The sequence below is a fragment of the Paramisgurnus dabryanus genome, chromosome 6, assembly GCF_030506205.2.
Source record: "Paramisgurnus dabryanus chromosome 6, PD_genome_1.1, whole genome shotgun sequence".
Taxonomy (NCBI): Eukaryota; Metazoa; Chordata; class Actinopteri; order Cypriniformes; family Cobitidae; genus Paramisgurnus; species Paramisgurnus dabryanus.
In genome coordinates this window covers 4,527,374-4,671,552 of record NC_133342.1, presented here as the reverse complement: position 1 = coordinate 4,671,552, position 144,179 = coordinate 4,527,374, and the positions used below count along the sequence as shown (strand labels likewise).

The window sequence follows — 144,179 nt, the reverse complement described above, 5'->3', positions numbered from 1 at the left end:
AGAAAGACAGGCGAAATAAGCAAAAGATAGACAGACAGATTGAATAAGCAACTGACAGATAGACTAAATAAGCAACAGACAGACAGACAGACAAATAGATAAGCAACAGACAGACAGATTGAATAAGCAACAGACATTAAGACGGACATACAGAAAAAATAGATAAGCAACAGGCAGACAGACAGATTGAATAAGTTACAGACAGACAAATATATAAGCAACAGACAGGCAGACCGGTGAGCAACCGACAGACAGAATAAGCAACAGGCAGACAGACAGATTGAATAAGTAACAGACAGACAAATATATAAGCAACAGACAGGCAGACCAGTGAGCAACAGACAGACAGGCAGGCAGACAGACAAAATAAGTGACAGACAGACAGACAGAATAAGCAACAGACAGGCAGAACGGTGAGCAACAGACAGACAAAATAAGCAACAGACAGACAAATATATAAGCAACAGACAGATTGAATAAGTTACAGACAGACAAATATATAAGCAACAGACAGGCAGACCAGGGAGCAACAGACAGACAGAATAAGCAACAGGCAGACAGACAGATTGAATAAGTAACAGACAGACAAATATATAAGCAACAGACAGGCAGACCAGTGAGCAACAGACAGACAGGCAGGCAGGCAGGCATACAAAATAAGTGACAGACAGACAAAATTAGCAACAGACAGACAAATATATAAGCAACAGACAGGCAGACCAGTGAGCAAAAGACAGACAGGCAGGCAGACAGACAGAATAAGCAACAGACAGCTTGAATAAGCTACAGAAAGACAAGTGAAATAAGCAAAAGATAGACAGACAGATTGAATAAGCAACTGACAGATAGACTAAATAAGCAACAGACATACAAATAGATAAGCAACAGACAGACAGATTGAATAAGCAACAGACATTAAGACGGATATACAGAAAAAATAGATAAGCAACAGGCAGACAGACAGATTGAATAAGTTACAGATAGACAAATATATAAGCAACAGACAGGCAGACCGGTGAGCAACCGACAGACAAAATAAGCAACAGGCAGACAGACAGATTGAATAAGTAACAGACAGGCAGACCAGTGAGCAACAGACAGACAGGCAGGCAGACAGACAAAATAAGTGACAGACAGACAGACAGACAGAATAAGCAACAGACAGGCCGCTTGAATAAGCAACAGACAGGCAGAACGGTGAGCAACAGACAGACAAAATAAGCAACAGACAGACAAATATATAAGCAACAGACAGACAGACAGATTGAATAAAAGTTACAGACAGACAAATATATAAGCAACAGACAGGCAGACCAGTGAGCAACTGACAGACAGAATAAGCAACAGGCAGACAGACAGATTGAATAAGTAACAGACAGACAAATATATAAGCAACAGACAGGCAGACCAGTGAGCAACAGACAGACAGGCAGGCAGGCAGACAGACAAAATAAGTGACAGACAGACAAAATTAGCAACAGACAGACAAATATATAAGCAACAGACAGGCAGACCAGTGATCAGCAGACAGACAGGCAGGCAGGCAGACAGACAAAATAAGTGACAGACAGACAAAATTAGCAACAGACAGACAAATATATAAGCAACAGACAGGCAGACCAGTGAGCAACAGACAGACAGGCAGGCAGGCAGACAGACAAAATAAGTGACAGACAGACAAAATTAGCAACAGACAGACAAATATATAAGCAACAGACAGGCACACCAGTGAGCAACAGACAGACAGGCAGGCAGACAGATTGAATAAGCTGCAGAAGGACAGACAGACCAATTGAATAAGCAACTGACAGATAGACTAAATAAGCAACAGACAAAAAGAAAGACGTACAGACAAATAGATAAGCAACAGACAGACAGACAGACAGAATAAGCAACAGACAGACAGGCAGACTGGTGAGCAACAGACAGGCAGACAGACGTTCAGACTAATAGATAAGCAACAGACAGACAGACAGACAGACAGACAGATTGAATAAGTAAGAGACAGTCAGACAGACAGACAGACTGAATAAGCAACAGACAGACAAATATATAAGCAACAGACAGGCAGACAGGCAGACAGGCAGACAGACAGACAGTATAAGCGACAGACAGACAGACAGATTGAATAAGCAACAAACAGACTGAATAAGCAACAGACAAATAGACAGGTTTAATTTATCTCAATATTCTTACTATTGTGCATGGACAAATAGATTTACTTTATAACCTATTTTCTATTGCTCAATTGGTGGAGCATTGTGTTAGTAACACAAAGATTATAGATTTGATTCCAGGGAGAACACATGCTAAGAAATAGATTGAATGCACTGGAAGTTGCTTTGTATAAAAGCCTATGCCAAGCGCACAGATGTACAGCTTAATACAGTTCCTGTATATGAACAACAGTTCTGTTAAGTCTCATGATATAGAAAAAAAATTCTTCTATACTTTCACCCACAGCACATGAAATTCGAACCCACTCTGTCAAAGAGAGATCAACGTAAATCACTTAATCGCATTGGGTCAAGCCTGCCTAAACACCCGACCAGCTGCACAAAAGCCATTTGAGCTCATTCCAACCTGAATTCATGACAGACGTATGCATTTAACACATTCTGACAGAGCCGAGTCCATAACTATACACCTACTGTTGAAATGTTCGCTTGAAATGCAATACATCTTAATTATCCGAGCGCTATCTCGCTTCATGCTCTCATTTCTTACATTTAAGGGCTATTACAGTCTGGCGTTTGTGAGAAAAGACAGTCCTGAAAATACCACGAGGCAATTATAGTATTAGCCAAACACATCAGATGAGTATCTTGGACAGGCTTTGAAGTCGGCCCATGTTTTGCTTTCTTGTGCTTCGAAATAGTACCCAAATCAATCTATTCCCAAACTGGGAATCTTTAAGTTCAAAAATAAAATAAAAACTCCCACTCGCCTTTAGCTGTTTTGGTTGACTGTCTTTTTCTGACTTTTGTGCAGAGTAACCGCCCCAACGGCCTCTTTTAAGTGCTTTCCTACACTGCAAGATGATGCCTGGTTTCTATCTCCAAACACAAACGCCATACAATCAAAAACCTAATTTTACAATAATCTCATGGTGTGAACTATTATTCACAAACTATAAAAGGAAGGACAGAAACACCTAACTTGCTACCAGGTTTTTTAGTGGGTTCGAGTAAAACCATGCAACACCACCAAATCTGGATCATAAGTGTGCATCATGAGTAAACACGAAAGCATGTTTTTCATTTTATGTAACTGACAAACTGATAACAGTGATTTGGTCAAAAACTTCATGCAGAAATTTAATAAGATGCCCTTGCATCTCGTAGGTGGTACAGTTAAGGGTGTGTCAGCTGAGAGCAATCGTACCCACAGCCAACAGCCGCTTCCTGTCGATGTGAACCCAAAGCTTATCGAGAAAGTGAAAAACTACATTAAGAGTAGCGATCAAACCGCATGACCACAGGAACACAAGGCCTGTGGAAATCACAGGTTTGTCAAAAACACTTCCCTTCAGAGCGAGTCAGGGGCACATATAGGGTCCCCACACCTAGATGTGCACCTCAAGCTCTCGTTCGAATTTAGCGACTTTCTAACTGTTCTGTGGCCATCACTAGAGCCAAACCCAAACTTTTTATTAGTCAGTGGGGGTTACACCCTTAAACAGGTTTACTAACTTACTCATGACTGTTAAACTGTTTAACAGCTGACTTGACAATCGCTTCAATACCTGGTCTTGATCCTCAGAGAAACGGATGGCATGTTCGGCACAAGCAGAGACATGTTGTTACTAATAATACGATTTGCAATGTATTAAACATGACAGTCGTATATCTTAATAAGAACAAAATCAGTTTCTCATGAGAAACCATCCCAACAATGTCTGAGATTGCAGATTTTGGCAAATCTGAGGCTTTACTGAAACATGATTAAGATCTTGAAACTTCAGAGACGCGTCTCGTGTGAAAAACTGGGGGCGTAACACTTAAATCTCAATGCTCTCTAAAAGAAACAAGATCATCTCATTTGTGACCTTTCTTTATTCAGTTGTCTCTCTGGTAGACTTCTTAACCGGGCTCCAACCAGCATAAACCACTCTAGAAATTTGCAAAGCTGGTATTTTTCATCATGGTGTATCCTCACCAAAAAGTAAAACATCCTTTAAATGACACATATTAATGGATTGGAAGAGTCACGTGTACCAACCAAAGCCAGTTTACCTGAATCATCACTTTCAAACCCATTCGTCCAGTCGGTAGCTCCTGACCCTCGTGACCTCGGTGACGAAATTCGCCGTGTGCTCAGGAAACAGTCCGAAACTAAAATGGCCCCTGGGGTTTATGATGACGGATAAGAGTCAGAACAGGACAGTGATGCGAGCTGCACATTTTTACCGGGTTTCCTCTACTAATGCAGGATAAACAGAGATGGCAGGTGTCAAATTTGCCGTTTTAACCGTGCAAGCTATAGCAAAACTGGAGGTGGTAATGAGTTTAGAAACGTCTTCATGGGACGGTGAGGATTAGTCAAAGGTAAAACAATAGCCACGACCACCTGTTTTAGGAATTTTAAGTCTTGGAGTCTTTCTGGTTCATGCCTGAATTGTTTGTACCTGAGGCCGGAAAATATTCTGAATGTCTCTTGCTTGATTCATAGGAACGAAAGATTATGTGTAATTTCCATAAGAAACAGAGGAACACTGATGGCAGATTGCTTAAGAGAATGACTGTGTCACTAAGCGCTGACCCATGCCTTAGGGAGTTCATGCAAAGGTTTAAAGGGTCACGAACTCCTAGTAGAAGGATTTGTTTTTGAAGAAACACAAAACTGTACTGAAACACAAACAATTAAGCGATGCTACACAGTTGAGGTGTCATTGCTATGTACAGCTGTGGCCAGAAAAATGACACAAATATTAATTTCTGTCTGTAAGTCTATAATCTGCTGCTTCAGTGGTTTTAGATCTTTTTGTCAGACTAACTATGGTATATTGAAAAATAATTACAAGCAAGTTGGCTTATTCTCACGAGATGTTGGGGTTAGGTTTGGGGGTAGGATTAGCATGAAAACATCGGTTCTGGCTAGATGGGATACATCTATGTCCTTAGTCTCATGAGATGTTGGGTTTAGGGTTAGGTTTGGGGGTAGGATTAGGATAAAAACAGTACATACAGTATCCGGCAATATTTCACGAGATTTTGGTTGTTACTGTTCCAGTGTTAGGGGAATGCTTTGCTTCCTATAATCGCATCCTAATGACAAAGGTGCACCCAGGGCTCGTCTCAATAAAAGTACAGTGTGAGTGCATGCTTCTGGGGGAGTAGGAAGGGGGGCAAACGCGCTGGGGCATGGTTTGGTTAATGTGATTGCACCCTAAGGCTGTAGCTGTATCCCATCTAACAGAACTGCTTTTATGTCCTAATCTTACCCCAAACCTAATCCTAAACCCAACATCTTGCGAGATTAAGGCAGTAGCTGTATACCATCTAGCCAGAACTGCTGTTTTCATCCTCATTCTACCTGCAAACCTAACCCATAACCCAACATCTCATTAGATGTAGGCCGTAGCTGTATACTATCTAGCCATAAATGCTGGTTTTATCCTAATCAAACCCCCAAACCTAAGCCCAAGCCCAAGCCCAAGCTTAAACCCAAGCCTAAACCCAAGCCTAAACCCAAGCCTAAACCCAAGCCTAAACCCAAGCCTAAGCCCAATCCCAAGCCTAAACCTAAGCCCAACATCTCGCGAGATTAGGGTGTATACGTAAGGCTGTATAGTGTCAAATCAGTGTTTTCATCCTAATCCTACCCCCAAACCTAAGCCTAAACTCAACTTCTCGTGAGAATTAGGCCATAGCTGTAGACTATCAACCCTTAGCCCAACATTTTGTGAGATTTAGGCTGTAGCTGTATCCCCTCTAGCCAGAATCACTATTTTCATCCTAATCCTACCCCCAAACCTAGGCCCAAGCCCAAGCCTAAGCCTAAACCCAACATCTCGTGAGATTAAGACTGTAGCTGTATAATATGTAGCCAGAACCGCTGTTTTCATCCTAATCTTATCCCCAAACCTAAGCCTAAACTCAACATCTCATGATTTTTAGGCCGTAGCTGTATACAATCTAGCCAGAAATGCTGGTTTTATCCTAATCAAACCCCCAAACCTAAGCCCAAGACCAAGCCTAAACCTAAGCCGAAGCCCAACATCTCGCGAGATTTGGGTGTATACGTAAGGCTGTATACTGTCAAATCAGTCTTTTCATCCTAATCCTACCCCCAAACCTAAGCCTAAACTCAATTTCTCATGAGAATCAGGCCATAGCTGTAGACTATCAACCCTTAGCCCAACATCTTGTGAGATTTAGGCTGTAGCTGTATCCCATCTAGCCAGAATCACTATTTTCATCCTAATTCTAGCCCAAGCCTAAACCTAAACCCAACATCTCGCAAGATTAAGGCTGTAGCTGTATACTATGTATCCAGAACCGCTGTTTTCATCCTAATCTTACCCCCAAACCTAAGCCTAAACTCAACATCTCGCGATTTTTAGGCCGTAGCTGTATACTGTCAAACCAGAACCAGTGTTTTAATCCTAATCCTACCCCCAAACCTAAGCCTAAACTCAACATCTCATGAGATTTAGGCCATAGCTGTAGACTATCAAGCCAGAACCAGTGTTTTCATCCTAATCCTATCCCAAAACCTAACCCTGAGCCCAACATCTTGTGAGATTTAGGCTGTAGCTGTATCCCATCTAGCCAGAATCACTATTTTCATCCTAATCCTTCCCCCCAAACCTGAATCTAAGCCTAAACCCAAAATTTCGCAAGATTTAGGCATTAGCTGTATACCATCTAGCCAGAACCGATGTTTTCTTTCCAACCCTACCCCTAAATCTACTTTATTTGGTGACTTTAGCTGGGTTTTCACAGACTGGATCCCAAATATGAAAGTGCTGGAACCAATAATGACCTTTATAAGTTGCTGTAAGGTACCACCTGTTTTGTGTCAATTGGTATTGTATGCAATGTACACTCTAAAAAATGCTGGGCTATTTTCAACCCAGCATTGGGTCAAAATGGGAATTAACCCAGAAAATGGTTGTTTTAACCCATTGTTGGGTCAAACATAAAGAAGCATTTTGGGTTAAAACAACCCAGCATAGGTTGAATTACATCCCACATGTTGGGTTTGTCCCCCTTTGAAACAACACTGGATTGAAAATAACCCAGGTTTTTGCATCTGTCACATCTCTTTTTCTTTTTCCTTGTTTAGTGTTTTCTATTGGTGAAAACAATGAAACGTTATTGTACAAAAAATCTAGTCAATGAAAACAAGCTTTCTTGATACTAACCCTAATTCCAAGCGATCAAGAAAGAGAAACTAATAAATAAAATACACGTTGCAAGTGATGCATTTACAGCGTGCACAACAACTCTGAAAGTCACAGCAAACAGCTCATTCAAATATTTGATAGTCGTAGGATATAACGTAATATGTCAATATGAAATCTTCAATAATATATAATTTTTAAACATTACAACAATATAAAACAGTACAGACTTGAAAAGATTTAAATGTTTGCATCAGAACTACCCGGAAAATGTTATGCCAGGCCCAGAGAAAAAGCTCTGTTTAAGAAACATCTAAATGTAGTTAAATATGTTAAACGGAGCTGGGACTACTCTGCAAGTTTTATCAAATTACCCAAAACATTTCAAAAACATACAAGAAGCTGAGGAACACGAAGGACTTTGGAGAACCTGCAGAGCTTTATGTTATGTCAGGCCTGTGAATCATTTGTATGGCTCTAAGAGAAAAAATAAATATTTGTTCAATTTAAGAAACGTTCATTTGTCGCTTTTTACTGCAATTCATTCTCGTTCACATTAAACAAAACACAACTGCCAAAACGTATCAGCCAGAACCGAAACAACACAAAACACAATCTCCAGCAATGAAACTGATAGCAGAGCGCTGTCTCTCTCTTTTACTGTTGACACAACCCACGGTCACAACGTTAAATGTCACGCAACTACATCGTTCGGTTTCCATTAATCAAACAGAAAGCACCTTTCACGTCTCATTTTTGACAATGAAAACATTTTGAGAGCCTGCGCTGCTGTGGTTTCTAGTGCCGGCTGAGTACAGGCGTGATTAGGTGTTAACAGCTCATAAATGGGAACCACACTCCACGCTCGAGTCCCAATTAAATCCTTATGGCTTCATACAACCTGAGACCCGCTGTTAGCCAATACTCTGTCATAGAGTTTTGAAAGCCAGGATTTCAGGGCAGTCATAGAGAGGTGTTAGAGGAATGTAAGGTGCTTAACATGACGATCTGTTTGGCACAAACGACTTTTAGTTCTGTTCAGTTTAATAGAGAACAGAAAGCGATAAATGTTTTGATACGCTGCAAGTGTTGATGCGTGCTTCTGTGCATGCGTTATTCAGAAATTCGTCTTTGTAAATGCACCTGTATGCTTGGGTGGAACATTTAGGGGCGGTTTCCCGGACAGGGCTTAAGTCTAGTCCAGACTAAAATGCTTGTTTGAGTTGTCCTAACTGAAATTAGCTTGGACTGACGTTTCTGAAAATATATCGGTGCTTTTTTATTGTCTTGAGATGCACACTAGTAATTGTTTTTTGTAAGGTATGTTTGTAAAAACAACTCAATTTCCTAAATTTTAAGGCCTAGACCTGGATTAATTTAAAACTTAAAACAGTACAACTCTGTCTGGGAAACCGCCCCTTAAGCCCAAGTTATAGTCATTCGTAAGGTCTAGTTCAGGGTTCCCCAAATCTTACTCTGGAGGGATGGAGCACTGCAGAGTTTAGCTCCAATCCTGATCAAACACACCTGAGCAAGCTAATCAAGGTCTTCATGATCACTAGACAATCACAGGTGGGTAAGTTTGATTAGGGTTGGACCTAAACTCTGTAGTGCTCCGGCCCTCCAGGGTAAGATTTGGGGAACCCTGGTTTAGACCGTAGTGACACCGTAGGTTATCCATAGCCTCTGCTTAGCCTGACGTGCACCTGGCCAAAATTTTAACAGCACGTCAGTTCTACACGGACCAGCGGTCTGCATGTGTGTTTGCACGTCGACGTGGACAATGAAGCAAAAGTGTTGGGGGTAATGCATTACACGTAATGCGCATTACTTAATAATATTATTCTTCTGAAGTAACGAGTAAACTATCGCATTACTTTATGTACACATTAATATTTGATTACTTTTTTTAAAAAGTAATGCGAGTTACTTTTCAGTTTAATTAATTCAATTTAAAAATAAAATAATCTACTGAATTAAACTGAACATATTAACGTAGAATTACGGACTCTGTGCGCCTGAGCGGGAACAGTTTGAATCAGATACGCAGATGGCAGGCCAGAGCTTGACATTTATGATCATAAAAACACCTGCAAGGCCTGAAAGAGATCAAGCCTTAGCCAAGTAAGAAAAAATAACGCGAAAGTAACTTAAAAGTAACGTAAGCATTACTTTCCACGAAAAGTAACTAAGTAACGCAATTAGTTACTTTTTTGGGGAGTAACTTAACATTGTAACGCATTACTTTTAACTCTTTCCCCGCCATTGACGAGATATCTCGTCAATCAAGAGAAAACGCTTCCCCGCCAATGACGAGTTTTTCCGTCTTTCCGCAATACCGCTATTATCTACTAGGTGGCGCCCTTCCGCAACATTTTAAACCCGGAAGTACTGCCCTATGGCAAGGTGCTGCATGTCCGTGTCTGTTTTAAAGATCGCTCTGAATGGGATCTCTATGAAAAGTCCGTCACAAAAATGGAATTATCTCTGCTTTTTGCTCAAAATATGGTGCTTTTGCAGAAACCTTCCCATATTCAAAAGCTGATTACAAAAGAGCTACAGAAGGTAGGATGAAACTTTTTTTTTTTTTTTTGAAAGCAGAGGGTCTTTTCTTTCATTTGGTATATTGTATGTTTATATATTTGAAGAAGAAAATTTTCTGGAAGACATTAGTACGGCTGCCGTCGCATCATCCAGGTGGATGCTGCACATTGGTGGTGGTTGAGGAGATTCCCCCATTCATATGTAAAGCGCTTTGAGCACTGGAAAAGCGCTATATAAGTGTAACTAATTATTATTAATTATTATTAAACTTTTGTGAAAATCATGAAAAACGCTGGCGCTGGCTGGCAACTTTTTTTTAAAACGCTGGCGGTGAAAGAGTTAAAAGTAACTTTCCCCAACACTGCGTATATATGAAAACCGATGCGTAGCCTACGTCGTCACAGCTACGCCGTAGGACGTACGCACAACTATAATGAACCCTTTATTGTTTAACAAATATGTGTTGTTTTAGAATTAACTTCTTAAAAGATTATTCCACTTTCATAAATTCTGATAATTTACTGAACCCCGTGTTAACAAAGATGTTTATGTTTTTCTTTTTTCAATTGAGAAGAAATTAAGTTTTTTGAGGAAAACATTCCAGGGTTTTTCTCCATATCATGGACTTTAGTGGACCTCAACAGTTTACAGTTTCTATGAGATCTAAACGATACCAACCGAGGCATAAGGGTCTTGTTTAGCGAGACAATAGTCATTTACGTGTACTTTTTAACCACATCATCTCATCTTGCACTTGTATTACATAATCACGTCAAAAGGTCACGCATGACATATCCAAAACTACACCTCCAGTGTTTAAGTGTGGAGAAAGAGGACTGTTCCAACATTGTTCTATGTGAAACGATACCACTGAAAATAATTATTCATTCACTCAATTTACTTATTTAAGCTACATTTAAACAAAAGTTTTTTTTTTCAATTTTTTTTGGTTTTGTTTAAATGTACCTTTAATAAATTAGTTGCAACCACTTACCTTAAAAAAATTGAGTGAATTGAATTAATACTTTTTTTCAGTGTGTGACCTTTCGACTTGATTACATAATATGTAAGGCCACACTTGCGCAGCACGAGGCTAGTACAAGACGAGAAGTTGTGGTTTGAAAGTACTTTTTTACGAAAACGATGATTGTTTTGCTAAATAAGACCCTTATCCCTCGATTGGGATCATTTAGAGTCCTTTCAGGCTACATTGAAACTGCAATTTTAAACTGCATTGAAACTGTAAACCATTAAGGTCCAAATTTTTTTTTTCTCAACAACCTTAATTTCTTTTCAACTAAACAAAGAAAGACATAAACATCTTGGATGACATGAGGGTTAGTAAATATCGGGATTTTATTTTTATGAAAGTGGAGTAATCCTTTAACTTGGCAAAGCGTTGTGGTAGCAACACAAAGGTTGTGGGGTTCGATTCACAGAGAAATGTAAATGTAAATGCATGCTGTTTATATCACAGTAAATCCTATAAATAGGTGTATTACATAATTTGAAAACACTATCAAGACAAATTACTGTAGATTTATGTACTTACTTAATCTTATGTAACACCGGGCAAACTAGTTTCATAGACACGTAATGTAATAAACAAACAGCCATCAGGCACATTATAACTTGGTTTGTAATGTTTTGTGTCTCAATATTTTCTAGTAGTTCCCAGGACTGAATGCCGCACACAGTGAACAGTGCTGTTCTCAGGTGCACAGAGTGGAAAAACTGAGTTCTTGTTCCAGAATTTTCCACAAATATTTGAAGCGCACCCAAATTAGAGCTGGACTTTCTCCAGGCCTTTGAATTCCGACGAGCGAGTCGCACGTGCCAGACAATCTCTGGTTTTCATTTTTCACCCTGGATTCTACGTCGACTTATGTTTTCATTACGGAGGCCGTGCTGCTCAATGCGAGCATTCTTTGATTCCTCGCGAATCCGTTCGCGCGTGTGCAGGAAATGGGGCCAAAGCGGCTTCCTGAGTGACTCGGAGAGGAAACGCGGAAATAAGGAAGGGGTGTGCGTTTAAAAATAACTCTGGTATAAAAGGACCAGACAGAATCCCGCTCAATCTCAGACTCACTCACTGCCGGGATGTTTCTCCGGCGCTCCACGCTGAAAGGATTCCTGCTCACGGCTGCAGACCTCACTGGAGTCACGCTACGGGAACTTTTCCTTCAGTACAAGCACACATCTAAATTAAAGACTTTAACACACAAAAAGAGAATAAACATTTGTGACCCTGGACCACAAAACCAGTGTTGGGTAGCATGGGGATATTTGTAGCAAAAGCCAACAATACATTGTATGGGTCAAAATGATCTATTATCATGTCAAATATCATTAACTAAAGATCATGTTCAAAGAAGATATTTTTGTGATGATGCAGTTGCTTAAGACTTCATTTGGACAACTTTAAAGGTGATTTCTCAATAATTTAATTTTTTGCATCCTTCAATTTCAGAGTTTTAAATAGTTGCATCTCAGACAAACGAAGAGTTTGGTTCCAAAAAGCAATAAATCCATTTAGACTAATTTGGGTAAAAATGTGTTTTCTATACCAAGAAAGTGACAAGATGAAAACCACTATTTTCGGTTACAAACTTTCACATAGCATCTTTAGGTTATAATAACATAAAAAATTCAAATCCATAATTTGATTTTCAAAGATTTATTATAAAAACTGATTATTTTTCCATAAAATGCAATAAATCCATGACCAGTTTTTTTTTAAATGCTATAAATCGATTGAATCATTATATAAATGTGCATTTATCTTTGCCATGTTATATTCATTTAGTTGACTAGTGGTATACACTGATTAAAAAAAATAAACATTAATGTCATTAATTAAAACACTAACTTTGTCATATTAAGAATACTGGCATTGCTCCGGTTATACGTGGGACGTCGTCGCTGAACTTTTTTGACAGCTATCAGCTGTAAAATGTTTTGGTCCTGCTCGATTTTTGTTGGCTTCGCGTAAAATAATGGAAAGTTTTTCATAAGATCCCCTGGGATCAATGTGTTAGCATGACAGAAGTTTTATTCTTGCGGGAGAACAAGCAACAACACCGGCATTTTTCCGTCTCCCGAGTGCCTTTCGCGTAAATTATTAGATTTTGATGGTTTACGTTTTTTTCCCGCCACAGAAAACCATCACAGGTTTATCAATGCCATCAAAAGTATGATTTTGTTTTGTTTGTTTGTTGATCACGAAGTACAAAGTAGATGAGGAAAACTGGCACTTATCGAGTTTTGGGAAAAAAGGGAGACAAGATGACAGAATAACATGGCGGATATTGCATTTTGCATAAAATTATTTACTTTTTAATACTGACCTGATGCAATACTGATTTTGGCGGTAACTCTTAAAAAAAAAAAACTCTTCAAATATTGCCTATCCTATCAAACCATACAACAATGGAAAGCTTATTTATTCAGCTTTCAGGTTATGTATAAATCTAAATTTCAAGAAAGTCCCTTATGACTGGTTTTGTGATCCAGGGTCACATTTACGTAACTGCTATATGCAATAGCTAGACTCCCTATACAAAATACTGATGCATGGAATATGGTAATCATTCAGTATCATAGTAATATGTAATAGTACACTGTAACATTTTTCCAGTAACTTACTGTAGATTTAAATGTATGTTATTTACTGGCAACCGTTTGTTCAAAGTTAAATGAACATTAAACAAAAGTCTTTATCTTTACAGAATAAAACTAAAATAACAGCCTCATGCAAAGCATTCTGGGAACCAAAAAACAGTAAAAAAAATTTTTTTGCTGTAATTATGCAGCCGGTTGCAAGTAACTTACTGTAGAAGATAAAGACTGAAAATGTTTCATGTTCATTTAACTTTGAACAAACTGTTGCCAGTAAATAACATAAAGGTAAAATCTACAGTAAGTTACTGGCAGCTAGTTGCCAGTAATACCCAGTAATACTGTAATTTTTTACAGTGCGAAGGAAAAAACAGGATGCTGGTTCCCAGAATGCTTTGCATGAGGCTTTTATTTTATAGTTTAATTCTTTAAATACAAAGACTTAATGATTGATGTTTGTTTAATGTTAAACAAACTGTTGTCAGTAAATAACAGAAATTGAAATCTACAGTAAGTTACTGGAAAACATCTGGATAACTATAGCTAAGTATTGTACATTCTAAAAATGGCTGGGTTATTTTACGTCATGTTTTTTGGACAGAGCTGGGTGACAATTGACCCAACTGCTGGGTTATTATAACCCATGGTTGCATAACAACAACCCAACATTTGGTCATTTGAACCCAGAATGTGTTCTGTCCAATATTAATTATTTATTATATTATGGGTTAAAAAATACAAGCATTTTTAAAGTGTATTACCATGAAACAAGTTACCTAGTACCATTTACATTTTAAAATGGTACATGCCCAGAGCAACATGGAACTACCGTGGTACCTTTAATTCATCTCTGAATTACCTTTAAACGTAAAACAACTCTAAATGTCTTTGCTTCGGTTGTCTCAAGGGCCTATATTTGAGACAAAAACACTTAACGCCAAGACACATAACAAAATGCATCCAAAAAAGGCACATGATTGATTCCATGTGCCTGCATTCTGGGCAAGATTTTTAACCATGGGGCCATAAATCATAATTACAGAAAAAACATCAAGTAGGCGTGAATTTCAAACAAAGCATAAATTATGTGATGCAAGACTGACATGAGATTGACATGAGAATGATCTCTACAGTAACTGATCGTGACAGACATGCGACCGTTTAAGAAATGCCTGGTGAAGAATGCTTAAAAACCTGCAATATGTCTATTCAATATTGTATATGTCATGAGGAACTCAGATGCCAAATGATATAGACCGAATGCTTTCGACACGTATTATACGTTCATTAAATACTTTAGCTTCAAATGTGTGTAGGATTCCCTCGGGTTGAAATACCGGTTTGTTGGCATCCATTTAGAGTCATGCACATGCACATAGAGGGTTTTGCATCTGAACTCTTATACAAATCATACAGTACATGACCGTAATTACAGTCATTCATTAATCACTCCGATGCTGCTGATATCCGGTCATTTTCTGTACAAACGTACAGCTTTTTTTAAAACATGAACATGTTGAGAAACTTGTACATGTTTCTCAATCATTACAATATTGTGCAAAAAAAACTAAATGATTTTGAAAGCTTACGTTTCTCAGAAATAATTGCTCATTCTATGAGAATGGATTTCAGTTGTGCTATATCAGACAATGTTAAATGATCATTCATCACATAATAACTTCAGCACATGAATCATTTGAACATAATGAGATTTGATTTCAATCCTAATAAAAAAATGATAGAAGGTGACTAACTCAAAAAAAGAAAGTTTGGCTGTTACATAAAAAAAAAATGAAAGACAACCATCACAAAGCCGCTTGTCAAATTGTTTAGGATGCCAGCTGAGATCATTTCTTTCAAATACATTTTATACCACGTGAGGTGTAAACATATGCATGCATGTACACGCACATGGGGATGGCACGTTGTATACTACACACACACAACAAGAATACACTTGTAGACTGACACATCATTTAGAAATGATGCTTGTAATGTGGGCTGAAAACAGGTTGGAATATTGCCACAACAGTATGAACACATGTCAAACACAACGGCAACGTATGACGTCTGCCGGTGCACTCATTTGGCGCAATGGAAAAAATTACCTGAATGAATATTTTATTTCCGCCTGACTACCCAGCGACAGTAACCAAACACATGCGACTGTTACCAAAAACATGTGCTGTTACGTATTGTTTGCATTCAAGAGATGACATACAAGTTTTGGGTAAGAGTATTTGATTGTTAAAGGGATAGTTTACCTCACAATGAAACTTCTTTTAGTATTTACTCAGCACTTAGGTTGTTTCAAACCTGTATAAACTTAAAGATATTTGCAATCAAGCAGGAAACAGAAGCAATGTTGACTTCTAAAGTAGAAAAGAAAAATACTATGGAAGTCAATGGTGCCTGAAAACAAATATAGCTCAAAATATCTTCATTTGTGTCATAAAATAACAAATACATTTCAATTTTTGGGTGAATTTTTTTCTTTTACACAACAAAAGAAAAAAAATATTTCTGTGCTGTTCGTGCACACGGTGATCTGCGGTAAATAAAAGTGACTGTAGATTATGTATTTTATTAGGATTTAATGGTTTAAGGAGGCGCTTGCAACCACATTAATCACAGAACATTCTGTCCTTCGCTTGCTATAAAATGTCAGATATGTTCTGATTGTCTGTATTGTGTGACACGGCATTTTCGCTTTACATTTCGCCCCGGGGTTAAGACGTAGTGTACAAATGTTTTATAGTTTACAGTTCAGTGCATGCACGAACAAACACGTGTCACAAAGCTAAACACGCAACTACGTCGTCAAGATTAGGGAAACCTAATGTAATTTCGACAATTGAAAACCTAATGGAACGATCCATTAACACTTCCATGTGCATTGACCACTAATTTGGATTTTGGAGGGGGTTACATGCATTAGGTCTGTTGTGAGGTGATTCACACCTTGACGGGGGAGCACCGTCAGACCATCGGAGTAATTTAGGGACACAATTTCATTATGGGAAGATATTTGGACTACTTCCACAACACATGTGCACACTATAAAAAATGCAGTAGGCTATTTATGTCAAATCAACATATTTTTTGTTTTACTTTAGCTTAAAGGAAAACACCACAGTTTTTTCAATATTTTACTATGTTCTTACCTCAACTCAGACGAATTAATAAATATCTTCTTTCAATGCGTGCACAATCTTTGTATAGCGCGTCGTGAATGTGTTAGCATTTAGCCTAGCCCCATTCATTCCTTAGGATCCAAACAGGGATGAATTTAGAAGCCACCAAACACTTCCATGTTTTCCCTATTTAAAGACTGTTACATGAGTAGTAACACGAGTAAGTATGGTGGCACAAAATAAAACTTTTGTTTGGAGCCATAGAAATGAATGGGGCTAGGCTAAATGCTAACACATTCAAGAAGCGCTGTACAAAGATTAAGTGCACGCATTGAAAAACAATAGTTATGTATTAATTCATCTAAGTTGAGGTAAAACATAGTAAAATATTGAAAAACGGTGGTGTTTTCCTTTAAAAACAATTTCAACTTGTTTTTATAAGTTATGTCAACTTATCACAGGTAAACACTTAAAATAGTAGGTCGAATTGACTTGCAAAACTAAGTTTATACTGCATTTCTTATACATTAACTGTAGCTTGGTTCCAAAGCTTCCCAAATAGTTCTTACAAGCAAAAGACCTCCGTAATGTTTCTCCTTTACATTTACGCATTTTGGCCGGTGCTTTCCCAAAGCAACTTACAAGGCAGGGTCAGTGTTTTGAACATCACCATTTAAACGCAAAGGGACAAAGGTATGGATATTAACATCCAATTGATTCAAGGTGTTTGGATTTGTATATGTTTTATATGCATTACTCTCAAATCAAACTAGAAACGCAAGAAACTCTGGTTCGCAAAAACAATCTAGTTTGCAAATAAGAATTATGGGAAACCTACAAAGCATGTGTTGACAGTGAACCACCTTTCGGTTCTGCTGAAAAGTTGACAATACTAATGTATAATATTAATGAAATTTTGGACACCATGATATTGGCGCAGATGGTCACACAAATACCATGGTTTTGCCATTTACCACACTATAAATATGTCTGAGTTGTTTTTAAGAGATGTTGGATAAATATTGTGACAGAACACACCACTGGATTCAAATTGACCCAATGCTGGTTATTATAAACCATGGTTGGATAACAACAACAACCCAACATTGGGTCATTTATCCCAGCATGGGGTCATTTTCAACCCAGCATGTGTTTTGTCCAAACATGTCTTAACCCAGACATTTTTAGAATGCATTGTACTTTTTAAGTGATACCTCAGTATTACCATTTTTTTTAAACTGGACCATGAAGTACTCCTCATAAAAAATGTTTTATGTTGGGAGTACTGTAGTACAGTCATGCTTTTAGATGGTTGGACAATATGGTGAATGTATACCTTTGTTATTAAATTCATGTATCATGGAATTTACACGATAGTCTTAAATTATTCAGTAAAAGTACCATAGTAAAACTTTAAATTGTATGGGCATCACCATAATGTCCAAAACCTGCCATGTAAATAACATGGTATATAAATATGGTAATCATTATTGCCAGTTTGTTCTCGTGCAAGAGTGTCCTTATGTAAAATAAAGTAACCCGTCCAGTTCTTCCTCTGCTGTCAGTGCCTGCAATGATGGAGCTTATGCGTGTGATGTCTCGCGTCCCCGGGTCATCATTAGCGCAACTAATGGTTGGTAAACCAAAGCCAATAATTCCCACCAGCATTCCAACCGTTTAATCCCCCTCCATTTACACCTGAATGAGGCGAAAACTAACGCGAACATCTGAGAGCCTGGAGATCAGGTGAGACTGGCGCCTGCTGTCCGCGTTTGGACAAACCCGCTGCGCGCACACAATCATCATGATAAAGCGCCTTTGAGAGGGTGCGAATGTCTCCACGCTTTCACATTAATCGCGCTTTTACCTAAATGCAGTCTAACGGCGCATAATAGGTTTCACTGAAACCAGTTATTGCATTAAAAACAGTGAAACGACTTTAGATATTTCTTTGAGACATTGGGACACTTAAAATGTCTTACAATGTGATAACTTTTTGAACCATAAATACTTTTAAGCAACCAATGTATTTTGGGTTGATCAGACAGCTCCATTCAAGATCACACAGGTGCCCTGTCTGGCATGGTTTACTAAAGATAGGCAACCATAAAGTGTACTTGCCTTTGTTTTAAATGGCTCGCAATTCCAACTATTTCTGTGAATGTTGTGTTTGGAATTATGCTATTTTTCTTTGTAAACACACTGTATATTTTGGTTAAAATTTAGTGTTGCTTTAATGTCCACCCATGTGTTTACATATAAAATGACATAAAGCGTTCTGCGCGCGTATGACTCTTGGATCACCTTCTAATCTATTGTACAGAAAACTACCATATCATCATGACGTGAGTTATTTTCGCTCAAAAATGCACCCTTATTGTGGATCTACTCGCTTGCACTGGAAAGCGCGTATATTTGGAGACATCTAAATTACGCATCAGAGACTGGAATTACACTTGGATCAATTAGAGCTTTTGTTTCAACGCCTTGGTAACAGTTTGTATATGTATTACACATGATGATAGTTTGTGGAGTGCCCGCCTTAAGGGCGGCCGCACCTCCGAAAGAGGCGGGACTCCGAGTATTAAATTCACTCAAAAGAGCACAATCGGCACTGAGGCAACTTATACTTGTCAGGAGTGCGCACTGTGCTTTATATACCAACTATATTTGGGAACTCTGAGCGTTGTTTCCTTTACTCACACAATTGGTCCAGGGACAATATTTATTAGGTAGGAGGTGCTCCTGCCTACAAGTTTGTTCATGACTCTGGAAGTTCACTCGGCGTAAACGCGAACCGACACTTGACGTCTCTCCAGCAGCAAGTGCAACACGGAGCATTCAACAGAATAAAGACTTTGACACTTGGAAAAATGGCCTTACCCGGGACCATTTTGCCTTCGATTTCAACATTCGCAAACCAGAAGGAAAAACTTTGGGAGGATGTAAGTATTGCTGCTATTTAAGCAACTTTTAAAGATCCTTTAAACATCCAACTGCGGTTATGCAAAGAGTGGTTTTAAAAAAATGCAAAGAATGGTTCACTTGTTTTAAACATCAGCAAGTGAAAAACAGAAGACAAAAAATACATGATTGTAAAATGTCTTAAAATGTTAGTAGAGTTAAAAGTGTTAGTAAACTCTTATTTGTCCGTACGCATTATACACGGAATAATTTTAGTATGGACATTGCAAAGTATAAAGCATTTTATTTAATTCTAAAACATTTCAATTTTTTTTCCAGAGGTGGAAAAGTGAGGTGGAGAAACCAACGAGTGTAAGCTGCGCTTCGCTCAACGTGGCGCAAAACATGGACATTTACCGTGCCCGCAAGGACGACGAGGATCTGAGTAACTATTTGGATCTGGAGTTTATCCTAGCCAACACAACAGGACCTCTTGAAGCAGGCGTTCAGTACATTTCGCCCGCGGAACCGTGCGCCATGTACACGGCGAGCACCGGCGCGTATCCCTCCCAGGAGCAGTGCGCACCGCCACCGCCTTACACCAACAGCCTCATGGCTGAACTTCTGAGATCCGAGGTGGACAACTCGTATGACATGAATAACAGCAACGCGATTCAAGGAAGATTTATTGTCAACTCGACCGGTTTCCCTAGACATGACTTTATTGACATTAAAATCGAGCCCCCCATGGACGGTTATGGACCTGTTATGGGCATGGTACCCCAAAGCTGCCAAAAAATCAAACAAGAGGGCAACATCTCGTGCATGATGGCTTTTGAGCAGCCCAGACTCGCCGTGTCTCCGCAGGCGACGGGGAATATGACACCTCCACTGAGTCCGGACGACCAAGGCAGCTCCGGGTGTCCGACCCAGATGCACCACACCGCGTTCTCTCAGGGTTACCATCACTCGCCGCCGGCTTACCCACAGATGCAACTCCCCTACACGGCGCAGCACCAGTACGGCGTTTTCGAGGACGGCATGAGTGTGCAACCTAACATGCAAAGGACTCTTTTAACACCCCCATCCTCCCCACTGGAACTAATGGAGTCTAAACCCAAACGAGGAAGACGCACCTGGCCGAGGAAGCGCACGGCGACTCACACCTGCACTTACGCTGGCTGCGGCAAGACGTATACGAAGAGTTCACATCTGAAAGCACACCACAGAACCCACACTGGTAAGATTTTCAACCACATATAACTTTTTACGCATTTTTGTAGTGTGCACACTACTTAGAGTGAAAAAAACACACACTTTGTGCGCGTTTTACCAAACTCTGTGACTAAACGATCCTCTTTTCGCTTTGATTTATCAGGTGAAAAGCCTTACCATTGCAACTGGGAGGGGTGCGGATGGAAATTCGCCCGTTCGGATGAGCTGACACGTCATTTCCGCAAGCACACCGGACACCGACCTTTCCAGTGCCACCTGTGCGAGCGCGCCTTCTCCAGGTCTGACCACCTGGCGCTGCATATGAAGAGACACCTGTGAGGACTGGATCCACAATCACACAACTGCCTTATTTAATGACTTTGTACATGACCAGATGACAATCCTTTGTCGATAAAGAAATATATTATTATTCTTTTGTAACAAAGTAGCTGGTACTACATAGATTACGCAGAGCTCTTTTTAAAATGCCAATCAAGAGTGAACTTTTTTAATTGTATTTTTGGGAGGGGGACAGTGACCTTAAGGGCTGGTCCTAAAATCTGTGTCCATGGAAACAGTATGTACGTCTAAACGTGCCTTTTAATATCCACATACTGCCTATAGAGTGTAATGCCTGAGACTAGCAAACCTCCGGTTTCCTGATATAATGACATACATGCATGTGAAGAAATGCATGATGACAATGTTTTGCTCTTGAAACTGCCTTCCTGCCATGCAAACAGAACTGTGTTCACGATTTAAAGTTTTTGAAACACTCTCGTTTGAATTTGTATTGAAAAAAGTGGCAAATTAATTGTAATGAAGGCACATGGTCAGTGCCCTTTGTTCATTAGCACAGTATACTCTCGGGCTAGATGTCCTGGGTTTTTATAAGATTGTGTACATACATTTTATATTGTAAGTACTGTATTTATTGTAAATATTAAACTAAATTTGAATATAATCTCTGTTGTATGTGTCATGCATATGTCATTTAGAAATTACTACTAAAGGAAAATAAAGAGGCCGGTGACAGAGAGCCATTACATGGCATTCAGTTAAGTCAAGGGTGCACTTGTGCTATTCCTGAACCCCCCCAGACTCGAGTTGGGGATTATAGTTTAGGCCAAGATGCTTTCCAGCTGTGTCAGGTTGAGTCCAGCAGTCTGTGGCTTCTGACTATAAATACAAACACCACATTTACATAATTACAGAGAGAGAATTTAGATACGTCTGGACGGAGGGGCGCTTGACTCTCTGCTGAAGATCCCAGACTCCGGGGACAGAACGCAGACACGGACATCAAAGAGACTCCGATGTTTAGCCACGCTTTGATGTCGTTTCATAACATAGCATATCTAACTGAAGATAAATTCAAACTCTGGACATCTTATAAGGATAGGTATTAAAAATATTTGTTTAACAGTAACTTGTTTTTGTACTGGGGTGCAAAACATCAAAATAATATTATTACTACATTACAAAGCAAATATTTTTGAAACTGTATTGTATACATTTTCAGGATTAGTAATCAATACATATAAATGACGTATTTTATACATAAACATTAAATATTTATTCAAAGCCTTTCATCACTAGATCAAAATGTACAAATTCAGTCAAGTGTGTACAAACCGTCAAAGGGACTCTAAACAATGCAAGTGTAAAATATTTGTTGGCAAATAGTTTCACTTGTTCCGCTTTTGTAAATAATGTGTGAAAACAGGACCGTCCCCCCCATTTACGCAAATTCTCTAAAGCAAAAAGAAGAAATGTGAGTCCGGCTATTATTAGTTGAATCAGTGAGGCGAAAACTACAAATCTCATTTCACTTTTGTGTGCTGATGATAGTAACATTTACTATCTGACAGAAATACAGAAACACAAGCTTCTCCTTTTTCCCCCTCAAGGCAAAATACATAGAAAGGGCTTGTGTTTATTGTACTTACAGTGAAGTTGAAGACCTCAAATGAGGTGAGCATCTGCAAACAAACTAGTGTTACCAGTTACTAATGTCACTTCAGATATAAATCATTTAAGTATTGTACAAATACACAAAGGGACCTAACCATACTATTCTCTATTGCTGTAGGTCTGTATGCACAGTATGCATTTTCTAAATGCCCTGATGATTTATTGCTTTTGCCAAAATGTGTACTCATACACCTTTTTTGTATTAATCAAAACACACTTCATGTAATACTGCACCTCACAATGCAATGCATAAATACATACATACACAATCCCATGCACTGGGTTATTTTCAACCTATAGTGTTGGATTAAATTAACCCAGACAATGTTTATATCTGACCTAACAATGGGTTAAACAACCCAGCATACAGTAAATTAAATTACAACCCAACTGGTAGAGTTTGTCCATTTTTGACCCAACAGTGGGTTTAAAATAACCCAGTGTGAATACCAATCTATACATGGCAAGAAAAAACCTAAATACTAAATAATGCGCACAGCTTATACACTACATACTGCAGATCAAGTCATATGTTTGTTTCCAAACACAGGAATAAAGTTTGCTAGTAAACAGCATTTAACTACTCCAAGCTAAACCCAAAACTACATCCAACTAGACAAGAATGTCTGGCAAACATCGGTTAAATGAACGGCACGTGTGGATGGTTAAAAAGCAGTCGAGCGATCGAATGAAGAATATAAACACAAGTGAGACAGATCCCCGGCTTTATATTTCAGTCACCTGAGCCGTTCTCATTTGTCCATCTTAAAATCGGCTCTTTCACCGGCCGTCGGTAAATAAAAACTCGCAATGGAATTTCCTGTTATTCCAAATGGCACTAATTAACATACCAAAAAGCGAAATTCGTGCAGCTGTTAAATTATTTTCACACTTAGATCTCAATCTTTCCAAGGACTCGTGGCGAAAAAACTTCAGTTTGTATGAGCGAATGGATCCAGAAAAAACAGTAATCTGCTTAAGCTCTGCTCAGTGTAAAAGACAAACAGTTGATGGTCAATCCCAAAAGAGATCATTGACTGTGACTGTAAAAAGATACAAGACGAGAGCACCATACAGATGCATGGTGAGACTGAACAGGAGTACAAATGTCCTGTAGTGGTACCTGACCTAGTGAGCATCTCTGTCTCAATCAAATGGCTCAAATCCCTCCTTCCATGTAAATCTATAGGAAGTTTTTCCTTGTTTTATTGTATGCCAAGTGAAAACTGTACATCTGATGTCTTAGACCAGGGGACTCCAACGTGACCAAAGCACATTCTATAAAAAGTCTCAATTATAATATTTATTATTTATTACATATTTTTTTATATTGGCTTGACTTGGTTTACGCATGTTAAAGGGAAATTCTACTTTTTTTGAAAATACGCAAATTTTCCCGCTCCCCTAGAGTTAAACATTTGATTTTTACAGTTTTTGAATCAATTCAGCTGATCTCCGGGTCTGGGGGTACCAATTTTAGCATAGCTTAGCATAATCCATTGAATCTGATTAGACCATTAGCATTGCGCAAAAAAATTACCAAAGAGTTTGGATATTTTTCCCATTTAAAACTTGACTCTTCTGTAGTTACACCGTGTACAAAGACCGACGGAAAATTAAAAGTTGTGATTTTCTAGGCAGATATGGCAAGGAACTATACTCTCATTCTGGTTACTTTCAAAAGCAGGGAACTATTTTCGGGCAGTGCGTAATATCAGAGCCGGAGATCAGCTGAATGGATTCCCAAACGATAAGAATCAAATGTTTAACTCTAGGGGAGCTGAAAAATTTGCGTATTTTCAAAAAAAGTGTGTCCCTTTAATATTTTAAACAATACTAAAACATATCAACAAGATAAAATAAAATTAAATCAATAAGTAAAACAAAAAGGTTTTGAGTAGACTATATCAAAAAGTAGCCCTTGCTTGAAAAAAGGTTGGAGATCCTGATGCCACTAACAAGTAAACGTTATATTTAAATATTATAGTGGTGGAACAGGTGCAAAAAAAACATCCTATTGAAGTGTGTTCTGTATACGGTCAACTGATTGTTTTGACAACTAGTGATACTAAGGGCAAACGGCCGGAAACTCACTGTTGATCTACAGCGATTTTAAAAAGTAGATGTGCAATTGGCAGAAACTTCTAGATCACTTCTTTTAAATCAATTTGATGAAAACAATGACTTTTCCGTAAAGAATAAATAAAATAAAGACAATGTTTATGATAGTTGAGGAAAATACAGTACAACCCTCCTGATTATTTATAAATGTTATGCAATATTTTATGGTAATGGGAATCAACTTGTCCTGGCAGAGTATAAAAAATGCTATCATGACGTGTAAATACTTTACATTAAGGAATAAATGAGTGTGAAATGTGTCTAAAAAAAGAAACATTTACATTTAAATACAGTCATTTAGCAGACGCTTTTGTCCTGAGGTAAACAATAGAAGCAATTATAGCAACACAAGAATAGCAATACATAAGTGATAAGTCTTATCAAGTCCAACACCATATACATAGCCATGCGTTAGTTTTTTTTTTGTAAGAATGTATATATAGAGATTAAGAATAAAAGGAAAAGAAAAGATAGTAAATCTTATATTAGGAGGTGAGGTAATGGCGGAAGAGATGGGTTTTTAGCGATAATGTTTTTTCTCTTTTTGAGATGGCACCACCAGCCGTCGCTCGGTGACAGAGCGCAGGGATTGAGAGGGTATATAAAACTTATACAATACATTTATAAATACAATTATAAAAAACATATAAAATGCTAAATATCTTTAACCCTTTAACTCGTGCAGCCCGTTTCAGTGGGGGTGGGGAAAATGTGATGTACACCTTCAAAATAATATAACTCTGGAAATGTTTATGGTGTTGAAGCGTACTTTTGGTCTTGTTGGTGTTGAAGCCTACTTTTGGTCTTGTTTTAAAGAAGACACTTCAACATTTTTTACTGAAATTATTAAAATACAATTATTTGTAATAAAAAATGCAATATAGTATTATTTTTAATACATTAAATTATCAAAAAACTGAGATTTGTGTTGGTTTGCTGTAAGGTTTGCTGCATACTCTTGTCACCAATGAATACATTACAGTTACTGCATTATTATTCTGCTAAAAGGTTTTGAAATATAAAAACTACATTCTTAGACTTTTCCAACAATATATAGTTTGTGATGATAGATTAACATTTAGATGAAAAATATTGAAGTAAACTTAGGTGTCCCGCTCACGGGACGTCGCCTCCCACCATTGTAATGAATTGAAGCCAAAAATGTCCGACCATGGTCACCGCCATGTTACGTAAAAATCAGTGTTCGAATTATGTCAAAGCTTATGGGGGGTCCCCTACCTAAGACCCACTCCCTGGCCAAGACCCACCCCCCTCATTATAGGGTTGCTGTGATTTGACAAAGTAAGATGTGATCCTGGATCAACAATCATCTGATCCTGGTTTTAATCAAAGAAACCCCAAATTACCCTTAACTCAAACCCTAAACGTTTTTACCCCTCACATTAGTGTGAAACACTGCAAAGCCAGAAATTTTAAACAGAATAGGGGTGAAATAGGGTGGACCTCAATGCCTACTCTCAAATAACATTATTTTACAATATTGTATTGGTTAAATGGATTACATTGTGTTTTTTAAATCATAGATCGAATAATTTTCAGATCAGCAAAACTGGGGCTAGGAAAATAAAATAAGAACAAATTAAGAAATGATGAGCATATAAAATAGAAAAGAACAAAGTTACAAATAAAGTAAGATCTAACAGTAGTATTTAGGTATAAATATAATCAAATAAATTAACACGGTCTTCTTTATTATATAAATTAAATATAATTAATCTTTTTAAAGATACAGAAGTGATTTTCCTTTGTTTTTTCTGTTGTTTAATTAATATAAATGACAGAAACACAAGCAGATAAGAACTGCTACTTTCAGACCAACACAAAGATTTGACTTCTTTCTGAAATGTTTGCACTCACTTTAAGACATAACTGAATGTTTTTATGAGAATAAGGGCCAAATAATTTTGTGTTTGCATGCTTTAGAATCGCGCGTCTCCGTGCATCTGCTTATGAGTTTGCGTCCATTTGAGTATGTGTGCGCGTCATTGCCTGTGCGCACACAAAACAGCTTACTTTAACATCTTGCGCTCAAATTGTTTAAAATCGCTTGCATGTTAACATTTGCGAGGTTTAAAACCACACATGCAAAAGATAAGCTTTCTATAAATATTAATTTATTTCTGAATGATGCGTATTTGAGCGATTCGTTTTAAAAAGCCTATAGGCTAATTTATTATCATTTATGCGTGATTTCTTCTGCTTTCCCAATAAAATATTTTGTGTTTCTTGACTGTCAATTTGAGTGTGTAGCCTCGCCACTGTTATGAAATAATAGTTTGAGAAGAAAAAAAAAACCTAACCCTAAAGATTACTTAACATTCTTACCGTCACTGAGGTGAAAATAATCCACACGCAGACAGAGACATTAACTCGTCTGTCAATTCCTCCAGAAAACAGCGGGAGGCGCACTTGCGAGTTTATATTTATTTCAGACAAAAATCATTTGAATTAGTTTATTGCGAAATTGGGACGAAAAACGGACAGTAGCCTATCGCTTTGTGACAGCGCAACATGAGAATTTTAAATTAATGTATTTTCATTTTAATAAAAACCAGGGACCCCCCTAATTTATATTTTTGTGTTTTATGGGGGGTCCCTCGAGGCTTATAGCAGGTCCGGGACCCCCCCAGACCCCCTTCAATTCAAACACTGGTAAAAATGTCAGGAGCCAAGGCATGCGCAGAAGGAATTGTCCGTGGAGCCAGAGGCGGAGCCCCGGTATCAAACTTCCGCTCAAACGCTCGCACGCCCAATTCAACCACACCAATCATAACGACACGCCCCGTTTCTATAGCATCTAAATAACATCACAAAAATGAACAAATGAACATATAACAGCATGATATAAACTACCTTAAAGGACCAAAAGCATCTTTCGGAAAATTTTATTGGAAGTGTAAATATCTTTTTTTAATTTAGAGTCAAATTATTTGTTATTACAGGTCCAAAATGCCCCTATTTGGGTGAGAGCAAAAATGCGCTGTTTTTATGTGTGTACCTTTAAATGCAAATGAGCTACTGCTCCTCACTCCCTTATCAACAGACAGTGAGCTGTTAAAATTCAAGTAAAAAATGTATCTGATTCTTAGTCACACTGGCAATACAGTGTGATAACAAACAAATTTATTAAAGCTTTTTGGGTAGAATTAACCAGTCAGTCATTGGCTGTGGGCGAGACGTTGTTTGTGTGATGTCACATTAACAAGAGAATAAAAACAGCATGTCTAATGAGGTTTAATGGGTATTAAAAAAGAAGGAAAGGATGGATTTTTTTATTGTAGGGTTGTTGTGTTCACACACTGCCAACACACATTTATAAAAGTGGATTTTGCATAATAGGTGCCCTTTAACGGTCACAAAAATTTACTTCACTGTCAATATTTTTTACTACCACGTTGAATAAAAAAAAAGAAATCCAGATCACACTGCACCTGAAAATTAAAACAAACCTCCACTGGACTGAGATAAATATGCATGAAGTTTAATAAAAGAAGCTCTTGTAACATTACAATCTTTCCAATGGGAAACACATAAATCATTAAAATTTAGCAGAATCTTCACACGATAAAAGAGAAAAATTAAAACTGTATGAACCCAAATTTACTTCACCATATAAACAATTCATACCCTATAGTTTATTGTTCAGTATTGCAATAAATATTTAAATATATAAAAAGAACGATATACAGTTTAAGCCTTCATTTCAAGGTAAAATAAGCTTTCCAAACTATTTTAAAATGTATGTAAAATCAGTTTGGGAGCAGCAAGACAGAATTAATTTAAGCCAAGAGTTTAACGGTTAAACAAAGTGAGTAGAGACATTTAACTGTGATGTGTGTGGTTTAGTGTTATCTCTACAGCTAAAAATACAGTTTAATGAATTGATTGCACGGTATTACAAACTAAAACCAAACGCTAGAAGATATGAAGACACATTTGTACTATAATCACATAGTGGACTGACAACAAAGGAATTCTTTAACCGTGCCTCAGGTGAACAAAAAATCGATAAGAATGATGTCTTTAATGCATGTCTACGCCATTTATGTCTTACCGAACCTGTCATGGGGCACAAGGACGTCATATACAGATTCTTAGTATTTTGGTGATATTTTTATTAGCGCACGCCCTCTAAAGTGCTGATTGGTTGGTTGTTTGTTTGAATGGCCTCATGGGTGACAGTAAACCTGAGTGACGTGCAGAAGAAAATGTCTGCTCGGGAACCTCGTCTCATTTAGGGTCCAAAACGTAACAGCTTCACGATCTGGGCACTTCAGCTCGGCTGAGGGCGAGAGCCAATTCCAGGTCTTGCTGTTCCTGTAGGCGGAGTCTCCGAATACGCTCCGCCTCCTCTCTCTGGCTCTCACGCTTGGCCCACTCAAGCTGCTGCGATTCATTTCCGTGCTAAACCAGAAATAAACATCATAAACATCACACACACAAAGTGGAATATTACTTGCAGAGCCGGGTGATATAGCTAAAAATATCAACTTTTTTTTACCTTTTAATAGTAAGTGAAAGCATAAACATCCTGAGTTATTATTTGACCGAGATGGCTTAACAACAGAAATTAGACTCACACACAAAAGCAGTCACTGGGACGATACCCTTTAAAAAGGTCTTTGTATGTAACATTTAAGTATTTTTGAGGTACTAATATGCATTCTTAAAGGAAAACACCACCGTTTGCCAATATTGTACTATGTTCTTACCTCAGCTTAGATGAAGTAATACATCCCTATCTTTTTTAATGTGTGCACTTAATCTTTGTACAGCGCGTCATGAATGTGTTAGCATGTAGCCTAGCCCAATTCATTCATTGGGATCCAAACAGGGATGAATTTAGAAGCCACCAAACACTTCCATGTTTTTCCTATTTAAAGACTGTTACATGAGTAGTTACAAGAGTATGGTGGCACAAAATAAAACGTGGCGATTTTTTAAGCTGATAAAAATCGTATGGGGGAAGAGCACTTACTTTACAGCACTTCAATCTGTTTGGATCCTAAGGAATGAATGGGGCTAGGCTAAATGCTAACACATTCACAACTCACTGTACACAGATTAAGTGCACGCATTGAAAAAAGATAGGGATGTATTAATTGATCTAAATTGAGGTAAGAACATAGTAAAATATTGAAAAATGGTGGTGTTTTCCTTTAAGCTATAAAGGTGTACTTTTTTTAAAGGGTACCACCCGAGTGACAGATTTTGTACCTTTTTTTTTGTGAGAAAGTATAATCTTTTACTTTTATAGCATTAGCAATACATATGATTAAAATTACAATAAATGTAAAAATGTACCCATATACATTTTAACACATAAAAAAATCCCACACACAGACATGGAGATTTGCGTGATGCAGCAAAATAATCGTGATTCAATCATGACTATATTGTGAATATTATAGATTGTTCGGGTACATTTGATCACATCGATTAAACATTCATACCAATAAAATTAAATTTTAACAAACATTTAATCTGATATCTTATTGTTTTTCTTTATCATTGGTCGAAAACTCAAAATTACATCTACATCATCTGCTGCACAATCTGTGATTAAAAGCAAAAAGGCTGTGATGCGAAAGTCAAATGTAAAACACCAGATACACGACACAGAGTGAAATGACTGAAAATCTCCAATATAAGATCTTTTATAAATACACTGCCTAAATACATTAAATATATAATAGAGCAATTATATATCAAAATATATAACGGTCCCAAAAAGCACTTTAAAAACATTAAAACAAAATTTAATAGTAATTGTAAATGTTAATGTATAAAATATCTAGCCAAGCACACTTTTAAAGCAAACCAGTTAACAGCAAAACAAGATAAATGGTTTTATGAGGTTTTTAATAATTGATCAATCAAAGGGGACAGTAGTTTTTTTATTTTGGTTTTATTTATTTAGAAAAGGGACTGTGTTCATTAATTAACATTCGTAAATGTACCCAAATTAGCCCTAGGGCTAGTTTTCATTGGTAGTACCTTTCTACTTAGAAGTGTTCCTACTTTACCTACTGTAACTTTTTTTACTTAATTTTGCAAGTCAATTCATACTTTAAGTTTTGACTTGTGATAAGTTGATACACAAGTTAAAATTATTTAACTTAAAAAGTTAAAATATATGTTATGATATTTTACGGTGTACATTTTTTCAAGAAAGTTTAAGAATGTTTACTAAACTATATGAGCTAACAAGTTCCATACAAAATAATTGGTATATTCTACCTACCCTATCTATTTTTAACAGTAATAACAGCAACACTAAAATATACCCTGAAATATTAGCTTTTGCACCGCAAAGTGTGCATGCGTCAACATCCAAGCGGGACTGGAGTCAGCATTTTCATTGGTCATTGGTGCGGCGGGAGAACCGCGATTTGTTGAGCTACGAGTAAGTTTTTATTTAACTTTACTGTAAAACCCGACAAGTTCAGAGTACTCAAAACTTTTGTTGAAACTGGTTGCATAATTTTTTTAAGTAAACCAGTTTTTTAAAATTGAAAAAAAAGATAATTGTAATAAATACAATTTGTAATTTCTCATTTTGTTTGAGTTTGTGGAACTTAAAATGGTGAACTTGTTAAAAACACATAAAACTTTTAAGTTTAATAAATTTTTTCACAGTTTTGAGTTCAAATGAGTATATTTTACTGTTCGGGTTTACAGTGTTGATATCATCATGAATGGAAATTTTAAGTTGTTTAATGGAAAAATCTACCAGAAGATTAGTCATTTGTCTCTGTTATCAGGTGACAGATTTACAGGTTGTTGTCAGTCACGTTAGCCTTTAAAGCGGCTTAGTTTTCTTGCATTTATCTGTTGATATATTGAGTTTTGTGTTAGAAGGGATCAATTTATAAAGCCATTTTATTTATTATCTTTTACGAATTCATAATAAGCGGCTGCCTTTCCATGGGCGCTTTTAATTTAATGTCTGTTTAAAAAGTATTTGGGGGTTTATATGTAATATCTAATGTCCACAGTTCATGGTGAAGTCCACTTGTGGTTCTACTCTGGTGTTATCTGACTTCATAAACATCATCTTGACACCATCTATTTAACGTCACTGCGAAAAACTTCTCAGCAAAGTGAAATTATATCTGAGAAAAGCATCTGTGTGCAGATCCACTTGGTTTGGTTATGCAATAAAACTTATCCTCTTTTAAATCTTACTTATGTGTCCAGATAAACTATCTAAAATGTTTTATCTTGCAATTGTTTTGTTTTAAAAGTGTGCTTGTGCATCCTTAAAATAACACTTAATTTTTATTTTATTTCTACAATCTCAAAATGCTTTTTGGGGCCGTGCATTCAACTAAATAACGTAGCCTATGCAGCATCTTTGTAACAATCTTAAGCTGAACTGTCTCCAAGACTTTCCTCCCACTGTGGTCGAAGTATCTCTGTTTACATTTGCTGACAATGTTTTGAAGCGCTTCAATATTTTGTCTGATTTCTCAGAGTGATTTGTGACAAGGATTTGTGCGCATGCTGGGAGGGTGGAGTAGGTGTTATATGGTTAACACAAACACATGCAGTGCGCTCAGATGTGGTCTTCAGACCTTTGTATCACCTTACCTTTATATTTTCTGACCCTGGGAGAAAGACAAATTATAGCAAAGTTCTCAAGACACAAGACAGCACAGCATACACTACACAAAGTTCATGCAAAAATGCACAACACATGCAAAACTGCAGCTAAAGTGCATGGCACGGCACGACGTGATGCCATGCAGAGATGCTAATTGAGCAAACACCGTGAATATAGGTCATTGGGCTACTTTCGACATTGACTACGTGTGTAAAAGTATTTAATTTAGATGTTTAACAGAGGATTAAGTTTAATAAAGTATTAGGTTACAAAGTAGGTTGCACAATGGCGTGTGAGCTGTGCTAAATTCAAATGGTTATACTAAAAAAATTATATATAAAAAATGTCACTAAAATAGTTTTGTAATAAGCATTTACAAGCAGAATGTCATGTAAACATGGCACTGTGGGTAAAACCAGTTACTTTCCACTTCATGTCAGAAAACAGGAAGTGCATTGGTAAATGCTTCTCACTTTCATAAAACCAACGTGTCATTTCGAGGTCATATTACCATGCAGTGTCAGTAAGGTCACCACAGTGTACTTCGGCAATATAGGAGCCTTTAAATGATCTGAAACAGTACTTTTTAGCATAAGTTTACGATATTCAAGCTTTTGGTGTAAAATATATGCTGAAATAGTTTTAACATATCTAAATTAAGAAATCATTGATTGGGACAAAACGAGTAATATTGCACAGGAAAGCAACACGTGACTGTGCTAAAACTGATGCAGAAATTTTGTGCCGTGTTGAAATATCTGAGTAGATCTGAATAAACAAAACAATTGATGTTAGAATAGTATTAACTTTCATTTTAAAATGGTGCAAACTTAGTTTTAAAAAGTAAAAGAACCTCCAAAACAAAACCAAAGTTAGACCTTTACGAATGATACATGTTTAAAAAACAATTAAATGTTTAAATGAAATAATACACATTTTATATTCTTTTGCTGAAACCAATTTATGATAATAAAAAACTAACAAGAATTACTTTAAAAGGAACTTAAATATTACCAAAGCACAAGCATGACTAATTTGTGTGTTTAAAACCAACAAGATGGAAATTGATGGTTTGGGTGAAACCAGTGTGAACAAACAAATGGTGAACCATCAAAAGTTCAGCGCTATATATAAAACTGAGGTTTGTTCACTTCAGATTTTACTCACATTGTTAAAAAACAAGATCAAATATCTTAAAGGGGACATTTCACAAGACCTTTTTAAGATGTAAAATAAATCTTTGGTGTCCCCAGAGTACATATGTGAAGTTATCACATATTAGCTCAAAATACCACATAGATAATTTATTATAGCAGCTAAAATTGCCATTTTGTAGGTGTGAGCAAAAATCTGGTGTTTTGGGTATGTCCTTTAAAATCCAAATGAGCTAAACTAAAGCAAACACTGATCACCATAATGGTGGTTTGTTGAAATTGAAACTGAATTGTGCTGTCAATTATCCTCTCTCTCTCTCTCTCTCTCTCTCTCTCTCTCTCTCTCTCTCTCTCTCTCATGCAGATTAAGGGGTGGTATTAATATAAAATAAGATCCCCTTTTGACATCACATGGGAAGCCATATTTCAATAACCTAATTTTTCACGTGCTTGCCGAGAATGGTTTACCAAAACTAAATTACTGGGTTGATCTTTTTCACATTTTCTAGGTTGACAGAAGCGCTTGGGAACCCAATTATAGCTTGATTTTCACACTATGACACCTTTAAAAATAGCACATATGGTTGTGTGTGAAAAAGGGCAGATTGTTTCCCTCTTTGTCCCTTTAAGGCAGCCAAGGATGCAAAGCTGTATTAAGCAAAGCGCAAGACATTAGCTTTGGTGTGCTGGGCGCGACAATACAGACAATGATGTAGAAGTGTCCAGTGGAGAATGCAACTCCTTAAAAAAGTGGCAGCATGACCAAAGAGAGAAAGAATGGCAACAGTTAATAAAAGAAAGCAAGAGATACAACAACAAAGTGAAGCTGCAGGTAACACAAAGAAGCGGAGCTAAAACTACGACGACAACGAGACACAGAAGTAAGAGAAGCTAAAGCATGGACGGAGAGGCGAATCGATACTGGACTTACGGCTCTAAAGTCTTTTAATGTTGTGGATGTGTTAACCCCAGACCCGACTGATGTGGAGGAGGAACCATGTCCTCTTTCTGCATGCGTCTTTCGAGCAGCCGAACCAGCATTCGGCCGACTATGAGGAATTGAACTGCTAGACGTAACGGCTGAATTTGGCCCTGTAATAGTTGTGAAGAAAGTAAAGTGATATCCAACAGAACATTCAGATTTAAGGATATCACCTCTGATAATCAAAGAAACAGTGGATTAAAGTCAGAATTTAGCTGAAAGCAACTGAACTGTATGTACTTTTGTAATAAAACGTAACTGGTAATTGCTATTGAAAAACAACTGTTATGATGCTAAGGTTTGCATTGTGTAAGCAGTTACTTACGGGCCTAAACTTAAAAGGACCATCCCAATTTCTATATGTTATTCTGCAATCTAGATGAGGGGTTTTCAAACTTGGCTCTAGGGAGGTTCCAGGGGGTCCCCAAAAAATTAGAAGGAAAGATTTAGAGACGTAAATAGATGCAAACTCGCACGGGGTGATGTGAATGATGCAAATATGGCGACGTGATTGCCACAAAAACTCTGCCTATTTGCCTTGAACGCGTCTTCTCGTAAGTTGAAAATATTCAACTTGAGTAAAAATTTGCATGACACAAAGTTAAATCCTGCAAGTAATCTAGAGCGGTGAATGTGACGCATCGCATTTGGACTTGGTGTGTACGCAGCATAAGTGTAGCAAACTGTATATTCGTTATACATAAAAATATATAAATTTAACTATATTTTAGGTGAAACATATTTGGGGGTCCTTGCAATCATGAAGTTTAAAACCCCCTGATCGTGATCATGTCTCGTGTTCCAAAAAAGAGATTTTATTTCACACTTCGTAGCAAACAGTATACGTAAAGTTTCTAACACTACAGATGCAAATGGCATTCAAAACAAAAGTTAAAATATGCTTTGTTTTATGCTTGTTTTAGCACAAATAATACTAATTATTAAACAAAGTTGATTTTTGGGATGTTTACATAGTGATAAAGTGTATAGCTTGAATGAAGATGCTGGACAAAAGCAATATAATAAATGACATCAAAACATCTACAGTAAGTTTAGTTAATAAAGTTCAGTAACTTTCATCTAAATTCCACAGTGATCCGGATGAATGAACGGGAACAAATCAAAAAACACAACAGCATGATTTAAGAATCAGATTCAGAAGAATCAGGTGTGCAAGTTTCAACCGCTCCATCAGAACACAGAAAAAGATTATCTGTTTTATAACATCATATTTGCTACTTTCAAAAAATTTTCTTTGCTCCAAAACCCTAGTAAGCTGGCTTCCCAGCTACATTCTTAAAAATAAAGGTGTTTGAAAGGTTCTTGACAGCAGTGCCATAAAAGAACCATTCTTGGTTACTCAAAGAACCATTCAGTCAAAGGTCCTTAGATCCATTTCTTTCATACCTTTTTTTACTACAAAGACTTGAAAAATGGTTCTTCAATGGCATCGTGAAGCACCTTTATTTTTAAGTCCGGATAACAATATCACTGTGGCACTATGATGCGATTGGAGTGCTCTTATTAGCGCACACTCATATTATACATAACAGTACAGAGCAATTACACAAATTTAAGAACCAGGTTTTGGGGGTCAGGTTTTGCTGCATGGTTAAACAGGCCTGTAGCTTAATTGATAGAGAACCGCATTAACCACATAAAGGTCATAGATTCGATCCCACAGTAAATAAGGTTAAAAAAATTCATTTTCTGTTACTGGGGTTGTACTCTCATTTTTGTACCTTTTTTTACCCCAACGATCTGGTGTGTACCTATAAGGACCAATTTTGTACCTGTTAAATGTTATGGGTACAAAACATTTAACTGTACCTTTAAATTTACACAATAGGTCCTTAAGGTACCGTACCCAAATATTGTATTATGCTTTGTATACCTGTAAAGGTACAAAACAGAACCTTAGGGGTTTTCTTTATGATATGATGAACCTTTAGCGAGGTATCCCTTTCCCAAAAAAGTGTATATATCTACAGTACTGTGCAAAAGTCTTAGGCCACCATGCCAGAATGAGATTTGTTGTTTTTGCAATGTTATAGTGATCATATTGTTTCTCAGTCTCTTTAATAGAATACATCCAGAAAATAAAAGAAATGTGTGTATTAAAAACTGTATAAACATGTAACCTGATGTGTCAATTTTTTAGGGTAAACTTCCCTTCCACTTCAGCAATAGCAGGAAACCTTAAACATAAATAAAATTAAATCCTAATTTCTAATGTGAAAGAAATAAGTATTTTTATTTCATTCTGCTTAAAAACACTCAAGATGTGTTTAGTGCCAAGAGATGTCACACTAAACACTGACAATGCCTTTTTTTTTACATATTACCTGTATTTTCTGTTTGTATCTTAATAAAATAGATTGAAAAATAAATATAGATGGACATTAAAACTTCCAAAACAACAAGTCTGGTGGTGGTGGCCTAAGATTTTTGCACAGTACTGTATATCTCCACAGAAACATTTAAACTGTGTTAGATAAATAGCAATTATTAGATTATAAAAACACCAAACTTAAATAATTGGCAGCACAGTAGACTTTTAAAATTTTTGAAAATTTCTGGGGGACCCCATTCTGAAAACCCCTGCCTTAGGGGCTGTCCACACGGAGACGCGAATCACTGTATACGTATACATTTTTTATCGTATTGGCGTTTCTTCCACACGGTTCCGGCGTTTTGGGAGACTGGAACTGCTATTTTTGAAACCGGGTCCTAAAGTGGATAAATCTGAAATCGACACCCTTGCGGTTTCGTGTGTACAGCCAATCAGTATATTTTGTGAAGCGAAAACGTCATCACATCACGTGTCAGCAGCGTCACACGTAACAGCAACAACAATAATGGCGGACTACATGATTATGTCGTGCTACAGAAGCTACTAAACCTATTAGCTTTATTACATCAAAATCTATTGCTTCTATGCAATTGTGGTGAGCAAGCGATAACGGACAACACCATACACCACATGCTCTTATGTCTACCGCGGAACCAGGAGAAAGACTCCGCTATTGCTCTTGAAGTTGTTGCGTTTACCATCACTTCTTCTTGGTTCGCAAGGTTATGCGCAAGCTCAAAGTCTTCTTCTCCGTGTATAGTGTATATCTGTGGCAGAATTACAGCACCCCATACTGGTCTGGCATATATACTACACCGCTTTCAGTCTGTTTCAGTGGTTTCGTTTGTGCGCAGAGATTTCTTGAGACGACGCCGTGTTTACGGATTATTTTTTTAGAACGAGGAAAAAAATGATCGGATAGGGAATGCACCGGTTTCGTGTGGACAAAGCCTTAGTGTACCACCCCAGTGACAGTGCCGGTTAAATCACATACTGTTAAAAACTTATACCTTGAATGCACTGGAAGTCGTATAAAAGCGTCTGCCAAATGCATAAATGTAGGGGCAGGCTTTCCTTCAGCACTACATCTTTAAGGCTTTAAAATACCCAGGAAGACAACTTAAAAGGTTTTGTAATGGAGCTATATGCGTGAACATTATATCTTTAAATCAACTGAGTAATATTAACAAACAATTCAAAACATACAATCTATTAAAAGCAGCTTAAATGAAATTCTGAGGAGCAGCTGAAACATGAGTGAAACATTATGAAAGGGTTAACCTCAAAAACCTGAAATGATTTCTTCCCAAAAATGAAAATGAAGAAATTATTTTGCATCAAAAAGGAAATGAAGCATATTGCAGCGACCATCATTATCATGTGAGAACCACTAATCAGTGAAATAAATATAGAAATGTACAACAATTTAGGATGCAAAAACAAAGACGTTCAGATTAAAGATTGTAAAAAAGAAAAGAGAGAGATAAGTCATTTCTGTATTTAGTGACAGCAGCAACCTGGCATGAACACATTTAGCCAACCGTGGGAACTCTGGTGCTCAGTTCGAGGGTGTGAACCACAAACTTTAGAGGAACTCTCTCTATCTCTCTCTCTCACTACTGCACGGTCTTCTTGTGCCATAGAGAGGAAGAGTGTTTTTTCTTAACTCAGAGAGAGTAGTGAAACCAGCAGCACCCCACCCATGCCCTCGTACTGCCTGTTATAGTCATAAACACATCACAAAAAAACACAAAACAATGCCCTGCACAAGAATGAATTAGTAGTGTAAACAACTCACGGTAAAGGGATAAAAGTTGTGAATACGCGATGTATATACAAGCACATTAAAGGTGACTTTAGACAAACTGTGCCTGGAGCGGCTTTTTATTTTTACAGTGTTTTGAATTCAGATCTTAATCTTATAATGCAATGTGAATAATTCATGTATTAGTTTTAAAGCTTTAAGTATACTCTTGAGTAAACTCTCTAGCAATGCAAGCACAATTTCATAAACACTCGCATTGCTAAATTTACAGTATGAAGCAAGCTTTCCCTTTCGGATAAAACGTATAGATGAAGCAACGGTTTGCTTGCCGGGCAAAGTAGATCAAACAAACATTAACAACTTGCTGCAGGGTTCCCACACCGTAGTTAACTTCAAATTCAAGGACCTTTCAAGGACTTTCCAGGTCCAATACCCTCAAATTCAAGGATTTAATGTGGGGACACATTTCAAGTGAGAGCAAGGTTACATCGTGTTACCTTTTGAGTTACATCGTTACAGTTCCCTTTCTAGGGAACTCGCGCTGCGTTACTGCGGTGACACTTTGGTGACGCCTCCAGGGGTAAAAGTGTCTGAATGTGTATATCAAATTCAACCAATGGTGAGGCTTAACGACAAAGACATGGTGACGCGGGAACCAGGAAGTATATCGCTATCTGAAATATTGCCAAAGATGGCGTTACAGGGACGCAGGAAGTATGGCAAGGGAGACGCAGCGTCTCGTTCCCTTCTCAGGGAACAACAGTTACATACGTAACCCCATACGTTTTCATGTGTAAAACACAACTATGCAAAAAAGCATTTTGGTATGAATCAACATTCGCATACAAAAGATATAAGCATTTAAAGTGAACAGTTTAGCAAGTGTGCTTAAAAAGTCTAAAATTTGTATGATATTATACCACACTACACAGGGAATAATATGGATTTTTTTCTAGAAAACTTCTTGCATAAAATAGATTCAACCACTTTCAATGACCTGTATCTATGTATGTATATGTTCAAAAACTTCCCAGGGCCTTGAATTTTTTCCCCCAGACTCAAAACTTTCAAGGATTTCTAGGAGCCGTGGGAACCCTGTTGCTAGTATATTAACACATCTTGTTTAAATCTTGTGTTCCTGTAGAAAGACAGTAGCGCATGGGTTCGATCCCCTTCGAACACATACAGTATACCGATATGAAGTAAAATGCATAAATCTTACAGATATATAAATGCAGCACCTTTGCACCTGCTTCAGATTTACTGAGGTCTGTTATGACCACAGCAATGCAAAAACACTTTAAGGCGCTGTTTACAACTGGTATTAAGATGCGTTTTGGTTGTACGGATCACAGGTGGACGAGAGAGACACATTCACGTTTACACCCTCTGGTAAGGACCCTTGCTCACTTCACATTGGGACATTGTTCAATTATTTTTTCCTGTGACATGACTGCTTAAGCGTGTTGTGATAATTCATAGCTGTTATTCATCAACAACCGGCAAAACCAACATCTCTCTGACTTAATTTTAAAACACTTGTTAAAGTATATTATGAAAAAATTATTTAATTATTCTCTTACATATCCGCTTATAAATTAAGAGTAGATTGTGGCCTCTTCCTGTCTATCAATGTGTGTTTATATTAAAATTAAAACCTTTGTTTGTTTAAATATAAGTTCTGTCGCATTTCATGAAGTTTATTGAGTTGGCTCGTGCGATTTTCGGTTGGAGAGCTTAAGAAAAGGTCACGTGATTTCCAGTAAGGGCATGGATGCTCACTGGTTTTGCGTTAAATTGGTGGAATTTTTAGGAAACGATCGTTCCAGTGCACTGGAAAGATTTTGCGATTGAGACAGCCTTTAAAATGGACGACTCCCTGATCAGTAGACACAGACCTGGTGTTTTAATCCGTTTCTTTTGTCCACTTTTCGTCTGTGGGCGAGTCCCTCTGCTTTTGTTTAAATGTAACAGGGTGAAATGACGGGTTTAAAGGGATAGTTCAACCAAAAATGAAAATAATGTCATTAATGCCTCACCCTCATGTCGTTCCAAACTCATAAGTCCTCTGTTAATCTTCGGAACACAGTTTAAGATGTTTTATATTTAGTCCGAGAATTTGTTGACCCTTGATTGAAAATCTACGTACGGTATCCTGTCCATGTCCAGAAAGGTAATAAAAACATCATCAAAGTAGTCCATGTGACATCAGTGGGTCAGTTAGAATCTGTTGAAGCATCGAAAATACATTTTGGTCCAAAAATAAAACTTTTATTCAGCATGGTCTTATTTTCCGCATCTGTTGTGAAGTGCATGCGCGAGACTAAAGTAATGTGACTGCAGTGACGTGGATGACGTGTTATCCTCAGACATATTTGCAAAGTTTTTTTCATCTCCCTCAAACTGTAAACGGAAAAAAAAACAGCTAGGGCGCACCACATAACACGTCAGCCGTGTCACTGCAGTCATGTGACTTAAGTCTCGTGCATGTGCTTCACAACATACGCGGAAGAGAAGACAATTCTGAATAAAATCATATTTTTTGTTATTTTTGGATCAAAATGTATTTTCGATGCGTTTACACATTCTTACTGACCCACTGATGTCACATGGACTACTTTGATTAAGTTTTTATTACCTTTCTGGACATGGACAGTATATACCATACATAGATTTTCAATGAAGGGTCAACAAGCTCTTGAACTAAATCTAAAACATCTTAAACTGTGTTCCAAAGATGAACGGAGGTCTTACATGCAGTTTTTTCCGATCTCCAATACTGCAAAGAAAAGAAGTTTAAATTCGCTACTAGTCATGTCCAATAAAAAAAAAATTGTGCTCGATACATCAAATGGTAGGTGGTCATAGGGCTGCTCAAACACATTTGACCACATAAGCGTCTAAACCATAAAAGCAATCCGGTCGAATGCTTTTTCGATCACCTCTGAATGTGGTCGAAAGTGGACAAGCTCAAAATGTTTCACACCTCGTCTTAGTAACCGGTTGTAAACAGCCTTTAAGTGTGAACAGTGGGACTCCATGCTTGTAACATGTTGGCAAAGCGTTCACGTCCGTCTTTGCGCACTTGTGTGAAGCCTTAAGACTTTCGCACAGTGAGCACACACATAATGTGTTCCAATTTTAAATATGTGGTACAACGCGACACCACACTGTGCAACCCCCTTTACACCGAGGTCACATTTTGGGACCAATATCTGGGCAAGTTGGGTAAATATGAAGGATCCGTTTTGGCATTAAACACTCCAATTACAAGGTTAATCTGATTTACAGTATATAGCAGAAACCATTTTCTAAGTCGCAGGCCAGAAAAACATGACAAAAATATGACTTCACGTCAAGTTGTTGCTTATTTACTGGTTGTAAAGGGCAACACCGCTCGGCCACAAGTCACAGTAGATTCTGGGTAACCTCCACACCACCGATAACACTGCAGGAAACACTGATTCACAGTTTTGACTATAACATACACACAACTGTGATGATGCGATTCTGGAAGGCGAACGTTTGCAGTAGTCATTCAACGTTCATTCTGGATGTGGCTTCGGGTGAATAGGGTCAAGTTAATAAGGGCTGTAAGGGATGTGTGTAGTTATCCCTGCACACACAGCTATGTGTATACATAGGCACGTGTGAGAAAACACAAACAGCTTTCTCACGAACACAGATGATCACACGTGAACGCGAGCTTGCGTGTTCACACACATATCAACAAAGCCTCTCTTCTGGGAAATACTTAAATACTTGCTTGTATACACACTTTAAAAGATATATATGTGTATATATGTGGCACAGTAGACGTTATTAACTTTAGCTTTGAACGCCCAAACGTGACATTTGTGTCCGCATTTACATTCGAATCATTCCAAACCCGTACCATTTTTTTTCGGGAACACAAAAGAAGAAATTTTGCACAGAAACTTGGTGGCCAAGAATCAATAATGGCCAAGAATATAAGTGAATTTGGATCCAACAGTAAGTGTGAAAGCGCTGATGTGCATGACGCAGCAGTGAATCTATCAGATGTCGCTTATCTTCCCTCTAACAGCGGTCCTGCGATGAGCTCACAGCACACTGATGCGTTTCGATATCTCGAAAATAGAGAAGTGAATTTACTTTCTATTATCAGATTCACTTTGCATGATCTGGTATATTATTGTGTTTGTTGGCACCTTGTGAAACGTGATGGTGTACAAGATGGTTGGGAAATGAGGAAGAGGCCTGAAGATGTTTATAACTAAACCCTTTTAAAAGTTACTTGTTAAAAGTTATGTTCTGTGATCGTGATTCTGATCGTCTCTGTGCCACGGTGTCAGCTACTAAAGAAAATAATCTAATTGTAACAACAAAAATGTTGTTTGCAGAAGGGCACTTACAATGTAAGTCTATGGGGCCAAACACTATTTGTGACCCTGGACCACAAAACCAACGTCTTAAGTCACACGGGTATATTTGTAGCAATAGCCAACAATACATTGTATGAGTCAATATTATTGCTAATGATGATATGATTTTTCTTTTATGGCAAAAATCATTAGTACATTAAGTAATGAAGATATTTTGTAAATTTCCTACTGTAAATATATATTTTTGTGAGTGGACGCAGTTGCTAAGGACTTTAAGTGGACAACTTTTTTGCAGTATTAGGATTTATTAGATTTTCATATACAGCCACGGAAAAAATTAAGAGACCACATCAATGGTTTTATAATGTGGTTAGTAATGTGTTTAAGTAAAATAATATTTTCTTTTTTCATTCTGCCAACTACCGACAACATTTCTGACTAATTATTTTTAAAAATTATGTTTTCATTTGCATTTATTTACAAAAAAATTGAAATGTGGAAAACATTGTCAAAACAACAAAAAACATGAAGTGTTGTCCAATCTTTAATATGGCAAAGAAAACAAGATTAGATTAATTTCTTAACAACAAAATACTTTTGTTTTACGTGTATTTTAGGAAAATTTTTAAATAAAAGATAAAAAATTATTTTAGTCACATCTTTTTTATGGGTCTTTTCATGCTCTCAAGTCTTTTACATTTGCTGTTGGGTGACTTTGTCACTTTTGAGGTTTGCTTTTGTTAAAATTGAACAGAAATTGAACTGAAATGTTCACAATACATCTAGAAATGAGGATTCAATTCAAAACTAGAGTGGTCTCTAAATTTTTTGCGCGACTGTAGTTGTATATCTGCTAACAAAATACTAATGTTTTTTTGGGTCCCTTTCAGCTTTTTTTTTTTGATTTACTATTTATAGGCATGTGTTTAAGTAAAATACATTGTTTTTTCATTCTGTCAACTACCGACAACATTTCTAACAAATTTTTAATAAAAATTATATTTTTTGCATTCATTTACCGAAAATTGAAATGTGGAAAACATAGTCAAAACAACAAAAAACATGCAGTGCTTTCCAATCTCCAATACTGCAAAGAAAACAAGTCTAAATTCATTTCTTAACAACAAAATACTTTTGTTTTACATGTATTTTAGGAAAAAAAAGATAAAAGATGGTTTTTAGTCAAATCTTTCATGGGTCTTTTCATGCTCTCAAGTCTTTTATATTTGCTGTTGGGTGACTTTGTCACTTTCGAGGCTTGCTTTTGTTAAAATTGAACAGAAATTGGATTGAAATGTTCACAATACATCTAGAAATGATGATTAAATTCAAAACTGGAGTAATCTCTAATTTTTTTGCATGGCTGTAGTTGTATATCTGCCAACAAAATACTAATGTTTTTTTGGTCCCTTTCAGTTTTTTTTATTATTTACTATTTATAGGTATGTGTTTAAGTAAAATAATTCTTTTTTTCATTCTGTCAACTACCGACAACATTTCTGACAATTTTTTTTATAAAAATTGGTTTTTTTTTGCATTCATTTACTGAAAATTGAAATGTGGAAAAAATTGTCAAAAAAAAAAACAAAAACCATGCAGTGTTTTCCAATCTTCAATACTGCAAAGAAAACAAGTTTAAAATCATTTCTTAACAAAAAAATACTTTTGTTTTACATGTATTTTAGGAAAAAAAAGATTTTTAGTCATATCTTTCATGGGTCTTTTCATGCACATTTGCAGTTGGGTGACTTTATGTCACTCATGAGGTTTGCTTTTGTTAAAATTGAACAGAAACTGGACTGAAATGTTCACAATACATCTAGAAATGATGATTAAATTCAAAACTAGAGTGGGCTCTAATTTTTTTGCGCGACTGTAGTTGTATATCTGCCAACAAAATACTAATGTTTTTTTGGTCCCTTTCAGTTTTTTTATTATTTACTATTTTTAGGTATGTGTTTAAGTAAAAAATTTTTTTCTTCATTCTGTCAACTACCGCCAACATTTCTGACAAATTTTTAATACAATTTTTATTTTTTTGCATTCATTTACTGAAAATTGAAATGTGGAAAACATAGTCAAAACAACAAAAAACATGCAGTGCTTTCCAATCTCCAATACTGCAAAGAAAACAAGTTTAAATTCATTTCTTAACAACAAAATACTTTTGTTTTACATGTCTTTTAGGGAAAAAAAAGATAAAAGATGGTTTTTAGTCAAATCTTTCATGGGTCTTTTCATGCTCTCAAGTCTTTTACATTTGCTGTTGGGTGACTTTGTCACTTTCGAGGTTTGCTTTTGTTAAAATTGAACAGAAACTGGACTGAAATGTTCACAATACATCTAGAAATGATGATTAAATTCAAAACTAGAGTGGTCTCTAATTTTTTTGCGCAACTGTAGTTGTATATCTGCCAACAAAATAACAACAAAATACTAATGTTTTTTTGGTCCCTTTCAGTTTTTTATTATTATTTACTATTTATAGGTATGCGTTTAAGTAAAATATTTTTTTTTCATTCTGTCAACTACTGACAAATTTTTAATAACATTTTTTATTTTTTTGCATTCATTTACTGAAAATTGAAATGTGGAAAACCTAGTCAAAACAACAAAAAGAACGTGCAGTGTTTTCCGATCTCCAATACTGCAAAGAAAACAAGTCTATATTCATTTCTTAACAACAAAATACTTTTGTTTTACATGTATTTTAGGAAAAAAAAAGATAAAAGATGGTTTTTAGTCAAATCTTTCATGGGTCTTTTCATGCTCTCAAGTCTTTTACATTTGCTGTTGGGTGACTTTGTCACTTTCGAAGCTTGCTTTTGTTAAAATTGAACAGAAATTGGATTGAAATGTTCACAATACATCTAGAAATGATGATTAAATTCAAAACTGGAGTGGTCTCTAAATTTTTTGCGTGACTGTAGTTGTATATGTACCAAATATTGAAATTTCTTAACAAACCATACATCAATGGAAAGCTTACTTATTCAGGCTTATTTTGACTGATTTTGTGTTTCAGGGTAACATTCTGCATGTGAAAAATGTTCAAATTTTCAATGTTTGAAAATAAAACCACAAGATTTTAACTAAATAATAAAATCATGACAACACAAGCATGCAGATGTGTGCTTGGCAAGGGATTTTACTCACCGTAAGGGGGTGGCGCTGGTCTCTGCGGCCCAGGTTTCTTAGGAGGGGGCAGAGGGTAAGTCGGCTTTCGACCAATCGGCTCAGAGCCCTTGAGGAAAAACAGAGATCATCTGTATCTACACACTACAAACTACTTAATCACTTAATTTCTGTGTAACACTATAAAAAACTTTTAATAAGTTTCACCTTTGACATCTGAGAGAAATCTGCAAAGCCACTTTTCCCTCCAAAAGCGTTGCTACTAAAAGGATCGGACGCAGCAAACGGGTCTGTTTATGAGAGAGAACAAGCAAACGATTGTATGGAAACATGTAGTAACACAACAGTAATAATAACCCCCAAACATTTCAACCCACAGCCAACATTTAGTTATGTCAGTTTATTGAACGGATCGGCACAAACACAGGTGGCTATTTTAAGCGAGTGGCCTCTATGTGGCTAGTGTTTCTCGTTTTCTTTTCCATGACTTTCCGAGCTTCGGAAAAGCACACGTTTTTGTTTTCCATCTACAGTGTGACGTGTGTTTCTGATGAGGTGATTACATCGCTCTGAGCGTTCACTGTTTGTGAAAGACTGCTTGTGCTTGTGTATATTTGGCTCAATCCTTCAATCAAGTTTCATGTCCTTGTCTTATTTTAATACATTTAGAGGCCGATTCCCGGACAGGGTTTATCCTCGTCCAAGACTAAAACGCATGTTTGAGCTGTCTTAATTTAAATTCATCTTGCACTGCATATCTTAACATATATCAGTGCCCTTGTTTGGTCTCAAGATGCACACCAGTAATGTTTAAGGAATGTACTGAAATGTCCTGAAATAAGGCCTAGTCGTGGATTAATCTAAACCCTGTCCGGGAAACTGCCGCTTAAAGTTTTAAAGATCGCATTGCATGTTAATATTGTATACGATATACATTGTAGATGCCTGTACTACTTTGTATTTACTGTAAATCTGCTTTGCTAGAAGTTTGCAAAACTGTGAAATGTGCTATATAAATACAATTGAATTGAATATGGATGTTGTGTAGTTAAGGTATATGAATCGGGAATATGGTTATATCACCTTAAAAAATTAATAACTTATTCATTTAATTCGGTGGTTTTCAAACTTTTTATAACTTTTTTTTCACGTTGCCAAAAGACAATCTCCAGCAAATTATTGAAAATATATAATGTTTTTCCAGAGAGTTATTGATGAACAAGTGTTTTGGTGGCATGTAAGTACATTTTTTCATCATATGTTTTTTTCGATTTCTAAGTTGGGTGTGTAAGATACCAAATCCAATGCTATGTCATATTAATCAGTGTCTTGTTGACTAAAACACAGCATCATTTTGAAATATATCTGCAACTCTTAGCAACTTTTTTGGTGGGCTTGAAAATATTTTGACGCAGCGGGGTTAATTGTAACGCTGTGTTACAACTAACCCCTCAACACTTACCATATGAAAACCGCTAACGTTAGCATAATTCTTGCCGTTGTTTTAAATAGGCTACACACTAAAGATTGCTGGCTGCCAACAAAATAAATGTGCCTGTCTTATCAAAAATCAAGTGTCAAATTTATTTTTGTTCATATCTTTAATATTGATTGAATAAGGTCACAAAGATTGAAATAATAATGAATGGCTAAAATCAGACTTTGATGCTCATTATCTCAGAATTTGATTGTAGTATGGTTTTTACAAACTGGGTCACATATAAAAAATTATTTTTCATAATTGTGCTGCTTTTACTCACATATTTAGACATTTGTATCCATTTATAATTGAACTATTGTTTGAAAAAGTCTGGATGAATGAATACAGTGTGGATACCTGTCTATTATAGACAGATATATAAACAATATCCACTTCAAGTATATAGACAAAAAAGTATTGAAATATTTGCCTGCGAACTTAATTTTAAGCAAAGTGTTACAACTAACCCCCTGCCCGTTACAATGAACCCCACCTATGGGGTAAGTTGTAACGTTTGCACTTCTGTCCCGTTTGGTGTAATTGTCCAAGAATGGTATGTACTAGAAACAAACTTCAAATGTTCATTTGTAGCAGAGATGTGTGTGTTGCTTGTGTAAAAATATATTTACCAAAACTCAAATATTTTTTGAATGATTGAGCCAAAACCAAAAAGCGTTAGTTTGTGCCCCGCTCTCCCCTATTATTAATTTGTATAAATTACCAGTATGGTCTCAAGTTAAATCATTCATTCCTGTTTAATAAACCTCTTAAAGATAACACGCTCATGTAAGTTACATTTCAGTCCCTCACTAAGCACTGACAAAATCTTTTTTTAACGTCATGTTGGGCATCCTGTTCGTTTTTCTTGCCACTGTGTAAATAATAAAGCTGCCCGAGTGCCTGAGCTTGACCATAGTATATTTCTGAAAGCCTGGTGTACCATTACATAAAAATAATTCTTCACAATGTAACATAAGCATACTTATTTTAAGGTTAAAGAATTGGAAAGATTTATAGCAGGAATGCGAAAAAAAGCTTCGAAGGACAAGAAAAGACCAATTATTATTAGTCAGTGTGTTTGTTGTGACACTAGGAAAGCTGAGCTAGTGAAACGTGTGCGAGTTTCCCCCATGTGTGCTTTAAGTGTCAAACCGCTAACAGTTCTAAACACACACTCTTGTGTTCCCGTAAAATGTGTTGTATTTAGGGAGCACATCAGTCTGCGTGTTTCTCATAAATTTACCCCGCTTCCTGTGACGCTACGCGCAAAAACAACATACCTGTTTACTTTGTACGGTGGACGTGATGTGAGAAAAACGGGAGTGAAAAAGAGCTGTCTGGGATCCAGCTACACTCCTCTGCTTCAGAACTGACATTCGGACTTTTCCGTTGCGTTGAGCCACAAAGCGTTCCCTGTTCTCACAAGAATATTTTTGGAAAACCTGTAGCTAAACGTGTACGTAGAGGCACTATTAATAGAATCACGCCACAGGAAATTGTGAGGTAGCGGAGGTAAAAATTGCTGGCCGCCAAATATTAAAAATAAAGTTATGAAATGGGTACCTGTCTTCAAATTAAACAGATAATGTGTTTTGTATGGTGCAGAGGGGATTATCAGCCAAGTTTCCTTAAATGTGATAGTTAGTGGCGTATCCACATGCAGTCGAGAGTTATTTTAGTTATTGCAGTTTTATTATTGCAGTGTTATTGCAGAATTATTATGGTAAATATATATTTAATTAGCTTTTATTTTCATGATAATTTTTGTTTAATGTGTTTTGCAATTCTACTATAAACTTTTATCATTTTAGAAATTTTACTTCAGTTTTATTTTTTCAGTTAAAGCTGCAATCCGTAACTTTCTCTATCGCCATCTCTATTTGAAACATAAAATAGCATTTGTTTTGCTTGAATAAAACCCCAAAGGTTTCAACTAATCTTTTAAGGGGAAAAAATAATCTCTGCACCAGTATTTAAAAGAGTAGTCCACTTTAAAGATGGGGTCCATTGACTTCATAGTAGGAAAAGAAAATACTCAATAAGTCAATGGGCCCCATCTTTAAAGTGGACTACTCCTTTAATCCCTTCAGGTGTGAAAAAGCCCAGCTGATATTAACTCTAGTTAATTTCATGCATTCCGACTTATTTACACTGATAAAGAGTTGGATATACAGGCTAAACATTGCAAAAAAAGTTTGATTGAGTATTTCTGTGCTAAATACTCTTTAGGCCTTTCACAAAGACATTACGGAAAAGACACCGAAAATGCATCCGGGAATTGTCCAGGATAGTTTGATTTTTGGTTCATTTACACAAAATTATTTTCCGGAATCAATGTTTGCGTTCACACAGATCAAAAATCACATAGAGGCTGTTTACACTTGGCATTAACATGCGTTTTCGTCAATCGGATCACAAGTGGACGACGTTAATGCCAGGTGTAAACGGTGTTCAAAACATTTTGAACGTGTCCACTTTCGACCACTTTCAACCGCATCCAGAGGTAGTCGAAACCACTTTCGATCGGATCGCTTTGGAGTTGCGGAACGCAAATGTGGTTGAATTTGTTCAAACAGCCACACATGACCGCCTTCTCTCCGCCCATTTATCTAATCCGAGGTATTAAACACAAATTTTACGTTTTTTTTGGGCTTCTGGCGTGAACATACGGTGAAAAGCACTATTTTTAGCCTTTCATTGATAAAACTACTGCGGGTGTACTCCGTAGTTTCGTTTTGAAAGCGTGAAAGTTGCGCGATCCTATTTCATCAATTGCGCTGAAAATTCAGAGAAAGCTCTAACATATACACGTACAGAACTCTGTGCAGCATCTTTACTTGCTAAACAAGCAGCGGACTCCGACATAATATTAGTTTGCATCCATATAAACTCATAATTACTCCCACTCGCGTTTGAATAACAGCAGAGACTTGCCCACCGTCTCACAGACCACCCCCTCACAGTATTCAGGACAGAAGTGGTCGAAAGTGGACAAAAGAGACGGATTTAAATACCAGGTGTAAACGTAATGTGTCTCTCTCGTCCACTTGTGATCCGATCGATGAAAACACATCTTAATACCAAGTTTAAACAGCCCCTTAGACACGTGACGTGTTTGAAATGCCTGCATTTGTTTTTTGCCTGCATCTACAGTTTGCTTATTATCTGTTATTTCTCTCTCCAGAAACCTCTTGCGTGCATTTTTGCTTATCATAAGACTATAACATTTAAATTTAGTCCATTCTGTCCAAAGCAACTTAGAAATGAGGTACACAATCGAAGCAATTATAGCAACACAAGAACAGAAATATGTAAATGCACCGGAAATAGTCTCATCAAGTCTAAAACAGTATACATAGCCATGTTTTTTTTGTAAAATTGTATAGATAGAGATCAAGAATAAAAGGAAAAGAAAAGATAGTAAGTCTTATATTAGGAGGTGAGGTAATGGCGGAAGAGATGGGTTTTTAGCCAATACTTAAAGACAGCTACAGAGTCAGCAGATCGTGTCGCAACCGGCAAATCATTCCACAGATGAGGAACAGCTCCAGAGAAGGTACGCGATAATGTTTTTTTCCCTTTTGAGATGGCACCACAAGCCGTCGCTCGGTGACAGAGCGCAGGGATCGATAGGGTACGTAAGGCTGTATAAGCAAGCGAAGGTAAGGGGGTGCTGACCCAGTGGGGGTTTTAAAGCAACACTAAAGAACTCTGGCTCTTTGCTCCCCCTACAGGTTAGAAGCGTAATTGTTCATTACCACTGTCATAAATACTGAGGCATAGCTGGCTCTGATTGGATTGTAGGTCTGCCGTAAAGCAAGTTTTTGTAGTATTCACTCGGACTACAGGACCACTACCCGACGTTTGGAAACTTCTTTAGTGCGGTTTTGGTCGATAGAGGGCTGCAAAGCGAATGTGAAAGTGCTGTTCACCCTGTTTAGAGTGGATGAACGACTGAAACTGTTTTGGAAGCGTTATTTTAAGGTAAAAAAAACTCTTTGGTGTTGCTTTAAAGGCCAGGAGCAGAGTTTTAAATTTGATGCAAGCTGCTATAGGAAGCCAGTGTAACTTGACAAAGTTACGTGACGTGGAGTGACATGCGCCCTCTTTGGCTCATTGAAGACCACTCTTGCCGCTGCATTTTGAATCATCTGTAAGGGTTTGGTTGTGCAGGCTGGAAGGCCTGGATAGGACAAGAGCTTGGACTAGGACCTGCATGGCATGCTCATCTAGGAAAGGTCTAATTTTCCTAGTATTGCAGAGGATGAATATGCAAGAGCGAGCGGTGCTGGCAACATGCTACATGAAGATAAGTTGATCATCAATGACCACTTCCAGGTATTTGGCTGTCCTGGATGGCGTGATGGTCGAGGAACCTAGCTGAATGGACAGGGCTGCAAAATCTTTGGTTCAGATGATATGACAAGCAGTTCTGTCTCTGCAAGGTTAAGCTGGAGATGATGATCCTTCATCCAGAGTGAGATGTAGGAGCACATGACGTGCCATTCTAGGTCCAATAACTTCAAATTCAAGGACTAAATGTGGGGACACATTTCAAGTGAGAGAAGGTTACATCGTGTTACCTACATCGTGTTACCTACATCGTGATAAATTGTTACAGTTCCCTTTCAAGGGAACTCTTGCTGCATCACTGTGGTGACACTTTGGGGACGCCTCCAGGGGTAAGTGCGTCTGAATGTGTTTATCAAATTTAAACTATGGTGGGGCTTAACGGCAAAGACAGGATGACGCGGGAGCCAGGAAGTATATCGCTATCTGAAATATTGCCAAAGACGGCGTTACAGGGATAGAGGAAATATGGCAAGGGAGACACAGCGTCTCGTTCCCGAGGATAAACAAATTTCACCGAGCAGTAGAGGCGGACACTACTTAAGTATTTCTACTTAAAAGTACATTTTCAAGTATTTGTAGTTTATCATTGTTTTTTTTTTTGTTGAAAACATACATTCCAAAGCATATTATCATAATTTTAACTCCACCACATTTCATAATTTCAAGTTTTTGGTTTATATTTAATATTTAAGTACATTAAAAATCTAGTAATTTTTTTTACATTTACTTAAGTAAAAAGTACTTTTTGTACACAATTTTTATGTAATTATGTATTAAATCAATTTTAATATGCATTATAAAGGAATACACACCATGATTCTTTACTACATTTTTTAGTAAAGTAAAGTACATTTTTCCCCAAGACAACACTCTGATGCTTGGAAAATGAAACTAAAATACTCAAGTAGTGTCCACCTCTGCCGAGCAGTGACTAAGTTTGTGGTAAAGGGTTTGCATCCGTTTGCCACAGTAGATGCCTCTGCATTTCGGTAGGTTAATTTGCTGTATTTGCTGTATTTTGTCAAGCATCATGTCTTTTCAAAAGAAAATAACAAATGCATGCAAGTTGCATTTTTTATGTCAGTCTAGTTCTGTTTTATTAATTCCTAGTCCTATCACATATTTACTGGTTGAGAAACACTGCCCTAGGCTATAGGTCCCTGGACTTTACTTTAAGAAGTAGCTCGACTACTTTTAAGTTTGTTCTAAGGTTGCTACCCATAATTTGTGTATACTCTGTTCTGTGTCTTCTGAACAGATATTAAAGCGAGTAAATACAAACATACAAATTTGTACTTATTGCCTCAATCAATGAGAATCGATAAGGAATTGGATCGATAAGCAACATCGATAATGGAATCAGAATCGTTAAATTCTTATCAATTCCCATCCCTACTTGTTACGGCAGCAAAGTCCTTGATTATTATGCCAGAATGAGAGTATAGTTCCTAGCCATATGTGTCTAGAAAATCGCAACTTTTAATTTTCTGTCTGTTTTAGAACACGAAGTAACTACAGAAGAGTCAGGTTTTAAATAGGAAAAATATTGAAACTCTTTGGCTCTTTTTTAGTGCGATGCTAATGGTCTAATCAGATTCAATGGATTATGCTAAGCCAGTGGTTCTCAAACTGGGGTCCGGGGCCCCCAGGGGGGCCGCGAGACGGTGCCAGGGGGGCCCCAGTTTTATGACATTTTATAAAATACATTCATTTATCATGAATTCTGTGTAATTAAACCTAAAAAAATAAGGCTACTAACCAACAGCACTACTTTGTATAACTTAAATCTTTCACCGCCATTGACGAGATATCTCGTCAAGTAAGAGAAAACGTTTCCCCGCCAATGACGAGATTTTCCGTCTTTACGCAATACCGCTATTATCCGCAACTTTTTAAACACGGAAGTATTGCCCTATGGCAAGCGGCTGCATGTCCGTGTCTGTTTTAAAGATTGCTCTGAATGGGATCTCTATGAAAAGTCCATCACAAAAATTGAATTATCATTGCTTTTTCGTGTTTTTGCAGAAACCTACCCATATTCAAAAGCTGATTACAAAAGAACCACTGAAGGTAGGATGAAAGTTTTTTTTTTTTTTGAAAGCAGAGGGTCTGTTCTTTCATTTGGTATATGGTATGTTTATATATTTAATATATAAGTTGTGACACTGATGATGGGCTAAGCCCGAAACGTTTGTCTTTGTGTTTGTTATGGCCTGTGAACACGATTCGGTATTTTAATACAGTTTTTGTATTTGATTCAGTCCCTGAGTGCGGTCTCTTTTTTACCATTATATTCATTTCCCTTGGAGTTACGCACCGGGCATATAATATAGACATTAGGCGCAGACGCCACTTTTTCTCATATATATTTAAAGAAGAACATTTTCTGGAAGGCATTCAACTTTGGTGAAAATCATGAAAAACGCTGGCGCTGGCTGGCAACTTTTTAAAAAAACGCTGGCGGTGAAAGAGTTAATATGTTTTGTTTAATTAAAATGTTACATTTTAGAACAGTTTTTGTCATAAATTTTCTTTGGGGGGTACGCGAAAGAATGCACCGTACACAAGGGGGGCCGCACGCAGAAAAAGTTTGAGAACCACTGTGCTAAGCTATGCTAAAAGTGTTACCGCCACTAATCCAAAACGGTACAAATCAAATATTTCACTCTAGAGGAGCTGGAAATGAGCATATTTTTAAAAATAAGTGGAGTGTCCCTTTAACAACAGAAAATCAAAATTTTTATATGATATTGTTGCTTAAAACTTTGAATTAAATCCTGCCATCTAATTGACAAGTTTAAACAATAAACAACTCTCGAAAAGCTACAAACTCTTCTTCAACATCAGCCGCATACCCATGCAATATGGCAGCCAGGACCTTTTCTTTTCATTTACATATGTGACAAATGACGCAAAGATGAAAGGTGGAAAACCCAGCTTTTAGTTGTAAATCGTGCAAAGATAAGGAGACAGTTTTAAATACTAGTCATTCAAGACTTGCTCAATAACAGATTTTCATTTTACACCAAAAGCTTTAATAGTTTTTTTTTTTCATTTAAACATAATTTAGTTTTTGCCAAGGCAACATTTTTTATTTTCATTTATTGTTCAACTAATATTTAGACCTATATTTTCTTAATTGTAATGCACAGTTGTGTATAATAGTTTTGCTTAACAAGAAAAATAATAAAAGTACTAAAGTTGTTGGCGGCACAGTGGCTCAGTGGGTAGCACAGCAAAAAGGTCCTTGGTTCGAGCCCAAGCTAGTTTGCATGTTTTTCCTGTCTCAGCATGGGCTTACTTTGTGTACACCGGTTTTCTCACACAAGGCCAAAAACATGCAAGTTATGTGAATTGGAAATACCAAATTGTCCCTCCCCCAACCTGTGTATGGATCAACTTGTGTGAATCAACTTGTGTATGGATTAACCGGTTCTCACCATGAATATAGCCATGGATGCTGGAATGGCGTGAGGAATAAAGAAAGAAAGATGTGTTGGTAGTTGGTGGTCTTACAGATGCGAGGGGGGTTTGGACTTTGATTTATTCGGCACGGATTCTGAACACAAACTCTGTCGGCTCATGTTGTACAGCTTGTTTGGTCATTGTGCGTGACTCTTGTGGTTAAAGTGCTCATGTAGACGTTAGCCTGGATTGTGTAAGCTCTTCTGGCTCTATCTTTGATCTACTCTCTGAAACGAGCATCACAACAGTACTGAGAAGACCATTCGGAGCAGTATCAACATTGTGGCACTTTCAAAACACTGCTTTGTTTTGTTAAGCAGTCCAATATGTAAACGTCTTACTCGAGCAATAGGTTTTTTTCTAAAAAAACACACAGTGCTAGTAAAACCTGTTTAAAAACAATGTTCAGTTGTGTTTGCTAATGCAAAACAACATTAATACTCATTACTGGGATTAGGCCTTGTGTACACCGAAATGTTTAAAACGTCGGGCGCTGTTTTGAAAACACATGCGCTTGCCAGTGTTTTACCTTTGGTTGCTATGACACTTCTGTTTTGTTTATCAGTAGTTGTATGATGTGCCAGCTGGTTGGTGTGGTATTTGACCCACCCCTCGACCACTGTGATTGGACGGCTGAGTAAAAAGTTAAATTGACGAGTGCAGCGTTTTACCCAAAATGTAATTTTCAACTCTCCGCCACCAGGCACTCAATGACTCGCCCGCTGCAGGAGTTTTTTAACACGGCTCTCATTGCAAACCACTGTATAAATACTCTGGCCTCAACAAAAAAAAAAAAAACACTTTGGTGTACACACAATTTTTGCATGTCTTGCACCACTTGTGCTAGAGACACCGATGATCTTCAAATCATGTGATGTACTGAGAAAAGGTGAGCCAATCCTTTCTAAACCGATACACTTACAATTTGTAGCTGGTTGATAAATAAATGGGCAAAAAGATTCAGACTAGCAATGAAAAGTTAACGGTGAAACTAACCTTCGCCCACAGGAATACACCTAAGCTAAAATAGCTCTGGCTAAGCTAAGCTGCTGTCAAATCACAACACGAAACATGAACAGGTGTTATATTGTGCAACGTAAGCACAATCAAAGCTTCGAAAACACAGGAAAAACGGGACCTTTAATATGTTTTGTTTCATTTAAATATTAAGATTGTTTTATGTCATGAGTTTTCTTTGGGGGGATGCACCCTACACAAGGGGGGTGCATGCTGAAAAGTTTAAGAACCATTGGGTTTGTGGATCAGAACCAACCCAACGAACATCATACCTGAGTCTTTAGGTTTGGGACTCGTAGACGTCTGGCTGGGTCGTCTTCTGAAAGAGATGGCCTGTGAGGGATAGAGAATGTGTGAGAAAGAATGAGATAAACAACCAACCACATTCTCTCAGGGTATCAGGGGAATGACAGAGTAAGAGTAACTCCTGAAGTATTTCCCTATGTACAGCGAGACTCAAACCACACCGCCACCCAAAACATCAGTTCACATGTGGCCACACGGAAGAAGTTCTCTTGAGAAAAAGTTACTCAGGCACTTCGATGTAATTTACGGTTTTAAGTTGAAATGCAACTATAATTTCAAAAGCTGAAGTTGGATCCACAACAAATACAACTGACAGAAACACAATTTGTGATCTGATTTGTAATTTACCATTTTTGGCATAAAATCATCCTACATAATTTAAAAAAGAACATTCTGTCAATATACAGGTGCTGGTCATATAATTAGAATATCATCAAAAAGTTGATTTATTTCACTAATTCCATTCAAAAAGTGAAACTTGTATATTATATTCATTCATTCATTACGCACAAGACTGATATATATCAAATGTTTATTTTTTTTAATTTTGACAATTATAACTGATAACTGAAGAAAATGCCAAATTCAGTGTCTCAGAAAATTACAATATTGTGAAAAGGTTCAATATTAAAGACACCTGGTGCCACACTCTAATCAGCTTATTAATTTAAAACTCTTTAAATGGTCTCTCAGTCTACTTCTGTAGGCTACCCAATCATGGGGAAGACTGCTGACTTGACAGTTGTCCAAAAGACGACCATTGACACCTTGCACAAGGAGGGCAAGACACAAAAGATCATTGCAAAAGAAGCTGGCTGTTCACAGACCTCTGTTTCCAAGCACATTAATAGAGAGGCGAAGGGAAGGAAAAGATGTGGTAGAAAAAAAGTGTACAAGCAATAGGGATAACCTCACCCTGGAGATGATTGTGAAACAAGACCCATTCAAAAATGTGGGGGAGATTAACGAAGAGTGGACTGCAGCTAGAATCAGTGCTTTAAGAACCACTACGCACAGACGTATAAAAGGACATGGTTTTCAGCTGACGCATTCCTTGTGTCAAGCCACTCTTGAACAACAGACAGTGTCAGAAGCGTCTCGGACTGGACTGCTGCTGAGTGGTCCAAAGTTATGTTTTCTGATGAAAGTAAATTTTGCATTTCCTTTTTGCATCAGGGTCCCAGAGTCTGGAGGAAGAGAGGAGAGGCACCAGTACCTGGTTTAAGGACCATAGTATCCCCGTTCTTAATTTGCCAGCAAACTTGCCTGACCTTAACCCCATAGAAAATCTATGGGGTATTGTGAAGAGGAAGATGCGATATGCCAGACCCAACAATGCAGAAGATCTGAATGCCACTATAAGAGCAGCCTGGGCTCTCATAACACCTGACCAGCACCTGTATACCGATAACACATCCTGCAGATTTCTGAATTTTTATTACCTTAACGTTGCTTGAGGAATTTTCACCAAATGGATCCGAGTTAGCAAACGGATCGCTGAATGGGTCACTTTGCTGAAACGGATCTCCTCCAAATGGATCAGCTAGAAAAAAAAATACTGGTAATCAATATTTCGAAGTCATTACTTTATTTTTATAAAAAAATCTAAAAAACTATAATAAAATGTATTAATAAACCCAGTTATTCACAATTTCAAGTTTGTATCAATTTCACATGAATTAAATAGCCCAGATATCCTAGTCATAAAAAGCCCACCTTTATTGAAAGGGTCACTTTTGAAGGGGTCTTCACTTTGAAACGGGTCTGCGTTGAGGCCTTTAGAGCTGCTGCTGTTAAACATGGCCATCCTGGACTTAACCAAAGACGACTCCTGAAACACACACAGCATTCAGCTCATGTTTGCTCTGCTCTTCTGAGTGCTGGGAAAATATTATCACTGTAATGAGAACGAGGAGGGCAACGTAAAGCTCTACGGGCCCACGGGCCGCATCCTCATTTCCTGTGCTGTGGCAGCAGGACCTTCTGATGTCAGAGGTGAGTCTTTCAAGGAAAAAGTGAGCCGTTTGACAGTAAGCCAGTGTGTGTGGTGTAATTACCATAACGATAACAAATGTTAAGTCACTCTCATGTCAATGTTACGTGATGTTTTTTCTTAACCCGTCAAGGGGTTATAATATAATAGCGAATAAACCTGGAACCGTTTAACGCGAACAAACATTTCCATCAGTATTCCATACTTTTTTTTACATCTATAACTTATCAATAGCACATAGGCATGCACACAGTTTGATTTTATGGACTTAAAGTTTCATAGTCATGGATAAGCAACAGACACTGACATCTGTTAAAATCAGAAAAACTTGAATTGTTAAATCACACTACAGTACACTTCAAAAACCCACCGGGACATCTGTGATTGGGCTCTCATCGCCAATAAGTCGGTCCAGCTCGGCCAGGCTTGTCATGCTATCATTCAGGGCTTTGCTGTAGCGTTCGATGGTTTCATTGAGTTCTCGTTGTGCGATCTGTATGTCACTGAGGTCAGTGCGCGTCTGTAGGAACAAGGTCACGATACAAACATCACCATACATGTTTTTAATGCTTGGTAATATATAATGTAAATTAACAGATCAAAGTTTCTGTGATCTATGATGTTTATAACAGGAATAAATGTACTATGCAAAATAATATATACATATTATATATGTATATGTAGGGTATGTATGGACTTATCTAACTCTGGGGGATACGGTGAATAAGCTAAAATCCCAAAAAGTCGGCGTGTATATACACATACACGTATATGTATATGTATATGTATGTATGTATGTATGTATGTATGTATGTATATATATGTATATATGTATATATATATGTATGTGTATGTGTATATGTATATGTATATGTTTATACACGCCGACTTTTTGGGATTTTAGCTTATTCACCGTATCCACCAGAGTTAGATAAGTCCATACATACCCTTTTCATCTCCGTGCGTCCTGTCTGACACACCCACCGCTGGCCTAGCTTAGCACAAAGACTTGAAGTTAATGGCCGCCCAAGTAGCAGTGCTTCACCTTCTGAGAATATAGTTCCCAGTACCTCAAGTTTTGTGCTAAGCTAGGATAGCAGTGGGTGCGTCAGACAAAGTTACGTGACGCACGGAGATGAAAAGGGTAATCAGTGCAGGAGTGCAAATAATGTGAACAACACAAACATATAGCTGTTCTGTACTCGTAACGGTTTATTTCCTTCTTACGCTTCCAAGAGTTGGGCCTTTTTTGTAAAAAACGGAAAGGCTGTTCTGACTTTTATAAATCTGACCACACAAAAGACTTTTTGGACATGAAGAATGAAAAACTACTCTATATGTACCCAGGATTAACATGAGTGCAGTGATAGTGTATTATCAGTAGCTGGTGATTACTTGATGCAATTTTTGTGATGCTGGAGGCATTTTTATAGAAACACTGAACATGAATCTATTTCATAACCATTTCGATTAAATCAATAGTTAACTGTGTGGTGCATGTTGACCTGGTCCACCTCGTCCTGTGATGTTTGCAGAAGTTTAAGGATGCTCTCTAATTTAGCTTTGCCAGCATGCAGACTGTCTTCCAACCGTTTCTCCTCCTGTTCCATACAGTAAAGGTCCATCTTCGTCCGGTTCACCTCCTTCTCCTGCACCTGCATATCTGACTCCTTAGAGGAGACCTGAGTCTGCAGTGATGAGATCTACACAAACAAAAGCAGACTGAATTAAAATGTGTCAGGCACACCTATAAAAGTATCTTTGATCTTGTTGTTTCAAAAACTCCTCTCTTTAGTCATTAAAAATGCCGAACTTAGGGCGCACTCACATTATCCAAACCAAACCAAACCATGCCCCAGCGCGATTGTCACCCCTCCCTACTCCCCCAGGTGCACGCACTCACACTGTACTTCTTATCGATCCGAGTCCGGGCGCGCTTTCGTCATTAAGATGCGATTGTTTTGAAAAAGCAGGAAGTAAAGCGCTCTCTTAACACTGGAACCCACCGTAATGATAAGTCTGTGTTTTTTATTCCGAGTCGTTTTACAGACAGCCCTCTCACATGTCATCATATTGCTTAGTTGATCTGTCACGTGTGCAGCTCGGACATTCATGTAACCCCGCTGCGCGCATCAAAAGGTTTTTACGGAGGCAGATGAAGGTGAGTGGTCGCGCAACTGACGTCTTCACCTTTTGAATGTGTTTCACGACAGCGACCCAGGTTTGTCGTTATAAAATACTATTGTTGCCATGGAGATGCAACAGAAAAAACTTAAGTGTTTTTTCTGCAACACCCTTAAGTTTAAGGGAGACATAAGGGTGAACTTAAGGGAAAATTACACTTAAGGTGCTTTATGCAACTGGGCCCTGACCTAAATCCCATAGAAAATCTATGGAGAGAACTGAAGATCAAAGTTCATAAAAGAGGACCAAGGAACATTCAAGATTTAAAGACCAGTTGTGTGGAAGAATGGGCCAGAATCACTCATGAGCAATGCAGACGACTGGTCTCTCCATACAAGAGGCGTCTAGAAGCTGTAAAAAGGCTTTTCTACAAAGTATTAAATAAAGTGTGTACTTATTATACACATACAATACTTATTCCCCGTGTCATTTCACTTTATTTATTATGACTCAACTTGTATACTTAAATGTTCTGATTTCTTTGTATGCATTCAATATTTGGCTTGATGGCTACATCTGGTGGAAATTTTTGTGTTAATAGCCCACTTAGAAATCTCTTTACTGATAAAAATGCTGATGTGTCATATACTTATTTTCCCCGCTGTATATAATGCAAACTGGTAAAAAAAAATATTACTTAGGGCTGTTACGATGCATCACGTTTCCCATTACAAATAACTGTCTGAAATCAATTCTGAATTGCAAGACTCAGATTCTGTGTTTTATGCGGAGCTTGTATGTGTACTACGGGTCTTTGATCAGTAGGTAGTCATTATTAATCTAAAATCATTACGAGTCTGAGTCGTTTATAACGTGCATTTAAAAAGCAACACTTGTCAAATACAATCATTCAAAATATTATCTATTATCATGAAAATACCTGAAACAATTTAAAGAACAATGCTATAAATATGCTTATAGACATTTTCTGGAATAGTGTTTGTAATGGTTCTTCTTCTGCGGCACAAATGGAGTTTCTGCACAAGAGCGCCCTCTGGCTTTTGGATGTGGCGGCATTTCACCGTAATTCAGAAAAATTCATTCATTCAGAAAACGCGCATTTGCGTGATTAATTGTCCCAGCCTTAGTATGACTCGAATATACTGTAAAACCTCATTCACAAGGCACGCTGATCTTGGAAAAAGTCCCATAAAACTGCCAGGGTACCTTCTGGGTTAACACAAACACATCCTAAAAATTGCTACGGTCTCTTTCTCCAGAGAGAAATCACGGATAATTAGCAAACTTAAGACGCTGCTGAAAAACCTACCAAGTGCAGGACCCGTGTAAATACACGCACAGATTCTGAAAAATCATTGGCAGTGCGAATGAATTTAAATCAAATGACCGGACGCATTTTACATGCAATTTCCGTAATCTGTGTGTGAAAAGTTAAGTTGCTTTGAATAAAAGCATCTGCCTAATGCACAACTGTACCAGGTCACAGGAAACATCTACTTAGACAATGATATGAAGTGGTTTCAGGAAGGTCAATCATATATCCTGGATTAAATGCGAATCTCTAACCTTGGCATTTTCTTCTTGCCATTTGTTCTTGGTGTCATCCAGCGTGCTCTCCAACTTTGCTCTCTGCTGCTCCATCTCATTAAGTCGATCCTGAGCGTCAAGCTTCTGGTGCTCCAGCTCCTGAACACCAATGTTTTGCCGCTCCAAATCTCTATGTGCCTCCTGCCAAAACAACAAAACGAAAGTCTATCAGAGTGACACATGACAGGATTCAGCTTCATACTGTACGAATAGACCGACATCCTCACCTGGACTTCACCGTTCTTCTGTCGCAGGCTGTCTTCCTTCTGTCTGATTTCATTCTCTAAAGTGCGTTTCTCACTGTGATTCAATAAAAATGAAATATGAAGTAAATATTGATATAAAAGTAAATGCATCCAGTAATGAAATAAAAGCAAGTGGTTTTAGTTAAGTGCATTATATTGCGTAAACAAAGCTCCATCAAACTCTCTCTCTTTCACCTCTGCAGCTTTGAGATCTCTTGTTGGATGTCATCGATATCCTTGACTCCTGTCAGCTCTATTAACCCAACAGAACTGCTGCTGTCCTGGAAAAATACCACATTGTGTCAGAAGTGATTAAAGGGATAGTTCACCTTAAAATTAAAGGTGTCATCATTTACTCATCTTCATGTTGTTCTAAACCTGTATGATTTTTTTACAGCAGATAGTGACCATTGACTTCCATAGTAGGAATAAAATATGATGGAATTTAAATTGGTACCGTCAACTGTGTGCTTACCATCATTTATCAAAATATTTTCTTTTGTGTTCATCAAAAAAAAAAAGAAATTCATACAGGTTTAGAAGAACATGAGAATGAGTAAATGATGACAGAATTTTCATTTTAAGGTGAACTTTCCCTTTAAACTAAGTGAATCCCAACCTTTTGACTTTAAGCCCCCGATTGTCCACAACAATATTTGAAGGCCCCCAATTCACAACTTCAACCAATTTAAATATTTTAAAGCTTTGCATAACAATAAAGCTGTATATTTATATCTTTACTTAATCTTTAGTATCTAGAAATACACTTATCTAGTTGCTTTGGTTATATTAATGCTTGATTTTTCCTCAAGTCATCTTGAGGCCTCAGAAGTCCAAAAATAAAAATTGTGTCATTATTTAGTCACCCCCTTAAGCTGTTACAATCTGTATGAATTTCCTTGTTTTGCTGAACACAAATTAAAAATTTTGTAATCAAGCAGGAAACAGGAGCCCCATTGTCTTTCATAGTAGGAAAGAAAAATATTATGGATGTCAATGGTGCTCAAAAACTGTTTGGTTACAAACAGTGCTCAAAATATCTTCCTTTGTGTTCAACAGAACAAAGAAATGAATACACGTTTGTAAGATCTTGAGAGTAAGTAAATGACATAACTTTCATTTTTGAGTGAACTATCCCTTTAAACACTGATCTAGATGCATTTAACTATGTAATGTCCCTCTATGGACACTAGGGGGCGACCTCACTGCCTGGCATGTGGCAACCTGAAATCAATGTGTTATATTTATCTATTTAATAGATGTTTTGTCTCAAACAGTGCATTTTAAAGACAACAATATTATTGTAATCCTATCAAATTGTAAAAATGTTGCTTCTAAAATGGCTTTTCTTTAGTGATGACATCAAGTCATGAACTACATCATTTCACACTGAATATTTAAAAGATATATGCTCTTTATACACAATCTCTTACCCTGTTTAGACTGGTAAAAGAAGCCAATTCAGACCCGACTGATGATGTGAATCCAGACAGTGCCTAAAGCCGACCAGAGAATAAAGAAGAAAACAGAAAAGCTACTAACATCCATGCCCATTAAAGGGCACCTATTATGCCCATTTTTACAAGATGTAATATTAAGTCTCAGGTATGTGTCTGTGACATTTCAGCTTAAAATTTCCCCCAAAAAATTATTATAGCATGTCCAAAATGCCCCTATTTGGGTATAAGCAAAAACACGCTGTTTTCGTGTTTGTGCCTTTAAAAGCAAATGAGCTACAGTTCCTCACTCCCTTATCAACAGACAGTGAGCGCTTTCAGTTAAAATAAATGTGATTCCTGTAAATAAAGTCTGAGACAACAGTATCTCACTATTGAGATATGGCAGTGTACATCTCGCTGAGGGTGGAAACTATTGTAATGCAGAATTGTCAGTCAGTGGCTGTGGGCGGGGCTTTATCAGTGTGACATCACATTAACATCAGAATCAAAACAGCATGTCTAATGGGACTTCTTTGGTTTGATAAAGATTTTTTTTTTTAAAGAGTGGGTGGATTTTTTTCATTGTAGGGTGGTTGTGTTTACACACTGCCAACACACATTTGTCATAATAGGTGCTCTTTAACTCTTTCACCGCCAGCGTTTTTTAAAAAAGTTGCCAGCCAGCGCCAGCGTTTTTCATGATTTTCACCAAAGTTTAATGCCTTCCAGAAAATGTTCTGCTCTGCTTTCAAACAAAAAAAAACTTTAATCCTACCTTCAGTGGTTCTTTTGTAATCAGCTTTTGAATATGGGTAGGTTTCTGCAAAAACACCACATTTTGAGCAAAAAGCAGAGATAATTCCATTTTTGTGACGGACTTCTCATAGAGATCCCATTCAGAGCGATCTTTAAAACAGACACGGACATGCAGCCGCTTGACATAGGGCAATACTTCCGGGTTTAAAAAGTTGCGGAAGGGCAACCTGGTGGATAATAGCGGTATTGCGGAAAGACGGAAAATCTCGTCATTGGCGGGGAAGCGCTTTCTCTTAATTGACGAGATATCTCGTCAATGGCGGTGAAAGAGTTAATTCAGTCACAAGTCATCAAGCACTTTCTGACACCCATACATTTCCGATTAGATTTCTGTATGTGTGTTGTGTCTCGTTCACTCACAGGTGTGCTTGCAGCGCCTCGTTCTGAAGGTGGGATCATATCAGGGGTCAGACTCTGAGGAGGATCGACTCCCTTCACCTTCTCCTGTATGAGAAACATGGCTAGACAGAACTGCTCTTTGGTGAGTTTGCCTGTACTCTTAGTGTCAGCCAGAGACCTGCACACACACAAAACAGGCCAGGTGATCCATTTGAGACAACTTGGTAAATATAATTACTTTCATTCTTAAACTAGTTACTAACCAATGGTGTCTTACCATATATGCGCCAGGACGCTCTGTGGGAGGCCGGAGTTAATGAAGATATCCTTCACTTCACCTCCTCCAACCCGGCCATCAAAATCGGAGTCTGCCAGTTCAAAGATTTCTTCATATTGATCTCTGTCCTCCGCTGGCACCACCCAGTGCTCAGAAGAGACCTGCAACACACACATCTGCTTTAAAGGGACACTCCACTTTTTTTAAAATATGCTTATTTTCCAGCTCCCCTAGAGTTAAGCATTTGATTTTTACCGTTTTGGAATCCATTCAGCCGATCTCCGGGTTTGGCGCTACCACTTTTTTAGCATAGCTTAGCAAAATCCATTGAATCTGACTAGACCATTAGGATCGCGCAAAAAAAGAAAAGAGTTTTGTTGTTTTTTTCTATTTAAAACTTGACTCTTCTGTAGTTACATTGTGTACCGACGTACACAATGTGAAGATTTACAAAAAAAGTAGATGATCCCTTTAATGACAAGTTGGCACAGTATTTATTTTTTTATGTGCAGAATTCCCAATTTCTCGAAATAGCAATATCACAATCTTTCAAAAACCCACTTATAAGCAGTGTTGGGCAAGTTACTGAAAATTAGAAATTAGTTTCAGTTACTAGTTACTTCTTTAAAAAGTAACTGAATTACTCTACCAGTTACTGTATAACAAAAGTAATTAGTTACTAGGGAAAGTAACTTACTTTTATGTCTGCTTTTTAAATGTAAATATGAATAGTACTGAACAGTCAAACAATAAAATGATATGCTGTAGGCCACAGTGGGTGTCTTTTTGTTAGATTGGTTATGTACTGCATTATTTTAGTGAAGTTTATTATATGGATGGGCTATTTTACACGTAAGACTCTCATATATCACAGTGTAGGAGCCTATTTTGCTTTAGATTCAGCCTATGAATATTTTTGTTAGAAATAGTAAGCTTAGTTTATTTATGTATATCATTCAGACAAATATTCTGTATGTTTACATAGAAAATATATAATGTGTTAAAATTGTGTACTGTCTCTTTAAGAATTTGAAGACTGTGTGAAGCTTGCGGCAAATAGTGCGCAGGACTACAGTGGAATACGGTGGAGTTGCACAGTTCTCTTTACCGCATCTGTGATATTTAGGGCCCTATCTTGCACCCAGCGCAATTGACTTTGTCAGTGACGCATGTATCATTCGTATTTTGCACCGGCGCACAGCGGGTTTTTCCCTCCACAGACGCACGTCGGCAAACTCGGGAATGAACTTGCGCTCCCTGGGCGGTTCAGCGCAAAAAAGAGGCGTGTTCCCTGATGCTATTTTGCAGTTTCAAAAAACAATTGCGCCACTGACCAGAAAAAAAAAGTTTAAAGTCAGTGGCGCGTTGCGCGTTGTTCATTATGCTATTTTAAGGGCGCATGCTTGACCATAATGTATAGCGTGCACAACGCGCATACACTTTGCATCTAATCTACACAGATGCAACAGTTATTTTTGCAAATCATAAATTGTTACACTTAAAAATATAAATACACGAGATAAGGGGAATCATTGTGGTGAGCATTGTGGTGATAGTTTTTATTTATTGTGTGGCTGCGTTAAAAAATTCTCATGCAAATAACGATTAAAATATTTTCATAAGTTTGTTGTGTGGCTGTATTACGTTTATTTTATAAATAATAATTAAAATGTTTTCATAAGAAACCTTTATGTATATGAACTTGATTTGTTAGAGTACTTTGGGGTTGGACCTTGCTTGCGTTTCTTGGGTCCGATTACAAAGCCCCCAAACCCTTTCAGGGGTGAGGGTGGACGCAGTGATGTCCTCTGCTGGCGTCTGTGTAGAGGCAGATCCACCTCCCGTTACACGGCGTGCCCGATTTATGCTGGCAAGCTTGGGATTGCCCTGTCTCCTGAAATCATTGTAGCGCTTGGCGCAACGATGGGGATGCCACCTGATGAGACAATTGTGGCTATTTCCTCTCACGCCTGTTTAACCGACGCTGATTTGGGCGGGTTTCTCGCATCCCCATACAAAACAACTTCTCTTTGACTGCTCTTACAAGAACGTGGGTCTCCTCGGCTGTGAACCGCTCCTGACGTACGCCTGTTAATCCGTCATAATAATAGCAACCCGCCATGGAACTTGCGCCCTTGCGTTTAAAGGGAATGTTGGATAGCGTTCTGATTGGTTTATTTCACGTTCCGCCCAAACCACACCTATAAATAATGAACCTACTTCAGACCAACCCCTTATTGATTTGCGCCCGGCGCAAGAGTTATTTCTCACGCCGGGAAAATAACAACAGCGCCCAAGATCAGCCCACAAAGTCATTTGCACGTTGCGCTTCACACTTGCGTTTCAGATCGTTTAAATAGGGCCCTAAGGATTTAAGATCATATTTTGTTTGTATATTTTTATGTTTGATTTAAATGATAAACAAGATTAAATGAAGATATTTAATCAGAAAATGGAGTACGTGGATTGTTTTGTCGGACGGACACAGAGCGAGTGGATGGTTTTGTCGGATACGGAGCAAGTGAAACCAAAACTGAAACCAAATGCGCACTTACACATACTATGGAGTTTTAACACGGGTGTACAGCGCAGGGTGTATTTTACTGGAAACAACAATCACGGATCGTTCTCTTCCAAGAAGGCCGATGCATCTAAGAATATATTAACATTTCTCAGATTTATTACTTTTGTGGACTACAAATGCAAGTTGATGTCATACTGGGACCGCTTGGCAAAGATAATTTACAAACATGAGACCGAATGGATTATGACTCGCGCACAATTTTAAACAAAGGTATGTTGTCCCGTTTAGATTTTTCATGTTCATTCGGCCATGATGAAGTTCAATGATTCATTGCGCCGCCCACCGTGGTCCTGCGACGTTAGATCAGAATGTCTTGTCTGCAAGTGTTATTTTTTTACAAAATAGAGTAACGCGAACTCATTTAAATTTCAGTAATTGTAATTGCGTTACTTGATTTAAAAAAATACTTCGTTACATGATTGTTACTGCTAAAAGTAGTGGAATTACAGTAACGCGTTTTGTAACGCATTACTCCCATCACTGCTTATAAATAAGCAAACGAAGATTCCCTATTAAAACCAGCTCGTGTAATCTGTAGTTAACTCTTATAAGGACTACGTGGAACATCCTAATAAAAAAACACTGTAGTCATTGTGGCATCATTTGCTCCGAGGAATCTCGTCAGACTCGTATCCTGACTTTTACATCAGGATGTGCAGGTTTTAACCCGACTGTCTGCATTGCACTATGCTACGCACCTGTGATTGTGTTTGTGACGGTAGCGGTGGAGTAGCAGTGGACCTCCTGAATGAGTTTGATGGAGAGAGACTTGAGCTGCTGCCTAGGGAACTCCGAGAAAGGGGCGTTGTGGGCCGCAGGCTCTCTTTTAGAAGGAAGGGACTGGAGGGAAGAACAGGAACTGATCCCGGGAGGCCACCTGGAATTTTCTTCCGCTTGGATGGAGGGATAAGGGAGGGGGGAAGAGCGGATGGCATGGGTTCCTTCTCTCTGGCTGCATATACCAGATGCATCGCCTGAGAAGATGATGTTGTCAGATATTAAAACAAACATCAGATATAAGTGGTGTTTGTAAGGCCTAAATGAATTCATGCCACAACCACATAGAGCCCAGACTGGCACAGCAATTCATTACTATAGCAAGTTGGTTAAAGCAAGTTTCATATGTCACATCACCAATAAAATCGGACAACAACGGTGTCTTAAATTCGTTTCTGCCTCAAGAAAAATATAAATGAATGTGTTTAATGCTCACCACTGCAAACTCGTCTTTATCCAAGTGTCCATTTCTGTCAATATCACTGAGGTCCCAAATCTGTCAAATGAAGTGACGTGTCAATTTAAAATACATTACTAAATAGCATTGCAAAATAAAGATGCTTACCTTTCCAAGCACATCGAGAGGCAGATTTGAGTTCATGAGGACTGGTTTAACTTTATCCCCTGCCAACAGCCCACCAACTGGAGAGAGGCTCTCAAATATCCCATCATACTTCGCTTTATCTTCCAACTAGTGAAGCCAAAAACAATTTGAGATATTGAAAAACATTTCTTTTATTGCGTTTCTCTTTTGAAATGGTTTTAATCCAATTCTGTACCTTTACTGCCCAGCTAGAGTCACCAACAGATGACGTGATGTTCAGAGAAGGGCTGCCAGTTTCTCTCTAAGCAACACACAGACCCATTTATCATAACATGTACATGTATATCTTTCATCCAAAGTGATTTACAAAATGCCGAACAATACAACACAAGGAATGCTAATCTGTCCATGTGTAAACATCAGCGTCACACCATTCAGCTAGTTGACAGTGATGGATAAAATGTACAGGTGTGTTGTTTACAAAGCATCTTTTATCTTATATGACACATTTAGATGTTTGAATTGTTCTTCATGTATGCAGATACTCACAAATGTAGGAACAGGTGGTGAGATGTTCCTGTTCAAACTGTTCAGATTCACTTCACTTCCACCTTGAGCTGATGCCACCAGCCTCAAAGCATTAAAGAAACCCTAAATTAAAGAGAAAGAGAGAGAGAGAGAGAGAGAGAGAGAGAGAGAGATAGAGATAGAGAGAGAGAGAGAGAGACCAGTTTGTTAAACCACTCAAAATGCCACTTTAGACAGATCAAATAAATCACTTAACACAATATTAAAAGGCATAATAGATAAAGGTGAGTGGTTTGTAAACTTGTAGTCTGAGTCTTACGGCTGTGCTGACTAAAATAAGCTATTTAAATTCAATTTCAAATACAAAAAAAAAAAAAAACGTGTGAATCCATGAATTGGGAGATTGTATGAGTGTTTCTGTTTCTCAATTGGAAGGCGGTAGCCTCCTGAGGTCGCATATGCAGGCTGCATACGTCATTAAGCCTAGTTTATTTAAGTTAACTGAGTATTACATTCACAAGCCAAAAGCATGTTACGATAATTTACGTTTAAAGGAACAGTATGTAGGATTGTGTCCAAAACTGGTACTGCAATCACACAACTGGTGGCCAATACACAACACGACAACATAAACATCAGTTGAGGACTGCAACTCCACTTTTTAAATGACAATATCCTGGCCAGACCACTGTTGTCAGTGATATAAGTATTTGAAATGAAAATAATTTCTTAATGTCTAGTGACATATCAGGGGCATTTTATGATTCATTGAAATTAATTTCTTACATACTGTTCCTTTAAATAAGAATAATAGTAAACTTTAACATAGTTAATATTCTGAAATAAGGTCTTCATGCATATGCAGCCTACAGATGCGACCTACGGAGGCTGTAGCCTTCCAATTGGCGTCCTGTATCAGTGAGCTCTAGGTCCAGCTGCAATAAGTAGACTGCTATTTTCAGGAATTGACCCATCTTAAAACACTCTTTTCTTGATACTACATTCACAGCTGTTGCTTTCCTATGAGTACAAAGCTTCAGCATTAACAATAAAAAAAACTAGGTCAATTGAGGGAGTGACTCAATCCTTAAAACCTGACTGATTGCGATTTGTTTAAAGTTGACAAACTAAACTGAAACTTTATTTTTTATTTTATTACATGGTCTAATTATTCCTTTTTATGATATTGTCAACACTACACTGGACTGTTTTAAACTGACTTTAAAATTAGTAGTATGGAGGTGGTAGCATAAAGAATTTTAGAAAAAAATTTAAAATGTGACCTCTGTCAAGGTCCAGCTGAGGCAATTGTTTTCATATTTCATAATTTGACCCATCTTACATCATATATCCTACAGTTATGATTAAAGATCAAGAAGATCAAGAAAAGAGGACAGGATATGACATGGTAAATTTGCACACATCGTTTAATAAACACTTTTATTACGAGGCAGTTTTTCCAATTTTTTTCTTTTGCTTTTCCTTCCTGTAAATGGTTCAGTAAATACAGTACTGCGGGCCGTATACCGATGTACTACCGTTTTGTGACGTTTTAATACCGTTACATCCCTAATCGATAGGTCGATAAGGTAGATATGGTTGATACAGTAGATAGATAGGTCGTTACGGTGAACAGATATGCTGGTATGGTAGATAGAGAGGTCGATACGATAGATTGATAGATAGGTCGATACGGTAGATTGATAGATAGGTCGATACGGTAGATTGATAGATAGGTCGATACGGTAGATTGATAGATAGGTCGATACGGTAGATTGATAGATAGGTCGATACGGTAGAAGGATGGATAGATAGATCGACAGACAGACAGATACGATAGATTGATAGATAGGTCGATACGATAGATTGATAGATAGGTCGATACGGTAGATTGATAGATAGGTCGCTACGGTAGAAGGATGGATAGATAGATCGACAGACAGACAGATATGGTAGATGGATAGATAGGTCGATACGGTAGACAGATATGCCAGTATGGTAGATAAATAGACCCATTTACTGTTTTTAAGCAATGATGACGTGGCAGTGTATGTGCGCGCATTTAGGCAACGGAAGTATGGCAAGAATCAGCAGTGAAGTAACACAGACAGAGAAAGTTATTTGACTTCATCAACTTTTTCAACACAGCTACCAGATCCGTGTACTATAGTGGAGTGGATAGAAGACGTTAGCAGATGGCCAAAAATAAAGTTGCCAGATACATATATATACTAGTCAACATTTGAAGTGGATCAAAAATGTTCATCAAAGTTGTCCTAAGACAAGAACGGGTATTGGGTATTGGTTTTAGACAACTTTTAAGAAAGGTTTTGATCCACTTCAAATGTTGACTAGTGTACGTATATTAGTATATTATATTAGTGCAACCAAACACAACAACCAGACATTTTGATGCTGGGAAACCGTTTTAATAAACTTTCTGAGTTGCTAACACGTTAGAACCAATAGGAAATAACACCACTTCTGTTGCCAAAATGTGCGTGCAGGCTTTTTGATCTCGTGAGCTGTAAAAGGGTCTATAGGTCAATGCGGTAGATGGATAGATAGGTCAAAATGGTAGATGGATATGCCGGTATGGTAGATAGATAGGTCGATATGGTAGATGGATGGATGGATAGGTCGATACGGTAGATGGATAGATAGGTAGGTCGATACGGTAGACAGATAGTTCAATACGGTAGATAGATAGTTCAATACGGTAGATCGGTCGATACGGTAGATGGATAGGCCGATACGGTAGATAGATAGGTCGATACAATAGATGGATAGGCCGATACGGTAGATGGATAGGCCGATACGGTAGATGAATAGGCCGATACGGTAGATAGATAGGTCGCTACGGTGGATGGATAGGTCGATACGGTAGAAAAATAGGTCGATACGGTAGATTGATAGGTCGATACGATAGATTGATAGGTCGATACGATAGATTGATAGGTCGGTAGATATGTCGATAGATAGGTCGATAGATAGGTCGAGATGGTAGATGGATGGATGGATAGGTCGGTACAGTAGGTAGATAGGTCGGTACGGTAGGTGGACGGATTGGTCGGTACGGTAGATGGATGGATAGGTCGGTACGGTAGATGGATGGATAGGTCGGTACGGTAGATAGATGGATGGATAGGTCGGTACGGTAGATAGATGGATGGATAGGTCGGTACGGTAGATGGATGGATAGGTCGGTACGGTAGATGGATGGATAGGTCGGTACGGTAGATGGATGGATAGGTCGGTACGGTAGATGGATGGATGGATAGGTCGGTACGGTAGATGGATGGATGGATAGGTCGGTACGGTAGATGGATGGATAGGTCGGTACGGTAGATGGATGGATAGGTCGGTACGGTAGATGGATGGATAGGTCGGTACGGTGGATGGATGGATAGGTCGGTACGGTGGGTGGATGGATGGATAGGTCGGTACGGTGGATGGATAGGTCGGTACGGTTGATGGATGGATAGGTCGGTACGGTGGGTGGATGGATGGATAGGTCGGTACGGTGGATGGATGGATGGATGGATGGATGGATGGATGGATGGATGGATGGATGGGGTAGACGAATAAATAGGCCGATACTGTACGATGACCAGCTATGCCGGTATGGTAAATAGATGTGTCGATAAGTTAGATGGATAGATAAGTTGGTATGGTGGATGGATAGATAGGTCAATATGGTAGATATACAGGTCGATACAGTAGATAGATAAATCGATCATTATTTGCTCTATCTGCACATTTATTTTAATCACATCATTTTTTTAATAATATTTCACATTAAAATAAATAAACAGCATATCTGAAATTATATCAGTAAAACAAGATTATAATGTTTGAGAAATTCAAAGGCTTGACCTAATTCAATTAAATTCAGTTAATTTCTATAGCTTTATCACAAAGCACATTGTTGCAAACAGTGTTAAACTTCTTGATCCCAGAAAATTGCCAAAAAACTGCCAGAGTGCCTTCTGTATAAATGCAAACACATCCTGGAATTGATCATGAGATCGCTCCCAGAATGGGGACCATTGCTGTAACATTTCCAGAATGCGTCCAAAAGGCAGTAACAATGCAGGTGCAAGGATTTTTGCAAATAGCTGATTATTCCACCAATGAACTATCAGTGCAGATTAATTTGCAAAACCGATAATAAAACTTCAAGAACATTGTGCTTATTTGTGTGTAAACACCCGGTAAGCACCTAAAGGCAATGTTGACAGGAACAAACCACTCTATAAGGTGGTGTTTGCATATTAAAAGGATCTTGGATGAAACCAGTATCAGTTAGTTCTTATCTAGTAGCTATACAGAGTGAAATCAAACAGCAAATTGTGTGAAAGGAGACTTAAAGCGGCAACAATGTTTACCCGTTTATCCAAGTAACCTTTTCTCTCCGGATCTGACAAATCCCAAATCTGTTGAGAGAGAAAAGTACTAAAAATCAGTTTCTATATATTTCTAGCACTGAAGCTTAATATATGATTTTTAGTGGTTTGTCTAACCTGCCCAAGCGTGCTGTCTGAAAGCCCGGTTTTCTTCAGGAACTGAGCGGCTTCAGCAGCGCCAACTTTCCCCGTGTTTCCAGGATCCACCTGCATCAAACAGGACAAACCGTCACACTCATAAGAGATCAAATATTAAATACTGCTAACAGTGAGAACCATGATATATCAGCAAGCATATGCTCCTGTATAGCAGCGCAAAAGGACATGGTTCGAACCCAGGGAACACACATGCTGATAAAAATGTATAACTTGCAATGCACTGTAAGTTGCATTGGATAAATGTGTCTGCCAAATGCATGCCAGTGTTTGTCCATTTTAAATTATCAGCATGGACCATGCCCATATTGGTGCAACTAAAAGCAGAAAGTAAAGCTTTACCTGTCTGTAGTAGCTCTCATATGCAGGGTTTCCACTGGATAGCTGCATAAACAGAAGTGAAAGTAAATTAGATAATGATGAATATCAATATGCCATGTAAATAACACTATGAACACTATGCAAAGGATATTTTGGATATTTTACATAAAGACAGTCTAGTCTATTTAAATCATTTGTTGCATTGTGACCTTATGCAAATTCTTATCATTATAATGACCTCATGTTGTATTTCTGAGATTTACGAATAATTCATTAGACTCAGTGGTGATTCTCATTGAATTCGCTTATTTATTAGATTATTCAAATCATTAATTCATTTATTAAAATTAATATGAATTCAAACAGTGCCATGGGTGGCATTCTTCACTATGTAACGTTAAATGGAAACTGCGCTTGTTGTGGGAGGTTTAATGCTATGGGCAGTGACAACACCCGGTTAGTGAAACTATAAACAAACTGACTGATCGCAAAATAAATCAAATACAACCAGACGAATGTTGATGGATCCCACAAAATATACCGCTGTTAAGGACAGCTTTATTATAGGGGCTCGTGCTTGTCATTCAATAATAATAATAATACCTGTCAGCAACAGCTGTCATTAAGATAAAAAGTGAATTAAAAAGTTGCAAAACTGCGACCAGCGACACGCAAATCCCCCTCTACTATGTTACTGGACATATGCAAACGAGTAACGGGACGAAAATGCAAATCATTTAAAAGTGTTTGCTAAAAACATTGTTAAATTGCGCCCAACATTTAACAAGGGAACCCATCGGGAAAAAAAAACCTGCTTTTATAACTAAAAAAACACACTTGTTGGCATTCTCTGAATTCGGTGTGCATTAGACTGTGGTATCCATTAAAAAACATAAAGAAATCAATGTAAAGTAAACTTTTAAGAACATTACCTGACTCAGTGGCGTGAGCGCCGCCATATTTCCTGATTCGCTGGAACGCGCACTGCCTTGTCTCTTCTCTCGTGAGCGCGCGTCGCCAACGTGTAGACCTGTTATACCTGAAATAATGAGCTTACAAACTCACAAATCATTTTACAAGTTGTGTATTTTATGATTTGGCAAAATGGCATTTAATAGCAAGCTCTTAGTATTTTACTTAAATGAATTAAATGTTTACTAAATCTAACACATTTGAACTTCGATACAAGTCCAGATTGTCCGATAGGCCAAGAAGATACAATAAGCCAAAATGTATTAAAATGTAGAATACTTTGGTATAAGATGAAAAATAATTCGTTTAACGGTGTTTGCAATGCTAATATAACTTCTAAACACGTTTACATAAATAATATGCAGCTGTTTACTAGTGCAAACCAGACTGAACTTTGTTTCAACATGCATAAATAGTTTAAACAATTAGAAAAACTAAGAAATAAAATATCTGGCACAGTAAATTCACAGATTATGTGATATGAAATGTCTCCACCTCGTGAGCAAGTCCGGTAAATGCATTGGCGACTAAAAACGAACGGGACAAACCAGATGATTTTCAAACTTTTTTTGTCACCAGAACCGGCGCCTTGACCTAAATTATTTACTTGAAGTACCTCCTGAGATTGTAGTTAATATTTAAATAATTTAATAGCACATTTGCATGTTTAACTTCGAAAAGTATTTTTCTTCGCTTTACGTATCAGTCCATTTTGCATGAGTTCCCAGTTGTTATTGCGTTGCGTAATGGTCACATGATATGCAGATGAAAAAATATAATATATATTTTGTTAGTGTTTTATTAAGATTTTTAATTGAAAAATAATTACTTATATTTTATTATTTAATTATAATTGATTATTTTCGCCAATTCACGGACCCCCTGCAATTTCCCGGCGAACCACTAGGGGCAACGCATGTGTTCAGCTGCACATGATGTTAAAATAAATGAATAAAACATAATTTAATTAATTTTTATAAAATATAAGGACACTCAAACAAACATAAGAAAACTAAAGTGAGAATTTTGGAGTATTATGCTTTTTTGCCTATTTAAACTAAAAAAATATTGCAATTGATTTTTCAATAAATTTCTTTATTAAACCTTTGGCATTAATTACAACTCTTGATGTGTAAAAAAGGCAGTTTAATGTCACTTAACAGGATTTTCAGTATCGTTTCAATATTAACATTTTGAGTTCACAGTGTGTAAAGGATTATTTTGTTGTGGTCTTAATCTCTAAAAGTGTCTTACCACTTCCCTTTTATACATATGATCTGACTTTCAAGTAACAAAAAGTTTAGTAATTTATTTAAAAAACTGCATCAGTTACTTAATGTTACTCCTAGAACCATTTGTAACGCAAAACTATTTGTCTAATGTAATAAATAGAGCTGGAAAATAAAAGGAATCTTACTGAACATCTTGTTTAGGAAATTAATAACCACAGCATCCAGTAAAAAAAACAATAAAAAATCAGTGCCAAAGAAACATGATGTAATTAAATTAAATTAAATTACATTTGCACTATAGTATAAACACTTACTGGGCCATTCATGAAATACAAGCAGAATGAATTTCCTGTCTTGTAAATAACAGGGGGGGAAATTTCCCCAATTCCATTTCATTGTAGCTGCAACAACTTTGTAATGTGGAAAAACAACTATGCAGGCTGTAAATTGTGTAAAATGTGTCCAGAAATCTTTTTTTACAAGCACAAATGTAAACTTTAGTAATTCAGACTAGTTCCTTCATTCCAGCTTAACACAACAGAGACCATCACCCTTAATGTAGATGTACAGAAAGACTGATAATACATGAGAAATCTCCACCTTTTAAAATCATCTACTTTAACTACGTAAGGCACAAAAAATGATTTTAGGTGATTACTCATGTAGGTCACTAACATCAGACTTCTGGTACTAGAGAGAATAAGACATTTCAATAAAAAAAAAACAAATTGGACTCTTTAAGCGGCTGGACGCAAGAGATAAAATCGTGAAATTATGCCTTTTAAATTAATCTATGAGTTGAGGACTGCCTTTGGTCCCCCCGTGACATCATGAGTGGGGTCGAGTCCCATCTCAAACGACATCACATTTTGAACGAATGTACTCCATGATTTCATGGCCATCACCGAAGCCGACTAATCCCTTCATGTTTTATAGTTCATCCTTGGGAATTGTCTCATCATCTCCTTCCTCTTCTGGAAGCTCGTCTGTCTCATCTTCCTCCTCTTCCTCTCCTCCTTCCTCTTCTTCATCTTCATCAGCTTCTGTGCTCTGCTCCTTGTTTTTCTCCTCTTCCTCTTTCCTTTTCTTCTCATCCTGTTCTTCTTTCATCTTCTTCTCAGGACCCTAGGGAGAAGGCAAGAAGATGGTTCATTTCAAAGTAACACAATCCACACAGTGCTTTGATTATTGCTCAATTCCGAATTTTTACAGCAGGAAATAATGTGTTTACAGCCATTTCAAGTTCTTCAAGTCTTCAAGTTCTGAATAATTAAGGGCGTGGCCACTTGAGTGATGGTTGAACGGGCACTGCGGTCACTAGAGTTGAGCTAGGGGGGTGTGGTTTCAGCAACCAGCTACCTCAGCTTCACGGATGTCCCGCCTCTTTAACCATTTTTAGATATCCACGAGTGATGTGCGGCCAAGATGGCGGCGGCAGGCACCGGCTAGGCGCCTACTATTGGGTGACATCACGGACAATACGTCCATTTTTTACGGTCTATGGATCTCACCACAAATAAATGAATGTATGGGAAACACTGTGACTACTGCCACCTACTGGTACAAAAAGATATTTAACGCAGGTGCAGAATGGACGTGCCACTTGGCTGTCGTCTGTATGGCGTTTCAGGGCAACTTTGGACCCAGACACAACCAAAATGCTGGCAATGTGAGACAAAGCCAAAGTATGTGGTAGCACAATGTGATCACAAATCGCGCCAGAGCGCGTTTCAAAAGGAGAGACGTCAATTGCACGACCACTCACCTTCATCTGCCTTCCTAAAAACATTCTGATGCATGCAACAGGGTTACGTGAATGAATGAGCTGCATGCGCAACAGACCGTAGCTACGGCGTAGGACCTACGCACGACTATAAATCGCCCTTAAGAAGGGGGGACAATCGTGCTGCGGCATGGTTTGGTTTGGATAGTGTGAGTGCGCCCTAAGATAACAGACAAGATCATAGGAAATCCCAACTATGCTTTATTCAATTCTGAAAAAAATTGGGTCAATCTGAATAAAAACGGATTATTACACTTAAAATTTGTGTGTGATATATAGCATGTCTTCGAGCAAGCCTCGCATGGATGATTGTGTGCATCAAAACAATTTCATATCAGATTCCAAATGGGCTAGTATTATACCTTAGGACAATTTTCAATCTTGTCCCAGGGGACCCACAGCTCTACACATTTTGTCTTCCTTAACTGACACACCCAGTTCTGTTCATGGATCTCTTCCTGATCTGAATGAGGTGTGTTAAATAAGGGAGACATGCAAAATGTGCAGAGCAGTGGGTCCCCTGGGAACAGTTTGAAAATGACTGCCTCAGGAGGCCAATAGAAAGTGCAAAAAAATTACTCAAAGTTGTTAGTATAAAAACTTTGAGAATATTTGACATTTAATTCTTATGGTGGTAAGTTTTATTTAAGTGTATACAAGCATTGTGTACCTTTGTAGCACCCCACGTTTCATTTCCAATCTCTTCAGCTGCCTTCACATCATCTGTGATCAGGAAGTTGTCGAAAATAGTGCCAGACTTCACCTGAAAGGTAAAATAATGTTAAAGAAGGGGTTTATAGTTCCTCATAGGTTCCTATTTTGTCTATCCTAACATATAATGAATATACATTTTTGTCTGTGCATTTACATGCATCGTGACTTAAGGAATTTTAATGTGTTTTTTACAGGAGCTCTGGGTACATACATGCATATATACATACAGAAGAACATTTAAATAAGTAAGGGAAAAAATATAATAGTAGTGTTATACATCTGTGAACTTCCATTATGTATTGTATATAAATATGTGAATATATGTTTATTTACATCAAAATGTGTTATTGGCTCATTCAGTAGTATTTAGGACGTTCAAGTGGAGATAGCATGGGGAAAACTGTTTTAATGCCTAGACGACGTTCTTGTGTACAGAGATCTGCAATATCTGCCTGAGGGAAAAAGTGTAAATAGGTTGTGGCCGGGGTGACAATAGCACCTCTTGGTGATGGGTTTATCAAGTGCATACCCTGCATTAGGTCAGATAAGCAACTTTACGCATGCCTCAGTCAACCACATTCTTGACACATTTACAAGTACTGCCAAACAGTCATATGAACACTTCTGGTGCATGTGTGAAGTTTGATAAACCCTTGTCATTGCTTGTTTCACTAAAGAAAGTATGCAAACTTCTTAAAGTACCTGCCAGAGATCCAACCCAAGTACTCCAATGTTGTCAAATTTGTAGATCTCGGCGTCGGCGCTGTACTCGGGGTTGTCGATCTCGGGGTGCACCCAAACTCCTTTGTAGTTTGGGTTGTCGATCTGTTTTGGTTTCCACTCACCCTGCAAATCAAGGTAAATATGTTAAGCATGAACGAATAAAAAACATTAAAACAACAACAGTCTGCACATAACTTATGCAAAGAACATGTCTGTTAGCATGCTAATCTTTACCTTATACTCTGGGTTCGGGATCACGGCAGGTTCCCACTCGCCATCCATATCCTCATCCCAGTCTTCTGGCTTCTTAGCATCAGGATCAGGAATATTCTCAGGCTGATCCCAGTCCTGAAAACATTAGAGACCAGATTAAAACATACGGCTGACAGAATGAACAGGTGTGCAGAATGATGATACCAAATCGTACCTCAGGTTTAGTGTCAGTCTCATCATCGATCTTTGCACGATCGTCCCAATCTTCGGGTTTCTTAGCGTTGGGGTCCTTGATCGTTTTTGGGGGCAGGATGTCCCAATCCTCCTCCAGAGATCCGGATTCCACTTTTTCATTGTCGATCTTTACCTCATAAGTCTGATCTGGATTCAGGATCAGTGTGTACAAGTGAGTCAGTTCATCATCCTGGACAGACGGAGGAAAAATATTAATTTGATAGAATAAATGTATATCTTATGTAATATTAAAATTCAAATAGTGTTATTTGGGTAAAATAATGTATCTATCACTACATTATGCAACTTTGGAATTATGTGGTCAAATAAATGATTAAATGACAATCTTCTAATCATTTTTTTGGGTCAACTATTACTATGAAACTGGTATTATTATGACTGATTAAACAGGAACTCACCTTGCATTTGATTTCTTTTTTGATAAGGTGATTCTTCCCTTTGTAGTTGAAGATAACATGAACCTTCTTAGTGCTGTAGCCACAGATATCGGGTCCTGTTTAGATAAATGTGACAAAAAATGCCTCAATTCCCATTTCCTGAAATAAATACTACATATATTTTCACTAACAGACACATAAACTACGATTCATCCATTTCCACTTGCGTTAACTATGACTTTTTGATAGACTGACCGAACATGATGTAATACTGGGAGTCTCCATGCATTTCAACCTGGTTGAGATCAGCAGGAAAGACTTTAACATATCCACCACCACAGTCAATCTTCTGCTCGTGTTTGACGGTAAACTGGATCACCAGGGATTTGCCTTCATTGCTGAAGGGCTCGAAGCGGGCAGAGGTGGCATAGAAATGGGCATCCTGACTGGTTTGCAGACCTGTTGGTGATCAGAAGCATAACAACAGTGAAACAAAGTATATATTTATAAATAATTGCTTTGGATAAAAGCATCTGCCATGTACTTACCTTTATCTTTCTCCGCATCCCCATAGAAGTTACCAGCAGTCAGTTTAAACTCCCCGTAATCGGATTTGTGTTCAGAATTCACCCACCGACTTTTCCAGGCATCTTAAAATCCAGATAATAAAATTAGACACAAAAACTATATTGAGTAACATTTGTAGTTTATAAACCATGGACCCCATTAGAAGGACGTTTTAAATGTAATGAAAAAAATGTTTGTAAGTGACAAGTCTGATCACATTCAACAATCATTTAATGATTGACATAAGGAAGTTTTTGGAATGCCTTCTTGACTACCACTTAAAATTAGGTCAAAACTTCCTGTTCTGGCAAAACATAATGAAGGACTGGCAGGATTTGGTTTCATTTTGCACAAATGTCTTAAAACATTTACAATTTTGATACAATTACATCTTCAAGGTAACTTTTAAACACATGCACAACCAGTCAGAAAGGCTGCTCTGTAACCTTTGATAATGTTTGTTACTAATTTTTTGTTGATTGTAATTATTTATCTTGATTATTTCATGATCCCAGGCAGATCTTGGTCTCTGTTGTATATATAGATATAATTTAAAACTATAATAAAAGTCACAAAAAAGAAAGATTTCAACTGGCTGACATTAATTTTTTTATAGTTTCAAGTGTCCTGCTAAGACACATTTGATTTTTATGGTGTAATAAATTAACTAAAACATGGCCTACAATGTGCAACTATATCTTGATCAAAAGGTAAACGAACCTATACTATCAATGCATTGCATAATTCAGCCATATTGCAAATAAAAATAAACTATGCTGTAATTTCAATGTAATACCTAATATTGCTTAAAAGTTATAGGATTAGTTGATAAACTACAAAAGTGTTATTAGGCAACACAGAGCATTTGTGAAAAAATAATAATATAACGTTTAATGTGATTCATTAATGATGTGACCTACAAATCAACTACAACACGCAAGTTAATAATCCACTCACCTCCATCCAGAAACTGCTCTTGAAAATAGACGGCTGCATTAACAGAAAGCGCCAACAATGCGACAGAAACAATTTGACACAACATCTTAATCTGCATTTTTGTTAATTTTACAAATAAACCCGGCACGCACTCCCTCTCCCGTGCTCGCGCTCCACTTCTGTCTTTCCGCAGCTCAGTAGAAGCGCGTGGCTGCACAGATGTCTGCCTCTCATTGGTCGACAGCCTGACGCGTTCGACCAATCACAAGAGACCACGATGTGCACGGATCCATAGATATGTATAAAGGCTAGATGGCTTACCGCTGAGTCCCTAATGGCATCACCTGGCGGCCATCTTACGACAGGGCGCTCGCTCACTCGTAGCATTGAGTTTAATGGTGAAGGTACTTTTAAAGACCATAACTTGCTCAATTTTCTACCGATTTTCAAACGGTTTGGTTTTTTACAAACGTTATTAACGTGGCTATAATACTGGATGCTTTGACATGTTTCATGAATTTTTTATATATTTTTAGTATAGGTATGCAGTGTCATAGTTACATCTTTGACGTTTATAACAAACCAAACCGTTTGAAAATCGGTAAAAAATTAAGCAAGTTATGGTCATTTAAAAGTACCTGCATCATTACAACTCAATGCTCAGAGTGAGCGAGCGACCTGTTGTAAGATGGCCGCCAAAATGCAGACGTTCCACTCAATTGGCCATCAGCGCGGACGAGCCATCTAGCCTTTATATACATATCTATGGTATCCGCCGCCTGCCAGTAGCGCCTCACTGCAGAATGCGACATCCAGGGGGCGGGGTTGGATTTAGATCCAGGGGCGGAGCTGGATCCCGATCCAGAGATCCCATTGGTCGGCAGTTTTACCACAAGACACGTCATACATGTGTTGCTGCGTTACCAGTTCCGCATTAAGTCGTAATTAAATTAAGTTATTATTTTGACATAAAAACTAACTTTACTTATGACTACAATAAAAGTAGTGCCTTTAGGGTGAAATGTAAGTTTTTTGCTATAATGTTTTGGAGTAAAACATTTCGGGTAAGCCTACTATGAGTAATCTTACCACATGCAGTTTAAGACCTATTAATGGATACAGTATAAATTATATATGCATAATTATAAAAATATATAGGCTATGGCATGGTAATTAAAAAATTAATAAATTAAATGTTTATCTTGTATGGACTTTGAACTTGTTTTAACACGTCTTTGCTTACAGCCATTAGGAAACAGGTTTCCCTCGTAGATGGTTTACTTTTTTATTTGCTAATAAAAGATATCAAATAAATTTGTTTTTATATTTACTCGTATAGGAATAGCTGTGTTATAAGTGGGATAATGTACAAATAAATCCCTTCAATGATATCAAACTGTCGGGAACGTGTCCGTACCTCTCCTTACACCTAACTGTGATACTTTCTAAATTATGAATCTTTCTCAACTATATTATTAATCAAACCTACACTTAAATTGATAAGAGCAAACGTTGGTGACCACAGGTTGCAACTAATTGCGGGCTGCAACAACGCAAATATACTGGTTCATTTGGCGGAACAAAGTATATAAAGTGGGAGGAGTTGGATCTAGATCCAACCCCGCCCCCTGGATGTTGTGTTCCGCAGTGAGGACCATCTCCCGCCTGCGCTGTTCATCGATCGGTTTGCACAAATGTGAATGAACGGGCGACTCACTAGCCGTTTCTAAATACGAAAGCTGCAGTCTGCGGAGGTGGCATATGCACGCTGCGTACGTCATCAAGCCTAGTTTATTTTAGTATTCTGAGTATTACATTTGCAAGTCATAAGTATATTACAACAATTTACGATTAATTAAGAATAATAGTCAACTTTACAATTGTTAATATTCTGAAATAAGATTGATGACGTATGCAGCCTAAACATGCAGTAACCTACTGAGGCTGCAGCCTTTGAATTGAGAAACGGCCACTCCTCGGATGACTCCTCAGCGCTGACTCAGGATCAGTTTTCAGGGATCACTAGTGTAGTAGATTCCCACACTTAAACCACTTATTTATCATAACATCAAAGCATCCATATGAAGAATACTGTACCATAGTTCCATACTGTGTTATATATGGATCTCATTTTCAATTTTAGTGTGCTTTATGGGCATGACAAAAACTAAATTTGTATTTCCAAAGCATTTGCAGTTAGGCTGCGTACAAATAGTGCAAAAGTATAAAAGTAAAACAAGTTTCAAGTTTATTTATTTATAAAGCACATTTAAAACAGTAAATAAAAAAACTGTGAATAAAAAAGAAATTAAAAGAAAATAGTAGAGAAAACAAAGTAGCCTACAGTATGTATATAGTGCAAAATTATATTGTTGACACATAGTGTGCTGCTGCTAACACACATAGATAATAGAATAGACTTGATTATTCTTATAGTAATATTAGGTGAATGAAAGAGATTTTCATTACAAGTTTTTTTTATGCATTTAGGTTATTTTTAGTATTTACTCATTACAAATATTACATTTTGACTATATTTTGTTTTAAAGCTACACTGACCTACTGACCACCGTTATGAGGCCTCAGTGGTCTTAACTCTGTGACTTTGCGTTACTATTAAAGTCCACACAGTTAAACAACTGAGGAAATCTAGACAACGTAGATGCAAGTCTGAACCGGCAAGTATGTACCAAGCTATCATGCCATATTATAATGTTTAATTTTGGGAAAATATTCAGAATATTTAGAACAGTGGTTCAAAAACTTTTTCAGCATGCGGCCCCCCTTGTGTACGGCAAATTCCTTCATGCCCCCTCCCCCCAAAGAAAATTTATGACAAAAAAACAGTTATAAAACTTAAAATTTTAATTAAACAAAACATATTAAATTATACAAAGTAGTGCTGTTGGTTAGTAGCCTTATTTTTTAGGTTTAATTACACAGAATTCATGATAAATTAATGTATTTTATAAAATGTCATAAAACTGGGGCCACCCTGGCACCATCTTGCAGCCCCCCTGGGGGCCCCGGCCCCCAGTTTGAGAACCACTGATTTAGAAAATCTTTAAGAGTAGGAAACAGGTTTATTTCATGGTGGTAAACTTTCTGTAAACATAGAATATGTCAACTAGATTGGCAGTTACATGTTAGATTTTAACCAAAGCACTTTAAAAACATAAAATGATGTTCAATAAAAAAGGATCCAAATGCCATATATATGCAATATAATTATTTTAGGCAATTTAAAATTCACTTGGGTTTATGGGGCTTCTATTTCTTGAGTGCAGTGGGTTTCCTCACTTTCTTTAGGTGATGGTTGTTACTTTGCTTGAGGCTTCTTCTGTTTTGTAGTGTTTTTCTTGGATGCAGGGGGCCTTTTCTATTTCTTGAGTGTGGGAAGTTTCTTTTCTGTTTCTTTGTGGGTGCTTTTTTCTATTTCTTCGGTGCCGGACGCTTCTTCTGTTTCTTGGTTGCCGGAGGCTTCTTGGGTTTTCTGGGTGCGGGAGGCTTCTTTTGTTTTTTGGGTGCAGGAGGCTTCTTGGGTTTTTTGGGTGCGGGAGGCTTCTTCTGTTTTTTGGGTGCAGGAGGCTTCTTGGGTTTTTTGGGTGCGGGAGGCTTCTTTTGTTTTTTGGGTACAGGGGGCTTTTCTGTCTTGGGTGCGATGTGCTTCTTCTCTTTCTTGGGTGCAGGGGGCTTTTCTGTCTTGGGTGCAAGGGGCTTCTTCTCTTTCTTGGGTACAAGGGGGTTCTTCTCTTTCTTGGGTGCAAAGGGCTTCTTCTCTTTCTTGGGTGCGGGCAATTTCTTCTCTTTCTTGGGTGCAATGGGCTTCCTCTCTTTCTTGGGTGCGGGGAGCTTTTTCACTTTCTTGGGTGCAGGGGACTGCTCTTGATTTAAGGAGCACATTTTCTTCTAGAACCAGCAACAAAACACAAATTTTATTTACATTATTTGGTGTACACGTATTTGAGTATATTATGTCACAATTTTGTACAATTATTTATTTCATTATTCATTCATGCTTTCTTGTCATCCATAAAATAATAAAAACATTATTAAAGTAAACTAAAAATAGTTTTCTAGTTTACATATGTAAAATCCTACCTCTTCAATGTGTATGTTGGTGGTCACATTGTATTGTGTTGCTGGTTGTGGTGGTGCCATCATAGTGTCATTGTTATAGTTAGGTTCAAATTGTTGTTTATTCTCAGTATTAGGTTCTTAGGCAAAGAAAACACATAAACTGAATTAAATTATGGCATAGTGACATGTTTTATTGATACGTATACATAAGTATGCTTTCACTAAAACTAATGGTAAAAATGGAATTGACCAGGCAGGAGTAAATTAAAAATGAACTTTAACCAGAAATGGAGTTAATAATCCCAGTATAAATACTAACCGTAAAGAACAGTCACCTTTAGCATAAAAGTTTAGTAGGCTACTTCATCAGATCCTGTCAGTCCATGTCTTTGAGATCATGTACAGTATTCATTCATGCTTATTTGTACACCTTATAGTAGGCCTAATGTGTTAACTATTGATACAATTGACAAGAGAGTGTACTCACTTATTTTTTTGGCTTGTCTTTCGGATTTGGTATCAGAAAGCTTGCGTTTCCTAGTAACACCACCTGTAATAAACAACCATAGGACAGGTTGTAGACTGCACTCTCTGTATCGAGTACTGAGCTCATATAAAATTTACCAATTTATACCTAATGTAGAATCTCTTACCCAGCTCTTTGAAGAGGTATGGTTCATGTATACTCAGTGCATCATAAAAGGCTTTAATAACTTCAACTCCTTTATTGCACACTGCTGTCATAAGCGTCCTCATTTTCTCTCGGTTTGTCTCTTCTGCTCTGATCTTTGAGTAAGTTTCTTCATGTATCATGTTCTTACTTTTTAAATCATCTGCCAGTGGCATTACTGATGTGACCCCTGCAACAAGCTCATTAAATTTTCCCTTCAGAAACTGAGCCTCTGGAAATAAATTGTAGAACAATGAGTCTTACTAACTGTGTTTATTGATTACAATTACAAATTTGTACGTATATACAAATGTTAATAGAGTTTTTGAAATCACTATTGGTGATTACATATCAGCAATTGTGTACACATAAAGTTCATTTAGCACCAAATAAAATCGCGAACACAAATTACTGAGTTCAGGTCTTAGTCTCTACTGAAATGTGATGGGCGCTCCAGGACAGGGTTGACAAGAGCTGATCCATCAACCTACAGTATCCACTCGAAAAAGTGCTGGGTTGTTTAAAACTAAGGTTGTGTCTGTATTAGACAGAACACATTGCTAAGTTAAAATTACATAACTGCTGGGTTGTTTTAACACCTGCATTAACATGTTTTTTTAAATCTTGCAAATATTGAAACTTTTAAAAATGCTGCAACCTGAATAAGATATGCTCTACCTTTACAAGAGTCCTCCTGCTGATGCTCCTCTGGTTGGTCTTCGTTCATTTTTAAGTATGAGCTCCTTGAAATACAATAGTAGGCCTATCGTTCAGGAATGTTTCGTTCATATACTTTATCTAACATACGACGGATTTGTCTGAACAGTTTCACATAAAGATCTAAAGGATTTCCGCTTTTGAAAACGAAAGCCGTTTGAATGGTTGGGCGTGTTTACGCACAGTGATACACACAGTAGTAAAATTTAGGTTTTGCATGTGCTGTAGACCTCAACAGCAGAGCATCACATTGTCCTACTGCTGCAAAACACACACACAGATGTGCCCATTTCATACACATGGGTTCAGATCTTATACAATTATCTTTTTTACCATTTCTGTGAAAAGAAGATTATAATGTTTTTTCTCTCCCCCATAATTTATGGATGTGCTGCCATTTTGTATTTATGAACACTGCAATTAATCACAAATGTATGATACAAATTCCAGGTTTGTTTATATTCATTTAACATTTTAACAATATTTGATTTACCTTTTAGTATAAGATTTGTAACTATGGGAACTCTTTTTTTTATGTCACAAAATTAATTTACAACCATGCTGAAACTATAAGAAAAAAACTTGGACAAGACTTAATCAGACCATAAAATGTTTTGCTGTAGTTTTTATGTTTAAATTTCTGTATATTTTTCCAACTCAAACATGATTCAATAATACACACTATTTAAAAGGTCTTCTACAGTATAGTAATACGAGTAACCAATAGAGCTGGTTTATATGTTTATCTTTCTTTTTAAAAGCAATAAATTCATCATTCAGAACAGATTAGTTTGTATGAAATGTGGAACTATAAGACAACCGTTTCATTTTTTCAAATGTCACAAAATTAAAACCAAAAGGGAAAAATTATTTAGGACAAGACTGAAATGTTTTCTCATTTATTGAAGAACCTGCTTTCATGTGTCTTCTATGTAGTTGCTGTTTTAAAACAATATAATCAACTCAAAGTGTTAAATACATTCAGCTCAATCAGAACATATCAGTTCTTCATAAAGGTCGGGCTCCTCTTCCTGAAGAATGGAAATGAATTTGTCTTTGACAAGCCTACTACCTGAATCCACAACAGAACAGATCTTTCTCATGCTATCCTGACTAGTTAAATTCATATGTGTGATTTGTGAGTACAGTTCATCTTTAATTATTTTCTGTTCACGCAGTTTATCTGCAATACTCTTCACACATTTAACTCCTTGAACAAGATTTGACCAGTGGTTAAGAACAAACTGATCTGTATCAATGTCACAATGTCGCTGTGGCTCATTTTTAATTTGCCTTGGAAGTTCATTTTTCCAAATTGTTGCTTTCCACACAGTAGTGCGATCCTCTTCTCTAATAAGAGTCATTTCTACATCACCATCTCGATCCTGCTTAACCTTGAAGAAGTTTGGGTGGATGTCTCTCCGAAATGAAATACCCTCGATGGGATGTACAGAAGCATCAAGAACCTCGAGAAGATGAGGTGTTTTCATCCGAAAAGGCCTGTTAGGTCTGGGATGGCTGATCTGAAGGCTTGATTTTTCATTGTGCTCAACCTTTTCTTTTGAACAATTATCATTCAATGGAAAGAAGTAGACATGAAGTATGAGAGGACTTTTACATCGCATGTAGAGAAGAAGATCGCAGTGTTCCTCCCATTGCATTAGCCAACTTATAATCAGAGTTGTGATGGAAAATGACGGTTTGACTATTTTGGCATGAAAGCGGGTCAGCTCAACAGGATGTAAAACTACCCCTTCATCTTTTTGGCTGAGGACCTTCACAGCATCTTTGAGCGAGGGGTCAGACTCTGCTAAACAGGCATAATGAGGGAGATGTGCCTCCTTCAGTTTCCCAGAGATCACCGTCACATCAATCACAGGACCAATTCGCTCATACTGAAGTCTTTCCAGCTCTGCAATGAGGGAACGTCCGTCCAGTGTATGATACTGAAGAGTGACATCACAATCACAAACCCAGCGCATTCTGGTTTTGGTGCACTCGTAATGACCCGGCTCAGTGCTGATCCTGAACTTTGACTCTCCTTCATCTTTACAGACTGATGGATTAACCTGAACCCACTGATCAGAATCAACTATGTCAACACAAGATTCGCAGACAGGATGTGAATCGAGATTCAGTTCAGAGAATTCTAGACTCAATTCAGAAGATTCAGAGTCAGAAACCTTTAGCCTGTTGGACAGAGATAAATCAATATGAAATAATGGATATTTATAAAATTAATTACTTTTGAGATAGGGGTGACCACTAATTTACCTTTTTGAGAGGGGTTATTTTAGTTAATAAGTTCTATTTATGGTTAATTACACAAGCTGCATTTTTGATGCAGGCACTAGCAGCAAGGGCATTAAAATGAGGTCAAGCCCCATATATGGTAAAGACAATGACAGTGGAAACAGCTAGATAGTCATTCCAGTGGGTTTAATGTTCACTACTATTGGAATTTATTTGGCAAATGCGTTTCTATCTACCATTATTCCCATTTAGTCTTTTTCGCATATGTAAAAAAACACTTCAAGTGAGCGTAAAAACATGTTTGCGAATTAAGGGATTTTTTTAGAAACTTGGCATTTCCATCACTCGTTTTTGATGCGATAATTCAAAATGCAAAATCATGGTGATGGACTAGTGATTGCAAGGATTATAAAAGAACCCCTCAATTTTTATTAGATATATTACACTGATATCATGCAATATACAGACACAAAATGCAGAAAGATGTTAAATGAATACTTCACTTTCATAAAAAAAACCAAGATGTTTTTATTTTTCTTTGTTCAGTCGAGAAGAAATAAAGTTTTTTTAGGAAAGCATTTCAGGATTTTATCCAATTTAATATACTTTTTTGGACCTCAAAAGTTTACATTTTCAATGCAGTTTAAAATTGCAGTTTCAACACAGCTTCAAACAGGGCTGGACTGGGACATAAATTCGGCCCTGGCATTTTGGCCCAAACCGGCCCACACTACATAGGCTGCAAAAAATAATTTTCAAGAAAAAAAATTCTTAGTATTTTTGTCTTGTTTTCAGTATCAATATCTAAAAAATATCTAAAAATTCTTAAATTAAGATGCTTTTTCTTGATGAACAAAATGACACAAGAAAATAAGTCTAGTTTTTAGACCAAAAATATCAAATTTAAGTGATTTTGTGCATAAAACAAGCAAAAAAAATCTGCCAATGGGGTAAGCAAAAAAAACCTTGAACATTTTTCTTAAACACTAAATGCAAAAAAATTCAAGAAAAATTTGCTTACCCCATTGGCAGATTTTTTTGCTTGTTTATGCACAAAATCACTTAAATTTAAAAATTTTGGTGTAAAAACTAGACTTATTTTCTTGGGTCATTTTGCTCATTAAGAAAAAGCATCTTATTTTAAGAATTTTTAGATATTTTTACTGAAAACAAGACAAAAATACTAAGATTTTTTTTCTTGAAAATCATTTTTTGCAGTGTATAATTACAAATATCACCCATCTTTGCACGCCTTTAAATATGTATAGCAATAGCAACTCCAATCCCATAAAAGCACTAAACCCAATTAATAGTGTCACAAGGTGACTTAGGGCGGAACCAAAAATGGAGAGGAGAGGTTCCGCCCGGGCAGATTTTTTTAACGCACCCTTCACTTCCTGGTCTCCCTGGCAACACAGATCACGGGCAGATGAGAAACAGGTGGGACGAATTAAGCAGGCAACTCATGATTGGAGGAGAGAAGAGGGACAAGACCCATAAAAGGTCCAAGGAAAGCCCAAACAAGCAGTTGTTGTTTCGGGCACGAGTGCCACTACTGCCTAGGGCAGACCCAAACCACACGCTCCGTCCTCGGAGGAGCCGGAGGACGCCGTTGATCCACAGAGCGCTTAAAGCGAGAGGAGAGAGTACGGCAGCCGAGAGAGGCGAAAGAGGACGGAGCTGTGAGGGAGTTAAAGGGACACTGCACCGTGCTTATTTTTCCTGTTGGTGCCTTACATTGATGAAGATACCGAAGACCTTATAGGTAGAGGAATTAAACGAATACTGACCTTGGATGAAAGAAACGAAGGAAGGAAAGACGCATCATTGTGAGTATACGATTGTGGAAAAGTGGTGTTGGTGGCTGAAAACCACTTTGTCTATGCATCTAGAGTCCTAGCAGTGTGAGATAAATCTTGGAGAGCGTGGGACGAAGAAAGTACAGCAGCTGTGAGTAACGGAGTCTTTTTATGGATGTGTTGTACATATATTTGACCTGTATATCTCTTTGAGTGTTTTTTTTGGAAGGGAGCGGGTGGCCCTACCCCTGAACCAGCGCGGTGGGTGAGCCAAAGGGTCTTTGTGCTGAAACAGCTCCAGTGACGAAAACAAACACTAGGCCAAGTTACCATCTCCATATTCTTCGTCCAGAGTGAGGTGAAGGAAGACGGGCGTCTATTGTGTGCACTGAGCGTGGTGGGTGAGTCTTGGATGTAGAAATTTTCACTTGGAGTGGTGCTGTGTAATGCTGTGTATTGCAGTGAGATTGCTGTGTCTTGTCTGACGTACCCCCGCCTCCAGTCACTCGTTCTTGAGACGACGAAGAGGAAGAACGGTTTAGAGTAAGGCCTGTATATAAATATGCTGTGAGTGTGTTCCAGTCTTAAAATCACGGAGTGGCGTCTCGAAGTATTTTCCCAGCCAAAACGCTCGGCGGATTGGAGTTTAGGAGTGGCGGTGAAGAACTGTGCTATTGACGGTGTGTGAGTATTGCCTCTATACTGCTACCTTACCTGTGCCCTTTTATCATCACAGAGTTGGAGGCGAAGGAGATCCGCCGCCCCGAGGTCTCGACGAAAGGGCGCCCCGGTCCAGTTTTCGATTGACCAATGGGTCTCGAGGAAAGGGCAGCGCTCGACCCGGTGTGCCGGCGTGACGTCCTCGCCCCTCTGTAGACCAACGAGCTCGCCGAGAGGGTTTTGGCCCCCGGCGTCACATAGGAAAACACTGTCTAGCTGACGCACCGCGCAGCCAGTTACCGTAAGTCCGCCACCCTGTTAAAATAACATATGACCTGTTAAAACTGCCAAATCAACAGGGAAGAGGAGTGTGATGTGAGAGCTGTGCAGAGAGCCATACCTACCTCGAAGCGGTAGTCAGCAGTCATCTGCGGAGAGAGAGAGAGAGCCAGCGTGAGCACTGAGATACTGAACTGTGCAGAGAGCCATACCTACCCAAAGCTGTAGTCAGCGCAGAGGTGAGAGAACCATTGGAAAATCAATTCATTGTGCCTTGTGTCCCAGCAGTCATCTGTGGAGAGAGAGAGAGAAAGAGCCAGCGTGAGCACTGAGATACTGAACTGTGCAGAGAGCCATACCTACCCAAAGCTGTAGTCAGCGCAGAGGTGAGAGAACCATTGGAAAATCGATTCATTGTGCCTTGTGTCCCAGCAGTCATCTGTGGAAAGAGAGAGAGCAAGAGCCAGCGTGAGCACTGAGATACCGAACTGTGAAGAGAGCCATACCTACCCAAAGCTGTAGTCAGCGCAGAGGTGAGAGAACCATTGGAAAATCGATTCATTGTGCCTTGTGTCCCAGCAGTCATCTGTGGAGAGAGAGAGAGAAAGAGCCAGCGTGAGCACTGAGATACTGAACTGTGCAGAGAGCCATACCTACCCAAAGCTGTAGTCAGCGCAGAGGTGAGAGAACCATTGGAAAATCGATTCATTGTGCCTTTATGTCCCAGCAGCCATCTGTGGAGAGAGAGAGAAAGAGCCAGCGTGAGCACTGAGATACCGAACTGTGAAGAGAGCCATACCTACCCAAAGCTGTAGTCAGCGCAGAGGTGAGAGAACCATTGGAAATCGATTCATTGTGCCTTGTGTCCCAGCAGTCATCTGTGGAGAGAGAGAGAGAAAGAGCCAGCGTGAGCACTGAGATACCGAACTGTGAAGAGAGCCATACCTACCCAAAGCTGTAGTCAGCGCAGAGGTGAGAGAACCATTGGAGACCGATTCATTGTGCCTTTATGTCCCAGCAGTCATCTGTGGAGAGAGAGAGAAAGAGCCAGCGTGAACGCTGAGATATCGGACTGTGAAGAGAGAGCCATACCTACCCTAAGCTGTAGTCAGCGCAGAGTCCTCTGTGGAGAGAAAGAGACAGAGTCAGCGTGACCGCAGAGATATCAAGCCGTTCAGGAAAGCCCAACGTACCAGAAGCTGTAGTCAGCGACGAGGTGAGAGAAACTATTGGAAACCGATTCACAGTGCCTTTGTGTCCCCAGTAGTTATCTGTGGAGGAGTAGAGAGAACCCGTGTGCGTGTTAAAGGAACAGTAAGGAAGGAAAACCTATACTTACCAAGAGCCGCCGTCGGTGAAGAGGTGAGAGAATCCTCGGAGATCGATCCACCGTGTCCTCGTGTCCCGGCGGTAGCCTGTGGAGAAAGAGAGAACAGGGAAGGAGAGTGAGTCGACAAGCAAGGAGCTGTGTGAGATAGGCGGTGGACCGCCTCGAGCTAGCTACAGGTACACGGATGAGAGAGTCTATACCAACACTGATTTGATTTATTCTGCCTCCAGGAAGGAAGAGGAGCGCGCCACGGGCAGAGGGAACCAGAGGCGGGAGCCCGTTCCCCGACGCAACTTTCACCCCCCTGTCACTCACTTGCTCGTGGCCCCTTGGAGGACAGATCCAGACATTAGTTTTAATTTCCCTTTCCCCAATCCCCAGAATTTTTTAAATATTTAAACAAATAAAGAATTTTTTTTTTTATACTTACCTGTTCCTCGTTGTTGTTTGGTCATTGGGTTGGTTTTGGGGACCTCCTCGAGGTGGGAATTTAGAAGGGGCGTGGCTTAACCACTAGCAGCCAGCCCCTGGCTTGTGACAGATTTTGGCGTAGTCGGCAGGGCACCTCGGGTTGAGACCAAGGTCCCCCAATGACCTACCACGTTTTTTAAAAAGTAAAATTCCCATCGACACAATATCAGTCCCCAAACAACGCGTTCTCGGGACGAGAACGGATTGGCGGGGGAGGATGTCACAAGGTGACGATCTTTCTAAGGGCGGAACTAAAGTTAGGGAAGTTTGGTTCCGCCCGGAAGGTTTCCCCACCGGGCCACATACGAAGACGGACCTTTTTACTTCCTGGTTTCCAGGGAAACGCTATCAGGGCTTTACGAGCCACAGGTGTGAAGCATCAATGAAACTAAGTGTGATTGGAGGTTGCGGAAAGAGGAAGCATTTAAATAGCTCGGTGGGAACACAAAGAGACAAGCGATTGACACGAGAGCGATGTACACGGGGAGCGATTGACACGGGGGAAGCTCCTTTGCCAAAGGCAAACAAAGACACGCACCTTTTGAAGAGCCCGAAGGCTCTGTTGATCCGGGGATCGCTGAAGCGACTGGAAAGAGGACCGAGCCACAGGAGGCGAAAGGAAGGCAGGCGTGGATCTTTAAAAAGGAGCACCCCGAAGTCGTCGGTCGTTATCACTGTTGTTGGTGTGCGCCGTAGCGCTGAGTTGAGCTCACCTGGTACGCCATTCGGATCGTTGGACTTGCTCTCTCTCTCCTTTTGCATCATTGGATTACTGTTGATGGAGATATTGAAGACCTTATGGGTTGGAAAGTAAACGGATACTGACCTTGGATGAACGAAGCAAAGGAAGAAGGAACGTGCCATCGTGAGTACCCATTTGTGCAAAGGTGGTGTTGACGTCTGGAGAACCGTTCATTTGTGTAGCTGGAGCTATCGTAAGAAGAAGTCAACCTAGGGAAGCGGGAGACAAAGCAAGCACCACAGTTGTGAGTAACAGAATCCATTTGTTGGAAATAAATTGCATTGTACTTGACCTGGATATCTTTTGAGTGTTTCCCAGCGAGAGCGGGTGGCCCTGCCCCTGAGTCAGCGCGGCGGGTGAGCCACGGGATCTTTGTGTGAAACAGCCACAGTGACGAAAACAACCACTAGGCCGTGTTACCAACCCCACATTCTCGCCCAGAGCGAGGCGAAGGAAGACGGGCGTCTATTGTGTGCACTGAGCGTGGTGGGTGAGTCTTGGATGTAGAAATTTCACTTTGAAGTGGTGCTGTGTGTATTGCAGTGAGATTGCTGTGTCTTGTCAGACGTATCCCGCCTCCAGTCACTCGCCCGGGGCGCTGAAGAGGAAAGCGGTTCTAGAATAACCCTGTGTACGATTATGCTGTGAGTGTGTTTCAGCCTTAGAGATCACGGAGTAGTTCCTGAAGTATTTTCGTAGCCAAATGCTTGGCGGACTTGTGTTGGGAGTGGCGGTGAAGATCTGTACGACTGGCGGTGTGAGTATTACCAGTTTCATTGCTACTTTACCTGTGTGCTGTTTATCATCACAGAGTTAGAGGCGAAGGAGATCCGCTGCCCCGAGGTCTCTACGAAAGGGCGCCCCGGTCCGGTTTTCGATTGCCAACGGGCGTCGAGGAAAGGGCAGCGCTCGACCCGGTGTGACGGCGTGACACTCTCGCCCCTCTGTCGGACCAACGAGCTAGCCGAGAGGGTTTGGTACCCGGCGCTATCTTGGAAACCACTGCCGGTCGATGCAGTGTGCCTGACAGTTATCGTAAGTCCGCCACCCCGAGAAGTATAGCATAACCTGTTCAGTCTGTCAATCAACAGGGAAAAGGAGTGGGCTGAGAGAGCTGCGAAGAGAAACCATACGTACCAGAAGCTGTAATCAGCGAAGAGGTGAGAGAACTAACTGAGAACGATTCACTGTGCCTTTGTGTCCCAGCTGTCGTCTGTGGAGGAAGAGAGAGAAAACAAGCGTGAGCTCTAAGGAGACCCGTTGTGAAGGAGAACCATACGTACCAGAAGCTGTAATCAGCGAAGAGGTGAGAGAACTAACTGAGAACGATTCACTGTGCCTTTGTGTCCCAGCTGTCGTCTGTGGAGGAAGAGAGAGAGAGCCAGCGTGAACCCTGAGAAACCGAGCTGTGAAGAGAGCCTAGAGGGGCCGTTATTTTAAGTTCCCCTTTTTTTTTTCCTGCCCTATTTATTATTTTTAAGTAAATTAAATAAAATACATTTTAATTTATGCCTATCTTGTGTGTCTGGTCATTGGGGTGGCTTTGGGAATCTCCTCGAGGTGGAAAAAGGGGCGTGACCTTATTTACCACCCCGACTTGTGACAGTTACAATTAGTGCTGCACAATTAATCGCATCGCAATCGCAATGTCAGCCTGTGCGATTATATGACAGCAAAATGTTGCAATTATATTAAATAAATAAATGTGTGGACTTAACACAAACTTTCTGATAACAGTTTGATAATTTTCCTTGCTGTTTAAAAAAAGAAAGAAAAACGAACAAAAAAGGCAGTGCACGTGTGGCATGCACGTGTGTGGTGTGCGTCGTCACTTATACCAGAGCGAAGATGGATGCAGAGGAGGTTGACAGTGATCTGGTAGCTTAAAAAAACCTCTATGTTTGTTGTATGGTGGTATTTTGGATTTAGGATTACTGACACATCACGCTACTGGCTACATCACGTGGCAATACGAAAACATTTCTAGTTTTACAAATACACATTTTAGCTAAACTGTGTTTGGATTTTCCTTAAAACCCATCAAGTTGACTCATGATACTATTTAGTATAATCGCAATCGCACATCGCAATATTAGCATCAATAACCGCAATGGGAAAAATTACCCAAATCGTGCAGCCCTAGTTACAATAAACATATATTTTTCTGTAAGCAGATCTCCTGGATTGTTTGATTTTGCTTGAAGAGAAATGATACGTTTTGAAAGACAATCAACGAAAAATCTACGAATCAGATACCCTCTCGTAGTCACAGAGCAAAGAGTGCAATTATTTTATTGCAGCTTTATCACCATAATTTTGTGTTTTTGAGTTTATCAAGGGGTATCTATCTAAACTTGTGTTTTGAAAGCAGTTCCGCTTACCGCAGGCACTACACTCACTTCACCCGCGTCTCTCTCCCTAATCGCTGACACTTTGCGTGCTGGTGCTGCCAGTGCCACCACCGCCACCATCATCACCTGCTGTGTTATTTTAACACATTTTGCAGCGTCTGCCTGAATAGCCTGTTTATTTTTGTCGCACAGTTTTTCTGCGCCTCCCTTGCGTTTTTCTCCATCTCTCTCTCTCTCTCTATTTTGACACGTGAACTGACCGACAATGCACGCTCGCTTGCACAGAGACGAAAGCGGTGATTGGGCCAGCTTAATGTCAATCAAAAATAACCAATGGGCTGCTGCTGAGTGGGCCGGTCTATCTAGGAAAAGAAGGACGATGACTGGGCTGGGCAGTCATTGGGCCAGCTTAATGTCATTAAAAAAAAAAAAAACAATGGGCTGCTGCTTAAATGTCAGTGGGCCGGTCTGTCTAGAAAAAAAAGACGCTAACTGGGCTGCTCAGACAAAGATAGTATGAGATGTAGCGGCCCAAAAAGTACGTCGGCCCACCGGGAAACTGCCCGGTGTGCCAGATGGCCAGTCCGCCCCTGGCTTCAAAGAGCTCTAATTAATCCCAAACAAGGCATAAGGGTCTTACCGGTATCTAGCAAAACAATAGTCATTTTCGGCAAGAAAAATAAAAAGTATGCACTTTTTAACCACAAGTTTTCATCTTGCACTAGCTGTGTGACGCGCCAGCGCGACCTGACGTATTAAGTAATCACATCAAAAGGTCAAGTTTAGCGCCACATTGCTTAAATAGCAAATGCATTTGCGCCCATTTTTGCGCCCATGGGCGTTCTGATCGTGTGTTCAGGCGCATTGTTGGCACGTTGCTATTTTGAGGCAACTAAAATAGACTACGCCATTGACCAAGTAAAACCTGGTCTAAAGTCTATGGCGCAATAGTGTTTTTTGTTATTTAAAGAGCGCATTAGTAATATGCTTATGCGCCTATAAAAGTAACGACAACGCGGTTTTGCTTATCACACACATGGATGCGCAGCAGTACAAAAAAACTTTTAAATATGAAAAAGTAAAGCATTCAAATGTAAAAGATTATTAATAAATCTCTTGGACATTAATGAGGACCAATTATGAGATGTTAGAAGGGGTAAAGAGCAGCTTCATCTGCAGCCTGGTAAGTAAATAAATGCTTTGCTTTAAACAAATGCGCTGTCCGGGTGCTGAAACTGCTCTACGCACATTTGTACATTTTTAGAGTACAAACCTTTTCTTACATACTTGTAAATAATTTTTTGATGATATTGGATAGCCATAAATTTAAAGCAATTAAAAGCCTGCTATTTTTATTTCCATAACTTAAAGAAAACGCGTTTTAAAGGTTTTAATCTAACAAATAACAATTTCAATACAAGTGAAAAACAACACAATTATTTAACATTAATCTGGTCTTCTTCCTCCGCTTAGTTTTTCAGTTTACAAAGTCCGTCATCTAAATAAGGATTAGACATAGTGCCAGCGCAACTGTCTTTTAAAGGGGATGAGAGCTGAGACTCTCATTGGTTTATTAACTGCATTGGAACTGTGAACTGTTGGGGTCCAATAAAGTCTATTGAGAAAAAATCTCAACTGATTAAATAAAGACATAAACAACTTGGATGACATGGGAGTAAGTCAATTATCAGGATTTTCTTATAAAAGTGGAATATTCCTTTGATTCCAGTGTATATAATAAAACATGCAAAAAACAAAAAAAATGATCTTACGCTTTCAGTTCTTCCAGAACATTTGGTTTAAAGTGAATCTTAACTTCTTCATTACAGCTGTGACTCCACGTCAAATGCCAATTCTCAGTGCACGGTTTAGTGGGTTTATTGCACTTTCTCCTTTGAACAGAAACCAGAAATGCAAAACACGTCAGATCAAAAAACAGCAATCATAATTTGAAGAAATTTGGGCTTTTGTTCAGCAATAAGGTCACCACAACCAGTTTGTGTAACCAAATTTTTAACCTACATTCTAGCTTGTTTTAAAACAACTTTCATGCAAAAACAATTATTTTTAACCAGTTATTTAATTTAATTCATTATTTATTTAATTTAATTCATTTACATTAAGCATTTTTTCAGCCATAAAAATATTTAGCATTTTTATGCAGCATAATTTTTATCATTTCCAGATTAGGATTCTCATTTGTTTGTAAAACTGATGCTTTCTTAGAATCAAAATGTAGTTCAGTTTCTTTTTTTGCATTCTAACTAGTATTATTTGCGATGTTTCTAGTTGGATCTTTAGTGTTTTGTAACTCCTTACTATGTCTTGTCCAAAAAAGTGGATTTTTGCGGGGATTAGTGAAATTACTAAACCTAATCATAAGAGCCTGATCAAAAATGCTCATTAACAAGAAAACATGTCAGTTGTACTCAAGACTCCTCAAATGTTAAATAAAATGTATGGCTATTGAGCTGTACGCACCCTTCAATAGTCACAGTGCAGTGTGGATCTGTCAGTGATTCTTGTAGTAAAGTGAGTCCCGCTTCCAGCACCAAACCTGTGACACTGATACTATACAAACACAAAAAAATCTATTTAATTTACTGCTTCTACCATATTCTCTTAACATTGACTAAAAAACCAGGCATTTTTTGTCTCAAGTCTTACCAGATGTCCTTCAGACTGCTACAGGTTTGGATGATTGAGAGAATCCTGAGAGACCAGGTTTTATTCAGACAGAGTATCATCAGCTCCAACGTCTTTAAACCACAAAGAGAGAGCAGGACAGAGAACAGAGCATCTACATGCTCATTACATTCCTGTGAACTGAAGGATACTGATTAAAAAGAAACAAATATAACCGAAAAACCATTAAATGTCAGTGGGAATTTTTAATTACTTTTGTTGATATTGAGAAAGTTTTTGGAATCTCTGGAAGATGATTATCCAGTCAGAGCTGCTTATCGCTGAGTGTGGACAAGTGAAACAGACTCTTGAGAGAGATGCAAACCTCCAATTGTACTTCACATCCAGTCTAAAATATGCAGGTTACATATAAAAAGTTCAGATACAAAAGTCGCTAAATGCTTTGTTGCTTCAGGTGTTGATATGTTTGGGGCTTTGCGTGGTGCCACATTACCACCTTGGGTGTATATTATTTTCTTAAAATTCAATGGCCCGTCATCAATTATTCCTTATGCTTAGTGTGCCATATAAATACTGAAAACACAAAATATTAAAATCAATACCTCATTTCTCCATTCAAAATGGACACACTGGGAGTTGAGAAGAGAGTGTTATGTTTTTCACTTTCTTCTACAATACTGGCAAATAAAAGAAACAAAGATAAGAAATAACATGTCAAATATAATTGTTGATCCACAGACTGCTCACAGACAAAACATAGCAATGTGTGTGAATTACTTTAGTTCTCTCAAGGTTTTCGATTCACTGAGTGCTTTGATAAAATCTCCAATTTCAGACAGGTGATCCATCGTCAACCTTGAGTCAAAAATAAACATTAACCATCGAACTGAACCTTTGATTATTTTAAGTAATAAAAATTATATAAACACTCTCACAGACACTGTGACTCTCGCACACGTACAGACCTCGGACTCTTGCACACATACTGACCTCTGACTCTCGCACACGTACAGACCTCGCACTCTCGCACACGTACAGACCACGGACTCTCGCACAAGTACTGACCTCTGACTCTCGCACACGTACAGACCTCGCACTCTCGCACACGTACAGGCCACGGACTCTCGCACAAGTACTGACCCTGGAGTCTCGCACACATACTGACCTCGGACTCTCGCACACATACTGACCTCTGACTCTCGCACACGTACAGACCTCGCACTCTCGCACACGTACAGACCACAGACTCTCGCACACGTACAGACCATGGACTCTCGCACACGTACAGACCACAGACTCTCGCTCAAGTACTGACCCTGAACTCTCGCACACGTACAGACCACAGACTCTCGCACACGTACTGACCCTGAACTCTCGCACACGTACAGACCTCGGACTCTCTCACATGTTCAAAACTGATTCTCTGTCACACATACAGACCTCATACTCTTGCACACGTACAGACCACGGACTCTCGCACACGTACTGACCCTGAACTCTCGCACGCGTACAGACCTCGCACTCTCGCACACGTACAGACCACGGACTCTAGCACACGTACTGACCCTGAACTCTCGCAAACGTACAGACCACGGACTCTCGCACAAGTACTGACCCTGGAGTCTCGCACACATACTGACCTCGGACTCTTGCACACGTACAGACCTCGGACTCTCGCACACGTACAGACCTCGGACTCTTGCACACATACTGACCTCTGACTCTCGCACACGTACAGACCACGGACTCTCGCACACGTACAGACCACGGACTCTCGCACAAGTACTGACCTCTGACTCTCGCACACGTACAGACCACGGACTCTCGCACACGTACAGACCACGGACTCTCGCACAAGTACTGACCCTGGAGTCTCGCACACATACTGACCTCGGACTCTCGCACACGTACAGACCTCGGACTCTCGCACACGTACAGACCTCAGACTCTTGCACACGTATAGACCTCCGACTCTCGCACACGTACAGACCTCAGACTCTCTCACATGTTCAGAACTGATACTCTGTCACACATACAGACCTCATACTCTCTCACACGTACAGACCTCGCACTCTCGCACACGTACAGGCCACGGACTCTCGCACAAGTACTGACCCTGGAGTCTCGCACACATACTGACCTCGGACTCTTGCACACGTACAGACCTCGGACTCTCGCACACCTACAGACCTCGGACTCTTGCACACATACTGACCTCTGACTCTCGCACACGTACAGACCACGGACTCTCGCACACGTACAGACCACGGACTCTCGCACAAGTACTGACCTCTGACTCTCGCACACGTACAGACCACGGACTCTCGCACACGTACAGACCACGGACTCTCGCACAAGTACTGACACTGGAGTCTCGCACACATACTGACCTCGGACTCTCGCACACGTACAGACCTCGGACTCTCGCACACGTACAGACCTCAGACTCTTGCACACGTATAGACCTCCGACTCTCGCACACGTACAGACCTCAGACTCTCTCACATGTTCAGAACTGATACTCTGTCACACATACAGACCTCATACTCTCTCACACGTACAGACCTCGCACTCTCGCACACGTACAGGCCACGGACTCTCGCACAAGTACTGACCCTGGAGTCTCGCACACATACTGACCTCTGACTCTCGCACACGTACAGACCTCGCACTCTCGCACACGTACAGACCACGGACTCTCGCACACGTACAGACCATGGACTCTCACACACGTACAGACCACAGACTCTCGCACAAGTACTAACCCTGAACTCTCGCACACGTACAGACCACGGACTCTCGCACACGTACTGACCCTAAACTCTCGCACACGTACAGACCTCGGACTCTCTCACATGTTCAAAACTGATTCTCTGTCACACATACAGACCTCATACTCTTGCACACGTACAGACCACGGACTCTCGCACACGTACTGACCCTGAACTCTCGCACGCGTACAGACCTCGCACTCTCGCACACGTACAGACCACGGACTCTAGCACACGTACTGACCCTGAACTCTCGCAAACGTACAGACCACGGACTCTCGCACAAGTACTGCCCCTGGAGTCTCGCACACATACTGACCTCGGACTCTTGCACACGTACAGACCTCGGACTCTCGCACACGTACAGACCTCGGACTCTTGCACACATACTGACCTCTGACTCTCGCACACGTACAGACCACAGACTCTCGCACACGTACTGACCCTGAACTCTCGCACACGTACAGACCTCGGACTCTCTCACATGTTCAAAACTGATTCTCTGTCACACATACAGACCTCATACTCTTGCACACGTACAGACCACGGACTCTCGCACACGTACTGACCCTGAACTCTCGCACGCGTACAGACCTCGCACTCTCGCACACGTACAGACCACGGACTCTAGCACACGTACTGACCCTGAACTCTCGCAAACGTACAGACCACGGATTCTCGCACAAGTACTGACCCTGGAGTCTCGCACACATACTGACCTCGGACTCTTGCACACGTACAGACCTCGGACTCTCGCACACGTACAGACCTCGGACTCTTGCACACATACTGACCTCTGACTCTCGCACACGTACAGACCACGGACTCTCGCACACGTACAGACCACGGAGTCTCGCACAAGTACTGACCTCTGACTCTCGCACACTTACAGACCACGGACTCTCGCACACGTACAGACCACGGACTCTCGCACAAGTACTGACCCTGGAGTCTCGCACACATACTGACCTCGGACTCTCGCACACGTACAGACCTCGGACTCTCGCACACATACAGACCTCAGACTCTTGCACACGTATAGACCTCCGACTCTCGCACACGTTCAGACCTCAGACTCTCTCACATGTTCAGAACTGATACTCTGTCACACATACAGACCTCATACTCTCTCACACGTACAGACCTCAGACTCTCTCACACGTTCTGACCTCATACTCTCACACATGTACTGACCTCATACTCTCACACACACAGAGTGCTGGCTGAAGAATCCGGAGTTTGTCAGCTGTTAAATCACAGTGTGTGATGTTCAGTTCTGTGATCTGTGTACAACACTGAAGACAGTACAACAGCACCCAACAGTCAGTCACCTTCAGGGATGTGTAAGAGAAGTTCATGGATCTGTAAGCCTCCAGAGCCTTCCTTACAAACTCATCATCATGGAGCTCAAAGAGACAGCGGAGTGCAAATATCCTTGTAAGATGCAGATTTTTCCTTAGAACATGAAGGATTATGTTCTTTAGGTCTTCTCTTACGGACTGAGGAAAAGTCAAGTTAGGTTGAAAGAGCTCTAAAGAGCTGCTCATCTGATTATTTGAGAGACCACAGAGGAACAGTATAGCTGGATAAAATAATTCATCTCTCTCAAAAAAGGGGTGATGTTTCTTGTCTGCTTCATTAATTAGGATATAATGAAGAGCACAAAAGAGCTCCTGAAAGCAAAGGTGCATAAATTTAAAGACCAACATTTTATGGACACCTTCTTTGTTCAAAAGTTCTTTGTGCAGAAACAAACTACCATCAACATCTAATCCTGTTTCAGACATAGTCCTTTCATCAAACAGAGCTTCCTGATTCAACATGCATTTCTCTGCCAGCTGACCGTATTTTTTCAGCAGTTTGGGAACAAACTGTTTCTCACAATGATGCTCCACTAGAACAGACACAAAGTGTGCATATATGGAGGTGGTCGTCTCTAGTTCTCCCATCACATTCTCACCATTTGGTAAATATTTCAGACAGAAACAAACAATCCAACACATCAAAGGTACCGAGCAGGCAATCTGAAGGTATTCATTTGCCTTCACACACTCATATGCTTTCTTGAAGAGTGACTCATCCTGAAAAATCTTCCTGAAGTACTCTTCCACCCCGCTTTCAGAGAAGCCCATGATTTCAATGAAACGCTGTGGTCCCTTGAGGAGATTCTTTACTGTATGAGTAGCTGCAGTTCTAGTGGTGACCAGAAGGAAGGAAGTGGGCAGGATGTGTCCATTCAGAAGGTTTCTAAGAATTTCCACAGGTGGGGCTCTTTGATATGGATCAGCAGGTTGTGATCTATCTCTAATGTGTGGATGAAACATAAGCTCATCAAGCCCATCAATAAGGAGCAAGCTCTGTGTTGAGCACTGTAACATCTGTGAGATCTGATCTGACGTTAAACCACAACTCCAGCTTAAGAGCTCAGTCAGGCTCATATCCTCAGAAACACACTTCAGCTCTTCACACTTTAGAAGAAAGACAACGCCAAAAAAATAATGGTAAAATTTTCCAGATGCCCAGTCCAACATGATCTTCTTCAACATGAAGGATTTTCCACTTCCAGAGTCTCCACTGAGAATCACAGTTTTTGGTATTTCTTCATCATTGAATGACCAATGACTAGACATTGACTGATCATGACTGAAGAGGTTGTTCATCCTAATGTTGTGATTCTTAAAAACCTGAGGTAATGGCTTTGTTCTAAAGTAATCAGACATCATGTGTTTGTAAAAGTATATCCTACTCCGCTCTGTACTCCTTTGAATGATCACTGGTTCAACATAACGTTTGACCAGTAGCACACGTTCATCACGTAAAGGGTCACACTCTGTCACATATTGGCAGTTAAAATTGATAGACTTCTTATACTGTAGAATCACAGATTTTTGATCTACAGAAAACAGAAAACATATAGTCAATTTAAACAATATGGCAAATATGGTTTGCAAACAGATATGAACAGTGTCTAGTTTTGGGAAAGTTATCATTTGTACTTTGAAGGAAGAAAATTAACAAATTGGTTAACTTTTACATAACTGATGGTGCTTTTTTAATATAATATTTTTTTTACATTTTTTACTCCAAGGTGGCAATGTTGTTTAAATATTTGACTATGTCAATATTGAGTACTAAAGTCCCCTATGAAAAAGGGACAATGCAACGCTCAACATATGGCTGCTCTGAAGTCCCACTTTCCAGTTAAATGAACCATTGTTGGCATGTTAAAGAGTGCATTTCAGGCAGAATGTAAAAAGCGTTAATGTAAAGTTTGAGAAGAATCATGTTTGATATAATGTTATGATATAAATCCAAAAAAAAATTAATTATGAACTTGAAAATGAGCATAATATGGGTTGTTTAAGTACAAATACATTAAAGGAACTCATCATCAATGCAAACAAATTACTATGAATACATGAATTACTATGAAAGCACAAAGCATTCCTTGTTATTTTTCAAATCTGCCAATGTTGTAGTAATTAGATAAAGCCATCATAAATCTGAACTTACTGACAGTCAGGTTATGGTGTAAGTGGTATCCTCTTCTTTTTTTTTCAGTAAACCTTCTCAAATCAGCAGGTCCTAAAGAGAGAGAGAGATTACTATTTCACAGACAGTATGACAAGAATAGCCATTAATGCATTCTATATTTTATGTCAGGTTATATTACTGTAGCTGTGTATGTGTATTCATAAAAGTACATGCAAACTTGATAGTGTGTAACAAAGTTTTTTAATCAACACAAATGTTGAACACAAACTTTTAATCAACACAAATGAAACCACAAAGAAGACAAAAAGTCAACTTTAATCCTAAATAGGGGAACTGCATGAGAACAGGACGTGACCTGTATTATTGCCATTGCAAAGCCATTGTGAATTAAACTTACGGTTTTACTATTAAGGTTTAAGAGCAGAATGGGCACACAGCAAAATCCCCAGTTTTAAATTAATACTGCTCAGTGTTTATATAGGTCCACACTACAGTATGTTAAAGGCGTCATATTATGAGATTTTTAATGAGAAATTGTGCCAGAGAAATGTGATTTGATCAGGGATAATAAATAGGTTTTTAACTCAAGACCTCCAATGATGGATACAGATTTATATGTATGCCATTGTGAATCTATACTTACTGTCAATGGATATGTCCAGCTCTTCTAACATTGCACATATTGAAGAGCTCTGATTTTTTGAAGAAGCTTCAGAATCTAATAAAAAGAGGAAATGCTATTTGCAAGTCTGGTTAGATAGCTACTGCATGTTATTAGCTCTGTACTTGAACAATAACAATAAAGTTACATTTAATCAAATCTCATGTGATTTACACAGTGGATTATGGTGTTGTTTGAACTTTTAAAAATGAATAAATCAGGATCACATTAGACATGGCTGAGAACTGGACATATCATTAGACATATGCAAAACGACAATTAGGAGCCATTGTGAATTAATACTTACAGCTAAGGCTTGTAGACCGCCTACTTTGTCTCATTACACGTGATAAAGAAGTCCTACCAGCATCTAAGAAAGAGAGTAAATTGTTATTTGCACTTCTGATTAGACGATAACTGCATTTCATTAACTCTGTACTTGTACTAATAACAATAAAGTGCACCTATTTCATTGCTAAAAAACAAAGTTATTATTTGGTATAATACAATGTGTCAGCGTGGTTTATGGTTAAAAACACATTATTTTCCACATACCATACATTTTTGTAGCAGATTTCACTCTCTTCCTTAAACGGACTGATTTGAAACGTTCTGTGTTTCTGATTGGCCAGCTAATCTGTACGTTGTCATTGGCCTGAACACCTCTGACGTCAGCCGGAAATGTGACGCTCCTTACCATGTTTGAAAGATTCGCTCACAATGCAATGCTAACAGGAGTTAACTTACAGGCTGTGAGTCCAAGCAGAAGGAATTATGATAATGTCGGTATTGTCCATGTCAACCCGCCCAGGAAGTAAACGGTTGCCTACAATCAGTGTGTTTGTTGTAGTCCAAGAAAACAGATGTATAACTCGCATCATCGTTTACTTTGGGGAATGTACCTTTTGCATATCGTTAACTGTGGAGCAAGTACACAAATCATGAAGTTGAGTAAAAGTGAAGATATCCAGGGTAAAATATTACTCCAGTAAAAGTAGAAGTACTTGCTTAAGCTTTTAGCCTCAAAATGCCTCAAAATGTACTAAAGGTACAAAAGTACTGTGATTTATTATGTCATTTTTGTCACGAAACTCAAATTATGTAAAAAAAACCTTTCTTGGCTCACCAATCTATTAATAGAACTTGATATTAATCAGACACTGATGTCTATTAAAATGATCATAAGCCTAAAACCTTAAAGCCAAAAAATGTCCTTTAGCACCAAATGAAATAACAGGATTTGAGAGCAGTAAGTCTCATTTCAAGATTTATTTGTTAAATAGTTTAACAGTTTAAGTATAATAAAAACTTGAATTAAGCACTGGTTCACAGGAGTTTTCTTTTAAAATCTGGAGGTTGATGGGGCCTCTTCACTTTCAGGTTTCTTTTCCTTGATGCTCTTACACAACATTCCTTTTAATGTTGGCTACCATGCTTTCTCTGCAAACGAAAAGATTAAAAACATTAAATTAATATCTCGAAATCTCCTTTTCTTTGACAAATAAAATAAGCCTTACAGAATATAATTTCATGTGGTATAAAGTGTATATGACATTTAAAATGCATGCTCTGTGTCAATGTTTATTTTGTAATTTCTTTATATCAAATGAAAAGGTATGTAGTGACATTATTTAATTATCTACATTCCAAATTTATGTTAATAAGAAATATTTATATTTGGCAATATATTTTAGTGAATTTCCATGTATTGTTTTTAAGTAGCATACATATAATTTAAATGTTTAGTATTTATATCAAAATCCATGACGACTCTTAGTAAGAGCGGGTCCGCCAAACCATATATGGTTCGACTTCCGCCCTGAAACGAGCGACCTGAGGATCGTGGCGCTGCGGGGCTGCAGCTGGATATAGAGGGGTTGCAAGTTTACAAACATTGCAGGGTGCGCGCGCAACCAAGGGGCAGAAAGACCGATTGGTGAGCTGATCTGCTACTGCAACAACCTTAATTATTGAAGCGTTCTTTAATGTTTGTACATAAATAAGACTTGATTTTAGTTGTATCTGTTTTTCTGTCTTTATTTTTGCAGTGTTACTGTGATACATGTATGAATTATAATTTTATAATTATAATGCTAGTAACGTAATAGTCGCATCTACTGGTATGTTAACATCAGGCACCCAGCACTGACTCTGTTGGTACTATTTTCCACGCAAAAATTCCTTGGCATTTTGACTTACAGACACCGCTACTAGCATACAACACAATGCACGTCTCTTCTTTCTGCCCCTCGGTTGCGCGCGCAACCAGTTAGTGACGTCGCCGTGCAACCCGTCTATATTTCGCCTGTTTAAGCCTATTTTTGTTACAGTCTATGGTTTAATCATCATACACGTCAAAATGTAATTTATATTTTACAACAGTGTTGATAGCGATTAATTGACATTTCACAATATCAGAGCACTGAGTTTCAAATGAACTTTAGTGAAACAGTTAACTAAACAGCTAAAATAGCTCTAGCTAACTTGCTATCGCGTTGTGCAGCTTACAGGACTTTAAAGTTCATTACTGATAACGTTGTATTTTAACAACATAATGAAAATTGCTTACCTTAGATTTGAAGAAGAATTCTTGTAAAAAAAATAGCACAGATTCAAGGCAGGCAGAGAAGACACAAAAGACTCGTTCTTCTTTTCAACGACTTAAAAAAAAGTCGTAAAAACCGCCTTGGGTGTTGTGGCGAGACCGTTATTTCCTCCTTTGTTTATAGTTTCACTCTCCAAAAATACGCTGATCATGCTAGCTTGCAGCACTGACGGAGAAGTAGGAGGCTGCAGACCTTGATCGCGGTCAAGCCAGCCGTGGTTTAGATTCCGATGCGCGCCTACTGTGTTGTTTACGGTAATTTCTACCGTTTTCTAGCGTTTGAAAATGTGTTGTACACTGCTCCGGGCGTCTCGATCGCTTTCACCCTCTCTCTTTCGCTCTCTCTCTCTCTCTGTGTGCGTGTGTGTGTGTGTATCGCTCGCTCGCTTTCTCTCTCTCTCTCTCTCTCTCTCTTTTTGTGTGCGTGTGTGTTTGTGTAATGTGTGTGTTCACTACTCACTTGGATGGGTTAAATGTCACAAAATCATGTTTCACTACTTAAATTGTTTGTATTTTAACACTATTATTAAATAAAATATTTTTCCTGTAGATCACAGGTAGGCAAAAGTTGAACACTACTACAACACAGTTAACATCGGGTAAACACAACAACTCAAAATTGTACACACTTTTTCCTAATGTTTTTTTTTTAACAATTGTGTGGATTGGAAACAGTCTGAGAGTAATATTGAACACTTACTATTACTTGCAATACTTAGAGTAAAATATTCACTATGTTCACCGAACTTAACTTATGATTACAGTAATGGAGATTTTTAACAGTATTTGTCAAGGGTGTTGTTATATACAATAAACATGCAATTTTCTGTAAGCAGATGTCCTGGATAGAAATTACATTTTTACAAGTAGAAAAAAATGGACGGTCATATCATTTAGGGGGCGTCTCACACTACATACACAGTTAAAATGGACCAATATTACAGCAGCATTACTGAGAAATAAGCAATTGTCTAATTTAAATGGCTATAGAAATTGCATTTTTTACAAGTAGAAAAAATGGACGGTCATATCCTGTAAAGGCATCCTAAACTACATACACAGTTAAAATGGACCTATATTACTGCTGAGTTTTGGAGAAACAATTGATTTTCTTCTTTAAATAGCTATAGAAATGACATTTCTTACAAGTAGAAAAAATGGATGGTCATGTCCTGTAGGGGGCGTCTATACTACATACACAGTTAAAATGGACCAATATTACAGCAGCATAACTGAGAAATAAGCATTTTTTTACTTTTAATGCCTATAGAAATTGCATTTTTTACAAGTAGAAAAAATGTACGGTCATATCCTGTAGGGGGCGTCCCATACTACATACACATATAAAATGGACCTATATTACAGCATCGTTTTGGAGAAACACTTGATTTTCTTCTTTAAATAGCTATAGAAATTACATTTCTTACAAGAAGAAAAAATGGACAGTCATATCCCATTGGGGGCGTCCCATACTACATACACTGTTAAAATGGACCAATATTACTGCATAGTTTTGGAAAAACAGTTGATTTTCTTCTTTAAATAGCTATAGAAATTACATTTCTTACAAGTAGAAAAAATGGACGGTCATATCCTGTAGGGAACGTCCCATACTACATACACCAGTGTTTCCCACAGATCTGAAATTTACTTGTGGTGGTAGCTGGTGAAAAGGGTAATCATTATTATCCACCGACAAAAAATGGTCTACTATATATGTAACAAAGAACTAATAATGTGTGACACAACACAATACTTTGATTTATAAAACATTCATATTAATTTCACATTATAGTTCATTAATCTAACCACCCCAAACTTTTTTTGCCATAAACAAAGCTGACACTGTTTGTCAAAGCACCACGAAAACACTTAATGTTTTTGCACTGATATATGAAGCAATTTGATGACCCCTTTTATCAAACTCAATTATATACAATACTATGTATACTATAGCCTATATAGACAGTGCAGGTCTATAGATTATAAATGTGACTGATGTTATAATGTTAATAACTTCTATAAGATAGGCACTTTTACTGCTTCTGCTTTCTATTACTCTTTTTCCGATTAAAAAAAGCTTAATCCACTCATTATTTCAGATTTAAAAGTCTACTTGCTGTCCCGATGACAGACTTTACATTACAGCTTTGCGTTTTTTATATCCTGAGTCAGCTGGAGCTTTGCTCGTTCAGTATTAGCACTGCTTTTTGCTACAATCTCTGTGCAAACTGTTTAGATTTAAGTAAAAATATTATCTATTAATAGTAAGATTATTAAAAAATGGGATAAAGAAAATGAAGCGGCGCGTGGTCGTGACAAGAGCCAGTTGCTATCGCCATAGAAACCGGAGGCACGCTAAAACAGCACTCGAGCTTTAGCAATGAACATACACAGTTAAAATGGATCAATATTACAGCATAGTTTTGGAGAAACAGTTGATTTTCTTCTTTAAATAGCTATAAAAATGACATTTCTTACAAGTAGAAAAAATGGACGGTCATATTCTGAAGGGGGCATCCCATACTACATACACAGTTAAAATGGACCTATATTACTGCAGAATTATAACAAAATAAGTAATTTTCTTCTTTAAATGGCTATAGAAATGGCAGTTCTTACAAGTAGAAAAACGCCCCCTATAGGATATAATGTCCATTTTTTCTACTTGTAAGAAATTTATTTCTATATTTAGTAGCCTCTTATGGAACGGCTGAAAATCCACAAGGGGGCGCATTTGTTCCTCAGACGTTGCACAATAAACATGACATCCGAATATATTCATTATAAATCGTGAATGAAAAGTGAGATTCGAACGAATGTCTGTTAGTGAACTTATTGTATACACTATTTATATCGTAATTCGGTCAGAAACGTCAAGATTGTGAGATGAACAAATCGTTTTGGATTAAAAGGCTTGGATATTCCATTTCCTTGGACTTTTGGGGATTTATGAACAATTTGTTTTGGACAATTTTACCGAAGCGGATAAAGGAAAGATTTTGAAGGTAGTAAATATCCTAAAATCGGCGCCGCCCGGTTCAGGTAACTAATTAAAACTAGATTACAGTTTTATGACTGCTAAAAATCATATTATGCTTTCTGTGTGCGCTTATTGGAATCCCGAAAGTCTAAGCTTTACAACGATGTGCCGCATGACCGTATATTTTGAAGATTTAATGCTTCAAAGTTACAATGACGTAATGCAGCCTCACGTGCAAGGGAGGGGGTGTGCCGTGTACGGCACAGTGTTCCTTATCAGGTTTTAAAAGAAGAATATTGACTGTTTCTCCCTAATTATACAGTTCTACCAGATATGACCGTCCATTTGTTCTACTTGTAAAAAATGTCTTTTCTATGGTCATTTAAAGAAGAAAATCAACTGTTTCTCCAAAACTATGCTGTAATATATGTCAATTTTAACTGTGTATGTAGTATAGGACGCCCCCTACAGGATATGACCGTCCATTTTTTCTACTTGTAAAAAATGCCATTTCTAAAGAAGTAAAAAATAATTGATTATTTCTCAGTTATGCTGCTGTACTTTTGGTCCATTTTAACTGTGTATGTAGTATAGGATGCCTACAGGATATGGCCGTTCATTTTTTCTACTTAATGAACACGGCTGGTTGTATATATTGTCCCAATCTTACAAATTTGTTGTATAGGACTTGATGTTGATATCCCTTTGGGTTATCAACACCGAGTCCTATACAACAGATGGTGTTATGAATGCTATTTCTTATGATATATTATTATGTTTTATTTCTAATGTATTTTTACTGTTTGGTGAGACTTGCTGCTGTGACATGCTAAATTTCCCTTTGGGATTAATAAAGTTTATCAAATAAAATTATCAAATCAAAATTAAGTCATACTTGAGGCAGCGATGAGACTCTTTGGAATGGTCAATTGAGTGACCCTCTGCCACACTACTTCTCAGCCCTTTCATCTACTGAGGTTTCTCCTTTCTTGTAACTCAGTGCATAAACCCTTGACATGACCTAACCTCAATCTCTAACACCACAATCGCACCACAACCTGACCATACACACCAACCCGTTTGACTAAGGCCAGAAGCCCCACTGTCGTTGTTAATGCAGGTTCAGTGGAAACGGTGGAAAACTTTCTACCGCAATTACCCAACAACACTGGTCTATTGTATAGGACTTGATGTTGATATCCCTTAATACTTACCTGAGGCATCGTTGAGACTCCGTGGGATGGTCAATTGAGTGATGACACCCTTTGGGTTGTCAAGTGGGTGCCCTCCTTCTTGGATGTTTCGCTGATAGGCCCACAACACCTCCAGAGGGTTCAGCAGTGAATCCCAGCGTCCCAGGCCACTACCTAGGTGCCATCAACTCATTTGAAGACCCAGGCAGAGCCACTGGCTTTGACTGCCTGCCGGTGGGCCTTTCCTCGCACTCCCATCTCCCAGAGTAGGCTGGATGTTGAGGTGGCTATGAACCCTCTGCAACCTACTTCCACTGGGCGTACCTTCATTTTCCAGCCTTGTTGTTGCACATCGGTTGCAAGTTCAGCGTACATCAGCCTTTTCTGTTCATAGGCCTCCTCCACTGCACCCTCTCAGTGCACGGTGAGCTCGATGATGTAGACAAGCTTGAGCGAGGCTGACCACAGACAAGGTCTGGTCACAGGTTGGTGGCTGCAATTTCAGATGGGAAGCAGAGTTTCTTGTTCAAATCTGCTAAAAGCTTCCAGTCCCGTGCTCTGCCCAGCTGACCAAAGTGTGATCTTATGATGGTGAGGTTGGCTTGACCCTCACCGTCCCAAACAAATGGTGTTGGCTGCCACTGGGATGATGGGGGAGGAAGGGCATTCACACTTGTCCATCGACTTTCCAACACTGCAGCAAGACATTTCAGCACCTGGTTGTGCTGCCAGGTGTAACGGCCTTGGGTGAGGCTGATCTTGCATCCCACTAAGATGTGCTTCAGTGTTGCTAAACTTGGGCATAGAGGGCCCACAGGGTACTCGGCATACCACTGGCTTAGGTTTGCAGGAGAAGGCAGGACATTGTAGGCAGCCCTGAAGTTAAAGCTTGCCCTGAATGCCTCCATCTCCCATAGCTCTTTCCAGGAGATCAGAGTGTTAAAGGGGTAATATTATGAGATTTAAAAAGATGTAAGATGTAAAATTAAACTTTAGTCCCAGTGTGCGTATGTGTAACACTGATCACAATGATGGTGGTTTGTTAAAATTGGAACTGAAATGTGCTTTCAATAATTTTTTTCTCTCTCTCTCTCTCTCTCTTTCTCTCCGCACTAAATGGCAGTGCCGTGGTTGGATAATGCAGATTTGGGGTTGTATTATTGTAAAAAGATTCGCTAACTATGTCACAAACTGGTGAATATTAACAACCTAATGTTTCACATGCTTGCAGAGAATGGTTTAACAAAACAAAGTTACTGGGTTGCTCGTTTTCATGTTTTCTAGGTTGATAGAAGCATTGGGGACCCATTTATAGCACTCAGAGAGAAAAAAACAATTGACATCACAATTGAGTTTCAATTTCAACAAACCACCATCTGTTAGAGGTCTATTGGGCCTAGTCCGTACAGACCCAGGTATTTTTTGGAGGGGAGTTTTTAATATCTCGTTGTCCTTTGTGTGAGTAATACTGTGGCAGAATACCAAACCGACCAAGTTTAATGGCGTCCTAGTTTCCAATGCAGTGTTTATTTTTTCCGTTTGTCAGTTTCATTGTTTAGTTAATTTCTGCCTACACATGGACCTTCCTGACGTTATCCTCCTCTGCCTGGAGCAGCGGGATTGTGCTCTGGTTGAACATACCGTGAACTTCATCAACGTGGCACGCCAGACACATTATCTGGATAGCTCACTCCGTGTGTTCTATAGAGTAAGCTTGAATGAGTTTGGAAGGAAACTTTGCCGCCTTTGTGGAGTGGGTAATGCCATCCTGGAGGACATCGCCAGCCAACTCCACAACCAGACACTAGTCATCCACCACCAAACACCGTGGAGCTTGTGCCCACCACAGGCAGAGAGCCCGGCTGTGCGACCTGCAAGTCAGAGAAACCCTGAGACTAGCGTCGCCGGCATCCTGGAAGTCCTCTTCCCTGGCCGGATGGCCAGGTGGGTAAGCCGGCTTCGACGTGGGAGTCCTCGAGGATGTCGAGGAGAGCCCCGCCCACACTCCTGCTGTTAAGGGTGAGCATTCATAGGTCCTGGACTCACTAACTGTTTGCTGGGCTGTGCCCAGTCCTCCTGCCTCGTCGCTGGTCCCGCCCAGCCTCGATCGGCCTCGCTCTTCCTCCTCCTCCTCTCGGGGCACAAGTCAATCCAGTAGCCATTAAACACCTGGCATCAAGTCACCCCCCAGCTCACTCTCAGCGCATTGGCCTCGCTGGGCCAGCTGGGCCGAGGTGTGTCTCTCTGCCAGCTGTTTCAGGAATTCTCCCCCACCGTCTCTCCCAAGACCAAAAGGTCCCCTCGCTTCAGGTCTCTTCTCCATCCTCACATCTGGTCCTGTCCCTCCAGCAACTCCACCAGGCTCCCTCACCCCGTTGGCTCCACCCTGGTCCCTTGTCGTCCTGTTCTTCCCTATGGACTCTGGTCATTCCTTCACCAGGCTGACTTTTGGTCACCCTGACTTTTGGTCATTGACTTTTTTGTTGTTAACCCCCTCACACCACTACAGTGTTTATTTTACGGCGCCAGACAGGCCTTGGGATGAGGGGGTGCACTGTTAGAGTTCTATTAGTTTTGTGTTAGTTTTCATTGTTAAATTATCCTCACCTGTTTCTTGTTATAATCCTCGTCCTCATCTTCATCTTCACCTGTTCCTTTTAAGCATCCCTGTGTATTTAAACCCCTGCATTTGTTATATGCTTTGTCTGGTATAGTCTGTGTAACCCATGTTCATCATCGTAAGTGTTAAATAAATCCAGTGTTTTTGATATCCCATTGTCCTTCATGTGATTAATACTGTGACACCATCATTGTGATCAGTGTGCAATCTCGTATGACCCCTTTAACACTATTTTGAGTCAAAGACAAGTGTTAAAAATGTTACCATCTTGAAAGTGTTAATTTAACTCTGATAAGTGTGGAGCTATATAAACTCTGAAAAAGTGTTGAAATCAACTCTATGAGAGTTATTTTAACACTGGACTTTTTGCTGTGATTTAGTTACAGTTTTAGTCTATGGCGTTGCCAAACATAAAGCTCTACTGGGACACAGGCCTCGACTTTTTTCTTGAAAGCCTGCTTTCACCCAACAAGTGTGCAACACTTCTATACAAATTTCCTCTGCTTAACCCACTTTTCATACTAGGGATGTCAATTTATGCAATTTCCCATATTAGATGATCGTTTAAATTAACAATCAATCAATCAATCAATCAATCAATCAACTAATCGTTAACAGTAATAGTGCCTTTACTGAAGTGGCATATATCCAATGACATAAAAGTGTGCGTAAGAACGCCAGCTTCATTTTGCAAATGAATGGAATTATTTTGTCAAAATAACATGCTAGTGGGATTGTCAAGTTAGTCAATGTAGTTGGTGTTTTGATAAAATCATCAATTTATCTCATAGTGAGTGCGTTTACATGCACAGAATAAGCGGATAACTATTAAAAATCTGCTTATTATAGAAAACTGTTTTCATGCGTTTACATGCAAATCAATAAGCCGGCTATGCAGTCAACTGCGTTTACATGGGACTTGGAGAATTATCAGTTTTCTCGCAGGCAGTGACGTCACCGCCTATAGTACATAATAGTCGATCAAAAAGCCGACGGCATATCTGTCTTAAGCTGTACTGTTGTATCTCTCCTCGTGTCTGCAGAACCTGTAAATGTAACATGAGCTTCTATTTTCACAGTTTCTCTGCCAACTGCTTTAGTCGAGCGGAGACTTTTATGCGTTACCTTGCGCTTACTTCCGCGTGTGACGTTTATCTTTCATACGCGGAGACATGCGCACATGGACAAAACTGTGAGAAAGCGGGTTAAGGTGTTTACATGCCACGCGAAATCGGCGTAATGAGCAAAAAACTACCTGTGCCGATCGGTTTTTGCTTACGCTGTTTATGGGCTTTCCCCGATTAAAGAAAACCGCTTTACGCGTTTACATGACCCCACGTGTTATCAGTTTATTAAGCATAATCGGCGTAAGACTGTGCATGTAAACGCACTCAATGAAACATAATGACTAACAGTGTATAAATCCGGCTCAAATGAGCACACTGCAACAGTCGCATGTAATGCTGCGTTCCAGGCAGGTTTTTGAGCATGTGAATTACGACTTGAAAACCATGACTTACAACTCTGAACTGGGAGTATGCGTTCCAGGCAGCCTCTAACCCGTGTTTTTACAACCTTCTACCTGTGAAAGTGCACTGGAACGGCAGTCAAGCCCGTGACTTCCCACCCGTGAATTCGTACTAGATCGATGTACTCCCAGTTCAGAGTCGTTGTTTTGAAGTCGTGATTTACGGGTTACCCCTGCTGAAAAAAACAGCATACCAGCAAGACCAGCATATGTTGTGTTTTGGTGCTGGTTTGCTAGTGAACACCAGCTAAACCAGCATCAAACCAGCATCAGCACCAGCATTAGCACCAGCTAAACCAGCACCAAACCAGCATTAGCACCAGCTAAACCAGCATTAGCACCAGCATCCCATGCTGGTCATACCAGCATATGTTGTGTTTTGGTGCTGGTATGCTGTGACCACCAGCTAAACCAGCATAGACCAGCATAATTCCCATGCTGGTCCATGCTGGTTTGATGCTGTTTTTTTCAGCAGGGAGGTTGCCTGGAATGCAGCATAAGTCCATGCGTCCATGACATGTCAAAATAAAAGTTTTATTATTATCAAGTGTATTTTAATAGTTGTTCACCTCACTTTCCGAGTCATTTATACAACGTTTGTTGTAATTATATCCAAGAAGTACACAAAGGGCACTTTTCCCGTCGTCACCTCAGCTTAGACCTGTGGCGTACTTAGCAAAGATGCTTATATTATGCAAATGGCAAACTTCAATTAGAAAACATGATGCAACAGTCAACTTGGCTAGCGTGTAGCGCCTCAGCCAGTCAATAATGATCAGTGATATATCTTGCCAGCATTCTGAGTGTAACGACAGTCAGTTACAGTTTACATTTTATGGTTTCTTGACAGAATTTAAGATTACATTTTAATCTGTTCATTAAAAATGGCTTCTCCTTCCCTGTAAATAGCAGCGTTAGCAGCGTTGCTATGCTAAGATTGCAGGCTTTCCTGAAAAGGGTTTTTGCTTTCAGTTTCCTAATCGTATTTGCATTTTCTGTATTGGTCCCTATCAGATCCACTGCGGATGCCATTTCGTTGCATTGGATGCAAGCCTAGCCTTTGTGTTTTGTGCAGATGCCGCACACACATGCATGATATTGCTTATTAGACAATCGTTAAATTTTATTGTTTTAACCCTTGTGTGGTGTTCGTATTTTTGTTACTTAGACGATGTTTGTGGGTCTGGTGGACCCAGAGCATTATTAGTATCTTAAACCAATGCATTCATACAAATTTATGTAATATTGTTTACAGATGTTAACTTTAGCCTTATTGCAAGTAATATAGACAGAATTTATGGTTAATATTGGTCATTTACCACTGGTAGAGGACTATTTATAAACTAAAGTGCCATTCGTTTTTGTGGTAATGAAATAAAAGAAGGAAATTCTATTCTGATCCAGATATTGGGGGAAAAATCATATTTATCTTAAATAAGTATAAATGAAACAAAGTTTTTCATCACTGTTGATGTTTAATGATTATCAACAATTAATCGATCTTTCATTAATTGACAATAAGAATTAAATCGCTAAAACTGAACATCCCTAATTCATACACTACAACAAGTACTGGAAAAATAAACATGTATGTATTTTAAAAAAATGTAAAGAGGTAATAGCGTGAACATCTTTACTTTTTCCATGTTTAAGTGCTATAATTGGGTCCCCAGTGCTTCTATCAACCTAGTAAATGTGAAAAAATCAACCTAGTAATTTAGTTTTGGTAAACCCTTCTCTGCAAGCATGTGCAAAAATTGGTAATTCAAATTTTGCCTGTTTTGTGAAGTATAGGTAGCAAGGCCAATTACTTAATTCATTTATTAATTATTTATTGGGGACACCAAAGACAAAGAAGATCTGTAAAAAAAAATAAAAGTATCAACTTTATCATACTTACCATAAACATTATTAACATGTTTGGAGTCATAAATGACATTCAATGTTTGGAAATAATGACGGCAGATAAAATATTTTCTTGCAGATTTGCATTTTACATTAAACAATGATAACAATATTAAATTGTCTTTTTACAAGAATATTTTTACAATGACAATGTTTCAATAAACCAGTCATTTTATGACTGCTACCAAAATAATCTCAGAGGTATGCCAACTAGGCAAGGCAAGTGAAGTTTATTTGTATAGCACATTTCATACTAGTGTCCTACAGCTAGTGAACTAAATATTAATTTCATATCTGAAAATACAGAACATAACACATATATGTGTTGATTTTCTCACCAACAATGCAATTTTATAGAGTTCCAGACTGGGTGAGGTACTTTGTCTTACCTCTTTCCAACTTACAGGTATCTGTCCTTACTGATTCCAAGTCTTTGCTTTGCAAAACATATTTCAGATGTCCATCTGCAGGAGCTAAAAGTGATTGAGTCAAAATAAGATTTTCATTATTATTTAGAAACTTTAGTTTTGGCATGTTTTCATAAGCTAACTCAACCTGGACTTTTGTATGTGGCTGGGCGCAGACATGGATTTGTGCATACACGCGTCAGTGCGATTGGTGCATCGCTTTCACAAGGTTAAACTTTTACACAATGTTAGGATGATTTTATGTAGAAAACAGTAAATCACAAAAAGGGTTTTCACAGGCTGGGTCACATTGGTGAATTTTTTTCAAGGTTTTTGAAGTGGGCAAACTAAATAAAAATTAAAACACAATAATTAGTATATAGCCATATGGCCATTAGAATGGCGAGTGGCCTGTTTCATATAACAGAGCTACAGGAAAAACATCTAACTGTGGGTTCACACCAGACGTGAGTTCAACGATTTGCCCAATTAGATACATCCAAACTCAATGCAAAGACGCGATCAGACACGTCCTCGCATGGGCCAATGCGAATGACGTGATATGGGTGGCGCGTTTGCCTCAAAAACAAGCGCTATTCCCCTCAAACGTGTCTTCGCCCAAGTTGAAAATATTCAACTCAAACGAAAAATTCGCATGACACAAAGTTAAATCCCGCGAGTAATCTAGAGCAAGCAATGCGATGCTATGCGTTTGGTGTGTATGTAGCATAACAGACGCTGAAGAGGCGGCAGGCATGAGTGATACTTGTGAAGTCAATGCATAGACGTAAGTAGTTATCCTGCAGCATGGTACACGCAAATGGCGCGGTGCGACTGGCGCGGAATGTGCAGAAGACTCAGAGCGCGAGGAAGACGCGCTGTGGAGCTTGCACTAATAATGACGTGATTACAGGGAGCGAGCGGAGTCGCAGAAGTTCCTCCCAGGATGCGAATTTGCACGTTTATGTCTCGAATTAATAGAATTTCACACGCGGCTTTCACGCGCGTATGAAGTGAGTAAACTCAAAATATTAAAATGTCCAACTTCACGCATATAACATGTTTTTGCCGCCTCTACCACGGCTGGTGTGAACGCCACATGACACTTCCGCCACATTTTTCAACTTGCATGGTCCCCGCTCTGCGTCTTTCAAGCAATTCGCACTGCACCATTCATGTGTACCAAGCCGCAGGATTCCTATTCGCGTCTTTGCATTGACTTAACATATAAATCACTCGCGCTTGCCGCCTCTTCCGCGTCTGGTGTGAATGCCACCTACACTGAAACACAAGAACGTGTCTGGTCATGAGGCAGGTAAACACGGTGGTAAATTTCTATTCTCCAATCGCACCAGAAATCTTGCAATATACAGTATATGATAGGGTTATGTAGCAGAGCAAGTCAAGACCTTGATGAATGTTTTTTTTATGTATTATCTATTAGTCCAATCTGTGCATGAAGTATCAAAAGTAAAGATTTTTATATGGGAATGAATTACATCTGAAACATTGAAGAGAACACAGCACAAGAAGCCTAGGATAAAATGCACTTGACAAAATACAACTGATGTACTCTCTTACTACTACTAGTATGGACATGTAAGACTACACCCATAACTGAAGTTACACAAGGTTTTGGGAACTGTTTAAGCCATGTGTGCATTTGTGCACAAAGTTAAAGCTTTCTATATTACTATATATACACACACACACACAACTATGAATTCATTTTGCTAGCTAACTATGGGTTGCAATTAAACAAAAGGGTTTCTCCAATCTGTTTCCATAAAGTTTACATTATTGTGTTTAAAATAACAGATGTACCTTTGTCTGGCTGCTGCGGCTTTTCTTCATCCAAGTTATCATCACTCATTGTTCAGATCTTCCAATCCAAAAAACCATACCACTTATTTATTCACACAGTCACAATCTGTCTGTTGCTATACTCTAGAGTGATTTCTGTCAAAAAAGTGGATTTGTATAAAATAGCCAAAGGACAATGTGATTGGTTGGCTGGTGACTCAAAGAAAGGTGACGCACCTTACAGGTGTCAGAACAGCTTAATTTACTGTATGAGCTGTAACATCCAATATGATGCAATAGGTTGATCATTTAGGACGTTATTTTGGTAAATGTAACACTGGAGTAAAGTTTTTACGATGATTATATATTTCTGCTGCTGTAATGTCATAAGAAGTAGTAGTGACCATCCTAAACAATGATTTTTCAATGATGTGTAATAATGAGATATCTGATATATTTGTGTATACACATTCGTCAAGATCAAACTGGTTTCAGACATGTGCCATAATGTCTAATGATGCAACAAACTAATAGTTTCAGAGAAAGTGAAGGCACTGTCTAGTGACTACAATGCTTTTATCTCTTATAGATGAAAATCAGTCATGTGACCTTTTACGTCATGCCGCCATCTTGAGTACCTACCGAGTACCAGTAGGCTCAGGCTATTGACAAGCATTGGCTAGCTTGCTACCATTTACGGATTTCTTATCTTTTACTGTCTATGATTTTTAAGGATACGGGAAAGGGCTACGAAAGACAACATTTCGCACATCGACTGTCATAAAAAGAAACGCTGTACCCTTTAAAAAAATATCTTGGTTAGGGTGTGATGCCTACTCAATCCCTGATGCGTTCTAAGAAGAACACTAAGAAGGCGCGACACAAAATGAAACTTTGCTCGAAGTATCACCTGAATCTTATCACATGAACGCGAGCATTGAGAACATTGTTTGTGTACACAGAGTTTAGTAAAAAGAAAGGTTTTGATCAACTGACTTTGGCTGTTATGGTGTCCGCTCGCCGTCTTTGCCAGACATAAAGAATCGAGTTCCGAATGCAAATGAATGAATCTCATATGAGGCTCCTTTTTCAACTAGAAGGTCAATATTGTTTTTCACTTGCGACAAAACAACGAATTATCCATGCATTTATATGGAACTATGCTTTAGGAGCTATCCATCTTAACTCTCCATCCTCCTTACGTCGCATTCGAAGATCGATACATCTTGACTGGGAAGATGGTGGCGACCGGACGCCAAAACAACCAAGTCAGTTGTTCAAAACCTTATTTTTAGTAAAGTCTGTGTTCACAAACAATGTTCTCAATGCTCGAGTTCACGTGTAGAGACACAGGCGATACTTCCAGCACAGTATCGTGTTGGTCAAGCATTCTTAGTGTTGTAAAAATAGCGATTTTGATGCTCACAACATATTGAAGGCATATCTTATAGTTCTTTTGCGACTACTTCAGGTACTCAAAATGGCGGAAGACAAGTGAGTGACGTCAGCTGACATTAAAGGGGCCATGTCACGATAATTTTTTAAGATGTCAAATAAATCTTTGGTGTCCCCAGAGCACTATGTGAAGTTTTAGCACAAAATATCATATAGATAATTTATTATAGCATGTTAAAATTGCCACTTTGTAGGTGTGTGCAAAAATGTGCTGTTTTGGGTGTGTCCTTTAAAATGCAAATGAGCGGACAATGATCACAATGATGGTGGTTTGATGTGATTCAAACTCAATTGTGCTGTCAATTTATTTTCTCTCTGCACTAAATGCCAGTGCTGTGGTTGGATAGTGCAGATTAAAGGGGCCATTCCACAAGATGTTTTTAAGATATTAAATAAATCTTTGATGTCCCCAGAGTACAGTTTAGCTCAAAATACCCTATAGGTAATTTATTGTGGCATGTTAAAATAGGCACTTTATGGATCTGAGCAAAAATGCACCGTTTATGTGTGTATCCCTTTATATCCAAATGAGCTGCTCAGGTGGGCGGAGTCTCAGGCGCTTGCGCTGAAGACAAGACAGTGCATCAAGAGGAAATATTCTCTCACAAAAGATGTTCAACATTATATATTTGGACAAGTTTTAAAAGGCAATCATCTGTTTTATGCATACTAAATACATGTTTATCAGCAGATGGGAAACATTGTGGAATAAAAATAAAGACTTTTAGGTCTCATGCTGCCAAGGTTTTAAACAGGCACAATGATTTTCAGCATGTTACAATAAAATACACTTCCACAAACACTCAGAAGTTTACTTTTTAACCAAACCACACGAGCACATTTAAATGATCTGTAATAAAACAACACGTTTAATGCTTAAACTTTAGAGAAACAGATCAAATGACATGTTTATGTCACAGGTGACGGTTTGTAAGGGCGGAACCAAAAGCGTGGAAGACGATGGTTCCGCCCGGACGCTTTACTCTGAACACCGGAATTCCGGGGTTTCCCCGAAGACGAAATCAAGCCTGATTTCGCCCAGGTGGGGATAATTTACACAGCGGTTGCTGATAGGCTGATGAGGAGAAGAGGTAGAGAATATAAAGACCTTTGAAGACATCCAACGGGGTGCTTGTGGTGTACTTTGTATACGCTGTGTTGCTGCTTTGCAGACGGACTATGCTGGCTTGATCGTTTCCCTGGGGAAGAGAGAAAGGCACAGTCAGCTAGCGAAGGAATACTGGGAGACTTCATTCGTGAGAGAGCGGACACAGAGCATTCAACAGTGCAGATATTAGAAATCATTGACAACGGAGAGTGAGTCACAGCTGTAATACTTATCTGGATATTACTTGGAAGAGGAGTTGCTGGGTGTGTGTTTGCCTTGTGTTTGATGTCCCTGGCCCCACTGGAGAGGGGAGCGTGGGCGAGCCGCGGGGTGACCGGAAGCACGGACGAAGCAATTGGTAGGAAGCACCGTTCTCCAATCGAGCAGTGGCCCTGTGGAAAAAGGAAGCGCAGGTGAGCCAGAAGAGTGATAAACAACACGCCGGGCCTGTGAATAACACACATCTCACTCTCATCGGTGGTCTAGCTATCGCCCAACTATCCTCTCGAGGGAGTTGTAGCCAGGTGGCGAGGGCGATCTAAAAACCACGTGAAGTTGTATAAGAGTGCTGTGGGTGAGTTTCACTGATTGATGGTGTTTACGTTTTACTTGCTGTGTGTATGCTGTGCTTGTAGCGCCCAAACTGCCTAGCCTCGGACGAGTCGCGAGACAACGACATCTGTTGTGGCCTGGGTCCTACGGAGAGTGAGAAAATTAAGCCCTGTGCCCCGGGTGTGTCAACGAGAGCGTCGCTCCTCCAAAGAGCAGACAGTGGTAAAACCCAGTGAGTAACGTAGGAAGTGTACCGTGCGGATTGAGGGTCATAGCTGTGTGTGTACTGACCTTTCCAACAGAAGCTCGTGGTGTGCGGGGCCCCGACGAAAGTTCGCCCCAACTCGTGACCCCTGCCGTGGAAGTAGGAGGGGGAGTTCGGGAAGCGTTCGGCTCCGTGCCACTGAGCCCATTAGTCCCTACAACGCCCGGACAGCTTGAGTGGATGGGCGAAGGATCACGGTGCACTGACGCTGTAGCGAAAGTCCACTGTCTGCGAGCGGACGAAGACCCTCAGTACTGTGAGTAACATACTCTGGAAGTGAAGTTAATCTGTGCTTATAGCAAATACTTATCTGTGTTCTAACGAAGGCTCTGTGTGAACGAAGATCCCCAGTGCTGTGAGTAATATATCCTGTGAAGTGAAATTAACCTGCACTTATAGCAAACGCTTACCTGTGTTCTAATGAAGGCTCTGTGTGAACGAAGGTCCCCAGTGCTGTGAGTAATATATCCTGTGAAGTGAAATTAACCTGTGCTTATAGCAAACGCTTACCTGTGTTCTAACGAAGGCTCTGTGTGAACGAAGGTCCCCAGTGCTGTGAGTAATATATCCTGTGAAGTGAAATTAACCTGTGCTTATAGCAAACGCTTACCTGTGTTCTAACGAAGGCTCTGTGTGAACGAAGATCCTCAGTGCTGTGAGTAATATATCCTGTGAAGTGAAATTAACCTGTGCTTATAGCAAACGCTTACCGGTGTTCTAACGAAGGCTTTGTGTGAACGAAGATCCCCAGTGCTGTGAGTAATATATCCTGTGAAGTGAAATTAACCTGCACTTATAGCAAACGCTTACCTGTGTTCTAATGAAGGCTCTGTGTGAACGAAGGTCCCCAGTGCTGTGAGTAATATATCCTGTGAAGTGAAATTAACCTGTGCTTATAGCAAACGCTTACCTGTGTTCTAACGAAGGCTCTGTGTGAACGAAGGTCCCCAGTGCTGTGAGTAATATATCCTGTGAAGTGAAATTAACCTGTGCTTATAGCAAACGCTTACCTGTGTTCTAACGAAGGCTCTGTGTGAACGAAGATCCTCAGTGCTGTGAGTAATATATCCTGTGAAGTGAAATTAACCTGTGCTTATAGCAAACGCTTACCGGTGTTCTAACGAAGGCTTTGTGTGAACGAAGATCCCCAGTGCTGTGAGTAATATATCCTGTGAAGTGAAATTAACCTGTGCTTATAGCAAACGCTTACCGGTGTTCTAACGAAGGCTTTGTGTGAACGAAGACCCCCAGTGCTGTGAGTAATATATCCTGTGAAGTGAAATTAACCTGTGCTTATAGCAAACGCTTACCGGTGTTCTAACGAAGGCTCTGTGTGAACGAAGGTCCCCAGTGCTGTGAGTAATATATCCTGTGAAGTGAAATTAACCTGTGCTTATAGCAAACGCTTACCGGTGTTCTAACGAAGGCTCTGTGTGAACGAAGGTCCCCAGTGCTGTGAGTAATATATCCTGTGAAGTGAAATTAACCTGTGCTTATAGCAAACGCTTACCTGTGTTCTAACAAAGGCTCTGTGTGAACGAAGATCCTCAGTGCTGTGAGTAATATATCTTGTGAAGTGAAATTAACCTGTGCTTATAGCAAACGCTTACCGGTGTTCTAACGAAGGCTCTGTGTGAACGATGATCCTCAGTGCTGTGAGTAATATATCCTGTGAAGTGAAATTAACCTGTGCTTATAGCAAACGCTTACCTGTGCTCTAACGAAGGCTCTGTGCGAACGAAGATCCCCAGTGCTGTGAGTAATATATCCTGTGAAGTGAAATTAACCTGTGCTTACAGCAAACACTCACCTGTGTTCTAACAAAGGCATCTGTGTGAACGAAGACCCTCAGTACTGTGAGTAACATACTCTGTGAAGTGAAGTTAATCTGTGCTTATAGCAAATACTTACCTGTGTTCTAACGAAAGGTCCTGTGTGAACGAAGACCCTCAGTACTGTGAGTAACATACTCTGTGAAGTGAAGTTAATCTGTGCTTATAGCAAATACTTACCTGTGTTCTAACGAAAGGTTCTGTGTGAACGAAGACCCTCAGTACTGTGAGTAACATACTCTGTGAAGTGAAGTTAACCTGTGCTTATAGCAACAACTTACCTGTGTTCCAACGAAGGCTCTGTGTGAACGAAGACCCTCTGTGAACGAAGAACCCCGGGGTTGATCCAAAGAGCCACGCAACTAAGACCTGAGGGAAAGAAAGAGAAAGAAGGGTGAGAAGAGTAGCGACCTAGAACAACGTACCACTGCATAACTTTTATTTGATTCTGCCTCCAGGAAGAAGCGTAGCGCGCCACGGATTTTCGGACTAGAGCCCCAAAAGAGCCCCTGTCCCCAGTCTTTGTCCCAAGTGGCCCTGGAGGCGAGAAGACTCATTAGTTTTAAATTGCCCTTTCCCCCTTCCCCCTTTCCTTTTAAATATTTAATAAAGTTTATTTTAACTGTAGTTACTCGTCTGTCTGGTCATTGGGGTGGTCTTGGGAAACTCCTCGAGGTGGAAGAGTTGAGAGGGGCGTGACCTTTAGTTATTCGGGTACGCCCCCGGCCGTGACATTTACGTGTATTGTGTATGATTGAACACATTCGCGTTTCTGTCAGTCTCTCACTCTCTATCTTGTAACTCCTCGTATTCATTTGAAACGTGAGAGAAACATTAAACAACATATTTATGCTTATTGTGTATGATAGTGAATCTTATTGTCCATCAGATACGAGAGACATACAAAATGTGCAGAGCAGTGGGGCTCCAGGACCAGGATTGAGAACCACTGCACTACGGTAAGGTTAATCCTTTAGAACGTTAATTCAATCTTTAGAAATATTATTCAAACTACAAGTTATAAGATTGTTGGCTATATTGTTTGTGTTTGAGGGAATACAAACGCGTCGTGCTGTCAGTCATTCTTTCTCTCTGACTCTCGCACTCGAGGCAGGGTCATGGTTGGATAGCGCAGATGAAGGGGCGGTATTATTATAATAAGATCCCCTTAATACGTCATTGGGGGAGCGAAATCCAAATGACCTATATATTCACATGCTTGCAGAGAGAGCCTTACCAAAACAAAGTTACAGGGTTGCTACTTTTCATGTTTTCTAGGTTGGTAGAAGCACTGGGGACCCGATTATAGCACTTAAACATGGAAAAAGTCTGATTTTAATGGAATCTCCCCTTTAAATGGCGGTATTATTATAATAAGATCTCCTTATGCCATCATAAGGAGAGCCAAATTTCAATGATCTAATTTTTCACATGCTTGCAGAAAATGGTTTACCATAACTAAAGTACTGGGTTGATCTTTTTCACATTTTCTAGGTCAGTAATTCTCAAAGTGTGGTCCGCGGACCAAACCCCCCCGGTCCGCCAAAAGATGACCTAAACTAGGCAAGTGTTTATACAATCGTCACTTATTTAAGTAGATTTTTAATGCACTTGCAAAACTGTGATATCAGTTCTTGCCATTCTGTTTTAATAACGTAAAAATGGATTGGTGGCTAAACCAAAGAGGAGTCAAAAGAAAAGATCAAGCGTCAACTGAAAGCAGCTAAAATCCACAGATCTATTAGTTTTGTAATGTACTAGTTTTTGTTTCATGTGTAAAATCCCTGTAATTTCAGTGATTTTGGACATAAAGGGGAACATTTTATTCAGCATTTTATTGTAACCATAGTTACAACCATAGACTTCAAATACCCACCACCTCAGTTTTAAACTAAGGGCTCTTTGGAATGACATTAAGTGGGACCTAGGCTTTTATACTATGTTTAATTGCAGTTTTTTTTCACATGTGCATTTTGTTGTTCATATTAAGCTGTAACTCATTTCACATTTACTTGTTCAAATGAAATAAAATTCATATAATAATTTCTGAACATAGCATTGCATTTTTAAAAAATTAGTTTTTGACTTGAAACAGTTGTATATAAAGCTTAAATTTAGCTTATCCTTCCTATTTTGTTGTTTTTTGGGGGCGTGTTAGAGTGGGATTCTGTTAGGTGGTCCTCAGAAAAAAATTGGAAGATAAAGTGGTCCTTGTGCTAAAAAAGTTTGAGAAACACTGATCTAGGTCGATAGAAGCACTGGGGCAACCCAATTATAGCACTTAAACATGAAAAAAGTCAGATTTTCATGCCATGGTCCCTTTAATCTATACTGTAGACATACATAATAAGTAATTTAATAATAATAAATGAATATAGTAACACTAAGGATGTTAACATTAGCAAACACAAACTAACAATTTGCAGTACATTTTTACAGCATTCAAGGGCATCATGCACCCATTTTTTTTTGAAAGGGCACAATATGTGCACAGACATTGAGAATATTGACATATTGGCAGGAGCTACATTTGAAATACTGTAGTCTCAACCTCAGACATCACGTCCACAGAATGCTGGCTGAATGTTTGATGTGTATTGTACATTAACTGGAAACCCTGTGGGAATGTTGAAGTCGTTTTCTGATTTGTTGAAATTAAACGGATTTCTGGGAGACACGAGTGTCGCGATTTTTTTGGTTCCTCGGGAAACAAAGCTCTGTCGTTCAATCAATAAAGAGCAGCAGTTGTTTAAGGGGGTAATAATGAGCAAATTTCGTGATCAGCTGAACGCTGCAATAGACTCTCTAAAAGACATCCAGGAGTTTTGCTTGCGGTAGTTAGTTGAGTCAAAAAGGGATATTTTCTCGACTTGTTGCACTCCGGTCTGTAATTTCGGGGAAACTTCCAAGACTTGTGGGCGGGCACTGACCAAATAAAGCAGCGAAAAACACCAGTGTTGAAGGTTTGTCTACGTGAGAATACTTTTGAAATGACATTTATATTTTTTTGCACAGAATATTTAATGCTGTATATATTAATAATAATAATAATAATAAGTTTCGCTTTTAAAGTGCCTTTCCCAAGCTCAAGGTCGCTGTATAAGGAAAACATAATAAAGGACATTATAGTAACAGCAGACAATCAGCAGAGTTGTGACAGTACAGAAATCACATACAGCGAACATGTATAAATAGACACACATGAAAGATAATGCCTAGCAAATCATGGATATACAGATTGAGAGATAATACACAGCAACATGGAAAAAGAGATATGCAGGAGAAAATGTACAGTAAACAAGGATACAGATACATATGAGAGATGACACATAGGACCCTAGGCATCTGAAGGCTGGAAATACTTAATAAAGAGATGGGTTTTCAAGTTAGATTTAAAGGAGGTTATAGAGGAAATGGCTCAGATAGTTAATGGGAGGGAATTCCAAAGTTTAGGTGCCACGGTTTTAAAGGCTCTACCGCTCATAGCGGTAAGACGGAAACAGGCTATTGTCAGTAATTTCGCGTCTGATGACCTAAGGGAATGAGAAGGTTAATAACAGTGATGGGCAAGTTACTTCCAAAGTGTAATACATTACATATTACAAATTACTGTCATTTGAAAGTAATTAGTTACATTACAATATTACTGACTCTGAACTGTAATGAGTTACACTACTTTTGAGTTACTTTCATCAAAATAACAGAAGTATGACTAGGCATTATAAAATGTTAAAATGTAGTTTATTGATGCTTATAAATCTAGAAGTTATGTGTTGGCCCTCGAGCTTTGAATAGGCACAGTGAAGACTTATGGCAAAAAAACAGTAACAATGACTGTCAGAGTCATAAACATGGACAAATGATCTGGTAAAAGTCTGGTAAATACACATACCAAACACAATAAAGCTAGAGCCCACTATAATGCAACCTATAGACTAATAACATGGCAAGACACGCAACCTCTTTTCATTTCTATTCTTTAATTCACTTTTAATTCAGATTCACAGCACAAACCTGGCATGCACTGGGTTGACACAACTTATCAAAAAGTGCTATTGGAGGATCAGGCCTCAAGGAATACAGCTCATTTCAGTACAATATAAGGATTACATGTAGACTAACATATAAAACACAGACAAACAGAGGAACACTGCTTTTTGCCAAACAATGAATATAGGCTCCCATACAAAGGCTGGTAAAAACTTTAACTAGTGATGTTTAAATGTACTATTTAAATAACCATGTTTAAGTCTACATTAATGTTATGTTGTAGTTTAGGTTGCTGTTTGTAATAAAACTGTAGATAGCATAGTAATAGCCTAGCAATCTATTATATGGACTGTAACCATAGCAACGTTAGCTTACCTTGTCATTGCTGGTGTGGTGAAATGGATTTTACTGGCAAGATTTCTAAAAGTCTCTTTACTTCTGAGGTTCAAGCAGCACAGGAGACCGATAGAAACTTTCTGTTGCTTTTACTTAGTGCTCTCATTCGCAGAATTTTGCGTATGCGGCGCTACCGGACCTGATTGCGACCACTTTAGTCGATGCTTATACAGGCGCAGACTTCCCAGATTCGGCTCTTTAAGAAACGCGTCAAATACAAAATTAAAGTAAAAATGAACATGCTGCATACAGCACCTGGAAACAGACATAGGCTGCGTCCCAAACCACATACTTCCATACTATAGAGTAGGCAAAGAGTACGAGAAGTAGTGCTTTTCGCCTACTATATAGTATGGAAGTATGCTGTTTGGGAGCAGCCATTACTATTTTACCCGCAGCTTTTTCCTGTGTGGATGCTGGTCGCGCGCATTGGTCAAAAATAAAAAAATAAAAATAACACGTCTATTTTTGAAATGCATTGTTGTAACGCGCTCGTTACTAAGAATGTAACGAGTAAAATATTACCAAAATTTTATTAGTAATGCGTTATATTACTGCGTTACAGCAAAAACTACGGAGACCGCGAGGGGACATGGTGGTGGATAATATTTGGGATGAGAGGGAATTTTTTTTTTATAGCTTTTGCGTTCCCCCGAGAAGCTTTTTGCGTTCTCTCGCAAAACTTTTGCGTTCCCCCGAGAAACCTTTTGCGTTCCCCTGAGAAACTTTTTGCGTTCCCCCGAGAAACTTTTTGCGTTCGCTCGCAAAAAGAGCCTATGTTTCCGTGAGGACCCACAGCGCTTCACAGCGTCACCTGAGACAGTTCACAAGGTAATGGCATCATTGATGCCAGCTGTTTGTAGATATGATATATAACTACTGTTATTAAAGAATTATACCGTATTTCTTTGTATTTAAGTCCAAGTTCAAAATAACACTCTATAAACCGCTACATTGTGAATGCATTGAGCTGTCTGAACCATTGCTGGCGGGAGATAAAGTGTTTATCTGAACTAAAAACATGACCTGTTTCACAATGGAGTGGTTTAAAGAGTGTTATTTTGAACTTGGACTTAAATACAAAGAAATACAATATCATTATTTAATAACAGTAGTTATAACAGCGGACATCAATGATGCCATATGGTGTAGTGCTGGGAACACGCAGCTATACGGAGTACCGTTATTAGATGGCATGGGGTAGCCTATATCCACCTCTAAATGTAAAATATTAAATATTAATATAATTTCTATAATGATCCTAATGCTGAGGAGCCAAGCAGCATAAGTTAAGTGACAATACTAGACCATTTTGGAGTGAACTAAGGCTATGCAAGACTATAGCCACTTACATGCCACTGTTTATTTTGAACTTGGACTTAAATACAAAGAAATACCGTATAATTCTTTAATAACAGTAGTTATATATCATATTTAAACAGCTGGCATCAATGAACTGCCTCAGGTGACGCTGTAAGCGCCGTAGTTTCTTGCAAAAACGTAGGCTCTTTTTGCGAGCGAACGCAAAAAGTTTCTCGGGGGAACGCAAAAAGTTTCTCAGGGGGACGCAAAAGGATCGGGGGAACGCAAAAGTTTTGCGAGAGAACGCAAAGTTTCTCGGGGGAACGCAAAAGTTTTGCGAGAGAACGCAAAAAGCTTCTCGGGGGAACGCAAAAGCTATAAAAAAAAATTTCCCACTTATCCCAAATATTATCCACCACCATGTCCCCTCGCGGGCTCCGTAATACGCTAATATATTGCTGTAATATATTATATTTTGTAATGCGTTACTCCCAACACTGGTTAATAATGGTCCAGCAACTCAGCAAGATATTGTGGTGAATGTCCATTTAAGCACTTAAACACTAGCAGATGGATTTTGAATTCTATGAGGAGGGACACAGGAAGCCAGTGAAGCTCAAAAAGCAAGGTGGTAATGTGCTATATGACTCTGGTAGCAGCATTTTGTACGTATTGAAGCCTCTTGATTGATCTCATGGGCAGAACTATTAGGAGAGAGTGCAATAGTCAATATGATGCAATAGGTTGATCATTTAGGACGTTATTTTGGTAAATGTAACACTGGAGTAAAGTTTTTACAATGATTATATATTTCTGCTGCTGTAATGTCATAAGAAGTAGTAGTGACCATCCTAAACAATGATTTTTCAATGATGTGTAATAATTCCTTACATTTATTTAGCGCTTTTCTCAGTACTCAAAGCGCTTTACATATGAACGGGGGAATCTCCTCAACCACCACCAATAATAATGTAATAATGTAATAGTGTAATAATGAGATATCTGATATATTTGTGTATACACATTCATCAAGATCAATCTGGTTTCAGACATGTGCCATAATGTCTAATGATGCAACAAACTAATAGTTTCGGAGAAAGTGAAGGCACTGTCTAGTGACTACAATGCTTTTATCTCTTATAGATGAAAATCAGTCATGTGACCTTTTACATCATGCCGCCATCTTGAGTACAGTACCTACCGAGTACCAGTAGGCTCAGGCTATTGACAAGCATTGGCTAGCTTGCTACCATTTACGCATTTCTTATCTTTTACTGTCTATGATTTTTACGGATACGGGAAAGGGCTACGAAAGACAACATTTCGCACATCGACTGTCATAAAAAGAAACGCTGTACCCTTTAAAAAAATATCTTGGTTAGGGTGTGATGCCTACTCAATCCCTGATGCGTTCTTCCAGCCGCTGTCCGCTGCTACCGAACTACCACTATTTTTACAACACTAAGAAGGCGCGACACAACATGAAACTTTGCTCGAAGTATCACCTGAATCTCATCACATGAACGCGAGCATTGAGAACATTGTTTGTGTACACAGAGTTTAGTAAAAAGAAAGGTTTTGATCAACTGACTTTGGCTGTTATGGTGTCCGCTCGCCGTCTTTGCCAGACATAAAGAATCGAGTTCCGAATGCAAATGAATGAATCTCATATGAGGCTCCTTTTTCAACTAGAAGGTCAATATTGTTTTTCACTTGCGACAAAACAACGAATTATCCATGCATTTATATGGAACTATGCTTTAGGAGCTATCCATCTTAACTCTCCATCCTCCTTACGTCGCATTCGAAGAGCGATACATCTTGACTGGGAAGATGGCGGCGACCGGACGCCAAAACAATCAAGTCAGTTGTTCAAAACCTTATTTTTAGTAAACTCTGTGTTCACAAACAATGTTCTCAATGCTCGAGTTCACGTGTAGAGACACAGGCGATACTTCCAGCACAGTATCGTGTTGGTCAAGCATTCTTAGTGTTGTAAAAATAGCGATTTTGATGCTCACAACATATTGAAGGCATAGCTTATAGTTCTTTTGCGACTACTTCAGGTCCTCAAAATGGCGGAAGACAAGTGAGTGACGTCAGCTGACATTAAAGGGGCCATGTCACGATAATTTTTTAAGATGTCAAATAAATCTTTGGTGTCCCCAGAGCACTATGTGAAGTTTTAGCACAAAATATCATATAGATAATTTATTATAGCATGTTAAAATTGCCACTTTGTAGGTGTGTGCAAAAATGTGCTGTTTTGGGTGTGTCCTTTAAAATGCAAATGAGCGGACAATGATCACAATGATGGTGGTTTGATGTGATTCAAACTCAATTGTGCTGTCAATTTATTTTCTCTCTGCACTAAATGCCAGTGCTGTGGTTGGATAGTGCAGATTAAAGGGGCCATTCCACAAGACGTTTTTAAGATATTAAATAAATCTTTGATGTCCCCAGAGTACAGTTTAGCTCAAAATACCCTATAGGTAATTTATTGTGGCATGTTAAAATAGGCACTTTATGGATCTGAGCAAAAATGCACCGTTTATGTGTGTATCCCTTTATATCCAAATGAGCTGCTCAGGTGGGCGGAGTCTCAAGCACTTGCGCTGAAGACAAGACAGTGCATCAAGAGGAAATATTCTCTCACGAAAGATGTTCAACATTATATATTTGGACAAGTTTTAAAAGGCAATCATCTGTTTTATGCATACTAAATACATGTTTATCAGCAGATGGGAAACATTGTGGAATAAAAATAAAGACTTTTAGGTCTCATGCTGCCAAGGTTTTAAACAGGCACAATGATTTTCAGCATGTTACAATAAAATACACTTCCACAAACACTCAGAAGTTTACTTTTTAACCAAACCACACGAGCACATTTAAATGATCTGTAATAAAACAACACGTTTAATGCTTAAACTTTAGAGAAACAGATCAAATGACATGTTTATGTCACAGGTGACGGTTTGTAAGGGCGGAACCAAAAGCGTGGAAGACGATGGTTCCGCCCGGACGCTTTACTCTGAACACCGGAATTCCGGGGTTTCCCCGAAGACGAAATCAAGCCTGATTTCGCCCAGGTGGGGATAATTTACACAGCGGTTGCTGATAGGCTGATGAGGAGAAGAGGTAGAGAATATAAAGACCTTTGAAGACATCCAACGGGGTGCTTGTGGTGTACTTTGTATACGCTGTGTTGCTGCTTTGCAGACAGACTATGCTGGCTTGATCGTTTCCCTGGGGAAGAGAGAAAGGCACAGTCAGCTAGCGAAGGAATACTGGGAGACTTCATTCGTGAGAGAGCGGACACAGAGCATTCAACAGTGCAGATATTAGAAATCATTGACAACGGAGAGTGAGTCACAGCTGTAATACTTATCTGGATATTACTTGGAAGAGGAGTTGCTGGGTGTGTGTTTGCCTTGTGTTTGATGTCCCTGGCCCCACTGGAGAGGGGAGCGTGGGCGAGCCGCGGGGTGACCGGAAGCACGGACGAAACAATTGGTAGGAAGCACCGTTCTCCAATCGAGCAGTGGCCCGGTGGAAAAAGGAAGCGCAGGTGAGCCAGAGGAGTGATAAACAACACGCCGGGCCTGTGAATAACACACATCTCACTCTCATCGGTGGTCTAGCTATCGCCCAACTATCCTCTCGAGGGAGTTGTAGCCAGGTGGCGAGGGCGATCTAAAAACCACGTGAAGTTGTATAAGAGTGCTGTGGGTGAGTTTCACTGATTGATGGTGTTTACGTTTTACTTGCTGTGTGTATGCTGTGCTTGTAGCGCCCAAACTGCCTAGCCTCGGACGAGTCGCGAGACAACAACATCTGTTGTGGACTGGGTCCTACGGAGAGTGAGAAAATTAAGCCCTGTGCCCCGGGTGTGTCAACGAGAGCGGTGGTGAAAACCAGTGAGTAACGTAGGAAGTGTACCGTGCGGATTGAGGGTCATAGCTGTGTGTGTACTGACCTTTCCAACAGAAGCTCGTGGTGTGCGGGGCCCCGACGAAAGTTCGCCCCAACTCGTGACCCCGGCCGTGGAAGTAGGAGGGGGAGTTCGGGAAGCGTTCGGCTCCGTGCCACTGAGCCCATTAGTCCCTACAACGCCCGGACAGCTTGAGTGGATGGGCGAAGGATCACGGTGCACTGACGCTGTAGCGAAAGTCCACTGTCTGCGAGCGGACGAAGACCCTCAGTACTGTGAGTAACATACTCTGGAAGTGAAGTTAATCTGTGCTTATAGCAAATACTTATCTGTGTTCTAACGAAGGCTCTGTGTGAACGAAGATCCCCAGTGCTGTGAGTAATATATCCTGTGAAGTGAAATTAACCTGCGCTTATAGCAAACGCTTACCTGTGTTCTAATGAAGGCTCTGTCTGAACGAAGGTCCCCAGTGCTGTGAGTAATATATCCTGTGAAGTGAAATTAACCTGTGCTTATAGCAAACGCTTACCTGTGTTCTAATGAAGGCTCTGTGTGAACGAAGGTCCCCAGTGCTGTGAGTAATATATCCTGTGAAGTGAAGTTAATGTGTGCTTATAGCAAACGCTTACCTGTGTTCTAACGAAGGCTCTGTGTGAACGAAGATCCTCAGTGCTGTGAGTAATATATCCTGTGAAGTGAAATTAACCTGTGCTTATAGCAAACGCTTACCTGTGTTCTAATGAAGGCTCTGTGTGAACGAAGGTCCCCAGTGCTGTGAGTAATATATCCTGTGAAGTGAAATTAACCTGTGCTTATAGCAAACGCTTACCGGTGTTCTAACGAAGGCTCTGTGTGAACGAAGGTCCCCAGTGCTGTGAGTAATATATCCTGTGAAGTGAAATTAACCTGTGCTTTTAGCAAACGCTTACCTGTGTTCTAACGAAGGCTCTGTGTGAACGATGATCCTCAGTGCTGTGAGTAATATATCTTGTGAAGTGAAATTAACCTGTGCTTATAGCAAACGCTTACCTGTGCTCTAACGAAGGCTCTGTGCGAACGAAGATCCCCAGTGCTGTGAGTAATATATCCTGTGAAGTGAAATTAACCTGTGCTTACAGCAAACACTCACCTGTGTTCTAACGAAGGCTCTGTGTGAACGAAGACCCTCAGTACTGTGAGTAACATACTCTGTGAAGTGAAGTTAATCTGTGCTTATAGCAAATACTTACCTGTGTTCTAACGAAAGGTTCTGTGTGAACGAAGACCCTCAGTACTGTGAGTAACATACTCTGTGAAGTGAAGTTAACCTGTGCTTATAGCAACAACTTACCTGTGTTCCAACGAAGGCTCTGTGTGTACGAAGACCCTCTGTGAACGAAGAACCCCGGGGTTGATCCAAAGAGCCACGCAACTAAGACCTGAGGGAAAGAAAGAGAAAGAAGGGTGAGAAGAGTAGCGACCTAGAACAACGTACCACTGCATAACTTTTATTTGATTCTGCCTCCAGGAAGAAGCGGAGCGCGCCACGGATTTTCGGACTAGAGCCCCAAAAGAGCCCCTGTCCCCAGTCTTTGTCCCAAGTGGCCCTGGAGGCGAGAAGAAGACTCATTAGTTTTAAATTGCCCTTTCCCCCTTTCCTTTTAAATATTTAATAAAGTTTATTTTAACTGTAGTTACTCATCTGTCTGGTCATTGGGGTGGTCTTGGGAAACTCCTCGAGGTGGAAGAGTTGAGAGGGGCGTGACCTTTAGTTATTCGGGTACGCCCCCGGCCATGACAGATTTGGCATAGTCGGCAGGGCCCCACCTCGAGTTGAGCGACCAAGGTTCTCCAATGGCCGACGACGAGTTGCCCGAAGCCCCACCCCGTGTTGTGCCTAAAAAGGCCAGAAGCCCCACCCCGTGTTGTGCCTGAAAGGCCAGAAACGCCACCCCGTGCCATGCCCGTGTTCCTGGGAAACCCCTGGGTGCAGAAGTACAGTGGGGTCGAGTCCGAGATCCGTTTAACTGAGTGGAGGGCCCAGATCGAGTATTTGGCCGGCCTTCAGGGGCTGAGTACTAGTCAACAGCAGCAATTTGTGTTAAACTCACTAGGAGGAGAAGCACGGCGAGAAGTACAAGCCGCCCCCGAGGCCGTTCGAACGACCGCCCAGACCATATTCCACTTCCTTACCGAACAGTATGGTGATACTACCCCTGTGGCCGTCCTGAGTGCGCAGTTCTTTAACTGCAAGCAGGGCCCCCACCAGTCCATTCGAGCCTTCGCCCTGAAGCTGCGTGAGCAGTATGCACGCTTGCAGCGACGGCAAGATCATGGGTTGGGAGACGAGGAGACCCTGTTAAGGGACCAGTTTCTGCTAGGGCTCCGAGAGGGCCCCCTCCGTCAAAACCTCCGAGTACAGTTTAGAAGAAACCCTGAACTTACGTTCGATGACCTAAAAAAGGAGGCCCTGGCCTTGGAAGGTGACCAAGTGGAAGTAAAGGAGGCCCCCGTATGTGCAGCAGTGAGTGGCCCGGTGGCGTCCTCGGAGGTAGCAGACTGGAAACAAACATTGAAGACGGAACTCCTGAAGGATGTGCGAGACCAGATGGCCGAATTAACTAAGGCCCTAGTAGGAGAGCTGCGCCTGGGGCCAGGAAGGAGGGAAGAGGGGCCCGCCCCCCGAGAAAGGACGTACTCTGAACGAGGCCGTGATGGGATGAGGCGACCCTGGCAGGCTAGTCGGCCCAGGTTCGAGTGGGACGAACAAGGGAGGCCCATTTGCAATCGGTGTGGGACCGCAGGGCATGTGAGTAGGCAGTGCGGACCACGAAGAGCCTCCGAGGGGGGTTTTTAAGACGACCGGCCACAGTGGGTCATGTGGTCGGCGCCCCCCAAAGTGACCCCCATAGAAGAATGGAACCCAGGGACGGGATGATCGGGCTTAGCCCAACAGTGGAGGCCCAGGTATGTGGCACCACGGTGCGATGTCTCGTCGACACTGGTTCCCAGGTCACCTTATTCTCAGAGAGTCTGTCCCACGAATTATTTGGAACCTACCCCGCACACAAGGCTGAAGCGCCCTGGCTTACCCTGAAGGGGGCGAACGGTTTAGAGATCCCCTACATCGGCTATCGACTTACAGACTTCGAATTGTATGGAGTACGAGTCCCGCAGAAGGGGGTCATCATCGTACAGGACCACTGCCTCGGCCGTCATCGAGCCCTCCTAGGTATGAATGTTCTCTCGGAGTGCTGGGAGGAGCTATTTCGGGCTAGGCCCGTTCAGACAATACCGAGGGCCGAACGGCCAGGCTGGGAACGAGTAGTGGCCGACTGCAGGCGAGTGCAGCTGGCTAAGAGCCGAGATGGCCGAGAAGAAGTTGGACGAGTAGCATGTCGATTTGCATTGTCAGTGCCAGCAGAAAGCAAAGCCATAGTTTGGGCCAGGGTGCCACAACAGCGTCAAGGCCCCGAGAGCTGGGTGTTGGTCGAACCTCACGAAGACTGCACGCAGGTGAGAGTGGCCCGAGGACTGACAGTGGTGCGACGGGGCCGAGTGCCGGTAAAGGTCTGTAATGAAAACCCCTACCCAGTACACTTACACAAGCACCAGCGGCTGGTGACGGTGACGTCGGTCGAGGGCCATCAGGTGCGGGATAAGGAGGATGTGAGTTTCCGGCGGGTGCACCCCGCAGTAGTTGAGGTAGCACTAACGCAAGCAGAAGGAGCGTCTAGGACGAGGGAGAAAAAAGTACCGGCCCATTTGACAGGGGACTCCTTACGAGGAGAGGACCTGGAGCAGGAACAGGCAGATGAGCTGCGGAAGCTACTGGAGAGATGGCAACACGTGTTTTCCACCCATGATGAAGACTATGGTTGTACGACGGTAATACGACACAGTATCCCTACGGGAGAAGCTGCACCGAGTCGGGAGCGGTATCGGCCAATACCCCCCACCTTATACACAGAAGTGAGGACTCTCTTACAAGGTATGCTGGAGCAGGGGATTGTGCGGGAGAGTAGCAGCCCATGGGCGGCACCTATAGTGCTGGTCCAGAAGAAGACAGGGGCATGGAGGTTCTGTGTGGACTATAGGAAACTGAACCAACTGACCAAGAAAGATGCGTTTCCCCTGCCTCGTATTGAGGACTCGCTGACAGGTCTGACCAAGTCTGCATGGTATTCCACTTTGGATTTGGCCAGCGGGTACTGGCAGGTACCGGTTGAGGAACGGGACCGAGAGAAGACCGCCTTTACCACGCCTTTTGGTCTTTTCGAGTGGGACCGGATGCCCTTCGGTCTTTGCAACGCTCCCGCCACCTTCCAGAGATTGATGCAACGATGCTTGGGAGGTCAGTTAATGGAATCTGTGCTAGTATACCTTGATGATGTGATCGTGTATTCCCCAGACTTTGAGACTCACCTGCAACACCTGGGAAAGGTGTTCCGAGAGATGGAAAGGTACGGGTTGAAGCTGCAACCGGAAAAGTGCCACTTGCTGCGCCGCAAGGTGCAGTTCTTGGGACACGTGGTGAGTGCGGCTGGGGTGGCCGTTGACCCCGGGAAGGTATCTGCAGTGCGGGATTGGGAGGCTCCCAGGACTGTAAGGCAAGTGAGATCATTTCTAGGCTTTGTGGGATACTACCGGCGATTTATAAAAGGGTTTTCTAAGATCGCCAGACCCTTGAACCAGCTGTTGGTCGGGACAGGGCGACCACGGGGACGGGGATCCCCCACGGTGGAGTGGACCACGGAGTGTGAGACGGCCTTTAGGGTTCTGAAGCAAGAATTGTTACAAGCCCCGATTTTAACATATGCTGACTTCTCCCAACCCTTCTTACTCTATACAGATGCCAGCAACTTGGGCCTGGGAGCGGTGCTCGCACAGAAACAGGATGGAGTAGAACGGGTGATCGCCTTTGCTAGCCGGAGCCTCCATCCCGCTGAAAGAAATGATGCCAATTACAGTTCCTTTAAGCTTGAATTGCTGGCGCTAAAATGGGCCCTGAGTGAGAAATTCAAGGAATACCTCTGGGGAGCCAAGGTAACCGTGGTCACTGACAATAACCCTTTGGTACATTTGCAGACGGCCCGGTTGGGAGCAGTGGAACAGCGGTGGGTGGCCCAGCTAGCCAACTACGACTATCAGCTGCAGTACCGTCCGGGGCGGGAGCACACCAACGCAGATGCCCTCTCCCGGCTACCAGCGAGGGAAGACTCGAGGGGCTCGGCCCGAACTGAAGGAGGACAGGAAGAGGAAGGACTGATGGTCGGGATAGTAGAGGCGCCTGGGAGCCAACAGGAGGCAGTGCCCGTAAGTTGGGGATGGGACCCCCAGCGTTGGAGGGCCAGACAGCAAGAAGATCAAGAGCTACGGAGGTTGAGCGAGTGGCTTAGGCGGGCCCTGCGACCTACCCCCACCGAGAGACAAACTCAGACAGAGGTGGGTCATAAAATACTGGGACAGTGGGAGAAATTGAAGTTAACGGAAGGTGTATTGTGCAGGACTATCCGGGATCCGGGGACTGATGAAGAGGTCAGTCAGATCGTGGTACCGACCAGTCTAGTCCGGACACTCCTGGAGGCCTACCACGACCAGATGGGGCATCAAGGGCAGGAGCGTACCACGTCATTACTACGCCGACACTTTTATTGGCCAGGGATGGAGGATTCGGTGAGTTCGTTCATTAAAGCATGTCCCCGATGTACTCTGTTTAAATCTCGACAGGAACCACGAGCACCGATGGTACCCATCCACGCAAAGGCCCCCCTCCATATCGTAGCAATGGACTATCTGACCCTGAGTCGTCCGAAGGACCGATACCAGAACATCTTAGTCGTGACAGATTTGTTCACCAAGTACGCCTGGGCCATCCCCACCCTCGACCAGACCGCAAGCACTACGGCCACAGCACTGTGGAGGGCGGTTTTCCAGCCATTTGGGTGCCCTGAGTTCCTGCACTCAGATCAGGGCCCAAATTTCGAGTCCCGTATAATTCGGGAACTGTGCCAGCTATATGGATGTGTGAAGACCCACACGACCTCGTACCATCCCCAAGGGAATGGGGGATGTGAGCGGTTTAACCAGACCCTGTTGAACCTGTTGGGAACGCTGGATCAGAGACGCCAGGACGACTGGGTGAGTGCCTTACCGAACTTATTACAAGCATACAACAACAGCATCCACAGCACGACGGGGTATGCCCCCACGTATTTAATGTTCGGTAGACATATTCGCCTGCCCACAGATCTCCTATTGGGAACATCGGGAGGGGAGCCAGAAGGGAACGTGACTGAGTGGGTAGGACGACACCACCATCGTCTCCACTTCGCATACGAACAGGTCAATAAGAAGATCCAGGCGGCGGGGGACAAGAACAAGAGGTTATATGACAGAACGGCACGGGACGCCCCCTTGCTTCCCGGAGAGAGGGTACTAGTCCGGGATAATCGGCGGCTAGGTGGAGGCAAGTTGAGTGATCGGTGGGAGGCGAGGCCGTACATTGTGCAGCGGCAGCGGCAGCAGAGACCGGGACAGCCGGTATATACGATCCGGCCAGAAGGGAAGCCCGGACCGGATCGGTTGGTTCATCGGAACATGATCCGC

The 144,179-nt window shown here is 39.6% G+C and overlaps 4 protein-coding genes across 7 annotated transcripts; 1 reads left to right on the top strand and 3 right to left on the bottom strand.

Moving 5' to 3' along the window:
• The first annotated feature begins 19,257 nt into the window (after window positions 1-19,257).
• Window positions 19,258-21,727, top strand: klf2b (Kruppel like factor 2b). Its single transcript, XM_065262228.1, has 3 exons — window positions 19,258-19,589; window positions 19,888-20,788; window positions 20,927-21,727. Exons 1-3 carry the CDS (start codon window positions 19,518-19,520, stop codon window positions 21,100-21,102), a joined length of 1,149 nt encoding a protein of 382 aa, XP_065118300.1. The 5' UTR covers window positions 19,258-19,517; the 3' UTR covers window positions 21,103-21,727.
• A 6,612-nt stretch (window positions 21,728-28,339) lies between these two features.
• eps15l1b (epidermal growth factor receptor pathway substrate 15-like 1b) lies at window positions 28,340-76,043 on the bottom strand. 4 transcript variants are annotated; one of them, XM_065261988.1, is made up of 24 exons: window positions 75,949-76,043; window positions 75,038-75,079; window positions 74,657-74,746; window positions 74,522-74,569; window positions 70,155-70,256; window positions 69,841-69,906; window positions 69,627-69,752; window positions 69,498-69,557; window positions 68,983-69,258; window positions 65,701-65,861; window positions 65,445-65,601; window positions 64,263-64,325; window positions 63,025-63,110; window positions 62,812-62,884; window positions 62,564-62,725; window positions 60,358-60,555; window positions 59,223-59,372; window positions 58,576-58,690; window positions 58,302-58,402; window positions 56,826-56,886; window positions 46,446-46,528; window positions 46,260-46,347; window positions 34,571-34,731; window positions 28,340-29,283 (listed from the first exon to the last, which is right to left on the bottom strand). In XM_065261988.1, exons 1-24 carry the CDS (start codon window positions 75,973-75,975, stop codon window positions 29,137-29,139), a joined length of 2,643 nt encoding a protein of 880 aa, XP_065118060.1. In that variant the 5' UTR covers window positions 75,976-76,043; the 3' UTR covers window positions 28,340-29,136. The 4 variants fall into 4 exon arrangements, with proteins under 4 accessions (XP_065118060.1, XP_065118062.1, XP_065118061.1 ...); XM_065261990.1 differs by lacking the exon at window positions 34,571-34,731 and adding an exon at window positions 32,473-32,489; XM_065261989.1 differs by having other exon boundaries at window positions 60,367-60,555.
• Window positions 76,044-77,062: 1,019 nt separating this feature from the next.
• Window positions 77,063-83,001, bottom strand: calr3b (calreticulin 3b). The gene is made up of 9 exons (XM_065261992.2): window positions 82,810-83,001; window positions 81,834-81,935; window positions 81,541-81,744; window positions 81,307-81,401; window positions 80,868-81,077; window positions 80,675-80,788; window positions 80,420-80,563; window positions 79,674-79,766; window positions 77,063-78,345 (listed from the first exon to the last, which is right to left on the bottom strand). The coding sequence occupies exons 1-9, from the start codon at window positions 82,904-82,906 to the stop codon at window positions 78,151-78,153; spliced, it is 1,254 nt and encodes a 417-aa protein (XP_065118064.1). The 5' UTR covers window positions 82,907-83,001; the 3' UTR covers window positions 77,063-78,150.
• A 6,240-nt stretch (window positions 83,002-89,241) lies between these two features.
• On the bottom strand, window positions 89,242-110,673 carry LOC135744144 (NACHT, LRR and PYD domains-containing protein 1 homolog). Its single transcript, XM_073815052.1, has 18 exons — window positions 110,283-110,673; window positions 108,269-109,153; window positions 108,021-108,083; window positions 107,696-107,770; window positions 107,071-107,142; window positions 104,752-106,450; window positions 101,564-101,641; window positions 101,389-101,463; window positions 101,040-101,174; window positions 100,808-100,966; window positions 100,622-100,711; window positions 99,913-100,032; window positions 95,586-95,819; window positions 94,586-94,661; window positions 93,372-93,395; window positions 93,190-93,282; window positions 92,065-92,240; window positions 89,242-90,445 (listed from the first exon to the last, which is right to left on the bottom strand). Exons 2-18 carry the CDS (start codon window positions 108,411-108,413, stop codon window positions 89,242-89,244), a joined length of 4,518 nt encoding a protein of 1,505 aa, XP_073671153.1. The 5' UTR covers window positions 108,414-109,153; window positions 110,283-110,673.
• Window positions 110,674-144,179: the final 33,506 nt, after the last annotated feature.

Bases quoted from the DNA above. Each gene is read 5' to 3' on its own strand.
- klf2b (XM_065262228.1), top strand. From the start codon at position 19,518: ATGGCCTTACCCGGGACCATTTTGCCTTCGATTTCAACATTCGCAAAC. The intron at 19,590-19,887 runs GTAAGTATTGCT...TTTTTTTTCCAG, and splicing joins AGGAAAAACTTTGGGAGGAT to AGGTGGAAAAGTGAGGTGGA. The intron at 20,789-20,926 runs GTAAGATTTTCA...TTGATTTATCAG, and splicing joins ACACCACAGAACCCACACTG to GTGAAAAGCCTTACCATTGC.
- eps15l1b (XM_065261988.1), bottom strand. From the start codon at position 75,975: ATGGCGGCGCTCACGCCACTGAGTCAG. The intron at 74,570-74,656 runs GTTAGACAAACC...CTCTCTCAACAG, and splicing joins CAGACAGCACGCTTGGGCAG to ATTTGGGATTTGTCAGATCC. The intron at 69,558-69,626 runs GTAAGCATCTTT...TTCATTTGACAG, and splicing joins CTCTCGATGTGCTTGGAAAG to ATTTGGGACCTCAGTGATAT.
- calr3b (XM_065261992.2), bottom strand. From the start codon at position 82,906: ATGCAGATTAAGATGTTGTGTCAAATTGTTTCTGTCGCATTGTTGGCG. The intron at 81,078-81,306 runs GTGAGTTCCTGT...CCGTCTGTCCAG, and splicing joins AAAAAGAAATCAAATGCAAG to GATGATGAACTGACTCACTT. The intron at 78,346-79,673 runs GTACACAATGCT...CCTTCTCCCTAG, and splicing joins AAACGTGGGGTGCTACAAAG to GGTCCTGAGAAGAAGATGAA.
- LOC135744144 (XM_073815052.1), bottom strand. From the start codon at position 108,413: ATGGTAAGGAGCGTCACATTTCCGGCTGACGTCAGAGGTGTTCAGGCC. The intron at 100,712-100,807 runs GTAAGACTTGAG...GTGTTTGTATAG, and splicing joins AGCAGTCTGAAGGACATCTG to TATCAGTGTCACAGGTTTGG. The intron at 94,662-95,585 runs GTGCGTGTCTTT...CTTTCTCCACAG, and splicing joins GCCTTCGGGCTCTTCAAAAG to GCTACCGCCGGGACACGAGG.